General features: G+C 41.9%; 3 protein-coding genes, 1 long non-coding RNA gene and 1 other non-coding gene across 8 annotated transcripts; 3 read left to right on the top strand and 2 right to left on the bottom strand.

The window, feature by feature from the left end:
- Positions 1 to 12808: 12808 nt before the first annotated feature.
- ddx54 (DEAD (Asp-Glu-Ala-Asp) box polypeptide 54) lies at positions 12809 to 19319 on the top strand. The gene is made up of 20 exons (XM_020082035.2): positions 12809 to 13082; positions 13356 to 13482; positions 13933 to 14003; positions 14099 to 14287; positions 14607 to 14656; positions 14744 to 14785; positions 14874 to 14969; positions 15073 to 15194; positions 15347 to 15408; positions 15661 to 15792; positions 15874 to 16084; positions 16180 to 16311; positions 16415 to 16636; positions 16716 to 16789; positions 16874 to 17083; positions 17479 to 17627; positions 17717 to 17827; positions 17936 to 18046; positions 18167 to 18261; positions 18678 to 19319. The coding sequence occupies exons 1-20, from the start codon at positions 12963 to 12965 to the stop codon at positions 18956 to 18958; spliced, it is 2607 nt and encodes an 868-aa protein (XP_019937594.2). The 5' UTR covers positions 12809 to 12962; the 3' UTR covers positions 18959 to 19319.
- trnac-gca (transfer RNA cysteine (anticodon GCA)) lies at positions 13235 to 13306 on the top strand. The gene has a single exon. It is a non-coding gene; the product is annotated as a tRNA-Cys (tRNA).
- A 26918-nt stretch (positions 19320 to 46237) lies between the features above and the next one.
- Positions 46238 to 72190, bottom strand: tbx5a (T-box transcription factor 5a). Of its 3 annotated transcripts, none has more exons than XM_020082362.2 (9): positions 72148 to 72190; positions 63348 to 63523; positions 62477 to 62571; positions 61090 to 61209; positions 59959 to 60106; positions 54345 to 54497; positions 51329 to 51420; positions 49478 to 49710; positions 46238 to 49292 (listed from the first exon to the last, which is right to left on the bottom strand). In XM_020082362.2, the coding sequence occupies exons 2-9, from the start codon at positions 63489 to 63491 to the stop codon at positions 48700 to 48702; spliced, it is 1578 nt and encodes a 525-aa protein (XP_019937921.1). In that variant the 5' UTR covers positions 63492 to 63523; positions 72148 to 72190; the 3' UTR covers positions 46238 to 48699. The 3 variants fall into 3 exon arrangements, with proteins under 3 accessions (XP_019937921.1, XP_019937920.1, XP_069370232.1); XM_020082361.2 differs by having other exon boundaries at positions 72047 to 72183; XM_069514131.1 differs by lacking the exon at positions 72148 to 72190 and adding an exon at positions 64215 to 64696.
- On the top strand, positions 72128 to 106622 carry LOC109626419 (uncharacterized). The gene is made up of 4 exons (XR_002202534.2): positions 72128 to 72264; positions 72456 to 72633; positions 102569 to 102790; positions 106315 to 106622. It is a non-coding gene; the product is annotated as an uncharacterized lncRNA (long non-coding RNA).
- Positions 80397 to 89442, bottom strand: tbx3a (T-box transcription factor 3a). Of its 2 annotated transcripts, none has more exons than XM_020082360.2 (7): positions 88322 to 89442; positions 87000 to 87267; positions 86290 to 86436; positions 85229 to 85305; positions 84543 to 84700; positions 83351 to 83994; positions 80397 to 82296 (listed from the first exon to the last, which is right to left on the bottom strand). In XM_020082360.2, exons 1-7 carry the CDS (start codon positions 88711 to 88713, stop codon positions 81862 to 81864), a joined length of 2121 nt encoding a protein of 706 aa, XP_019937919.2. In that variant the 5' UTR covers positions 88714 to 89442; the 3' UTR covers positions 80397 to 81861. The 2 variants fall into 2 exon arrangements, with proteins under 2 accessions (XP_019937919.2, XP_019937918.2); XM_020082359.2 differs by having other exon boundaries at positions 86985 to 87267; positions 88322 to 89430.
- Positions 106623 to 144179: the final 37557 nt, after the last annotated feature.

Genomic DNA, 144179 nt, shown 5'->3' with positions numbered 1-144179 from the left:
CTGCAAATCGACCAGATTATCTCACTTGTGATCATCATATTGTCTTGAAGTAAAGCATTTCAATGATAACTGACCTTCAGGAATTACTGTAATACAGTTTGTGTTATATCTTGACTGTTCCTAGTTCATATAGCGGAGAAGTCAAGTTAAAAAGCATGATTTTAATCTGGAAACAACAGTTGATAGTATTTACACACAACTCTTGTCAAGGGTTAAGGGCAGATGCTATCACACTTTAAGCCCTATGAGGCATATTATGGTTTGTGAATATGGGCGACACAAATGCAATTTGATTGATACTGGTGTAGTACAAATAAATGGAAATCTATGACCTACCTAAGCTTATCCTATATTTGCAGATCATCTTCCTCTGACAGTGCCAGAAACACAGCTCAGAAGTGGTTGTTTCAAATTCCATTGGAAACAATCACAGAGCTCATACCTCCATCAAGGCTAACACCCTATTTTGCAATGTCAAAGGATCTGCTCCAAAATTCTGCTCGGTCCTTCTGGGGTTTTGCCCCCAACCCTTCTCAAAATCTTATGGAAATCAGTTGAGTGGTTTTCCTATTATCCTACTAGCTAAGGAATGCAGATGAAAACAACCTCCTTAGCGGAGGTAAAAAAGAAACAGTATTCAGGTATTCTGAGGTCAGCAGTTTGACAAGATCTGCCTGGCGTCTTCGTTAACATTGTGATGATAATCCTTAGTCTCTTAACATCACATCTCATGAAGAAATTATGCAGTGTTTTTCTGTCAGGAGTCCTCACTTCACTTGTAGGTTGGGGCCAATTCAGGCTGGTTATGGATTAAGGGCAGATTCTTGTATCTAAGCACATGGAAATTTGAACCTCACTGTTCTGTTTGATTGGGGTTTGGCGTGGTCACGTGAAGATTAACAGGCTTACATGGCCACAGATTACCACTGCTTCAAGATTTTGACAGAGTGCCTGTCATGCTGTCAGACGGGCTGTTGTCAGTCCTTCGTCTGAGCTCGCTGAGCTTTTCTGCGAATGGAAGAAGGTGCCTCATCAGCCCTTTCAACATGAAAGAGACGTCAAGCAAACAGCTGGATCAACCACGCTTCCATGAATATCAGCAGAACCACTCATCTGACCATCACCATCCTGTCATGGATGTCCACATCCTCCGTTTGACTTAACATCTCACAATGACTGACTTATAATTTACTCAGAAAAGCACACCAAAGTAGGATTATGTAACTATGCTCAGTGCAAGGGGAGAGAGAAGAATATTCACAGCAGCAGACAAAATAACATTTACATGAAAGTATGATTAAAAACTATTATGCCAATGTCCAGTGGCACATCAGACGGAGTTCAACATATACACAGAATACACAGTTGCATTAACTCAAAGATTTAAATGCTGAAGAGGAGAGGAGAGATTGTGAATATGATTTCAGCTTATTAATCATTTAATATTACGTTTACTCACTGCTCTCTGTCTTAATGCAGAAGCGGTGCTTGAAGCCCTTGTGTGAGTGGGTGCAGGTGATGACCTCTGGGTTGGAGCAGCCCACGTCCACGTACCTCTGGCCCTGGATGATGTTGCAGCCATAGCACTGCAGCCCCTGGACTGCAGGGGACACACAGACCAGTATACGTGACAACAGGGTCAATTTATAATGGCGTGTCGGCTTGTTGTGTGAAGCATAGCAGTTGGAATTATGTATGCAAATAACCCCAGTAGAATTGCTATCATACGAACACCTGCCTCTGCATGACATGCAGGCGATGTAGACAGAACCAGTGCTGACCACTGACAGCTGATTCTTATTTATTTATCTATATTTAGCTAAACACCCTTATACTGAATACTGCTACTAATTTGTTGTCTTTAATTCTCAACACCATTTTCCAAATTCATCCAAATCAAAGTTTTTTTCTACCTTTACATCTGAATATTTGAACATAGCCTCCAGGTGTGTCAGTGTGTAGTCACATTATGGGGACTTGGCTTCCTTATGGGGACACGAAGCAAGTCCCTGTAATGTAAATCATTATATTTTAAGGTAGAGACATCATGTTTTCAGGTTAAGTTACAGTAAGTCTCCAGGAAATCAATGTAAGTCTATGTAATGTCATCTGAAGTCATGGACATGTTTGTGTGAGTCAGCCATGAAATCAATATTGAAATGTTAATTGAACGTATAGAACCTAAAATGCACCACTGTAGTTGGTAATGGTGATATTGAAATGAGAGGATAAAGGTTTCCGAGTTGCTAATTGCAATTTCCCAAACAGCCACTTGACTGTTATGTGTTGGTGACTCAAAATCTACCTCATAGGCAGCGGATCGAACTGGATTCAAATTTGAATCACTTTTTAAGATACGTCTTTAATAGGAGTGTCAGAGTCTTTCTTATTGTAGGTATGGAGCACTCAAATGGTGCATCTGAAAGACATTAGGAGCCCCTCCTTAAAATGTTATGGTTCCAAAAAGGAACATTGTTTTAGCGTTTGATATTTGCTCTCTTCTCTTCTCCTTCTCCTTACAAGCTTGTGCTTAAGGGTGATTCACTACTACACCCAATCTCAGGCAGTCTGCCTGCCAGCTCCAGCGTCTCAGAGCTGCGTCTCTACCACTCAGCACCCTATTAGTGGTATAGAGGCTGAAGCACAGAGGAGGAGTTGAGAGAGGGACTAAATCAACATGCAGCCACATTATGCTGTTTGCTTTTCCTCCTCAGCTGATTTCTGAAAATGATGCACTCGGTTAATATGATAATTAGACGAAATATAGGTTTGGTCCCCGCTGCTAAAAGAGGGACTGGCATGCGTTAGGATCACAATACAATTTAATTCTTAAACATATCTGTACAGAAATAAAATGCTCCGAAGACTTCTTTCATCTTAAGTTGCCATACCACTGCACTTCCTAAATGTCTAACTCCCTCAAGAAAGTAAGGCTAAGCCTAAACAGAACAAATCCACCAGGGCTTAAAGGGATTATCTGTAAATTCAGACCCCTCACACACCTGTGCCTGACCTCCAAAATCCCACACACACAAGGTAGAAGATCAGCTTTGGCTGAAACCAATCGTCGCTCTTTATCTGTGCAGCCCTGTGGACTCAGTGGCGAGGGCAGAGAGCGGAAGCGAGCCTCTCGCTGCCACCGCTCTGTTAAATAGCCCACCAAAAGCTCTGATGGAGCTTTCAGGAGCAAACTAATCCCAGGCAAATGCTCTTACAAAAATCACTTTAGAAATCTGCTGGAATCAATGTAAAGCCTCACAGGGACAGAGAACACATGCCAGCCTTTAGGGGATGTGTCATCATTTCCTATTGGTGATACACGATGCAGGAAAAGCTTCCATAAATACTGGAGTATTTCATCAGAGCTGGGTAATAGTAAAGGAAGTGAGAAGCAGTGGACTGGTCATTTACATCTGCTTAACCACCTCATTTAAAAATTCCCTGTGATACAGTGTTGTTAGACATCGTGCATGAAACATAGAAAAGCTTCCTGGCGTGACTATTTGTCAACATAATGAGGACATATTGAAAAGACATTCAGCTCCCACGGTACAATGGAATTTATTATGAGTTTACGCCAGATGATTTCCGAGTATGCTGTGCAAATGTTGATTAACTTTGACTATGTCAATTTATATTGTGACCTACATCTAAATTCATATTACGCATGAAGTACTGGCATGTGCATTTCAACACAGAACCAATCATGTATAGCTGATATATAATACATTTATAGGATATTCATCTGAAAGATAAAAACATATTTGCAGCACAAACAGAAAAACAAAAATGACTTTTCAATTATCATTAAAATATTTGGATTTAATTTAGAAACAAATAATACAGCTGGTTTAGCTCATTATATATTTTTCTTTTTCAGTAGCACTTAAAACTGAGTGCAGTTTGATCACTATAATCATTATTGACTTACTGTTAACAGGTAATGAATATTGAGCAATTATGGTCCTCTTTTTATGTTTTTTGACAGTGAGAGTTCATTTAAAAAAAACAATTATAAACTATTTTACACCATCCATGTTTTGAATATCATATATTTAATTTGTTTGATTCACTGATATTGATCACATGACTAATAGAGCTCATGATATTTAAGAGTGATATTCAAGTGATAGTTCAAACAGACTTAAAAACAATCCAGAAATCTGATACTGTTCAGATGCAGTACTGCAGAACATCTCGTGGATGTTGCCTCATCTTGGTAAACCCCCATATCATTAATCTGGTCATGAGCTCACTGCACCCTCTGGTTTGGCACTGGGATCAGAGGTGATCTGACACTGACCAATAATACAGAGATACGAATCAAGCAAAGCAACACACATCAGCCCAGTTCCTTCTCAGTGAGACACAAAAGGTTGCAGATGAGCCGAGTCGGGTCAATCATTATTGCTCTGTAGGGAAATTTAGTACGCCACCTATGGATATCACCTATTATTAAGAGTCATATAGATTTGAACTCCCAAGTCAATTACATGCGGAACAAAGGCACATTAATTGGAGTCACCTTTCAACATAGTCGTTCATTATATTAATGTTGGTTTTGGTCTGGAGCATTCAAAGGCCTACTGCTGTGTTAACATTTTGCAAACATTAAAAGTTTTTTTTAAATGAATAGGGTACTGTACTTATTGTATTTATACACCGCAGTACATGTAATACATTACCTGTCTGACTGTATATCTATTATTGATTACTTTGCTTTCAAAGGCTGCTGCAAGTGAAGACTATTGTATTTCTGATATCATTAGTACCCAGCGTAGTTTATTTTTTCTGTCACACACAAATCTATACATGCACGTGCAGCCAGTGCGTCCTATGTGCCTGTGCACGACATAATTCTCCATACAAATATATATACATCCTACTTACCTTGTGCCAAGCAGAGTGCCAAAACCAAGATAAATCCAAGCCCATACACCAGCAAGGTATGTAAAGTCATGGATGCAGCACAGTAAGTGATGGTCAGTGGTCAGTGCTGGAGGAGAGAGAGCCAAAGATTTGCTCTGCTCATCTAACAGTCCACCAAAACACAGAGAGAGAAATCTAGCAGAAATCCTGCACTTTCAGGAGCCCTGAGCAAACCCAACTGTCTCCCTCCACCGCAGTCTCAGCGAAGCTCGCGCAGTGTGCGAGTGAACTGCCAGTGAGAGTCCAGCGAGAGAGGGAGCCAACCATCCAGACAGTCAGTCAGCTCAGCAGCCAGTCAGGCAAAGAGACGAGGGGGGAGGAAGATAAATGAGCGCAGGAACTAAATAAATGAATGTCTTCCTCAGAGGTCTCCTCACATCCTGAGGAGGTGAAGCTGGTGGAGTCAGTGGGGTTTGATCACAGGGGGAAAAAAAAAAAATCTCATGTCACCTGCTGAAGAAGCACCTTCTCTCAATACAGAGATGAAAACAAACGGTGTAGCAGTGAGTGTGGTCTAGTTGGGGCAAACACATCAATCAGGATTAATTCCTGATTGATAATCCATTGCTTCTAATAATAGCCCTATCAAAATGTGCTAAAAGCCCTGGGACTAAATGGGATGGCATGGCAGGGGGGCCAGGTCGGTGTGTTTATGTGAGTTTGAGCATGTTTGTGTCTCAGAGTGGGGGCAATGCCAAAGGACACACACAAACACACACAAACACACACACACCCCCAACAGGGCAGGTTATCTGTGCTCAGTGTATCACTGCGCTCGCACACTGGGGAGAAAATTCTATCTAATCAAGAATTAAACGGTAAATCCTTTCTTAGAGACTGTAATGCCAGAGGATAAGGCAGGCTTTGCAGTAAGCCCTCATTCCCTACCCACCCAAAGCAACATATGGTCCAGTCTGATAGATGGCTGCCAATGATCACTGTCACTCATATTAAAACATATTTACCGGGGCGAGTGCAAATTTTTCCACAAGCTTTGATCACGTTGAATTAAGCTATTTATTCATTAGCGCTCATTTGCAGCAACAAGCAGTGTCTGAGCGTTGTCTCTGCTTCATCTCGCTGTTATGCTCCTGCACACACAAACTCATGCCTCTTTTTGTTTGCAAGTGTGTGCAGCTGTGTGTGAGTTGTCTCTCGTCTGTGCTTTTACCCATGAGTCATTGCTGTGTGTGTGTGTATGAAAGAAAGAAAGAAAGAAAGAAAGAAAAACAGGGTGAGAGGAAAGAAATGCCAGCTGTGTGTACTATCTGTGTGAAGCATATGGAAGGTAGAGAGCGTCATGCGGACAGTTGTGAGTTGTGCGCATGAGGGAGTAAGAGCAGAGAAGATGCTGCTTTAAGCTTAAATTTAATCAATATGTATGTATGTGTGTGTGTGTGTGTATGTGTGTAAGATGTAACCTTAAAGGAATAGTTTGACATTTCGGGGAAATAAGCTTATTCACTTTCTCTGAGTGAAATGGTTGATCCCTCTCCAAGCTACAGCTACAGATTTTCACTGTAGGGTATGACGAATTCAAAGGCCTGGGTATGGTAGACAAACAAGAAAGTGTTCAATTTCAAATTAAGTACAAAGAAATATATCAATAGTGATGGAAACCCTTTTTTCTATTACATATTGTCTAAGTTAAAGACCCATTTCTTGAATATCAACCATATATGCCATACAAGCATGAACACCACCACAAGGGTTAAAGCTCATCAATTGATACATTATTAATTCCATGCAGACAGCCACCCCAGCCAAGTATTCAAACCAGCCACCTTGTTGCTGTGAGGCAAACCATTGTATAATTCCCTGCTAGAATATTAATTATGAGCTGATTACTACACATCTGTTTCATATAAAAACATGTGTTCACCTTCAAATTTATCATGACAATTTAAAAAAAATGTAATAAGTCCAAAACAAATAGACAGAGTAATAATGTTCTCATCAACCTCTCTGCTAAAAATGAATACTTATTTTTACTTTTAATATTCAACTCCATCAATAATAAAAAATGTATTTTACAATTCTAAGAGTAATATCACATGGGACATGTGCAGCGCACTTTCTCTCTGCACTTCTGGTTTGATGCTAAACTGCATTTCGTCGTCTCAGTACTTACCTAATCTAATCTAATCCAATCAAAAACACTGCACGTGTATGCTCACACAACGTCCCCACAACACCACCACACATACAAACACACAAATAAAGATCCAGAGATTCCCATTTGTCATGGAAGGGGGTGATGAATCCGTAATGCGAAATATTCATACTACATCAACACGACAAAACTGAGCCATGCAAAAGCATAAAAGAGCAAACCCGTGTAATGTAACAGTCCCAGAGCTGATGTGCACATGCAGCTTTTTTTTTTGTCTTGACCTTTTTCTCTTTCCACATCTCACATTCCGTGTTCATTTATATTCTGCTGAGCCGCTTGAGCCTTGGAGTGATAAAGCCATGAAAGAGAGAGTGAGAGAAGGATGGACTCGAAGGAGGGTAAGAAAGAGAGGGAGAGAGAGAGCAGGTCCAGCACAACTACAATGATGAAAGTGAGTCTTCCCCGAGCTGCTCCTGACTTATCTTATGACACACAATAGCTGCTTTAAATACCCTTTAAGTCCCCTGCGGTGGCTACTTTGGAGTGACAGTGACAAGAATTAGGAAAGCTACATGGCTTTAAATTCTTGATGAAATTGCAATTAAGACACCAGTAGAAGAAGTGAGCCCGAGGCTGTGCAAGCTAACGACCCAAAGAGAAAAACAACAAGAATGCGAGGAGGAAAATACATGAAAAGTTAATTCTGCTCCGTGGGCTTTAATTCTGGGCATCTGTCGCTGCGTATATCCCTCCCCGAAAAGTGGAGAGGAGATGAAACTGAAAATGGCCATTATGTCTTGTGTATTAACCACAGCCCAGTGGGTTCACTTCAGTGTTAATGAGCAGTAATCCAGCAGTGTTTGACCACAATACTCCGCAACATGGAGAGATATTCTGCAGGATATGAGCGGCTGAATCAAAACAAAAGCCTCCAAGCTACATGAGGTTTGAGACTTTGATTCCTCACCAGTTTGGCTGGGTGGAGAAAATCCCTCAGGGGTCTCTGTTGCTTCCCCCAAGGGACAATTCTTTTGTATTTTTGTCACATGTCCCACGATTATCGCCTTAATGCTGGCACTGGCTGCAAGATTAACTGCTGGAGCCTTGAAGGGAAACTGCCTTTTGGCGCCCAGAATATAAAGTAATTGAAAGTTTGACTGAATGTATGTGCCTCTGCAGTTTTTGCACCAAAAGGAGCGCAAAGCCGGCTTCTCCTTATACAGTAAAAGAGACGTCTCAGCAGACGGCTTATAGCTTCGGCCGTGGGAATGTAAGCACTCCAGAGTTTTGCTTTTATGCTCTCAAACATTATGGTTCCCTGCATTTTTATATGAATTACGCTCAGGTTCCAGTGCACTGATTTACTGCTTTAATTCACAAAATCTACTCTTAACATTTGAGGAAAGAATACTTCAATATAAACTACACAGTACTGTATTTAAAATGGTACACTGTAATTTGCATGATTAAAAATTCATATTGTCATTGATATAGTCCCATTTATATATTTATTGAAAGCCAAATTGCTTCCTTGCATGTGTATAATCATACAGGAGCAGAGCTTATTCCATTATGCTCTCTATATTTGTGCATATGAAGAGCCTATAGATAAAAAATGATGACTATTAGTTTTCCTGTTCGCTCCCGTCTTTTTAATAAATTCCCATCAGCAATCCCACCAGTGAAATTTACCAGTTGATGCCCTAATGTCTACCATGATGGGTGAGTGGAGGGTCCAAACTAACGGGTTAACATAATTATAGGTCCTCTCAAGCATGTAAGCGCAGCTCCTCTCAGCGTCTTATCCACCCCGGGCATCTTAAGAGGCACAGTCCAATCAGTGGCCGGGTATTTTGTGCATGGCTGCTCTGTCTCTGTGCCCAGTAGCCCAGGGGGGAAAGCCACGGGCCCCCTCACCATCTGCTGCACGTCACTAGGTGTGGCACTGCTCACAGTGTCATGCCAGCCCGCAGAGCCGTAGACCAGGCGGGTCCCTCTTCAACTGCCCCAAGACCTAATGTCCACCAACCACACTGGTTGCTGATCCAGAGGCACAGCTGCAGGATTTGCTAGTTAGAACTAATTGCAAGGTTTTGTGCACAACTATTTTTCAATCATTGCGAAGACCTTAGTTTGAACTGCTGTTTTTTCATTGCACCAAAAACAGCAGTTTTCATAGTTTCAACATGCACACTAAATGTCACACTTCACAATTAAAATGTGATCATTTAATTTCCAACTTTCTGAGCAGCCATTATCAGATCTCTGAGGTTAATTTGCCCCTCAGACGTACAGCGTCACATCATTTGAAGGCTGGGCTGGAGGGACATGCCCGCCTGACACGCCTATGGCTGCAGCACATCACTCGCAAACACTAATTGGATGTTTGGACAATTTTTAAGAGGTCCACTGAACCCATGGCCAGCCTTTTGGAGAGTGTGTTGATAAATAATCAAATGGACACAGATAGGATGGAAGAATATTTAATTGCTACCCCCATTTAAAGGCTTAGCTTTACAAACCATCAGCTCAATAATCTCTTAATTTAAACATTCCCCTCAATCTCCGAAGCTTAGAGGCAGCATCTGTTACACACACACACACACACACACTCGAACGATTTTACAAAAATCCAACCTGAGTCATGCTGACATCTGTTTCTCTAATGACATTCAATTAGTGCCCATTAAGTCTCGGACTGCTTGGTGAATGAGCGTATTTGTGCACCGACTAAAACCACGTCACTGACACAACTCACACCAGTGATGTTTGAGAAGTCGCTGTAAGTTCCCTGTATCTCAGGGCAAAGCCTCATGAGTCCATTTATGGTTTGTCACTGATAGATCGTCATTGTACTTGTGAAAACAATGACCGGACTCTCAGGGGACTTGTAAGAGGTGGGGGATGTTATATAGCCAACGCTCCCAATGGGAAAATTAAAACATGTTACTCCATTTTCTCTTATATGCAGTCGACATTCAAAGCTCTGTCTCCTTAATAATAAGCAACATCAGAAAACAAATTGCCTGAACTACTTCATGTGGATATGAAGCGCTGGTTCAGGAGCATGTTTTCATGCCGAGGGCCTGACATGCAGCTTTGAGGGAAACTGAGAGTGAAGACACCGCTGCCAGGAGCTTTGGAGGCTGACCTGACTGCACACTGATGCCAGCCCCCTGTTTATTTGGATGCCAAGTTGAAAACGCCACAACAGCCCTCCCGTCGCTGCCTGCCTCGTATCCTAATCCACAGGGTTTATCACTGAAATCACTTTGAGAACAAAAGCGGATCCTATAGGTGGTTTGTTTCACCTATTTCCTGCGTGTTAACCCAGCATCCCTCTCAGCTCGCCCCAACAGATTTGGCTCCAGGCCACGGCTGCCAGGCTCTGCGAGGGACTATGAATGGCATTAGCTCCAGGCTGTTGCCATGGTGTTGACTTATTTACTGTACATCAAACAGTGCTGCACACGGTTTGGCTGCCGTATTAGTGTCAGTGTTATCATCTGAAGGACACATTTCCACTGGGTGGTTTAACAAAATTAAAACTGTGGCCGGTTATAAATAACTGAAAGTTGCTGTAAAAACTCCTGTAAGCTTGAGACACATTGACCAACATCAAACAGGCATTCCTTATTAGTGTGAATGCTGATTGAGGACTATTGTTTTCCTGTTTCCTTATTATTTGTCTCCTTTTGCCCCTTTTTTTGATGTGATGTTGTAATTTGGGGATTTTATAATGGGTGTATATCTGAGGCTTTTGTACACTGGGTGACATCATGCTCTGTAACATTTTTAGAATGAGATTGGTCCTATGTTGGCTTCTAATAAATAACATGTTCAGATTTCATTTGGGTGTTTTTATGTCCTGCCTGCAGCTGCTCTCACATTTCAATTAAAACATATGTGGGAAATTTCTCTTTACATTTTTCATAATAATCAATAAAAAGCACAGATCACTGGAGACTTTCTGGGACAACATTTGACAAAAAGTGCTTATCCTGAACTGAACATCAGATCTAAATGAGAATTCAGTAAAAAAACAAACATATTTGATCTCCTTACAGATTCAGCTGGTTGTGTAAGACTAGTTTTACTTCAAGCTGTGAGGATATTCAATATAAGCCTCTGGAGAGTGATATTTATGAATGGACAGAAAGCTCTGTTTCATTATGTCATCAGCAACAGCATGATATTATTTGACAGGGAGAGACAAACTGCAGCTTTGTGTTGAGTAACACTATTTTAAACCAATCCTTAAGATATTTCAGTGCATGTGAAATAAAGACGGCATTCGAGGACAGACGCCTAAAATTAGCACAGTATCGTCTGCTGAAACACAGAGACTCTGTCTGTAAGCTTATGTTTGTGCACTGGACTAAAATCTGTTTTTTGGGGGGAGACAATCTTGCGGCATATTCTAGGATTTCAGTAGCTTAAGTGTGACAGTCGTTGCATGGATGGGTAGGCCTTGCCTGCCAAAATGTCCTATGCACTCACATGAAAGGTTATGCAACAGGCAGAACTGCACTGATTGTCTTCCTTGGCCCCATGAGTTTTTGAGTTATGTAAATTTATAGTCAATCCAATAAAGGCATATCACGACAATGCTTTAGGATTGACTTTTCTCTTTTGTATTAGTATAAAGAATATGTTCATCGGTTCCTGAGTTTTCAGATAATAAGATGGACACATGAATAACTGCGATTATTCCTGAAAATAATAATAATGAGCAACTGAGACAGTGTGACACTGGGTCTGCACAATACTGTCAGTGTCAGCTTTAATTATGAGTGTGCAATTCTTCTTGCCTCTTGCCTTATCATGCACCACTGACATAGAGACTGTGAATGAATAAATAAAAGAATACAGTTAATACATAAAGAAGTCAGGGAGACAAAATCAAAGTAATTGAGTTAATTTATGTGGTTTTTAAAATGACATTTTGCTGATTTCCTCAGGAATAATTATATTTAGGGGAATGATTTCAATCAGCTTCCTTCATGGAGCAAACTATGATCTCCTTCCCTCGCCCAAATACCTCCAGCAGTGGCTGGATGCAGATCCATCCTGCCTGCTATCCTACCTCAGACACATCCTCACTGGTATGAGTCTCTGCCCAGGTACACATGGAAACACAAGTATGATGCCTGCTATGAGACTGCTGGGCATGTTGGCAGAGGTATGCGCTTTACTGAAGGCCATTCTGGTTATTTCATTTGCTGGCTGTTGACTTGCATTGATTAAAAAAAGTTTGGCTCGATGTTTGTTTCAAATGAGAGAAGATGATTATAATGTGTAACACAAATTCTGAATGAATGTCCACTAAAAAGAAATATAGCATTTAGTCTGCGTGGTGCTGTGACATCTCATCATCACAGACACTGCTGTGGAAATGAAGGACTAATGAAGTCTCATTTAGATGCAGCTGTACAACATCAGGTCCAGGTTGTCAAATACAGTCATACAAATTACACAGTATGGAAAACTGGGGAGGGACACAATTCCGTTCTCGGAATTTGCAGTGCATTGTGGGTTTTTGCAGTGCATGTGTCGTCAGATTGATGAAGTTGTTCTGTTACTTTTCATGTGTTTTCTTAAATTTGCATGTGTTTTTTATAGACTGCAGTGGTTTCTTAATTTCAATTTGCATGTTTTTTTTAATTTGCAGTACGTTGATCCCTCTCGGCCACCGTAACCATGTAACCCCACTCCGGAGCAGCAGGTGGCGGTGCGGAGCTTCAGACGACACCGCGGCAGCCTCGCACCAAAACGGAAGCAAGAAGCCTCTCACACGTGCATCCAACATGTCCGACCTCCGTGTTGTGACGTGCTGAAACGCTACTCACCGTGGTTCTTTACTCCACTGCCCGCACATTAAAGTTGTCGAGCGACGGTTGAAGGAGTTTACAGCTTGAACATGGCGCAGAGGAAGAAGAAGCTGACGAAGAAGAAGAGACACACGTCCAACAGAGAGATGGACGCGGACTCTGACAACGCAGACTTCGAGCTGGCTGCTGAAATCAAAGAGGATGATTCTGTAAGATGATGAACTTAGACACAGTTAGAGAAATAGCTGCCCCTCATGATTATCATATGAGAGAAGCTACTTTATATTATTTCCTTTACTACTTTATATCATCATTAGAAAGATCAGGTTTGTTTGTTATATGATCTGATGCGGTGTCAGATGGGGGTATAGCTCAGTGGTAGAGCATTTGACTGCAGATCAAGAGGTCTCCGGTTCAAATCCGGATGCCCCCTGTTTTAATGATATATATCATAAATCTGTCTTATTTCTTTTGTCTCACAGCCTGGGAAGAAGCTGCCGAGGTTCCCCGCCTCCTCAGACTGTCTGTCTGATGTGGAGCCCGACACCAGGGTGCTGGTCAGAGCCCAAAACAAGAAGAAGAAGAAGTCTGGAGGCTTTCAGTCCATGGGTAAGAGTCAGTGGAGAGTTTTCACACAGGCCCGCACATCCACTGGTTTCTCACAGTGGTGGAAGTGTATAGTTGCTTTCAGACATGCCCTGAACTCTGGGTGATCTCCTGAAGTTGTCAAGTTAAGGCTGTGTGTGAAAATGCAAATGTACGAGTCAGAGGCTCTGGAGAGTCTTTAGATTTTCTCCTGTCAGCCCGTTAAAATTCCTGAGACTGTCTGAGGGAGACCGTGTGAGGATGCAGCCGATTATAGGCTCATTGACGATGTCAACAAGACTTTCACGTTGTTGTTGTTGTAGTTAACACATCTGACCGGAGATTCTCTTGCTGCATTCTTCAGATTCTACAATGTCTGGACCACATTGTCTGGACATTTTCCAGAGCTCATGTCTGAAATCAGTTTATGTAAAGTCTGATTTACTTTAATTTTACTACATTATGTGTTTTCAGGTCTCAGTTACCCCGTCTACAAAGGGGTCATGAAGAAGGGTTACAAAGTCCCAACTCCCATCCAAAGAAAGGTATGTTAGCGTCTCTTCAGGATTCCTTAATCAAACACTTTTTACAGCTAGCGAGAGATTATTTAATGCCCATTCCTTTTTCTCCCTCACCTCAGACTGTCCCAGTGATTTTGGATGGCAAGGATATAGTAGCCATGGCCAGGACCGGTAGCGGTAAGACAGCCGCCTTTTTGATTCCCATGTTCGAGAAGCTGAAGGTCCCTCAAGCTAAAACAGGAGCCAGAGCCCTCATCCTGACCCCCACCAGAGAGTTGGCCCTGCAGACCATGAAGTTCACAAAGGAGGTCAGGCTCAATGACGAGTTGCTTATTGTGCTTGTTTCATTAGGAGTTCATTGTGTCTGATGTTTGTTTCGCATGTGAATTAAAGCAGATCCATTTGCAAATGGGTTTTCAATTTTAAATGCAGCCTTATCTATGGTGGCGATCGGCCCAGCTAGTTACAAGATGGATGGAAATTGGTCTGGATGGGAGGGTGGGCCGAGCCCTCTGTGACAGAGCATAGACATGAGTTGCTGATCGGTCTGGTTCTCAGGCTCGGCTGATGACCAAATCCTAGATGACAAATGAATTAATGTGCATTGTCTTTGTTGTGGGGTTGCAGCTGGGAAAGTTCACTGGACTAAAGACGGCCTTGATCCTCGGTGGGGACAGGTAAGTGACTCATCCATTGCCCGGTGCTTTTAGTCTATTGTTTCAATCTTTAAAGAGTGGACAGTAAACGTCTGTGCTCTTTCGCAGAATGGATGATCAGTTTGCTGCCCTTCATGAAAACCCCGACATGTGAGTATTTTGTCTTTGTTAATGTTGTTTACCCCAAAGTCCATGCATTATATCCCCAGAAATCCTGATCTGTGTCCTTTTACCACAGAATCATCGGCACCCCCGGTCGTCTCATGCACGTGATCATGGAGATGAACCTGAAGTTGCATAGTGTGGAGTACGTGGTGTTTGACGAAGCTGACAGGTGAGAAATGGAGCCGTGCATTTAGAGTTGACATATTTTCATAACACAGCTTGGATTCATTTCTCTGTATCTGTTAACGTGTCCGTGTTTCTCCTCCACTCAGGTTGTTTGAAATGGGTTTTGCAGAGCAGCTTCAGGAGATCATCCGCCGGCTGCCAGACACCAGACAGACCCTGCTGTTCTCTGCCACTCTGCCCAAACTGCTGGTGGAGTTTGCCAGAGCCGGTAAAATCGAGTTTACATTCTTCATCCTGTTAATTGTCAGTTCGGTTTTACATGCACCCGTCGTGATTGATGAGGATTTAAAATCGTTTGTCTTGGATTCATCTTCATATTGATGCATAAGGTCCAGGCTAACTAAATTCACTTTTTTCCAGGACTGACAGAACCAGTGCTAATTCGTTTGGATGTGGATTCTAAACTCAGTGACCAGATTAAGGTAAAGACAGTTTGACTTATTAAACATGAAAAAATGAGTGTGTTAATTATTCTGGATTGTTCTACCCATAGAATCATGCCTTTAATTTCAGATAAAATAGGGGTACTTCATAGAAATTGTGCTATGAGCCTGTTTGTGGTATTTATTAACTGTAAAATGTAATCGAGATAGCTCCATAGACTTATAGTGATCATCACTCGGTATCTGTCCTACCCTTCCACACAGTTTTTAATTTCTCCCGTCTTTCACCAGCTGTCATTTTTCCATCTGCGTATGGACGATAAGCCGGCAATGCTGCTTCATCTTCTCAGAAACCAGGTGAAGATTCACGAGCAGACGGTCGTCTTTGCAGCCACCAAACACCACGTCGAGTACCTCAAGGAGGTGAGGTGCACACAGCAGAATAACTCAGATGACTAAGCTTTTATGATAAAATGTTTAACTGGTTTTTATTTTGCTCTTTAGCTGCTTACTTCAGAAGGTTTGGACTGTGCCTACATCTACAGCGCCCTCGATCAGACTGCCAGGAAGATCAACATCGGGAAATTTGTGCATCGGAAAGCAATGGTGCTAATTGTGACGGACGTTGCAGCTCGTGGTATAGACATCCCCATGCTGGACAATGTCATCAACTACAACTTCCCATCCAAGGCCAAGCTCTTCTTGCACAGAGTTGGTGAGTGGCTTATACATTGAATTCATGTCCCTACTTTAATTCAGTTAATTTAAGAAGTGATATGACACTAATTAATCACTTGCTTTTCCAATCAGGCCGTGTGGGACGTGCTGGCCGCAGTGGCAGAACCTACAGTTTGATTTGTCCAGACGAGATGCCTTTTGTCTACGACCTTCACCTCTTCCTCGGACGGCCTGTTCAGTTTGCCACACCTGAACACACACAAGGTAAGCTTTGCCTGCCAGGAATTAATCTGTGTCTGTTCACAAAATTGTAAAAGAACGTTTTATTTATCACATTCTGGTGCTCAAATCCCCCCCCCTCCTCCAGAGGTAGACGGTGTGTTCGGTCGGGTCCCTCAGAGCATCCTGGACGACGAAAGCGCCCATCTCGTCACGTCTCATGAAAACTCGCTGGACCTGCAGAACATGTTTCGTGTCTCAGAGAACGCCTACAAGCAGTACCTCAAGTCTCGACCAAATCCCTCACCAGAGTCCATCAGACGGGTCAAAAACACAGATCTGTCCAGCATGGCAATCCATCCATTACTAGGTCAGTTTGTAGGAGGATGAACAGTGATGATGAAGCTGAGACGGGAGCTGGTAACAGCATTTAATTGATTTTGTTTCAGGGTCAGGTATGGAGAAAATGGAACTTGAGCACCTTCAAATAGTCGATGCCATCAAAAGCTACAAATCCAAATCGGTGAGTTGCAGCTGGTACAAATGTAAATGTCTAATTCCCTGCTTACCTGTTATAAAACCTAAAAAACAAATTCTATTCATCCAGACAATCTTTGAAATCAACTCCAGCAGTAAGACACAAGCCAGCGAGGTGATGCGGGCCAAACGCTCCAGGGACACGCGGCTGGTGGACAAATTCAGCAAACGCAGAGAGGACATTGCAGCAGAGAGTCGCCTGCATCAGCCCGTCAAACCGACCGCTGCCGACGATGATTTCACACACAACGCTAGCGAGGATGAGGAGGGCACTCTGAACGTAAGTATTGATGCCTCTGTGGCGTTTAGATTCAAAACCAAGCATCAAGAAATGTGTTGAATAAGAAGTGAGAAGTGGTCAAATATAAAGATGAGATTTTTCTTCTAGCGTGTTGGTCATCCAGTTAAAGAATTGTCATTTAATGTGGTTTCACACTCAAATTGGAAAAATTTGCAGTTTCAATTGCTTGAACACAACGATTAGTGGTGTATTGATAATTATTTTACCAATTAATTCAGCTCATAGACGGGTTTTAAAACAGATGAAAAAGGTTTATGCAAAACTTTAATAAGAGACTTCCTCTCTATGTTAATTATTGTAAATCCTCATTTTGTACACAGCTCTCCATTGTTTTTCTTTTTTGGTATATATGTAATTATTCGTGTCTCCACCAGGAGGTGTTCTCTGCTGTGGTAGGTGGAAAGAGAAAACGCGTGCAGGACGGTGAGGACGTACAACCAAAGAACAAGAAAATCAGTGAGAAGGGTAAAGACGAGGACTATTACATCCCCTACAGACCCAAAGACTTCAACTCTGAGAGAGGGTGAGGAAACATTGCTCTTTTTAAAATAGGTGTAAAATCAGACATGATTGAAATATATTAACTGTGACTCCTGCTCTCTGTGGTCTTAGGTTAAGTCTTGGTGCAGAGGGCACTGCTTTCGAGCAGCAGGCCTCCTCAGCCGTCCTGGACCTCATGGGAGATGACGGAGACCTAAACAAGAACAAACATATAATGAAATGGTGAGAATCACTAACCCTTAATCCATCTCTCCTCCTTCTCCTCTCTCTGACATCTTAATACTTCTGATTCTTTCACTTCATACCATAACGTTGTCTCACTGTCGGTAGGGATCGCAAGAGGAAGCGCTTCGTGAGAGACACAGGAAGGGAGGACCAGAAGAAGAAGCTCAAACTAGATAGCGGCCAGGTCATCAGGAACAAGAAGAACAAGAAGAACTTGTATCCTTCCAACAAAACGTCTTTCTGTACTTCTCTGTTACCGCTGCTGCTAGTCTCTCTCATGTCTGACAGTATTTAGCCGTATCGTTGAGAGTTTGTCTGACCTTAACCAAACGACAGTTACGAGGAGTGGAAGAAAAAATACAAGGTCGATGATGAATTTGGCTCAGTTGGAGAAACGGGAGGAGGAGCATCAGGGATGAGGCCAGGAGGAGGTAGAATTCACAACTTAAACACTGTAGAACTGATAAATTACAGCTGATGGACGAGGTTGGACGTCTGTCTGCTAAATAAAAGGCTGCAGCCAGCTGCCGGTTAGCTTAGCACAGCGACTGGAAACATGGGAACTGACTATAGCCTTACATTATGTCTTTGCCTGTTATATCTGGTCTTTGTGCGAAGCTAAACTAACATTCAGTCATGACACTGGTATTGGTTTCCTCATGTAATGTATCTGCTACACCAAAATTTGCAGGTGAAAAACGGTGTTAAACATTATTCACAAGATGTAAGAAACATTTTGGGCTTAAGTCTCTGCCTGAAAGCAAATAAATGAGTCAGCCATTTTGAATGCATCACCTGTAGAGATGACATGTTTTTTCTTTTCTCTTCTTTGTCATCTGTCTGTCAGGTCGTGGTCGTGGGCGTGGTCGTGGCCGTGGGCGTGGTGGTCCTAACTTCCAGAGCCCCAGGGGCCCACAGATGACGCCCGGAGGCCGCAGAGTGAGCTCCGAGCTAAAGACGCATGAGCAGATATTGAAGCAGCGCAAGAAAACGCAGAAGCAACAGTTCCTGCAGAACGGAGGGCTAAAGAAGCTCCGCTCCAAAAACAAACAGTGGGCTGGAGAAGTTAAGAAGTCAGGGTTCGGACGGGGCGGTCAGAAGAAGGGCAAGATGAAGAAGAGGCTGTGAGGATGACGATCACAGAGGAGGGGGATCCTGTGAGAGACTGCTGATCAATGGCACGACGAGGGACTGAATGATGAAGACCAGATTTGTTCCCATCCCCCCTCAAGTTTTTCATGGTGCCTTGTATGTTTGAGGATTGAAGAAGAAAAGCTGAGGAAAGATTTTCCTGAGATGTTCATCTTCTCTCCTCATCACTCACTGAACTCTGTATTTGTCACAGAGTGAAATTAAAAGAAGGATCCAATCCACTGGATTTTCTTCTTTTAAACATGTTTGGCAGAATAATCTGCTTCAATGGATTTTGAGTACTAAAATTTGTCTATACACATGAACTAATGTCATAATACACATTTGAAAAAGACAATATTCTGTGTCATGTCTTCATTTGCAGTCAGTGACGAGTACATCTGGTACATAATAAACAAGATATACAGCTCAATTAATTGTTCATCTCTAAAAATGATGTTATTGTCCATTAAGTTAATCATTTACTTTTGTAAAATGTTAACTTAATGGAATTGTAGTTAAGACCTAACCTTGGCACAATGCTGTGCTCTTGTGGTGAAAAGGCAGAACTGCAGCTGTATCACCCATTTGCCGGGACTGCTGAGTTCCACCTCTTCCTCAGCACCATTACAGTAGATCACTTGTAAATGACAAAAAAGAAAACTGACATTCATACTCTACTGAAATAACATGGAGAGTGTCGAACTATAAACCTTTGGTAGTTGTTTTTTTTTCAGAAAATAATTGAAAGGTGAAAATGAAGCTTATGTAAGTTTATAGTGTTATGAATCATGTTATTTTATTAAATGAATCTGTAAATCTGAAGATTTCATGTTTAAATTGCATTTTATATAATGTTCCCTCTTATTTTTTCTTCATGTAAGCAATTTTTAGTTTCTAGTTCTATCATTAAATTATATTCATTGAGATATACTGCACCTTACTGTTGTTGAACTATCTTTTAAGTAGCATGTGGTCAATATCACATTAGATTTGAGTTTGTCCTTCATCAATAACAGACTTGTCCCACATCTGAGAAGCATCACGTTCAACTGTGTCTTCATGTCAAATGATGATGTTCTTTATTTCTTGTAGGAGATCGAGCAGTAGATCATCCGGCGTGGAGGAATTCTTTTATATCTCCAGCTGCTGAGAAGGTGCAAAATGCGACCACATGCAGGGCGGCCTGAGAGGACAGGGCAGCATGACACCAGCGAAAGTGAGAGAGACAAGTAGCCCAGTGCATCTGCTTGTGGTTACACTGCCGACTGTTTTCTGATGATATGCATTCACAGGTTATTTATGGCTGCGGCTCCTCATGGGCCGAGGCTCTGCTGTGAAGATTTGTGACTTCCATTCGTCTGCGTGAATGCTGCTAAAGATGGGAGGAAAATGGGTGGTAGGTGCGTGGGTAACGTATTTGGTCCAAACACAGTATAGTCACCATAGAGACAGTCACAGGACACTAACCAGAGCCCTGTTGTATTTTATAGGAAGGGATCTTCTAAATATCAGTCAGTCAGAAGACACACCTCCTGTCAATCCACTGGGTAAATAAAGCTTTAGATGACTTTGTAGCTCAAAAAGAACCCAACTGTTAAAACATAATAATAAATGTATAATAAGTATATATATTCAAATGCATTCACTGTGTCAGTTATCTATTTCCTAAATATGTTTAAAATGAAGAAATGTGCATAATATTCTATTATAAATGTGGTGATAGCATAAAATATATGCAGTATATATTAGAATGTGTATTATGCATGTGTAACATACATATGCACAATACTCATTCCTCTGAAAAACTACAGAATATAGATAAATGCACACTGTGATGCATTCTAAATTCAACTATTGTGTATTCTGTATTTTTCAATGTGACCATATTCTGTCCACATTAGTGTTAAAAGTGACAAAGGGCAGTAAAGAAAGACAATGTCTTCACAGACAAGTGACGAAAACAGAATTATTACACTTTCCATTCTGTCTAAAGTCAGAGTTTAATCAAAACAGTCATTTTTAATTGATCATCTCTAATCCTCAGGGGTCCTTTGTCTTTAATTGAGTAAAGGTGGTTGTGGGGAGGCTTGAATATCTACTGACTCTTGAAATGCTCCCTGAACATGTTCTAGCTATCAAAAGATATTTGTGGGAAATAGCATCAAGCATCTGTACTGTCTGTCCCTGAGCTATCTGTGACCAGAACAAGCTGCAGTGAAGGAGCTTGTATTGCCGACGATATCAGTTAATCCTGGTGCCGAGATACTGAGCCCTGGCGGCCTTTACCTCACATCCCGTACCCTGAGAAGCCCCCCCCCTCCGTCTATCCCTGTCCCAGCTCGCTCTAATGCTACAGCAGCTCTCCAGTCATCAGGACCGGCAGCGTTATCACTGCTTAGGGTTCCCAGGACTGACACAGCATCCACTTGAGATAACACAGAGGAGCCTTGAGCATCAGAGTACTGCTGCTAACAGTGGGATAGAAACACTGGGCAGTAGTTACATAGGTGTATGTATGTTGTTCGATCCACAAAGTGAAAGGCCTGAAAATTCAATATTTGTAGAAATATTCCTCAATGTAATGCTCTAGATGTTTTTATTTGTAGTATATGCTCAATGAATGTACACATCACTGTTTGACAACGACAGAGGACGCTCTGACACTTCTCAGTCATCTGTGCTGACATTGTGTATTCAGGTTTAGAGTTTTCTGACATTGCTCAAACAGCTTCTGCATTTTCAACTGCAACTACGAATGTCCCTCAGTAGAGCGCCCAACAGCCCCCTTAAATTCAATCAAGCTGCACCAGATATCACACACTCATAGATATCAGTTTTCTAAATATTCCATGAATTACACACAAAATCTGTGAAAATATAAAAAAAAAACATTATCTCACAAGTGAAAAAAAATAAAAATCCTGGATCTGCCCCCCTGTGCTGAATGAACATTTAAATGTGTGCTAAAGTCAAACACCCACCTTACCGGAAGTCCAGTAAATTTAATTGAACTCAACCTATATGAAATAATTGAAAGTATTTTACAGTGTGTAGACATCTGCACATTTATATAATTTAAAGACTGTCACTGGACCAATCAGTAAAAAGGGCATAAATAGAAAAAATATGAAGAAGAGTATATATTAAACAACAGATTAATGGTCCAATCTCATGGTATTGAAAAATGTCAGCAAGTGGTTATTTAAATCCTGAAAGGCACACATGCTTTTAATCCAGAAACCCACCCACCTTACTCAGTAACTGGATCAGACCCTCTAGATGTATTTCAGATATATATTGAGATTTCTTTCCCCTGTGGTTATCTCATTAATCTGACTATCAAACCTGTTATCTCTTTGCAGACGAGTGTGTGTGTGTGTTATTGTTTCCCGAGCGTCCGTCCCTGCAATCCGGCTCCCTCCTCCTTCTCCTCTCCTCTTCTCTTCATGCTCCCGTCTAATGATAAGACTGCTGCCTTTTCTCAGGCTATCGCTTACGAGGCAAAAGGCCACTTGAGGAATGACAGGGCCGACATGACTGACATTAGCCGCTGTCGCCTCAGCAAGTTCCATCCTCATGCAGATAAATGCTGACGACTCAGGACTGTGTTGAAAATCATCAGAGGCATTTTGTTGTTTAGTTGTTTTGGGAAAAGGTCAGGCTGCAGCTCTGCTCTGATATCTGGAGCTGAGATGCTGTTGGGTCAAACGCTGGTGAGCTTGGTTTAATGTCATATTATAATTACAGTGCTGTGGCTTTGTTTTGGAAACAGGCAGCTCGTGAAGATGTTTGGAACAAGCTGCCATGCAGACGCCTAAAGGGAGCCTTAGATTAGCTTGATCACAAGGGAAGGACCGCGCAGTCGGTCTGGGGCCAGAAACGTCCTAATTGGAAATAAAAACGTGTGTTGGGGTTGTGTGGGCTGCAGGCCACGTACAGTAAACTGAATAGGAACCAGACTGAGTGAAAATGATCCCACCAATCTGAATTCCTTTGAATTTCTATGATGAAGTGAGACAAGCTGCAGGTCAACGAAGATGTGAACCAGTTGTGGTTGAAAAAACACTTTTTGAAACACTATATACTATTTAACTTTTCCCACTGTGTCTTTACACTTTCTGGATAAATCTGCCTTTAAAAAATTTTTATATATTTTTTTAAAGTAAAATTCTATGTTGTAATGGCAGAAACCTCTGACCCCCAGCGTGCCCCTAACCTGGCTAAACAACCTACACGTGCACTCCTTGACCTGCCCTCCACCATGAACCTCCACCTCTCATTTGTTATCATTACTGTGTGATGTTCAGTGAAAAGCTTGGAACGCCAAGAGAACATTTTAGTAATGATCAGTTTAATATGTCAGGCACATCCGCTGGACTTGAAAGTGTCAGGGACAATTTAGATCTAAACTCACAGATGTTTGGTAGAAATACTCATAACATAATGTCTCATTTTAATCCCCTCCTCTAATTCTCAAATCATCCAATCCAATGCTTTTGGATAAACGGGGGGGGAAAAAACCAACCGCAACCTGCCAATTGTAATGTAAAGAACATCCTTCATGTGCAGAAAGCTGCGTCTCTGCTGTGATCTGTTGCTGCCATCAAGCCATAAATCTGGATGCACCCTTGGAGAATGGAAAGGGGCTTTTCAGTAGGGACTGTTATGTGTAACATCAAGCTGCAAGACAGTGTTTCCGTTGCTTGAAACAGAGTCGGCACACATAGATGCCTTTTTTCAGTTTTGCACCTATTTTTCTTCTTTTGTTCTCCCAGCATTGTCCTGACCACAAACACTGGAAATAAAGGATGCTGGGATTAATGTGTGCATTGCAAAGTGAAAAAGTTGGTAAAAAAATATAGAACTAAAGGGCAGAGTTCCATTCATTCTCTTGAAAAATGAAAATGAACCATAAAAACACATAAAATACAACATTTGCAGAGTTACAAATCGAAATGAATCCACTTTTAAATTCATATAATGAAGTAAATCTGCATTAAATCAGGATTTGTTTTGTATGAATGGGTGTTTGTGTGTTTGTGCTGTCATGGGGAAACGTGTTGGTGTATAGAGCCACAGCTCACAGCGGTCGCAGAGGGTTATTTTGGGGGATGTTCAGGTGCCCAGGGGCCACAGCAGAAAGTCCTTATAAAGAGCTCCTCTCCGGGTTAGGGTGGAAAGTGGGTTATCAGCTCCACTGTCACTCCTCGAGGAGGCCAACTCGTTTGCATCTAGTCAACACCTTCCGCCCCCTTCATGGCACACATCTGACCCTGGCTTCCTGAAGCGACCCTTGGCCTTATCGAGGCGCTTTCAATACTTTCTACCACAGTCCCGCTTATGCTCTCTTCTCCAAATCCATCTCTAATACATTTCTCCCCCACATTTTCTCCCCCGTCCTCATTTCTGTCCATAATTGATGAGCGGCAGGAGCCACGTGTTGTGATTTGACCATGTCGTGACAATACATTGGGGTTAATGGGATTTCAGTGTAAAGCTGAACTGAAATCGTTCTGCTCGTTTCATTATGCACATGCAGAATAAGTGTGATTATGTGCAACGTCAAACCGCTGATAGTTCATTTGTATTACATTTGTATTACAGCAGTGAAAGTGTTGAACCAAAAATCAAGTTAGCTCGTACGGAGTAAGATTCTATTCATTCATCTTTTTTCTTTGACTCATAATCTGGCTTTTGACATTTTTTCTTTGATATTGTACAAGTCTGGGCATATTGAAAAATGTTATTACCACATCTTTCCGTTCCTCCTCTTCTTTTTTTTTTTTTCTTCGTTACCCTCTCTCCTTTCCTCGTCTAAGGAATGTTTTCCCAGACTCTCTTTTCACCCTGTGTGAGCGCTCTGTCTCTCTGTGGCCACGCACTTCATTTGTCTTCCGACGGATCAGAGGAACACAGAAATCAAAATAATCACATGGACGCTGAAGTAGTAGAAGTCTTTAAGACAAACCCCGGATAACAAGATGACAAAGCTTGTTAAGACAGAGGCCTTGAAAGTCCTATTTAACCAGTATTAGGACAAATTAGAAACTTTAAGGACATTTCATTACTTTAACACTGGTGATGAGTTATGTTTGAAGAAGCAGGGCCTTGTAAAGTTTGAATTATTCATCAGTGAGCAGAATATTTAGGGAAAGTATTTTAGTAATTAAATACTAAATTAGAGTATAACACATAATTCATGAACTTTTCATTTGTTCTAGTATGCCTGTAATTATCAACTTATCACCTGTTGCAAAAATGTTATATAGAATGACTGAATAATTTCTGTCAATATAAGTATTTTATAGGCCCATATGTACAACTAGCTGCAGTCATCGTATTCCTCCTTTTGATATAAAGTTTTAAAGTATTGCTGTGGCCGTATAATCTTATCTTTTTATGAATCATTAAAATATTTTTTATAGTATTTCTTCACACTTCTTATCTAGATGACGTCAAAGTCTTGTTTTGAGTTTAGTCCTGAAGAAAAAGCTGTTTTCCAACATCCGTCACATCATTTACTGCTGCACTTAACTTACTTACCAAAAGATGGAGCTGCAGCCATTGTCCAAGGTCAGACATAGGACGCCTGAAGGCCGGCAGGCTCGTCTGGGCCTCTCATCGAGGTTTGAGCCCTGGATGCTTGTGAGCGGGTTTGAAACGACTGTAATGTAACAAGTGGCCGTCTTAGAAATGTTTGTATTTAGAACCACTGATCAAAAATATGCAGCAGTTTTAAAAATTGGCTGCAACCTTTCAGAAACATTTTGTAGAGTCAAGGTGGTTATAGAAATTAGGTAAAAGCCTTCTGCTTGGACTTGTGTCAGTATATAAACCATATATATAGAGAGAGCCAGGTGCAGCCAGGTTATATGCTATACATCTGGTGTGTTGAGTAATATCGATGTGAAAGGCAGAATGACCCAAAATTACAGTTAAAGTGACTGGAGGGGCGGGGGGGGGGGGAGACGGGGGAGACGGGGTGTTGTAACCTTTTCCATAAGGAGAATTGAGGGTTGTGATTGGTTGAAGACTATTTTCCCATCTCTCTCCCTCCTGCTTCCTGCCTTCCCCCCCCTCACACCAGACCCTGAATGGCACGCAAGGCCCTGACCACCACCGCAGCGTGGCGCCAAGGGGGCACAGAGTTTGTGTGTGTGTGTGTGTGCGTTAGCCAGTTTGCAGGGCCGAGACCCCGGATATGTTGTGGGAATGTGCAGTGGACAGGGGCCAGACAGGACGTGACCTTCTGGAGGAAGCTCAACCGGCCCTATAGGCCAAGCAGCTATCAATCAACACCCTTGTCCCGCCCCCGATTGACCACTTCAAACACACGGGAGGATTAGAGTCATGACCAGCTCGTTTTATTTTATAAATTAGCAAATGAATTCAGAGACGCTCACGTGAACTAAACCGTTAGTTACCATTGATAAATTCCTCAATGTTAAAAGAATAATTAATTTTTTTTGCTAAAACCTTGATAAGAAATGCTTCTTTCTCAAGGTGGCTCAAATATTTTTGACCAGTTTAAAGCAGTGTGAGTATTAATTTAATAACATCAGTAATCTCTGCTGTCTAATTACAGAATGTGACCTAGATCTGTACCAGTCACCTGTAACTGGTGGACATGATTATTTATTAGTCTCTTGAACCCCACTGTAATTTAGCAGGGGCACTTTCATTACTCCCTATGCTCAGTAACAGCAGATCAAAGCTCCATGTTGATTTTTCTCCCCTGCAGGCTGTCCAGGGTCCAACCCACACTTCGGACAAATGACCAACAGGTCAGGAACCCAGTTCCGCTGAGGGTAGAGGCCGAGGGCCCCGGACTGACCCTGGACTGATGCCACTTTGCTGCAGATTGTGTTTTGCGGCTTTCAGTTTCAGACAAAGCAGATTTTACATCTTTTTTCTGCCGTGGTGCTGCACAGATGGAGGAAGTGGCGATCATAATTATGAGATGATGGATTTATAATGACCATGTTTCAGCTTATTATTGTCTGTATTGTGTCAGTGTAAGTATCCACTGCTCTTTAATCATATCATTGTTAATAATGACAATAAAGGGCTCAAAATGAAAAATGCTGCCATGGGTTTGTCAGTGTTTCCCTTCACTGTGGAAATTACAAAACATCTGGACGTAATGAAAAGTTCACTTCAAGTTTGCCATGAAACTAATTTGCACAAGTGTTGCTGTGTGTTGTGAGAGGAAGAAACGTTTTTATCATCAACAAAGAGAAAATCATCAGTTCCATAACTCAAACACCGATTTCCTTATTTGTAATTTAAGTCACACATGATTTTATTTTATTCCGGTTTCTATTCAGCAATTAATTCATTCCATTCTGACCAGGAACTAAGAACAAGATTGTTATTGACTGAGGGGAACAGTTTATTCAGATTCCTCTAATTTGAATTTTTTTTTACTCAACAGAAAATCAAAGAACATCCAAAACGGGCCAACGAGCTAAAGATGCAGGACGAGAACTAAGAGACAAATGAACGCGTTGTCCGTGTCTGGGTAAAAATGGCTGAAGGTGCTAATTAACAGAGCTGTCAGTGGTTCCTTGAAGTGAAGTGAACTTGCCGATAAGCAGAGTGGCTGGTGGGGTGGGGGGTTGACAGTGGAGGCCATCTGGACCTTGTTCTCCCAGAGCGAGGCCGTAGCACAAAAAAACATGGCGTCATCAGCGAAGTCTGAAGAAGTTTTTAAAAGGAAAATATGGTTTGAATGTGTTTTTTAGAAAAAGTGTTAATACAGTTTGGTCAAGTAAAGGTTGCTAGGGGATCAACAGTTTCAGACAAAATTTGAGTTTTTGAGTAACCCCCAGAATTAGATGGATTTGGTTTTGAACGTTTCCGTCTTTACAAAAGTCTTTTCCCTTTCCAAAACAAAAATGCCCCAAAATGCACCGAAAATAAATCTGAAAATGCAAAAATATGCTTTAAATCCAATTAGAATCACAACAGGTATAAAACATCAGACTTATTAGAGTTCATTAAATGTGTGAGGTCTTGTTTTCTGGTCGAATCTTGCGACAAATGGAGGGATCTTCTCCTTCCTCCGTCACCTTCGGCGGCTCAGCTAAAGTGCTACCCTGTGACTGCGTATATAGCTCATCTCCTGCAGGTAATCAACCATCATTCTTTTATGAGGCTGTGAGTGTTCAGGAGAGACTCTGGATCTCCCCTGCTGCTTCTGCCAGCAATACATCCTGCTACACGTCAGGGAACATGACAAGCGCACTCCCTCCCAGCTCATTGCACCTGAACACACTCCTCCATCCCATGACATGATAGGTCAAATCGGATCTCTCACGGTTTTCGCTTTGGTAATTCGGGCCGCTTCGAAACCAGGAAGCTGGGGTAGGATTTATATGGATGATTCATTTCTAACACATTCTACCTAGTTATTATATTACAACTTTGATAGTTGTGGAAATTAAAAAGGAAAGTAATTTGATAATTTAATGTATGTAAGTATAAATGCTGGGTGGATAAAAATTACTTTTTGGAAAAGTTTTTTTTTTCTTTGACTTAATTAACAACAAAATGTAACGAGATTTCAACCACCAGAGGGCAACTGCATAACTTTCCTTCCTTTATTCGACAAAGAGAAAGTCAGTGTTTCTTCCCCAGGTTTAGCAGAGACCTCTGTAAATCCACAGTTTGACATTTATCTTTATTGAGCTCTAAAGATGCCACTGTTATAATATCGGGTTTGATGCATTATGACACGCTTCCTGGTGTTTTGCTATAACTGTGTCTTTTCCTGTGATTTGGAAACTCCAACACTTTTCATTGGTTTAAGATCAGAGCTAATGCGACACTCACTACATTAACAATACTCACATGGCACATTAAACTGTTTCCCACAAAATGTTGTCTGGCTTGTACTTCAGCGAGTCAAAAGAGCACAGTACAAGAGAGATGACAAAATACATAATATTATAATGGGAGCCGAAGCCCAACCTCCTCTTAAATTGAATAAAGCTGCACTTTTATGAACTCAGATAAAACGATTGCTAGAAATAATCTGTGTTTGGCCCTCTTTATGCTCTATACACCTGAAAGATTAACAGGTATGACAAGCCTAATCTTCTCTTATGTCTGTTGTATAATCAGTAAAATATATTTGTTGTAGATGAAACCTGTTATCACATTAGTTTTATCCCTTTTCCTTTTTTATGAGGAAAATGTTTTAAATTACTGAAGGTTGCTGTCATTGTTCTCGTGGAAGTTCAGTGAAGGGCACTCATCACAGTCTGAAATTCATTTATTAAGATTGGAAATACTGCAGATTCACTTTACTGTGTTTTTAGAGAGAATTTGTGCACATTTCTCAAACCGTGGGGCTCAGACCTATAATGTCTTGTATTACTCAGGTGACGTATCTCGAGCAAGTGAAGAAATTCTAAATGTTGGTCACAACAGGTTTTTGGAGAGATGTTGAGGAAAATCAAAAAGCTGAAAACGTGGAGGAATGACTTTCCCTTATCGTTTGCTGCTGAAGCGAGCAGTGCACTATCAATGATATTTTTATGAAAATGAGCCTTCGCTGAATTATGTGAGATCCTTATATCTGATACCTGATATAAGACAATACTGGAATAACTGAAACAGAACGTTTTTTAGTTTGACGTTCAGATGTGGTGAAATGAGACTAAACTGAACCACCGATCAAAATGGCTTCCCTCCCGCCCATGACATCCCTTTTATGTAACGACATCATTTTCTTTACAAAGTTGGCATTTTACCATTTTGTTTAAATTTTCAATCTGCTCAGTATTACTTTTCTGTTCGTACTTTCCAGAACAGTGGACATTTGACATATCGTTCACAGTTTTCAGGCCTTCTGTGTATGAAGAATTACTGCAGTCTCCTTTTATTTTCCACATCATCCCTCTGTCTCAACATATTTTTTCTTTATGAGCAGTTTGTGTGTGTGTGTGTGTGTCAACATTTGTGCGTGTGCATGCACTCGTCATTTGCACGCCTGCGTTTCGTGAGACATGGTATTATCAGTGCGGTTCACTGGTTCAACAAAAAATGGCTGAAATGATATCCAGAGCTCAGACATCAAACACCAGAGGCCACGTGAGTTATGGTGCATCGATCGACTGCGAGAACAAAGGGAGCGATGGTTAAGGGGATGGAAATCGTGGAAAAGTAAAAAAAAAAAAAAGAGATAGATGAAGCAGACAGAAGACAAGCAGCCCAGGGTCTGCAGCAAATTCTGTTTGGGGGTCTGAGCCTCTGGGGTTTATATCAGTCAGGATCTGGAGGAAAAGTTGCTCCCTTGAGAAAAACAGTGAAGAGAAAAGGAGAGCGAAGGATGCAAGGGGATGTGTGGGGCACCGAGGGTCTGGATGATAGGTGACGTTAACCAGGTGCCCTCGTGGCCCAGCTGCCAATCCATCGCTTTCCCTTCTGCTCCTCTACAGTAAAACTCTGAACGGTTCTTTTTTTTCTAACGGGGCTCAAAGTCAGGTGCTGCTTTCGAGCACGCTGGTGAGTTTCCGTCTGACTGTGTCTGTTTTTCTAAGTTGTTACAGTTGTGTATGGGCACATGTCTGGATGTTGATGAATAACCAGGCCCTCCTTGGTTATCTCCACTTCCTTTAGAGTTTCAAGTGAGAGCCAGATGTAGCTATCCATCTTAATCTTTCCTCTCATTTAGTCTGGATGCAGTCGGAGCCTGTTTCACTTTTCATTACGTTATCAAACACTGGACGAGCGACTTGTTACGGGGGAAAAAAATAATCTGGATGTGTTGAGTATATTGTCAGCGTCGCATATCAAATCTGTGCAGTAATAACTGTAAACTGAAGCAATCTAGACACTGTCTGACAAAAGATGTGTGACCCCAGGAAGCCTCTTCATGTACCCATAAAGATTTAATTTCCTCTAGTCATATTAATGCTAATGCATTTGAGATGTACTGGAGTAAAAGGCTTTTGGGGAAAAGACTCCCTGAGTGTTGAGTCAGTGGAGATGGGGCTCCTCACACCAGTGTACATGTCATTCTGGGATTTCTTTTAAGTGACTATATGTTACATGATGAAATATTCAACACAGTCTACACTGGGCTGATCTATGGTCTTCTGGACTGTTTCTTAAAAACCCTGCCTGTAAATCTAAAACCCTCAACCTTTGATAAATCTCACCAACCTTGTTGAAAAACCAATGTTTTTTTGTGGTAACAAAAAATGTAATTATTGACCAACAAGCGCCAGAGGTCATTAATTTGCCTCCTGCGCTACAGATTGACAGCGTGGAACCTTGTGTGTTCGCAATTAACGAATTTCAAACAGTGTCAACCTCAGCGATGACAGACCGCGAGCTACGCAGCTTGTGTCAAACTGTGGTAAAATAGCTCGGATACAGAGATGGACACACACTCGTGCCAGCTGCTCGTGTTGTTACAAGATAATCCGAACCATGCTTTAATTAAAGAGGCATGATGAAGGGCCCAAAATTATGGAGTCACCAGTGTCGACTCTTACTGTGAGCTTTTAATCGCAACCTAATGTAAGAAGAGAGAGGACTGACCCAACACGAAAACAGCAACTCCAAAGAAACCCAACCGTCTCACTGTCTGACTCTGGCCATGTAGGTTTTATATGTTTACCAGTTTCAGAGCTATAGGAACATCTTTGCGTAAAATGTGCAGGTATTTAAACTTAGAAACTATATAAGTTTGACTAATCCAATAGTTGAAATATACTTATGATGCCTTTTTTAGACAAGAGCTTTCACATCATAATTTGATGAATTTTATAATTCCGTCAACCACAGAGCTTTGTCCATTTGGATCATTCCTCTGTCATTCCCCGTCTTCCAAACTGATAATTAAGACAAAGGCATCTTGTACTTAACGCTGCTACATTTCACGAGACTCGTAGCCCAGAGCTTTGCAGAAAACAACAGAGGTGTGTCCAGACAGCACTAATGAAGTGGGCGAGCGAAGAGGAGAAGACTTTGTGCACTGGCCATATGCACATGGCAAGCAGCCTCTGCAGAGACACATGGCTGCGGCGCATGTGCGCATGTTCACAGGGCAGCGTGCATTGCGCTGCAGTAATTGATAATAAACAGGTCTCATAGCAGGGATTTTTTATTGCTTTTCCAGTCTTGTTAATTCAGAGAAGAAATGCATTGGTTCTTTCCTCCCTGACTCAACTGGTGCTTTCATTGGCTCGTTCCATGAACATACCTTTTGTTATGGGCACCGGTGGCCAGGGGGCTTTGAGCAATGTCAGTAGCAGAGACGGAAATCAGGTGGCTGCCATGTCAGGCCCAACACTGGATGGAGTGTGTGATTGGGAACGGCCCAGTCACAGAGCAGGGCTGTAATTTTCTCTTTCAACAGCCAGTTTCTGTTGAAATAATGTTACGAAATATAGTAATGAAAATATATGTCGCTGCAGTGGAGCCATGACATCAACGTGAGCTCTTTAGTTTGTTATGACACTGAAAATATTCTTCAGGTGACACAGTGTGAAACAAACAATATTTCTAATTACATATTTTTGTCCTGTGTCATGCAACTGGATAAATGGAGTTCTGTTTTCCCTCAATTAAGCATGTAATAGTCATTATCGTATACTCTGCAGCTTGAATGGCTTGAGTTGCATGCATGAATAATTTCAAACAATTCCATTTGCAATCACACACATTTTCACACACTGAATTTCAAGCCCCGCGTGGCTAACTTACACGGTTGCGCTGTTAAAAAACGACATTTTGAAACATATACAGTGGCAGCCAGCCAGCAGGGGGCATTTGTTCTTTGCAGTAGCCAACTATTTTGTGTGAAATCAACCATCCAGATCACAGCCTAACCTGGCTCTTTGTGTAGGGGAGAGAGGTTGAACAGTGGTGAGTGGGGCGGCAGGAGGAGGGAGGGCTGGGAGTGAATTCTTGTCCAAACATTCTGCACGCGGATTTGTATTCATTGCACCCCTGCTGCTATTGATATCATTACGCAGGGTGCTCATGCTGCGCAGAGGGGGCAGGGACTGGCAACAGGGAGGTCATGGAGCTGCCGGCCCTAACGAGAAGTGACACTGGCTCCAGGTCGGCCAAGCATCCACCGGATTTCAATGGGAGCCGCACTTTCCCAGTCAGCGCATTAGATCAAAGATCATTACCTGCTAATCAAAACACATGAACGTAAAGGGGCTTCCCTTCTTCCCCTCTGCTTTTCACTACTCCTTGCCGAGCCGGGGCGTTTGAGGAGATGGAAGGAGGAAAACAAAGGAGGAGATGGCACCAGCCACGGGACGGGATGGACTCCGTAAAAATGGAAGCCCCCCCTCCCTCACTCTCCATCACTTCCTGAACTCTCTCACTAAATAAGGTTGAGATGAAATGGTCTGAAGCAGTAGATAAATCAAATCACAGAACTGTCCTCCGCTGCTGAACTATAATTTTGCAAAAAGTTGACAAAACTCTTTGGTCCCATTTTCTTTATGCGTTTCAAAACATTAACAGTACCCTCCACCGTGCTTGTGGCTGGAGATTGTATCTGATGGGACCTTTGGGGGGGATGTGCACCTCTGTGTGGACTCTGCTCTGGATCTCTTCCCAGGCCTTGTTGTCTCGCTGCTGCGTCACAATTGTTAGGTCACTCTCTCCAGTTGGAGGCCGGACAAGGCTGAGCTGCTCTTTACCAGAAGACGTGATCACAGGACTGTTGTTCTCCAGATAAGGACAGAACTTTTCTGTCTCCTGCTCCTTGAAACCCAGCTTATGATAAGCTGGATGTTTTCCCTTCCATGGCTGTTGAAAATTCATCAGTGTGAAGCTTAAAACATGGAATAGCAACCGAATGAAGACAATAAACAACCATGAAGGGGTTTCACCAACTCCTTAATCGCTCTTCTCCTGAAATGTTAACGATTCTGATGCTCTGTTGTTCACTTGCATCTCAGTAGAATTGGGGTAAGGGGGTGGCAGAAACATGTCGCCTTGGGGTAGAGGCCTGGGTCTTGAAATGTCCGACCCCCTCGGCCAACATGGGACAGAGTGAGAGCGAGGGAGCGCAGAGAGGGGGAGCAGTGGAGCGTATTTTGCTGCTGCACTGAAGGCTCCATGGCCCATTAATCGTTTGTTTGAGTTTCCGCCCCGGCGAGCATGTCATGTCTCCATTAGAGAGGGTTTGTTTCTTCTTCCTGTCCGTCTCTTGGCAGCAGGGGGCTCTCACACATCTCATTTGGCTGTGCACTGCTGTCTGGTGCCAGGCAGACTGTCCTGCGATTGTGCGTGTGCACACATGTGTACGTGTGTGTGTGTGTGTGCGTGCGTGCGTGTGCAAATGGCTACTCATCTCCTGGAGGTGAACGTTAATGCTAATCAAGTTAGGAGGGTGCTGATTCCAATGTGATCTGTTGTACAAACCAAATCCCTCCTAAAGACTGTTGTCAGTTAGTTAAGCCCTCCGACAACAGCGATTCGTGGATTACTCATAATTGGATTACTTAAGTTATTTTTGTAGTCCTTTCCTCATAATGTAGGAAACACAGAATCACCAAATCTTACTGACTCAAGTCTCAATTATGTTTTTATCGTGTATTAAAATCTAATGTTTGGTATGACATTAGTGAGACGGAGCAGTACACAACTTATCAGCTGCCTGCCTCCTGCAGTGATACAGTTAAAGCCTTGCTTTAAGCCCCTACATCTTGTGTGTGTTAGCACCAAACACTGATTTATCTTTGTCTAAATTAATACTTAAGCTTGGGTGATAAAACCTGGGATGACAGAAAATTATCTTTAGGCTGCTCAGAACAGACAGGTGATGTTATATATGTTATATTTCTGTTAAAGTAGCAAGATTACAATTTTCAGTATTTAAGGATTTTGTCTTTTCAAGGTCATGAATTCAATAATCAAATATAATGTACATTACAGGCAATGGGCACAACTTTTTTATAAGTTCAAACCTGAAAAGTTTCAATTTATCAGTTTCAAAACTTCATCGAGCCCGGATCAGGATTGTGGTTCACACTGAGCAGTTTTTAGGTACAACATTCCAGTCCGTCTGCTGACTTACTTACTGGGCTCTCTGGTGTAGGAGCTGACCCACACTGCCACGGCCTATCTTGATGTTAGTTTGACCTTTGACCCAAGACTACGCTGTAGACATCAGCCTGCTGACCTGTCAAATGGGTCTCTTTATTCCCGTGACCCATGGAGCCTTCTCCTTTAAACTGAAATATGGCCGCCAAGCCCACAGAAGCCAGCCAATTAGGAAGTAGAAAGAAATCAGAGTGGCACAATGAGCCGAGACTAATAGAGTCGTCTTTATCTGCCGCCCGTCCGTCTGCTCGCAGTGGTGCCTTAATGTCCTCACCGCTGCTGTTCGGCTGCTTGTGACGGCATAGTAACACTGAAACACTGACGATCCTGCCTGTAAATGAATTTCGGGCTGAAGAAAGTTAACAACAATTACAACACTGCTTCGTTGCTTATCTGTAGTTTCAGCATTGATTGCTTGGATGTGAGTTTTCAAGGTTGAGGTGGGATGGTGCATGTAAAACAATGTTAAACAAAGTGTTTAAATCTTTAACTAAACTAGAATTGACTGATTTATGACCTGTCTCATAACATGACATAAAATGGCTTCTATTTGTTGCAGTGGTTGCAAAGGTGATTGGATAACTTTAAAGTTCATTTTCAATAATTTGATAAAATTTAGTTGAAATATAAAATGTTTAAAGCACTTGATTATAGATGGAAACCATTTCTGATATGTTGGAAGTTGTGTATGGAAACCCATTCCTGCCAGTGAAAGAAATAACCTGTGTGTGCATGTCTGTCCTGTTAATTCACTGACTCAAGGATGATTCACGATCTTAACCTTTAACTTCTTAAAGTATCTGAGGTGCTCTTCGTCACAGAAAGTTCTCTGCATGTCACCGACTCTTCCTCACATGTGTGTTGCACTTATTGCATTTTTTATTTTTCCTCCCTCCCGCCCCATTTGTTTTCCGGTCCTTGTCTCTTTCTCTTTGCACTTGACCGACTCAAAGCAAGTGTTCACATCCCCGAGCCGCTCAGAGACGGCGTAGAAAAACAAAGAGGACCATTGTCTCAGTTTATAAACAAGGACAGCCATCTCTGGAGGTGTTTCCCTGAACGATTTGCCACACATTTGAGTTACTTGTTCAGTGGCGGCGTCCTCTCATCCCGCGTCCCAGAGGAGGACGAGAGAGTGGCACCGAGAGCCGCAGAGTGTCCAGAGCCTTAGAAAAACTAGGGACAAAATCAATAGCTCACCAGAGTGGAACTATTGTCGACTGCGAACTGCAATTTCTCACTTTGTCATCCTGAAACACAGCTAATGTTCCTGCTTGTCCTCTGCCTGTGCTGGATTGATATCTGTTGCGCTTCGAAGATGGAGACGATTGCTTCTGTACTTTCACTATGTCTGTCAGTCAGAGGAATAAACTTTACGTAGTTTCATCAATTTTTCTTTTTCAAGGAGGTGACAAACACCAATAATCTACCTTCTTAGTAACAAATCCCAACTTTAAAACATTTATAACACCATCATCAAATAACACTTAGGTATCTTAAGTCTTTTATTTAATTTTTGGATGTGATTAAATCGTCTCTCGCTATTTTTCAACTGCAAAACATTTAATTTCCTGTCTTCTTCAAGTCACTTGTTTCTTTTCCATACAGACAACATCACCCAAATTCATACTGTAAATTCTGGTAATTTCATTATCATTTGCGATCAATAAATCAATAGAAATTGGATGAAGATAATATTCTTTATCATCTTGCATGTGGCAGCTCTAAAACATATTTCCAGGTATTTTGAGTGATTATAACATCAAATTAAAGAAGCATATTGGAAAAATTACTGCTTAAAAATTTTTGGAGATGTATTTACACGTACACCGTGTATGAATTCAGTGGACACGTCCCAGCCGTGGCTCCATTCATCATGCGCCCGCTCATCCTGCTGAATGTATTTCAGATGTCAGATAAGAGCATCACTCTGATGAGAAGCAGGCTCGGGTATTTTTACTCCAGGATCCACTTCTGTCTATTGACCAAGATAATAAAGATGGACTCAAGCGAAGATTACCAACAGTTCCTGCCCCCAACCCACCCCCATTATTTTTCACTGAGCACTCTCGCCGGGCAGAAGGTACTTTGTTAAGTACTTGTTAAGTGTGTTATCCTTTGTACACACAAACATCACCTTGGTAATAACACACCTACACACCTCTGGGTGATTTGTATTGTGCATATTTGTGTATCAAGGTGTTCAGACACTTTTATCCAGACGACGTGCTCATTTGGGTTTTCATGTCAAATACTGAATTCACATTTAAGTATAAGTATACTTTCATTAATGGCACAAATACTTGGCCACCACCTGGGTCTGAGCAATTGGATGGAGGTAGAGAGGGTTTTCCACAAACTAAAAGGTCGGCGGTCCGATTCTTGGCTCCTCGAGTCTGCATTCCGAAATGTCCTTGGGCAAGATACTGAACCTCAAGTTGCCCCTGACGGCCGTGCATGTGAAGACAGTGTATGAATGGCGTCGTAGAAAAAGCACTTTGTGTAGAAGCACTGAATGAATGAATGCATGAATGGGTGAATGCGGCTGATGCTGTAAAGTGCTTTGAGAGGTCGAGAAGACCGGAAAAGTTCAATATATTTACACTCCATTTAGCATTAATGATTGTCCTTTTAAAGCTGACCTATGCTCTTACTGCGTCATGACAGTTGTGGTAGTTCATATGTTCATTTGTTATTAATTTCAACCTTACATTTCTAGTGTAAAAACATTTTTATTGACTGGTTGTGGCTCAGGAGGTAGAGCGGGTTGTCCACTCTATGAGACTGAACACCAAATTAGCCCTGATGTCGGTGTCAGCAAGTGTGTGAATAGTTGAATGTAGGCTTTGAGTCAGTAAGTCTAGAAAACTGTTTACCTTTACCCCATTTTATACTGAATCACAAATTAGAGTGAGTTCTTTATCTCGTTGGATAATTTTGACCCTAATTTGTGCTCATTTATCTCCCTCCTGATCTTTTAATCTTCCCATGTTGTCAGACACTCTGTCTGTGCTCCACTTGCTATCTGCAGTGTCATCTTTTGAACTGCGATTTTTGAAACTGTTACACCAACCCTGGAAAAATATCCTACTGATGAAAGTCTTTTTCTGAGGGAATTTGATTGTAAAATCATTATAGAAATGACGCCCCAGAAAAATCGTACTCATCAACAATCCTACTGCTGCAAAAAAATGAATTTGATGAACACACCTCATATCCTCACCTCATCCACCTGCAGCCAAAACACAGATATTCATTTTTAAGCTCCTAATACCTGCGTTCTTGTCACATTAGTGTTTTTACACAATGTGCTAAAGTAGTCGATGTGTAATTGAATTTTTTTTTTGTCATATTGTGCCAGCGGTACCACATGTTCTATCGCTCTTTACACTTTCTCTCTGTTTTACCTTTCGTCAGAGTGGCCCCCGTTTCAGTGCTCAAACTTCAGAACTGATCCAACCGCGAGATGGAGGGTCAAGAGGGAAAGTGAGCTTTGAAAGAGTGTAATGCTTAACCTTGACCTTGGGACTGCATTTCTCTAAATGTGTGTGTGAGAGTGTGTGTGCATCTACAGCTGCCCTGCTCGCCACTTCAGAGAATGTTTACATTTTAGGAGAGGTCTTTATCTCCCCCAAGCCTGGAGTCCCTCTGGGTGAGTTTATACAGCCAGCCACACACACACACACACACACACACACACACACACACACACTGCAGCTCAGTGCGAGCCTCCCATAGAGAGAGTAAAGGGAGAGTGCTGTCACACACTCATCAATCTCAGCTACGTTCTGGAACAACGCCGGCAGCAGCAGTTCTCTCCCTGAGGGCTCAAACACTGCAGAAGTAGGTTACCTTTCTTCACTGTGGATCTTGGAAGGAGAGGACCAAAAAAAAAAAGATTGTATAAACTACAGCAGCAAAGGTATACATAGACATAGCAGTGACTATGATGGAAACTCGTGTAACATCATACCTAAACCTAGACTTTAATGGCGGTAACTGAGTCACCAAATTCCACATTTGCTGCACTTAATTTTTCACGTTTCTTCCAAGAGACTCCAGCGGTTTCTTCTTTGGTCACTTGCAGCGTGAAAACCAGTGACTCATGTATCACCAAGGCCAGTATAGATTATAATGTAAATGACACTTAGAGATTACAGTCGTGTGTGAGCAGCATTTTAAAGACTTTGCTATCATGGCTGGTGTCTGTCTGTTGTCCTATCAGCCATTTAGTGTCCCTTCAGACTCATCCGTCGTGATAAAGCACTCCGTTTAGATATGAGACCACGGGGTGTCTTCCATACTGTTACTGTCACATGTCAAGTGTTGAGCAAAGCTTTCAACTTGGAAATTAACCGACAAAAGAGGTGCTTGCTTTTTCCCTAATTTTGATTTGTATCTATACTCAGCAATAGAAAAAAAAAATTTGTAAGTGTCATCTTTATGCTTGATCCTGTGAAAGTGCTGTGAACAATGTTTTTTCATTGGCTAAGGTCTGATCCTGCGAAAGAGCCAAAGACCTGGTGTGGTAGTTTGTTTTTCAAGTGTGAGAAAGAAGACCACCTACATGATATCACAGCCTCGCTCTCACACACACACACACACTACGTCGAACTTCTATCTTAGTGAGGGCACACAATGGCATAATGTCGTTCCTAGCCCCATAATATAATCTTAACCATCACAAATGTCTAACCCTAACCCTCCTAATCCTCACCTTAACATAAGAACTAAGTCTTTTTAAATAAGTGAGAACTGGTCAAAATGTCCTCACAGCGTTGGGTCTATATGCTCAAAAATGTCCTCACAAAGATGTAAGTACACCCACCCACACACACACTTACAAAAGTGTGACCTTTTGTCACGTGTGTAGATAATAAGCTGTTACACAAACCAAACAACCTGTCAGGAGAAAGATAAAAACAGAACAGCTGATTCACAGACACAAACGTCTGCAGCCAAGTCTCAGTCTTCCTGCAGTGCACCTTTTTCAGCTCTGAACTTCCTACTGCTCTAACATCCCTGATTCAGCTGTTCCACTTTTCAGACATTTCTCAATGCAACAACTTCTGCATCCACATTTTATTCCACTTTAGAATAAATCATCTCTGCGTGACTTTTACCTGTCATTCATCCACGGCTCACTTTTAACCTCAGCCATTTTTAAACTCGCTCTGCCCTTCTGTGGTGAGTGCTGCTGCTGACTAACCCAGAGCCCCAAAGACCTAGAGTACAAAGTAGAGGGGGGGAAAAAACAGAAAGAAAAGCAGAAACATGAACTGGTATGGATCTGAGAAAACCTACTGGTGAGATATTGAGTGTTTGTCTCCTCGAGGGCCTGCCTCTATCAAGGTGATTCATTGCAGAGGGCCTGGGTAACTGTGCGGGGCACGATGGAAGTCCATCTCGGATGATGGTTTTATTGATGGCATCAAGTCACACATCGGCCTCTGCGGAGGCGCTACGCTGGCTGCTTAGCCTGGGTGGCGAGAAAGAGAGAGAGAGAGACGGGGAGTGAAAGCTTAGGGCAAAAGGGGTGGGGGGGTATGGGGGGGCTACTTACTGGCACACAGACAGGCCACAGTGTCTCTCGAAGAGCAACATGCAGACACCTGCATTTAGGGAGATCGATACCCTGCCGCAGACCGCTAAGAGTGCCTCAAGAGAGTAACGTTCATTGATCTGGAACTGGTGTTAATAGAAAAAGCCGATATCTCTGATATTCTCTGCTCAAGTCAGCTCTCTTTACGTTTCCAAAGCAAAACTGTTGTAATCCCATAAGAGACTCCACCATCGCTTGTAATGTAATAGTTACACTGTTGACACCATTAAAGACGATATAATCAAGTTGAAGCATTTAAATCAATGGAATTTTAATGGCATGTAATATTTAATAAATTCAAGGGATGAAAGAAGAGAAAATGTCTCTGAAACTATAATCAAAGGACAAATTTCATTTCAAATAAAGATATAATTCAGGATCTGAAAGATTTGACAGGATTAAAAGTTGCCACTTTGACAAAATCACCAGGAGACTAGCTGTGACACGCATGATAGGTCAACTCGCTGTCCCAAAATGTGATGGCCCCATACTGCTGCCTCTAGACGTATTGACCTGCTGTGTTGGCACTCCGTCTCCGAAGGCACAGATGGGTCGGGGGGGGGGCTGTTGCCTCTCTACCCCTGGGTTCAGTTACTCTGTAGGCATGGTATTGATCCCCCCAGCAGTTACAGAGCTCCCTGCCGAGTACTCATATAGAGCCAGGGCTGCCATCGTGGGCAGGGGTATCCCATAGCTGGCGCTTAATGTGCAGCACGGTTTTTGCATGAGAGGGTGTGGTACACTCCTGTTGCAGCGCTGCTCAATCGACAGCTTTGTACGACCAGGTTATTCACGCCCACTGACGTCCTGCTGGTATTGGATTAGGTGTGATCAGTGTTCACGCGACCTTGTTTCACCAAGATCGCAAAATCGATATGAAAATGTACTATGTGGCCGTGGGTTCGGTCTAAATTAACCCAGTAACTGAAAAATAAACTGGAATATTTTTGATAATTTGGATGAAGATTAAACCATCCAAGTTTATATATGTGTGTTTATTTGATCATTTTTAATTGAGCCTCAAAGAAAAAGTGGCATAGATAACAGATGGAAGGAAGGATGGAAGGACGGGTGGATGAATTAATGGATGGATATATGTGGTCAACAATATAAGAGATTACAAACGACAGCCTGGTGAGCGACAACTTCAACAAAACAAAAACTTGTATCATGTGACGTCTTGATATAATCCTTTATTGTTTGTAGGCATAGCTATGGAAAGTGTTGCAGGTCAAAGGTGAACAATGAAAGTTGTGCGATATCTGATCATCTCACTCTGACAATAGTTGAATTGTTTTAGCAATGCTGCAGCTTTTCCAGGTTCTAGTAATTACCTCAATGAAAACAGTGGTCAAACCTATGAAAAAGAAGGTTGTGATTAATTTCATTTATGGTATTTTCTAATTCAACAAATGAATCATTAAAATGTCCTGATTTCCTCTTTATCAGCTACTGTAAGAGTTTTGGTCTTTTATTTCCTTTGAAAGTGTTACATCTGGTTTTTTTGTGACTGCAGTGTAACCTGCGACTGCAGTGTAGAGATCTTCCCAGGTCAAAGCGGATAGAGATGTTTATATTGAAACAAACCAGCAGGATCTCACAGGACTGACACGAATCCAAATGTGTTCCATATGGGGAATCTACCCAGGTGGAACAGAGGAAGGATTGCTTTCTACTGACAGTCTGTACCTGTAATTCCCACAGACTGAGTGAGGAATGGAGAGAGCCTGGCTGTGGTGCCTTATCAGCTCTAATTATGAGAAACTCTGGAGGCCATTTTGCAGCTGGGCCCTGCTCTGACATTGAAACGCTTATGGTCTACCCTGCCCAGTCTCCCCGTGACAAGGATGGATGGCACTTCTTAACCATCCATTCAAATCTGATATGATGGTTTTACTGAGCAAATGCTATAATTTCACTCAGTCTTGGTTATCTTCCATGGAGAGCTACAGTTGAGAGCAGCCTTTGGTTAAAAATGGTCTGTCATTGCGGCAGAGTGAATCCTTTTTTTATCTGATGAAAATATAATGTTAAAATCAAATCCTGATTAATGTGGGCTATGATTAAAAAGTGTCTCTATGCAGAGATGCATTTCTGTAATTGATGAATAGATGTGTGTTCTTTGCACTAAACTGGATAGCAGGGTTGGTACGGCACAATTTTTCACTCAACTGAACTGGCTTTTGGGATAAGAATTGTTGAACAGTCATAATTTACCTGTCATGGAAAGACTTTTCCTCCATTGCTGAAAATTGTTTTGGCTCACAATCACACAGGAATTCTAAATAATTTCCCAAGATAAAAAGAACGTTTTTCTCATCATTATCATCTGTTTCTTGTCAAATGTCGGTGAATTGAGACTCTGTCCCTTTTCTTCTCTTTCATTTCGGTCTTCATAACTCTGTCATGTTGTTAGTGAGTTCAACTTTACCAATTCAGGGATCTTGATCATTCAGATTAAGATCAGGTATTGAAACAATCGCTCAATATCACTCACTAAATCACCGTTATAAAAATAAAAATATTGGAAAACAGAACAGAATTAATGGCTCTCATGTCAATCCACTTTGCAGTTCAGTTCTGCTGAAGGGTGCATAACAAGATCAGTGTTTATCCTCATTAGTATGTGGAACTTTGAAGGTGTCATGGCCATTCCCGGGAACAGATTATAAGATCGGAGTGCTGATTCCTTTTAGATGATGATTACCATCCAACTTTTTAGATCATTTGTGTGGTAAATTAAATGTAATTATATTAAATATCATCCAGTGTTTAAAGAGTAATGATCATATCTTGAGTTTACAGGATATCTCATTAAATCCAACTTATTTTTTTAAATTTATACATTTTGTCTTGTCATTCAAAACCTTAACCTTGAGAAGAGAGGTGTAGCAGTTAAAACCAATCTCTGAGCTGTAGAGGACCCGGTTCAACATACAACACTTTGCAACATACAAGATGGTGTCATCAGCATAAAGATGTAGGTTTAAGTGTTCTGTGTGAAATGGATATTACATGAATACATTTATAAATGTAATTTATGTTGTTAAGAGCAGGGAGCCTGTTATTGACCATGAGGAACACCTTGACCATAGCTGAATGATTTTATCATCTGGAAAAATTGACCATTGGTTTTAAGATTTAACATTAAGTAGAAATATTTAACTCAAACATGCAGATCCAGAATGTACAAAACTGCACAGGCAGCAGTTCCTGTTCAAACTTACCAGCTTTTGCAGCTTTGCTCTGAGACTCTCTCTCGTTCTCACCCTACCAACACTGCCACATCCCTGTCTGCCTCTTCCCCAGGACCCTCCTTGCCCTCCCCCTTCTCCTCCCACTCTCTTTTAAAGACTCTGGCCAGGAGTGGTGCTGAAAGACTGAATGGTGGGAGATGGAAAGGTCTGTGCTCCCATTTCAGCGCTCCTGTCCCAAGCCGTGGAGGTAAAAACTGTCCGCCGTGCACAGTCGTAGATTTCCCATCATGGTGATGCATGCCTCCGTTGATGTGGTGGGCAGTTTTACATGAACCAGAAAATGTGTTATCTGATGGAGGACTCCCCTAATTCCAGACCGTCTTCCACTTCTATCCCTCAACAAGCGTCAGGCCAGGAATCAAACATCTGTCCTGGGAACGTGTCAAGAAACGACTTTATTTTATCTCTCAGCAAGAGCAATATTAGCGTTTGCCTCCTTGTGAGGACGGTCCAGATGTTCTGTCGATTGAGGCCAAGAATGGCACCTCTCTATTAGAACAGCGTGGAGAATCACAATCAGTGGTTATAAGAAGAAATCACCTCTTTGTCCGTTACAGTCTTTTGTCTTTTGAAGCTAAGAATGAGTCTGACATTGATGCCTTATCCTGTTATCTAAAGGTTTTCAAAAGGGGGCTCCCAGTTTCTAATGAAAGACCTATAGTTGTATTACTTTGACTTTTCAAACAGATGTTTGTGACTCCTGCATGAGATGGATTTGATTTTCTGAAACCCCTCTTTGTTCGAGGCGCTCATCCATCTGTGGTGATCTGTGTTTCAGTACATCTTAATAAAGTAATCCCCTCCCTCGTTTTTCTGCCCCTAGGAATGCTCTTGTTCTTGCACTCTTCTCCTTTGTCATGTGGGGCACCCAGACTACGATTTGTTTAGGTTTCAGATTTAAGGTTGACTGAGATCATGACTCATCATTACTCTGAGATGACATGTTTTAATTTTCTTTCTGCTGATTCTTGATGTTGTAGGAAGGAATTCAGTGTTGTTCAGTTTACATTTAAATGTCAACATTTTGCAGTAATCAGTTTCCTAAGATGCATACTTTTCCTACATTTTATCAAATTCAATCACTTAATTGAAAAAACCCCCCAGTTCTTTTCATCCTATCTATCCCTATCATTCCAAGTATGGCAAAGATATACACTCATAATCCAAATAAACCAAAAATGTACCTGTGTGAAGTTTCATTCATCATCCAGGCTTTCCCTTCATTAGACATTCATTTGTTTTCCTTCTGACATATCACCAGACTTTCAACCGCTGACTATGATAACTGAAGCGGTGGCCAAAGGTTCCCGCTCCTCCCTTTGAAAAGCTGACCCGTTCTTTAAATGTTTAAAGAGCCTATTGCATCATCGTCCCCTCGCCCACGCATGCATGTTTGGGTGAATCCGAGGGAGATGCATGGGGGTGGGTGTTGTGATACATCATGTGTTTAAGCAGTGGATGGGAGGCCCGGGTTGTATGGGGTTAATGACTGGCCCTCTCTGTGGGCTGTGCCGGCTCTCGGAGAGGATAAGACTGGCGGTGTAGGGGCATCTGGAGCGCAGGGGTCACATCGCTCACATCAAAGCAGGCTGGGGAGTCTAGGTCAGTGTGTTTGGCCACGGGGTGGTAGAGAGAGAGAGTGGAGGGGTTGATGGAGGGATTGGGAGCGGGATAGAGGGGAGTAAAAGGAGCTGATGAAGCAGAGGGGATGGGTTGAACAGTGAAAGACAAACAGAAGAAGAAACCAAGAAACTGTACGGGTCAAGGAAAGGGGGAAGGGAAACGGACAATTTTCTGAGATGAACCATATTGTTCAAGTCTTTCTGCAGAAAGTCCATTAACAGATCTTAGATATAGGAGCTGGTTAAAGATTGTAATGCACTCTCATATTTTGTCTACTTCTATACGTATATGTTAAATGACTCTGTGACATGTTATGCTGTGAAAACCTTGCTATGGGAAATTTGAAAATACACCCCACCTTCCATCGTACCTCTCATTACATTCATACATGTCCCTTGTATGTTAAAGGGATAGTTGAACATGTGACTGTCACATACAAACTGGTTTACTACAAACTGCACCATTTAAAAAAGGTCCTGCTGTTTTTCAGTTCTTCTGATTCAACCTCTGCTCTGGCTGAAGGTAGATAATGTGAGGTCACCACCTTCAATGCATCAACTCGACAGATGAAGATATGATTTTACTTGCACGAGAATGTTAGAACGTGCCAGCACCAGACACGTGTGGCGCCATATGTTTCAGAAATATTAAAATCACCCGATATCACAACTGCAATTCCTCTGGACAATAAGACAAAAAGAACCATGCGTTATTGTTTTTGAATTTATTGCAGGTATTCTGTTATGTACATGTTTATTTACAAAGTTATTCATGTGGTTTAATCTTATTTTGATACCTGTTGATGGCCGTCTAGCGATCTCCCGTTTTCTATATAAGTATGATTAGAAAATCCTATAAACAATCATTAAAAAAATGGCTATAAAAAAAAGGAAATTGGACCTTCTATCTTTAATACATGCAGAAGCAGACTGATGTACATTGAAAAATAAATACTATTGACAAATAACATTCTAATGACTACAAGCCTTTAAAATTTTTGCATTTGTCCACATGTAAAAACGTACCTCTAACATACACTCAATTGTACGGTGAGACCGACCGCTGCTTTAGCGTGTAGAGTAAATTTAGTTGGAGTTGTCAGATTTACATTCTACTTGGTGTCCAACTGCTACTTTACATGTCAATTTAGTTTGATTGTCAGAGAAGTGCCATTTTGAGGGTTAATACTTAAAATGTGAGAGCACACACATTCACTGGGTACAACATGAGACTGCATGAAACACAATCAGAGCTTACACAAAGATAGGAAAAAAAAGGCTCCTTCACAAAACTGCAGGGCTGAAACACGATAAAATATGTGATGGTGTTTTAGATGCAAAGATCGTCATCGAACTGTGATGCTGTGTTTATGTCTGCATATCAAAATAAGATGATCCAGAGCAATTAAAAGACATTTCCCTACGAGGGACGACCAATGTTTCTGTGTAGTTACTGTCAAGTATGTGGAGTGTGAGGTTTGTTTCCACTCAGCTTTTTTGCAGATTAGAAAACCAGGGGCCAGGATGAAATTGTATTTCTGTATGATTCATTTATTGATGGCCGAACCTACAATAAGATTGGATTGATTTTTGTGGAGACTTATTTTGAATAATACTTTATTTTTCTCAGTTTTAGTTTTAAGAATTTACATAATCCAATAAATGGTAATTATATACATATACAAATGGTATTCTGCTACTTAATTAAGATCTGGAACTATATATTGCACACCTTACATGTATGTCTGAGGGATGGTGGAGTGATATGACGTTAATGGCGTTACCCATGTTGTGGATTCTGGTCACCTGAGAGCAGAGGAACCACACAACAAGGTGACTAACCCGCACCCGGACATAGTTTCACCTCATAAAGATGTGATGGGTCAGTAACTTCATGCCTCTTATATGTCCAGCAGTCATGTTTCAGGTCCTGTGATGACTTGAAGTCTGATTTAACTAATTTATTTTCAAGTAATTTGATTCAATATCAACATAAATTGATTGATTAGTGTTCAGGTGAATTGAATATTGATATTAGGGCTTTAAGTTAGTTTGGTTCACACTGTAAATGATGGTAATGTGATGTTTCGCCATTAGGACCTGGATGGTGTAACTGCTGAGAGGTTGAGAGTGAAACGATCCAAGATTAAATTTGAAGCCATCAGTGTGATGGAAAGATTTTGTATTAATTTTGCTGCAACGTCAAATGTTTGCATGTTTGTATCTCAAATCAACTGGAAATAAACTGCAGTTGTATTGTGTTTGTAAGAAGATTTCATTATATTTAATAGAGAGAGCTGGATGTAGGCAGGTAAAAACCATAACTTGACTGGACTAAACTTGAATGCAATGCACCCTGCAAACTGATATATTAGTTCATTACTGTAATTCTTGGATCATGATGGCAATATATGGGCAACAGATCTGGGTTTTTACTTTAGTGTCATGTTAATGATATTGTCTATGCGGCTGCACGTCATTGTCTTATTTGTCTATGTTTCAGTTTTGCAGCATTCAGATGAATTTATTTGACGTGCATGTACATGAACCCTGCAGCAGGAAACCAAATAACCCCTTCTTACAGATTTAAGAGCAAATTCACCAAAGAGCTGCAACAAAAGCTCTCATTTACTTATTCATTAAAAAACAAAACAAAACAACTCATAGCAATGTTACTACAAAGTAAGTTGTAAACTACAAAAACTTAAAAGGAAATGAGAACTCAAGCTAATGTGACAGAAGACAATGTTCTTTTTTTTTTTACATGAATTCGGGACATGGGTACAAAATAAGAGTTTTGTACTTCAAAAATGATGAAAACATATTCCCTTGTCTCTGAAGAAAAACACTGCATGAAGACATCTGAAGCCTTTTCTTCTGCTGATCAGTGTCTGCGTTTGTCTGCACTTGAGAAGTCTTTGTCTGGTCCGGCTCCTCACCTTCATGCTTCTGTCATTTTCTTATAAGTGCAGATACTGTCACAACAAGTTAAGTAAGAAGATGCTCCTAGTCAACACCGAATCTCACGAATATCCACGGCCGTCAGTGAACCAACACTGATCTCATTAAGATGGACAGCATCTCTAAAAAATATAAATATAACTTCATCAAAAACCCGCCTGATTTTGGTCCTTTTTTTCCTTTCACCTGTCGACGGCCAAGTCAGCTCTTTTAGCTGTTCTCGTTCCACTCTGGCATGATGCTGACACTATGCACAGTGTGGTACTGGTGTGGTGATAATGTACGTGGGATGCCGTGTGTATAGAGGTACTCGTTTCCCTGTAGGCCGGATGTTGGTGACTGGATCCCAGCACCGGGGCTGCACTGGCGGCCCAGAGTCTGGTGGGTCATGGAGCTCTGGTACATGGCCGCGTGGTGGCCATCACCCAGCTGCGGTGAGGCGTGGCCCCCGACTCCGCCAAGTCTGGACACCAGAGACCCTGAGGTGAAGTGAGCGGAGAAGTGCTGGTAGGGCAGCCTCTCCATCGGCTGCATGGTGGTGACGGAGCAACTCCCATAGGGTGACACACTGGCCCAGGTGTTGCAGCTGATATCCTCCAAACTGGGAACGGCCTCGGCTCCCTGCGATGCGCTGGCGTACATGCAGGCCTGCCGCTGGCTGGACTCACTGCGGTAGGGCCCCCCGGCCAGGCCGAGGCTCTGGGCGTAGCCGACAGGACGGTAGTAATGGTCCTCCTCACTGGAGGAGCTCTCCGGGTAGGCTTTCTTATAGCTGTGCTCACTTGAGTGACAGTCGTCCTCCACTGCAGGTAGAACGACAAAGAACAGTGTCACTCACTTGTTCTCTTTTAGCAAAATGTGCAGTCACAAACCTTTTTAGAATCATTTGTTTATTAACACCAAAACAAATACATTTCTACTATTCTACTCATAATTAATGAATATCATGAAAACAAACATAGGCTACAAGTATTATAAAATACCGTACCTTTCCTCTTGATGCAGTGGAAGTCCTGGCCGTGCTCGTGTGGCAGGGGGTAGGAGCCCGACTGGGGCAACATGTCCTGTGAGGTGCTAGTGACCCCGTTCTCACACTGGGAGTACTGGGAGCTCAGGGTGCTTGGCGTGCCCATGCCCTGGACCTCCCCGCTGAACGGACTCTGGCTGGAGCCCACTCTCTGTCGCACTGTGCTGCGCGGCACGACTGGATACTCCTTGGTACTGTGGATGTGCAGACAGACAAACGTAAGGAATTATTGGAGCTGACCTGAAATATATATGTTATAAATAGTGCATATTTAAGATTTCCTGAAATTGTAAAAAGCATTCTTAGAGACAACTACATTCACCATGAGTGAATCACACAGACTCAGGACACACAGAGTGAGATGCTCCTCTTCAGTGAAAATGCCTGCATGTTTTTCACTCCCGTTAATCCACCGCATCCATCAATAGATCATTTTGCTACTTTTGGGTCTTTGATTTCAGGGATCGCTTCAGTCGAAACAGTGACCTGGTTTCGCAATAAGCTCTCCCTTAGAAAAACTGTAACCAAGAGCAGACGTCCACGGCTTACTGTACTTTGGCAGGAGCGGACAATGGCGTGTAAGACTGATAGTGTGGTTTGGCCTCCCACCAACCTCCATCTATTTGCAGGTTTTGATAGGTGAAATTCATTTCACTTAAAATGTCGTATTATCTTGTGGCACGCACCTACTTAAAGTAACTTAACGTGCGTCTGATACAATCAAGCGCGCAATTTTTAAAAGAAGTAGAGACAGAACAATCGTCCAGGGATTATTCTCTGCAGCATAAATCATGACGTTAATCTGAAATGCTTAATTACAGAAAGCTCTTTATTCTGACTGTGGCTCAGACTGAAAGGTTATGGGAAGGAAGCAGGATTTTAGCACGTTGTGGACACGCCAAGCAGCTTTTCCAGTGTGGACGATATGGGATTTCTGCATTTGAATACACGCACACACAACGTCTGTATAGGCCGCCCAAAGGGGTGGGGGTGAGGGGGGGTGGGCTGTAAGTTAAGAAACCAGATTTTGTCCTTTGAAAAAGTGTTTTCCACACAGTATGGACTCCATCCCTCATCTGGACTGAATAACAGAGAGAGAGAGGGAGCAATGTGGTCGTGTACTGCCTTGGCTGCTGGACCAAACGATACCACCGGTTTAACACACACACACGCACAAGTACACGCACAAGTGCGCACAAGTGCACGCAAGCACACACACACACACACACACACACACACACACACACACACGCACACACACACACACAGCTGACACATAAGCTGTTGGAACATCCTGGTATAGAACGAGTGTGGAAAGGAGATGTTGCAGTCGTGTTTCAGAGGTTCTTCCAAATCGACCATAAAAGTCTTCGGCATGAAAACTGGCCGAGGATCAGGAACTACACTTACATCAGTGAAAGTAACGCTCATAACTGGCTTACACTGGGGTGACTGGAGGATTAAAGTGGGGCTTGTTAAGGGACAGTGTGACAATGGATGTCAGTTAATGCCCGTCTAATTGACATCACTGAGTTTATGTCAGTATCTCCATTTAGCACAGGCCAGCATCAATTAAAGCAAGGGTTCTCAAAGTGGGGTGTGGGGCTTCTCGAGGGGTTTTAGTGTGTCCCCGGCAAAAAAGAGGAATCATTTATTTTCATCCGTAAGTAAGAAACTGACAGAATGTTTGACTATTTTGATCCTGAATTTCATACACTCTTGTCAAATGAAAACTTAAAGTGCAAACTGCAGAGTTAAAGGCATTGTGTACTAATACACCATCGATTTTCAAATGCATCAAACATTCTATACCTTTGCATCCTGGACATCCTGTGCAGCTCCATGTCATCACTTCCACGAAAACCTTTTGCAAACGGGTTGTTCTCAATCTTCAGCTGAGTTATCTGTTATAAACAGAAAACACACTCGACATTAGTGACATATCCTCTGCACTGAAAACCATTTGTTACAAGATGTTCAACTAAAAGTATCTTTACACACACTTGTATGAATTGTTAGAAAAATAGCAGTTATTTAAAAGGCAACATTTCTGTTTTCCTCCTACTAGACCATCAACAGTCACGTCCTCCTCAGCTTGAGATTTATATGATGGCCTTGTGACAAGATGTTTATGTGGAGATTAGTTTTGAAGTTTTTTTGGATGCACCTAGCTGCTTACAAGTCACTGGAGAGAACTAAACAATAGATCACGTATCCAGAAACCTAAGATTCCTTTTGGGATTCTGAACTAAACAATTCAATAAAAGCAATAAGACATATTTTCTTTCACAATTTATTATGTTACATCTGATGCTCTCTGGCTCGGCAGATAGTTGGCAAATGCCTGACAGATGCAAATAATGTGATCGATTATATGATTTTGTGTTTTTCAGAATAAGAATAAGCCAAAGTGTGGAATTTATTTTTTTGAGAGCCACCCCGAAACAGTGAGTGAATCCCAAAGAGGTAATAAGTACAATCCAGGGATATCCCTCTCATGAGCGGGGGTTTCTGGCAGGTAATTAGTTGGCAGCTCTTGTGTGCTCGCAGCTCTCTGACTAGACTGCAGGTTTGTCTGCACGCTGGCAGACACTTTCACCAAAACTTGTAAAAATCTCTCATCATGCGACACTTTTGCTTCAGCTTCTCCTGATGCAGCCTGGCAGAGCATTTGGATATTGTTTTGTCTTTGGAATAAAAGGTCCAGGGCCTTGTTGCAACCTTTCCAAGAGGAAATACCAATGACCCACTCCAAAGTGATAGCCTGAGCTCAGTTTACAGAAAAAGAAAAGCAACGTATTTTGCAAAACACATGTGTTATCTCCTGCTGACATGGGCCGGGAGAATGGAAATAATAAGAACACAGGATTGGAAAACTGTTCAATATAATTTGGGAGCATAGACTTGAGACAATCGTGCAAAATTCATTCACAACTTCAAAGACTAGAATGTGTCCAAACTCTGCTCATTAAAAAATAACCAAGGCCTATAAAACATATCTCCAGATGTACTCAAAATACGTTTTATTATGTTTAAATTGGATATAAGCTAAATAGTTTTTTTCCAGTTTGACAAAAATCTGTAGAAAACATCATTACTTCAGAAATCTCACATTGGTAGAAAATGTTTTGATTAAAGCTGTGACAGGAAACTTTGAGCGTTTTCATGAGCTGAGAGTGAAACAGGTGAATTGGACGCAGGCCTGCAGCACATATTGTTCCAGCAGATGTTCGACTGTTTGATTAGACAGTCATGCCAAAGCGCCAGGAAATCAGAAATCCTGTGTTTTTCTGCAGCTCTGCAAAGCCCCAATAATTAGCCCCGAGGTTACGATCTCAGTCCCCCAATAACATGTTTGAAAATAATGAATGGTTCCTTCAGAATGTCGGTCATTTGCGCTTCCTGTTCCCAGAAAGCGCGGGGGCCTCTGATTGGCTCCGGGGACATTATGAGCGCTCGCCCCCTTTTTCTGCCATATCCTCCCCAAACTAAAAACATGTAGGCCAACATGGTTAAATGATGTTAAACAGACGCTGTTTACAGATATCTGTTATCCTGAGGTTTTATTCCTCTGGAGAAATTTGGGACACAGAGTAAATACCGAGTTTTATTTCTGCTTCTTTCCCCAGAGTCTTAAAATCCAAACTAAAGATATAAACAACTTTAGTTTGGAGGCTGCACGGCCTCGAGAAATCACACATAGGTTAAGACATTTAACTTTAATTCAGTGTTATTATAGTTTATATCCATTTCTAAAACATTATGGGAAAAGAACACGAACAAAACCTTCCAGAATTTCAGTTTTTACGCACAGAAGTTAATGTTCTACTCGTGAACATTGCACTTTACGCCTGCAAGAAACAAACAGACCAGCCCCAACAAAGAACAAGTAACATAATATTATTGTTGTTATCTCATTTAAATTTAATACATAATTAGACTGAACTTTCGTTTTCTTTCTCATCTTTTTAAACAACCAGAACCGATTATAGCCTGTGGTTTTATGTTGCGCAACCATTACCAATGCACAAACTGCTATTCGGACGAATAAACAAGATAGACTGAAAATAACCAATTGATCTGATAATAAAGTAAATACAACCTGCACACTTTCCCTATAACTTTGCAAATAAGACTAAACAATTAAGTGGCACAAACATTTCAAAGTGTTTTGAAATAAAATAAAATTCTTGCATATTCGGAATAAGACAGGGTGTTTCTATTCGTATTTATTATTTATTTATTTTCCATAATAATACAGTATTGTTGCTTTTATTTTTATTATATTAAAAATAAAGATATAAGTATTATTATTAGTAGTAGTAGTTTGCCTTTTAATAGCAGGAGTACTTAGTTTTTATTATTATCTTTACAAAATAATTGCAGATTTTATTATTATTATTATGTAGTGGCAGTAGTACTAGTAATAATGGCAGTAGTATCACTGTATCATTGGTAGTTGGGGTCTATCTGTAGTGTTTTATCTGCAGCTTGTCTCTGTCCACAAAGCGCTGCAGGACTGTGACTTGGACAAAGTCTCCTGAGGTCAGACGTGGTCTCGTCGAGTATCTGCAGCTTTCTCTCGTCTGTCAGTCTGACAGCGACAAGAGTCTGTACCTCACAGACCATCCGGTTTACCGTCAGTAACATGGGCGTAATTCAAACCAAGTCTTGTGTGAATTACGTAATTAATCATAGTGGGTTTAGTTTAGTTGGAAAAAGAAATGAGACATTTAATGACTTAATTTAAACTTTTCATTTGCCTCATAAAACGCGCTCTGCATTAAAAACAGAAACCAAATCCAAAGGTGGTGCATGAAGCTCGTACCTTGTGGTTCTGATAGGACGTGACCGCGATGAAGGCAGTCTCCGGGAAGACGTGCGTGCAGAAGGCCGTGTTTTTGGAGCCGAAGCCGTTGTTTTCATCCGCCTTCACGATGTGGATCCTGGGCTGGTACTTGTGCATCGAATTTAAGATGATCTGCGATAGAAAACGTGGAGCTTAAAGTCACACATTTTGTTGAATACAAATTCAAATTTGTTTTTTATAAAACTTCTCTACAGTAAAAAATGAAGAAGTGAGGTCCAGATGCTTTGATAGCATTTTGGAGTAGCGTGAGAATTTAATGAAGAAAAAAAACCCGATAATCCCCCGGAAACTCATTGTTTTGGCAAAATGTATAATAACTACTTGTTTGTTGCTTTGTTGGTTTGTTGGTTTGGTTATTGATTCTATTTTGTTTCCCTGGAAAAGTGAATTTTTACAGCCATATTTCGTTTTTGCATGGAAAAGAAAAACGGGCTTGACAGCTACTTGATTTAAAAAATATATAATTCTTCAATCTCAAATAGCCTCAATAAATACATTTTAATGGGACAGTTGCAATCACAAACGGAGTAACTGTACTTCTTTTTGGAAAAACAAAATACATGTTTGACCAAAACTTTTATTGCATTACAAAGAAGTGGGAAAAATGACTCATTTGAAGTTTCTTCTCATTTAAAGAAGTGAAAATATCTGACTCCTACTGTTTCAGCCTGAAAACTGAATTAAATCTTATATGTCCTATTTATTAGAGGAGTGTTTCCATGGTAACAGTAATGCCTGAGAAGTCAAGCAGAAGAGTAACAGACTGACAGGAGCATGTCCTCTCTCTGTAACCTGACTAACCCAGTCTGCTCTAAGTGATGACTAGTACCAGTGGCGACATGGAGACGCGGTCCACACAGCTGAACTTGAGCCTTGAACTTCTCTTTTGAGGCCCTCTCATCCGTGGGTCTTAAGTCTAATTGTTCTGACGGAACAGGGGGTCATGGTCGACGGCCCTGTGGAAATCTAATGGTTTTTATTTTCACCAGATCCACTTACATTCACAGATTTTAAAAAAGAGTTATTTTTTTTCTTCCCTTGCTCTCAACTCCCCCTCCTTTTTACACCCAGCCCCCTCACGTCTCTTCTCCCATAGGCATTCCTCTTATCTCTTATCTCAATGCTTGTTTTTGTACCTGCCTTTCACTGCCAGCCCAAGAAGAGACAAGGATTCGGCCTGACCCCCAGTACCTGTGGGGGCATCCTGCGTTACTGCACAGCCATAACCCCAGAGTGCTTTCTTGGAGCCAAGTGAACCATAGAGGCCTACACAGATGATACAATGGTCATCCATTATTAATTTCCAGTCGAACTTGATCTAATTACATGGTGCAGTAGGTTTTTGTGATGAGTAAAAATGTGTGTCAACTGCCTGCCATGCACCATGTAGATGCAGGATGATTTAATGGAAGCTGCAGGCCCTGTGCAGAACGTATCAGTGAGGATTTGTTGGGTGTATCTCCATGGATAAGCAGGCTGTTGAAGAGTGGGTGACTTGCAGATGGAAAACCAACTTCTGCAAATTCTACAATGTGCCATAAATGAAATATTTGCAGGAAACTTGGATCTGAGCTGAGGATAATTTCTAAACTGAGAAAAAGTAAATCTTGCAGCCGTGATAATGTTAAATGTTTCTTGATTTTCTTGATATGGCATAAGATTAGATCCCATACTGCAAAGCTATTCTTCTATATACACAGCACTTCCATCCTGTTTGGATGCATATAAAAGACTCTAACTCCCTATTAGAGGACTTCTCCGAATGCAGTGCAGAAAAAAAGTAGGTTAAACAGAACATTTCCCCATGCATGCATTCATTGCTGCCTTATTTGAGGTCTGCAGACGTGCGTCCGAGATTTGGACAAGCCACAACAACAAGCCCATCAATGCAAACTCATCACTCGGCACATTACAAGATTTTAGAGGTTAAAGATGTCGGTCGCTGTCACGCAAGTTGCATGGAAATTTTTAAGTGTACATGTCAGTCTTAAAAGAAAGTATGGTCCACCGACTGTGGGTTCCCAAAGTCCAGTGTTAGTAGAGGGGTTGTGAAGGGGGGGGGGGGCTGCAGACCACCCACTGGGGCCCCAGCACACGCCTCGTCTCCCCGGCCCAGCCGCTGCCCTGCCTGGATCTCAGTATCTCTGCCCCCCCCCTCCCTGCCTCTAGATGATAGTATTTAATGATAGTGAGGGATCACTTTGGGTCTCGTGCCGCTGCCCTTTGCTTTCAAGTTCTCCCACATCAGAGAGTTTCCCCGAGCCTCGGGATTAGCAGGCTTTGTACACCATCATCTATTGCTCATCGCACACTGCCATTCGAATATAAACAGTGCGATCCTCACACTCCACCCTCCTGGCCAAAACATGTGTGGGAAGACAGGGAGACGAGTGCAGGAGCAGAGTGAGGGAGGAAGGGGGGGGAGATGAATAACACTGAGAAATATTCCGGGAGTTGAGGGGAAGATCAAAGTAGGAGCTGCAGCTTGGTATGAAACCTGAGACAAAAACAAATGATTTTTTAGGAATTCAAGAAAACAACACCAATTTGCTTATCTAGGCCCGTAACTATGAGAGTATAGGTTAGAGTTAGTCTGAGAGATACTCTGTGACAAGTACAAGTTCTACACAGTGGTATTTACATAAGAGTACACATGGATTAACAGGGAAACATAGTAAAAAATAAATGGTATATGATATACTACTAATATTATTTTTAGTAAAGCCTCAAAGCAGCAAGTAGAATGAAAATCATTCAAACCACACATTTGAATACTTTAACTGAGAGGGACGTCATATTTTACTATATGATTACCCGGTTTGTAAAGTTCTTTGGGAGTTAAAAACTACAACATTTTAAATGTAATGCAGTGGAAGAAAAATTATTAAGTGGAACTATTTAAGTACAAATACCACAGTAGTTGAGTAAAGGGACTGAGTTACTTCCCACAACTGTTATTAGTATGTCAAATTAAAACATTTTTCACTATAAAACCAGATGAAATATCAGTGAATTTACCTTCACTTCAAAACTCTAATACGATCAATATGTGCATCTATACATGGAATATTGAAAGATGTTATGTGTAGAAGTACATCCAAGAAGTATGCAATGTGTGTATGTGTATTTAAACTCTTTCTGCTGAAAATATCAATAAAAATAAATTACAAAAAACACAAACCCATCATTCAAAGTTTTGATCATGTCATAACAAAAAATTATCTGCTGCATTTTTCTTTTCTGTTTCTTATCCGCTTTTGCAAATAAAAATATTTTTCAGAAGACTGCTACACCTGAACCTCTCTATTTGAATTTAAAAAAAAGTTTGCACAATCAACCCTGTACACAAACACTCAGGCCTCATGTGGCTTCGCCTCCCTCGCTCCCTATTAGACCCCGGCTCCAGTGCTGAGCTGTGAGCTCGGCCCTGCTCACTCCGCTGACATGCGTCTAATTACCAGACATTTCTGGAGAACAGCGTCTGCTATATAGGCCCCTGTCCCGAACGGTTCCAATCTGCATCAGCAATATGCTTCGCTCTCATGTCTCACTCCTGGTAATTATAAATCATCTACAAGTTATTTCAACCAGCTGCACCAACAAGCTGATGGAGGAGATTTCTGTCCAGCCACCAGCATTTCATTTATGAATCCCCTGGTGCTGTCTCCCAGCACAAAAGGGGGCGAGCCAGGAACCACTGCAACCAATCAAAAATGCACTTTAACCCAAAATTTACAATAGTGCGCACATTCCGAGCGAGCTCCACTTTTATTTCACCAGCTGGGCCTTGGCAGGGCAACAAGCATTAAAGGTGCCACGTGGGTAGATAAAGACTTTAGTGTGAATGTGTGTGTGTGTGTGTGTGTGTGTGTGTGTGTGTGTGTGTGTGTGTGTGTGTGTGTGTAAAAGAATGCACACTCACTTTTGTGTTTTTGCATTGAATCAAAAATGTGACTTCTTCATATTCAGCATTCAAATTTCAGCTTATGTTACAAATGGGTGAGAATCGACATTATCTAGATTAACTGTATGTTAATAATTGATCCTCTGTGTTCAGTGGGCATGATAACTGTAATACATTTAATATTTAATGTCGATAAAACTGGAACAGAACAATGTTCTCTTTTTAAAGCATGAGTGCTTGAATACAAAAAATTACATAAAACATCTGAAATAATCAACACTTCTAATCATCATTAGCTGCACACTCTTAATAAAAAGAATTCAATTCCTTGTGTTTTACTTGTAACTACACATCTGCCCATTAAACAGAGCTGCCACTGATCATGTGCCTGTAGCGGATCTCATGTTGTTTCCTTTCATGACTGGGCCCTTCAGTGAAATAGTCTAACTATTCAGTTTCTAGATCTAATTAGAACTCAATGTGCTCCAAATTTTGTAAAAAAAATAAAAAATAAATCCTGCCTTCGGCTCATTTGTAGCCTGACAACAAGGTGATGAAGTAAGTGATGCTGGTGTTTTCTGTTTTGGGGGTTAAGATGGGAATAACAAAAGCCAGGGGCAAGATATTGAGTTAAGAATAATGAGGAGGTAAAGTTAGGAAATGGGTACCATGTTGTCCCTCACTGGTGCCGAGGGAGGTGATGGGAACGATACAACAGCCTCTCTCATTTCTTGCTAAAAAAGTGCCCAAATACTTCCTTTTACTTATGAAAGCAGACTTCCAGGAGGTCTGCAACTTGAATGCATCTAGGGGGTTCTGTAATAAGCCCCAAGAACAAAACGTACGTAAGAGGCTCCAAGTTGCCGGTACAACAAACATGTTATTCAATGTAATTTTTCTATTTGAAAAGTTAAGACTTTTTTTCTGCTAGCAACCAGAATTTAAATTCAACCCCATCAACTGTAATCTTGTGTCTGAATATTTTCTAAACCAGTCCTCTCTTTCTCTATTTACCTATCTTTCCTTTTGAAAGATAAACAAATAATAATCAGGGAAAACTAGAATGTAGCAAAAACCATGTTTTCATTGCATTTGAGTAAAACATGCATTATTTGCACCATGTATTCAGAAGAGTTACCAGTGAATGAATAGAGCAACTATAACACATCAAAACTTAAAAATGCAGGAGGACCTCAAATTCATTTGATTTTTTAAAGTGAATTGAACAGAGTAAATTCTGCACTGATGGTGGTTCTTTTAAAGGAAGTAAAATTAAAAGTTTTCAATGTTTTTGAATTATAATTTATAATTCTAGAAGCTTAAATATTTAGTTTGCACCTGGGACCTCAATATTTAAAGTTTAATGTTTATCAAAATGTATTGCTTTCTGTTGAAATATGATTTAATGTTTGTCTTTGATAATAATAATAATGATAATGGGGTTTCAATATAAATGACAAAAATGTCTCATTATCAATAATCAACTATAAAAACCAGCGTTTGCTCTGCACAGGATTGTTTTTAGAGCCCACGCTGCTGAAGTGCCGCTGAGCATCAAACCATGAGAAAAACAACACTTAGATCAACGCAGTGACATGTTTTCATTACATTCCCAGCGAAACGGGGCTGTGATACTTTAGAATAGATGATATAGGCCTAGGCACCTACGTGTCCGAACGGGTCCAGGTGGTTGTTGGTCAGTTTCAGCTTCTGGAAGGAGACGAGCTGCCTCATCCAGTGCGCCCCCGTGGCTGGAGAGTCCGGGTGCACGTAGAGCCTCCCGGGCATCGCGGGCTCTGCCTTCCCGGTCACAGACCTGGATCACAGCAGCACAGTCACACTGTCACACCTCGCAATGACACCCACAAACTATCAACCGTGCAGGCGCATAGACAATGGGAAGGGTGGACCGTGTCCATGGAGCTATACGTTAATTACGCGTAAATGTTCATTGTATTTAGACTCATTTTAAAATTTCAGGATTTAATCAAATGTATGAAAATTAATAAAACGTACAGTGTCACCAAATTACAAAGGCTGGTTGAAAAACGCTCAGTTAATTATGCTGCACAACAAGGTTTACTTTCATTTCTATACAGGCACGTTTGGACATTTTGCTCTTTTTAAAACTTTGCGTTATGGCTTTTTAAAATGAAATGGATTATTGATTATAATTAACCCACAGTGCCGTTGTGTTTAACGTTTCGTGAGGTTGGTCTTGGATTGTCAGTGGTCAGATTAGAAACCATCTTCCAACACTTGGATCAAGAGAAGAATTTGTTCCAGGAGAGACTTTGGACAGGTCATTATCGGCAGTATTGGCATGCAGTCATCCTCTCTAAGTATCTCCTCATTGAAACGCACTGACCCAAACAAGCCATTCCTGACCAAGGTTAGACAGATCAACATGACACTAAATAAATATGTTTGTGCTCCGTCATGAAAGAGAGCCTTGTTGCACTGCGCATATAGATCTGCTATAGTTTTAGGAAAAGTCATCAAACATCTATTCAACACCGGAACGTCAGCTCCGGCACAAACTTTTCTCCCTGCTGACCACACTTCTTGGCAACCATTAAGAAACAAACAGTTCATAATTCTCAGGGAGTGAATACGTTTCACGTCCGATTCTCATCCATCCCCCATCCCTTCTCCCATCCTGACAGAGAATTGCGACCTCCCAAACAATAACCACCACCTTATCCTGAAACCTGCTGTGCGTAAAGTGCGCAAAAAGTTTCTGGAAGGAAAATAAAAGTCCTTTAGAATTGCTTTTGCGTTTATTCTAACTTTACTTACCATTTATTGTCTGCAAATTTGTATCGATGATCATCTGCAGGAACAACATCCATCAGGAGGATATATTTAGTTTTGGGGTTTAGTCCCGTGACCTTCACTTTGAAGCTGGGGAACATTCGCCTGTAAAGGACAGAATACGGTTTATAAAGCGCGGTGTGGTATTTCTGTACCATGTCTGGAAAAATACACAAGCAAAAATAGACTGTGGTGTTTTTCAATGGTTTTCTGCTCTATATAAAAAAAACACTAGTTTTTACATCAGAGTTTGGCCATTTTTCAAAAATTGCAGGGCGCAAGCATCCATGGCATACTGAAGGAATGGAAAATGATATTTTTTAGAATAAAAAGCACGACATTTTATTCATTCAAAATTGCGAAATAAGCTAAAGTCAGCTCATGCGCGGTGCTTTAAAACGTCTTGTATCAGGTCTGGAAATGTGTTTTCTGTGCCCTGCATTATAAAACGTTTTGACACTGTGAGCCAGATGTTTGCTGGATCCTTCTAGTAAATCATTCAGACATTTGGTATCTGTCATAGGACAGAAAACACACACACACACACACACACACACACACACACACACACACACACACACACACGATGTGAAAATAAGACTCACGAGTCAGGGGGAGGGCTGCAGACGAGGGACGGTGCTGTGCTAATATCGTTCCACGCCAAAAACATGAGCGAAATGAGTGACGGGAATATAATGGAGACTTTGTGCAGCTGTGAGAAACAACTGCCTCACGCCCGCAAAAAAGGAAATGTAGCTGTGCTGAATTATAAATGTTCATCGTTCAGTGATGAGCCACAGGGCATGAGTGTGTGTGTGTGTGTGTGTGTGTGTGTGTGTGTGTGTGTGTGTGTGTGTGTGTGTGTGTGTGTGTGTGTGTGTGCGCGGCCATCATGCAAGTCGCACTCGAGCCGACGTGCGTTATTTTGACTGGATCCAGTCAGAGGGCAAACGTGGAGCTGACAGCGGGACACATGAACAGTAACATGTTGCAGGCAAATGTGTTGCTGGCTGGCAGGACGGACACACGCAATCATTGTCTTAACACCATATGACAATTATTTCCATTCAGGCTAATTGGCAAATCCATATATTTCCCCACAGGCCCACCCTGCAGACGTAAATGCAGCCTATATCACGTTTGCTGTTCCAGAGCGTTAAAGCGTCCACCAGATGCTCTGTGTTTTCTCTGCAGCTCCACACACTGTGCATTTTAAAATCCCCCACGCAATGAAAAAAAAATCCATTCGGGTCTACTTCCACATTTTAACTAAACAATAGGTCCAGATAAAATGAATACACACTGGTGGCCAATAAGTAGACATGCAAACTCTTGTTGTGATGCACAAAACTTTTTTAGTTTGGCTTCTTACCTTCCGGCTTTGGTGATGATCATCTCCGTCCCCACCTCGTGAAACTTCATCCATAGTTCCCTCTCGTGCAGGTAGACTTTTATTCCCTCCATTCCCTTCAAAACAAAACACCTCAGTGTCCACAGTGCTCGTGGATTTTTACATTAAAAAGAGCCTAACCACATTTTACGCAGAGGTGTCATAAATTGCTGTTGAAGTTTTGAGGTCTTCTGAGTTGGTGAAATAGAACAATATGTCCTCGAAATGAAATTATAAATGACTGCAGGTTGAAATGAAACATTCATTTTAAATTTAAAGAAACTTTGGAGCAATGGGAGAGTGCAAAGTCATATCAATAAATAATATAGGATTTGTAGTGACAACGAAACTCTTGTGTAACCTCTTAGAAACTTAATTTCAACATCAGGCTATAAATCATGCTGCACTTGTTGGGCCGTAGCATAAACATTTAAACTAAATACAGACCATAATATGCCACAGTTGATGTCTGAGGAGGAGCATATTCTACAAGGCTGAGCAAAAATATAGTCTCCTGTTCAGCCACAAAATATTGGTTACTATTATGTTTCGAAAATTGTCTAATGTTTTATGTCAGTTTCTTGGAGCCACTCTCTATGTTTTATTATTTATAAATCAGACTACACATGCATGAGATACAACAAGTTTGTATGTTTAAAAAAATATATAGTTTGGAAACCAGTAGAATGTATCCACCTCACAAGCAGACACACTATTTCCTCCTTTTGAGACAATTGTGGATATTTTAACATCCACAGCAACAACGTAACACCCGTAGGAATATTTATTTAGTGTGGATGTGACCTCGGTGTGCAGCCTGGAGCAGTGAGAGTGAGGCCTAACTAGTACTGACCTGCTGGATGTAAGTCGTCTGTGACGATGGGGATTTGCTCGAGGTCCCGTTCTGCTTCTCTGATTTATTATCGCTCGGTGCTTCCCTTGAATCCGAGCCACCGGGAGAGTTTTGGAGGCCAAAAGTCTCCTCTTGGTCCGCCATGACGAGGATCACCGAGAACTCTACCGCCCAAGCTGCACGGGAGACCCAAAGCAGACATGTCAGAGCGCATGGACGAAGCCCTTTAGCAACATTACACAGACCTACTGGTTTTTAGGATGTTTAGGTGCATTTGTACTGACAGACACGAGTTAAGTTCTTCGCTGTGTGACCACAAAGTTTTCTAATTTTTACGGTGTGAGTGCAGGATATTGTGCATGCTACAGTCATGAAAATCAAAATAAAGTTAGATTCAAAACCATTTCAAAAAACACACTTACACTTCAACCTGATTTAAAATTAAAATTACTAAAAAGTAACTGAATTGAATGTTGAATTATTCACATAAGCTGAAGTTTTGGTGACTTATGCAAATATTACTGTAACAAATGTTATCGATTTTAAGGTCGTGAACAAAGATATGATCTGAAAAAAATATGGGTAAGATGAAATGTTTGGGGAGAATAATTCTGCACATGGAGGCAGGCCCCTCTTTTTTGAGGAAACATAGTTTTCTATTCATGATCCCAAAACAAAAGACACGAGCTTTGTTGTTACATCGCAACATGGTGAAGTCCAGGACAAAGTGAAACACTGACCCCCCCTAAAAACACCTCTATTCACAGAAAGTGAGAGAATCGATTCCTCCATCGTAGAGAAACTTTTACTACTTTATGAATTACAACAATGAGCGCACGAAGCCGGTTGAGAGCGGGATCATCTTACCTAAAAACACAAAAACACGCCGTACAGGCTGGAGTTGGACTCAGCGATGGCACAGAAACACAGTTACGCCTGTTTTAAAACTGTGTAATAATGCCCCCAGTCCAGTCAGTTAATCCAGACGTTTTGCTCTGTGGAGCTGCTGCACACAACCTCCATGAATCCTGCTTTCTCCCCCCTCCTCGTCTCGCAGTTACTCCAGATTTCCTACAAGCAGCGGCCGCGAAGATCCTCCTCCTCGGAGCTCAGTGACAGCCTCGAGGCGCTCCTCGATCGGTGCCTTATTTTACGACCGGGGACCGTTTTAGTGAGCCGAGCCCGCCGATAGCACCGAGCAGTAAAGCTGCAGCCGAGTCCCAGAGGAGCAGATCCGTCACCTCCTTCTTCCCTCCTCGCTCTCTCTCTTTCTCCCCCAGCCACTGCCTTGTCAATTCTACGTCTCCCACTCTCTCTCAGGCGCGCTCCCTCCCTATCCAAAGCCTCCACTGCGCATCAATGACCAACCGTGCGAAGCGGAAGCAGAGTCCACGACGTAGATTTTGAAGAAGGGGGGTGGGTGGGGGGTGGGGGTGTTGAGGGGCAGCCTGCATAGAAATAGTATTGGTTTATAACCTAAATGATATTTCTTTCCAGCTTTTCGCGCTCTGAACTTGAGTGGAAGGAACCAATTTGATATTCACCGTTTCGTGCGTAATTACGCACAGCTTTGCATTGTTGTGATATTAAGAAAATAAGGTCAATTAAGAAGAACACCCATGGCTATATTAGACATATGGATCAGTTGATACATGAAAGCCACCATGTTGTGTCTGCTCATAGCGGAAAGAATGACAACGAACGAATTGATTAATCGACCATATGCGTTTGCCTGTAGATCGATTATTGTCTGAGCAACCTCGAGCCGGTTATCTCCAAATCTTGTGGATGATCTTTACAGTATCCCGTTATTCAACCCAAAGAACAGATGATCTTATTGAGCTCAGTTTATTAGGACCTAAACAGATCCTATATTCATGTCCATAGGAAAAAACCAACATTAAACCAGTGGATGTAAAGAGGCTATTTCAAGGCCAATGGGTTCACACAGGTTTAGTCTGCACACGGCAGACCGTTGCACAGACACTAACAAGAACACAACAAACCCCGAGAACATTTAGTACCAGACGCTCATGCATCCGACCTTAACACGCACCGCAAACAGCCACCTTTTCATTTTGCACTATAGGTCATCAGCTTTGATGGCGCACTGGTTGGACCTTTTATCTTTCCAGGATGAAATTGATGTTTTTCTTGATCTGTAATTTAGTGGACGGAGAATAATAACGTTGGAAACAATAGTTTTAAGGCAGCATCTATAGACGCAGCACATTTGACTCACTGACACAGCAGCAGCAAACATCGCAGAACTCGCCAATAGTCGCATTTTTTGCAGTGTGCGCTCTAAAATGAGTCATTTGCAGTTTGTGGCTGTTATCTCATTACGCAGGCATCACTTTCCCCTCCAGTCACACAGTCATACAGAGACTGTATATGCTGTTTGTTTGTCTATTAGCGAGGTGTCAGTATTAACACCTCTTATATCACAGAATGTAAAACGCTTTTATTTATTTGATCTAAGACGCAGATTAATGATGGATTAGCAGCACAAATTTGGTGGTGAAAATAAGGACTGAGAGTACAGCTCTTAAAATTAGAGTTTGTCCTGCAACTGTCTGAGTTGAAAATGCTAGAATCATTTATTTAAAAAAAGAAAATATCTCTCAACCTTCTAGGCCCACTACACTTATTATAGTTGTTAACATATTTTAGGTTTTCAAACTTATCTGTATAGTTCTCTCTGCAGCTGAGCTTTACTCTGTGGTAAATCTGTTTGCTTGTTAAAAATACATGCAATTAATAAGCTGTAGGAAGACGTTAAGATGTTTGTAGGGTACACACACACGCACAAACACACACGGACACACACACGCATGCACAGAGCTCTGAAAGGCTGCCTCTCCATTACTGTATCAACACAAGCAGCGCAGGGTTTGCAGAATTTGGACATACAGAACTTATACTGCACCAATGTTTTCTTTTTCCAAAGCGGAAACATGACTTGAATTTTGGGCTAAAAAAGTCACGAGATGCCTGAAAGTATATGATTAATAGATGCAATTAGTTTCACAGCGTTTGTGCACGATAATACACACAGGGTAAACCTAATTGTAACCCAACAGATAGAGCAAAGGAAAACATTTCAAAAGATCCAACTGAGCAGAAATTTGGACAAAATTACTTGTCACATAAAAATGTAAAAACATTTTAAATGTATAGTTTAAACAGAAATAACAGAAATGAGATATAAACTCACACAACGGGCCTCGCGCATTAAAACGTTCTCCATATCATTACACCTGTAGTACTTTAATTGAGATTCTTCCAAATAGATTTCCATAATCAAGTTTGAATTAAAACGCATATCACGCATCAGTGGTTCATCGACATACGCTCGATCCTGCCCACACCTTCAAGAGCTCCGTTTAAAAGCTGCAGTCTTGTACTGAAAACTCATTTAGAGGAGAAAATGCGTATTTATCGAGTTTTACCTCGACGAATAATAAACGAAAATGTAAAGTGCAAAGTACTTCAACAAAATCTGCTCATTGGCTTTGATTAAATAAATTGTGAAAAGACTTTACTAGTGAAGCTTGGTTATTAAACAAGTAAAGTCCACGTGCAATTGAATCGAAGGCCTGAGGAGCTGAAGTAAAACAAAATAAGGAACAAGTTCAAAAGCTGGAAACACAAAGTTTTGAGCTTTTGAAACTGTAAAACCTTGAGGAGCAGATGACGTGCTGGGTGGAGGGGAGCAGCACGAGAGCTTCACTCACACTATAATTAACGTACAGCCTCCAACAGGAGCTGACGGCGCGTCACAGGGAAGAGACCTAAAATAAAACCAGACAGCTGGACGTAAGTTGTATTCATGCAACAAATAAAAGCGTCAATTTACAAACAAAACAAAGAGAATTAACTGAAACGTTTTGGTAAAAATGATCCAAGTGATGATTAATAATTTCTAAACCTCAAACTTTATTTGAAACCAGCCAACATATTTAATAACTTCATTAGACAACACGCTTTATTACAGTTGTTGCCCAGTGATTCATAAATAATTAAACGACTAAAAGCGAAATATGTTCAATTAGAGAAGTGGTCTAAAATAAATCAGATTAAAGTTGAGATGATGAAGTCGTTCCATACCAGTCCAACTGATGACTAATAACACCACATATATGCCTATTAAAACTTTAAAACACAAAAATGCGATATAATAGAAAATATAACACCAGTTGAATTATAGTATTATGTACTAAGCTGAATTAAATGTAATTAAAAGCCAATTATTACAATATTTATCTGAACAAAGTTTTATATCTTTACTTTAAAATATCTCATTATCATCATTATTATTTGCACATGAGCTGTTTACAGGTTATTTGGGGAAGTGAGAAGAGGTGGCAGTTCAGCAACATTCACACATGATGAAAATATAATTTTACAAATTTCAATGAAAATAAAATAATGTATGATTTCATTTCAAATAAAGCCTGTCTAAACTGCAGAGTAAAACTAAATTCAGGTAACAAAATTTAAACAAAATGTGGTCCATGTGTCAGAAAAAGACAAAAAACAAGAACAACATGACCTAAAATTGAGAATCAATATTTATTCAACAACATAATACTGAATATTTTTAAGCTCATCACCTAAAAGTTGATATAATAGACATAATAATATACCATTCAAATCACAAAGAGCAGCTGAGACTTTTTAAAAAGTCATTGCAGCTGAAGTTTAGCAAGATTCAATTATTTTGGTAATAAATAGTAAGAGAAAAATTCTGAGCGGTTGATCATGTAACACGCTGCAGATGCAAGGAAAGCTGCATCTGTATCTTCTCTACATTTTTAAATTCAATCTTCTTCTGTGATAAAATATAGCGAGTCTGTTTGTGTTCAGTTCATAAAGCTGGTTATCACTTCTGAAATAATACATGCTGGTTGACCGTGCTATAGCTAGCAGGTATTTACTCTGAAACATAAAGTCTAAATGTAGCCTGGAGGACAAACAATGCATCAACCACACAAGTCAGTATTAACAGCTGTGCACTGAACACACTGACCACTACAGACTCAATATGCAGCATTAAAATCAAACTACTGGGTATAAACAACAGATAATAAACTGACAAGGTGGCACAAAGCATCAGGTGAAAGAAAGTGGATAAGTCTGAACACACACACACACACACACACACACACACACACACACACACACACACACACACACACACACACACACACACACACACACACACGGGGGGTTAAACGCGTGCTCCCTATACCTCCTGGCTGTCCAGCACTATTGAGTGTGTGGTCTGATGTTACACCGCTTGTTTAGAAAGTCTGGCGAGACTTCAGCAGACAGGCAGGTGAAAGCGCTGGTGTGGCTAACCACCACCAGTGCAGCCAGGACTCCTGGATCAGAGAGGGGAGCCTGCCCAGATGCTCTGCACCAAAGACCAGCTGTGAGGTTTGTGGCCGACAACCCATCCATGGTTTTGACTCTCAGGAGCAGAGCCAGCACAGAGGAAAGAGGCGAGAGCAGAACAAAAGCTGCAGAGACGGCAGTTCTTTAGGGCCATATCCTTTCCAGGTGGCACATAGGAAAGACTTATACCCTAATTTGGTAAAAATGAGCATGACTCTGATGTTAATATTACCATTTATGCCTCCTCAGGTTATGTTAAGATTCAAGACTCCTTCCTGCTTGCAATGCATTTTCATTCGGGCTGTAAATGTAATGGGAACAATACCCATAGAGTGGATTTTATGACCAATCTCTAAAGCATAGTGGCTTTTCTGATTGTGTGGATGAAGTTGTTATGAGTGCCTGCATGTGCATATTCAGCAAATGAGCACACACATTTATTAGATGTAGCTAAAATCCACAGGGTGCACAATAAAACCCATTATTCAAAAAATCTACCCAAATAGCCAGAAGTAGGATACCAAATATTTGCATATGTTTTGCATTTGACGAGGTCTTCTTATAGGAACTGACGTGTATCTTTGAACAAGGTCATCACAATGACGGAAAGTGATGTGCACCGATTGATGCCTCATTTGTTGGTAAGTACAGCATGCACACTCCCACTCAGCCACCACCACCCTCCTCTGTCTTTCAGTTTCTCTATATAAAGATGGAGAGGTATAAACGGCCTCCTAATCCAGTATGGTTTCACCCTCCATGGCCACACATGGGCCTGTGGTCTGCCGTCCACCCACAGCGTTTGGCCGTCTTTTTTATTTCGCCCCCACCACCCTCATGTGGCTTCTCCTCATCCCCAGCCTCACGAGTGAGTTTACCCCGTGTTCCACTAGAAAAGCCGGTGATAAGGTATCTGGGTCTCCATGGCGATGCTTGGCTAAGAGGTACTGTATATCCTGTGTACACAAATACACACACACACACATATTCACATTATACAGAGCTCTACTTTACAGCCTGAGCAGGGGCCGTCGGCTCAGGGGTGGTGGTGGTGGGCTTGGGGCTGACACGTTTCTGCTAACAATCACATCACACACAGGGAACCACATTCCAACTTCCTGATCAACTCTCCCCCCCCCCCCCCCCCCCCCCCCGCCACCCCACCGCCACACCAGCCTGCTTCCCTGAGCTACCTCCATAATCGTCCCCCCACAAAAGCCTTGGTGGAACTTGTGCAGCTAAAGCGTCAGCTTCAGTGGTCAGAGTGTGGAGTAACATGGGATTTTTCATGGACATATTTACAGAAATATGAAGTGACTACGATTTTAATCTTAGGAAATAGATTTTAAAGCAGTTTGATCCTGAGTGTTAAAAACTGCCCCAAGACAAGATCATATTTCGTTATACTGGAGAATTAAGTGAATTAAATTAATTCTATTGTAGCACATCTGGATCCAGTTCATCCTGACTTGATGGCAAGTCATGGAAGTGAAGCTCATTACCTGAGTAGGTGGGTTTTGCAGTGATGTCATGTACTCTGGTGCCCTCTAGTGATCTTTTTCAACGGTACACAACACAGTTACATTACAGGTGATGAGTCACAAGGCTATTTATTCTCAATATCTGTTTTTTGTAGTTTAATACAAAAAATGTTCCTTGAGGAGCCAAATAAAATACAATTGAATTAACACGCAATAAATAGTAACGCAATTATTTTTGACTCAAGCAGGAAAGATTTTGTTTTTGCAATTTATTTTTTTCTGAAAAAATATAACTGGATAATGATGATGTGATTTTGACTGTGGTCTGTTCCAAAGATGCATATTCTTGTTCATGTCTTTCATGCAGAACATGAATCACAGGCCGGGGCGTCGCTGTAGAACAGTTCTTCATTAGTTATTACAAGTTTTACCATTGTCAAGAAAAAAGTATAAGAATAACATTCGAATCATCCCTCAATATATAAATTAATGAATAACTATAAAACTATCACATACAAAGAACAGAGCTAAACAAAACAGGCAGTAAGATCCTGTAGGTATAAGTACATCCTCAGATGTGATAGTTTATATGCAGTGGATTCCTCCCCACACACCGTCCTTGCACGATATATAGAGGACGAAAACATCCTGAGCCTCCAGAGCACAAACATATGTATTCCAGCAGAGTCACTGGCATCCACTCCAGCACAGACACAGACACACGGCCACCTACCACGCAGAGGTAATGAGCCCGAGTGTGGTCTGCTCCAGCCACGGCCACATTCACAGACCCTGTGGGCCTGCGGGCCGTCACGTCTCACTTCACTGAGGTCAAAACACCTTCAACTCTGACATATTCAAATGCACAATTTATGATGCTGTCAAATCCAGAAATTATGAATGAGGTATTTCCTTTGCCTCATTTTGCACCTCTGGTATGTCCAGGACTTTGGACTTGAATCCTGGGAAGTTACATTTGCACTGACAAAAGGGATGAAACACACCGTAGATAAAAGCTGAGCCGTGCTAATCCCAGAATAAACTGGGAAATTTAGAAGTCGTGACAGTACATCTGTCTTTGGGCTTCCTCAATACATCCAGGGGGCGGAACAGGGTGGAGAACTGAGCCAAATCTGTCCCCTTATGAGACATCACTGTCTTGCACGATATGAAATACTGTATGACTTTAATATACGGAATATACATTTGTTAATAGAAAGGTATATTTCTGAAGTTAAACCTAATCCTCACAACAGTTCCTATGCAACATATAAATCTAAATGTTTCTGTGTTGGAATTAGTTATTGACTTCACAATTGAATTACAGCTTGTGTGCACAATTACGAACACATGGGTCTGACTTAATCCCTGCACATGGAGGCAATCCTGAAAATGATTGAGGGAATAAACTTTAAAATGTAAAATGGAAGAAAATTAGTCAAGCACGGCAGCAAGACTGGGATCAAGAAACACAGGGAATAAATTGTATTCAACTGCAAATTGAATTACGTTTGAAGTTAAGGAAGAACACAGAGATAAAAACTGGACATCATTGCATGTAAGTATATATTCTGTTCACTATGAGGAGTTTAAAACACATAAGACTGTCGGAATAAATAAGAAGTACAGTGGAGTGTGGAGGGCAACAGACCAGAGGGTGGCAGTAATGAGACTACAAGGATGTCAGCAGCTGTAAAACCTCAAAGAAGAAAGAGATGGACTCAATTCAAGTGCACAGTTTAGAAATCCAACTCCTTCTCAACTAAGGGAGACGCTCTCGTGACATCTAGCGGACATTACGTGTCCGATGTGTTATACCTGGTTCTGTTGTCAGTGATGTCACTGAGGCACTGTTGATAAAACTTCCAACACATTCTGGATTCTTCTTCCTCCCTCTTGATTTAATCAGTGTTTCTAACCTTTGGTCTCTGCTGCGCATCATCTTCCGAGTTACACCCGAGGACTGTCAAACCACACTCAGTCTCTCTGACTTTCTATTATACTGGACTTCCTGGAATGCACCAACTGTGGGACAGGTAAGGGGGGTGGGGGCAAAATGTTTTTTAAGAAAACTCAAGTTTGTCAAGTCTTTTTTTTTGGTTAAATTAATATGTTTTAAATGTCTAATGAGATTATCTACTGTTAAATTAAGGTGTTTATGTGTTTATGAATAGTTAAACAACTTTTAATACTTCATTGATGCACAAAGTGGTGTTTCCTGTTGTAGGAGGAGCTATGGATTTTTGGCCCCCGTCAGAGAGGACATTACAGGTGCAGAGACAGAGCGGCCATTTTGACTTTTTGTCTGTTGGGGAAGATTTGTTTGCTCAAACTCATTTCCCCAGATTTACAGTTTAATAGCCCACAGCTGAGAAGACCTTTCACCAACCAGACACCTGCTGCAGGTAATTTATCTGAAAATAACATATAGGTTGAACACAGATAACACAATATATATAAAACCACAGCTGTTGTGTTTAAATGTTGGTTATGGGCAAACAAGAGTTTCTGGAGTTTTCCCCCTCCAACAGGTTTGTTGAAACCTAATGAAGTTCCAGATAATTCAAGTATTCACTATAGAGGCACCTGCTGGTCAGTAATAACTTCACAAGTTAATTGTGGGAGGGCTGTAGTGTGAGAAAATGTTTCTGTAAAAAACCACTAAATTAAATCAACAACAGCAAGAAAACAATATATCCTGTCTGTTCTGTCAGTGTTAAAGTACCAGTTCTTAAATGAGTTCACAAGAAACTATGTTATGTTGTCCTTTTGGTTTTGATGTAACTTTCAAGCTTTGCTTTACTGCTCTCCAGCCATTTTGAATTTCTAGTAGTGTCGTAGGTGCCTGTATCATTTGTGATTTATTTGAAAGCTGCAAAGGAGCCATGTTTGCGGAACCTTTTGGCTCCATTTTTTCAAATAATGCTGATAATGTGATGTCCTGTCGCTCTTGAATTGCATTGATGGGACACTTGTGTTGAATTTGGCTCATTAAATATGTCTGATCACCAGTTTCAAATGGCTGGTGTGCATCTTTTGAGCAGATCAATTGTTTCTTATGTTGCTTCACATCAGAACGTTTATAATGTCACCAGTACGTGAAGTGTTCTTTTTAAAATATCTTGATGAGATGTGTAAGGTTTGTTGTTGTCCTTTTTATGCAATGTGTGTTTGGTGGTTACAATTCATATTTGATGATTTAAATGCAACCTTAAATTCTCAGTGCTGTGTGTGTGTGTGTGTGTGTGTGTGTGTGTGTGTGTGTGTGTGATGGCAAATGTAATGTAAGCACAATGGCCACTGAGTCAAAGTCCTCATTGAAAATTTGTAGAATGAACAGTTTTTTTTAATCCTAAGAAAATGGAAATGAAAAGTACATGGCCTATAGAGAAATGTCTCAGAGTGCTTCAGACAGGTTTATGGTATCATTCCAGAAATGCACAGAACAAGCATTTTTTAAATTGATGTGACAACTTGAACCATCAAACCTGGATTTCTTGAGACAGCAGGAAGTGGCACTAGACCGGTGACTTAACTCCTGTGACGCCTGCACTCACCAAGAAATGAAAGCTCTCATTTTACTGACGCTGGTTTATAGTTGCCATATCATGCTAGAATGAGCATGAAATGTGCAGCAGTTTTTGAGGTGGTTTGTAACGGCAGCAATGGTGAAGCGGTTGTAAATAAGAGGCCAGATGATGAAAGCAGTCAGCACAAAGGTTAGTGTGCACCTCCTCAATGGAGGAGTTTTTAAATTCTCCATAGAGCTGGTGAGACACTTCCAGTTCTCTATTGGGCTGTAAAACTGGCAGATCTTTGCTAGCTCTGCTGTTGGAGCAAAAAGGGCAGCTGCCAAAAGTAAAGTTTGTTTACAGGAGCATTCTAGCTTAGACAGTTGGACGTAGCTGTGGGCCCCAACCCCCACAGTCAAGGGAGCCGTGCTTTAGAGTGATGAGTTGAGAGGAAATCTGGGGTTCAAGATTCAATATTCCAAATTCCATCCTGGAATGTTTCCTCTTGTTATTTGCCTGAAGCATTTAAGTAGCTGCTTCTAGTAGCTCCATGCATTTTTGTTTATCCAACTGATTCTACCTGTGCTCTGACTATTTTATAGATTTTAAACTTTTATGATTTTATATTTGATTTGTAATCTGATGCCAGTTTCATTCCACTGTGTGTTTTATCAGAATTAAGTAAACATATTCAAAAGAGTGGCTTTGAGCTTGAGAACACTCTATGCCCACCTCCACCTGTGACAGTACTAGCTATCAATTACTCACTATATGCACACTCAAATTCACTTTATCATCTGTTTGGGTCTTAAAGGGAGTAGTTTACAAAATGAACTTTGTGTATTGAGTAAGAATTGAAACTAATAATTGAGCCCATCAACTCCTTACCACCATCTTTATTTGGTGAAGTTATAAATCATGTAAGAAGCCGTCTGCTGGTTATTCAAGAAACACAATTTACAGGAACTTCAGCATTGTTCTCACTTTCCAGAACCAGAGTCTATGTCCATTTTTTTCATACACTATAGTTTGGTACAGTATAATATTGTGCTCTGTCTAATGAGCCACTCTGCCTGATCTGCCTGAGATATATATATATATATATATATATATACATATATGATACTTCACTTAATGTCTGATTTAGCTGCTTGAAGAGCTTTTTCCTTATGTCTTTAACAGAATAACTGTAGTGTGACCAAAGCAGCTGTCATCAACACAAAGTGGTGTGTGTGTTGTTGCGTTACTCATAGTGTGTGTGTGTGTGTGTGTGTGTGTGTATGTATAATAATTTGTGCAATTCCTCTGTATACTTTGAACAGAGGCACGTGAATATATGAGTTTGAATCCACCAGCATGTCCACTGGTGCGTGCGTCTCTGTGTTTGCGGTAAGCCTTGCTTCTAATCTGCCAGCCAGGGGTTGTGTATGACGTGCCGCTGATGGTGGAGACTATTAGGCCTGTGAGGGGAGAGCTGCTGTCTTCTCCTATTCCCCACAGCTCGTTTAAACCTCCAGCTGATGGTTGAGATTAAACGTCTTCTCTTAGAAGGGGAGATCCTGTGGCTAGGCCTGGGCTGCAATTTAAGAAACATGAATGACTGAAAAGCATGTAAAGAACCCATTTAGCACAAGGCAACAGAGCATCAGTGGGTCCGCGCGTTCAAACAATGTAATATGCCTCACACGACATGCTACACATGTGGCCCGGTCCGCTTTTACATCTGGCAATCTGCTGTTGAGGGTTTTCAAAGGCCAGGAAGACGTACTGAAAAAGTTGTGTTTAAATCAGTGAGAATTTTATCATCTTTATATTATTTCTAAATTAGTTTTGTAATAATTCCTTTGTAATTTCTAATATTGACAGGGAAACATTTTAAAGAATAAACCATCTTTCAATCAACAAGACATGTCACATTGCTACATATGTATCGTCTTTTAAATATTTCTAAATCATGTTTGTTAATTATTGTCATGTTGTTGTGTTGAGACTCAACACAACAACATGTTGTATTTGTTTTATTGTGGAGTTTAATGGAAAGATTCTGGAGAGTTTCTCCTAAAGATGCATGGTTGTTTGGTAGTTTGAGTTGTTTTAATGTTCATTTTGTCAGTGTGCCACTGCAGACACTGTAAAAATAAAATAAAAATTATATTCGTTTTTAGCATCAAACTGATATAAGTGAAATTAGAAAGCTCTCATTAAGACATAATAATAACATAAAAGTTCCTGAAAAACAAATCATGTCAACCTCAACGAAGCTACAGGTTTTACTTTGGTTAAGTCAGTTGCTAAATACAAGTTTCTATTTATTTATATTAGTGAGGAACTTTATTGTCCACGTTGCAGATCATTCTTTGACTTCACCACACAGAGTTGAAAACAATACAGCAAAAATAAATGTTATAAGTTTGAGGCTTTTCTTTGAAGGATTTCTGGAGTAGAATCTATATTTTTGCCACTGTACATGATCAAACAGGCCTTGGACTGAAGGATTACTATTCAAAGAAAAGCAGCATGAATGCGTTTAAGAGCTTTACAAAACACACAAAGTGCCTTTATGAAGAAATAACCTAAATCCTTGGACAGACTATCCACAAATCATTTTTCTTGTAATTCCAATTTTTAGTAGAAGTGACGACATGTGGCACAGCTGAAAAAAGATTTTCCCACTACATTTTGTAATCTCACGCTGACAACTGATTCGACAACAGATTACTGTGCTATCATGTCAGTGGCAAGCTGTAACACACCTCGACAGCTGCGGGGCAGCTCATTATGACTGAGGGGAATTAGGGCTGACAGCAGCAGAAATGGAGATCATTTCGCTGACTGACAGGTCGGCGTGTTCGTGAGCTGCAGATGCCTCAGAACAAAGTAACTTTACCCTCAGAAGTGATATTTAAAGCTCCACCTTTTCACAACAACACCAGTCCAACGTGCTCCTCCCGGGCTTGTTCCTTTCTAAAAACCTACAATCGCTCAGACAGAATTCAGCCTTCGACTCCACAGCTTCTGCAGACTTTCATCATCACCTTCTGTTTGATGTAGTTTTAGTCCTGGCACTCTGGCCCCTCCTTTTTTTCCCTTTAGGCAAGATCTTGCATAGCCACAAACTGAAAACCTCGACCATCACATGTGGCTCAGTTGTCATTCTACTCTGTTGTGTAGCATATTCTTATTTTGCATATTTGAAAAGGCAATATCGAAATTTATTTACAAATGAAACGAGTGGAGTCTTCTCCTGCTCTCACAAAGTGGATCTGTAAATGATCATTATACAGATTAAACAAAGTCATTAAATGAAAATCACAGTGAAGAGACAATGACAACAATTTGAACAGTGACAAAATTATATTCACAATAATAATGTGAAATAACCTGTGAGTATATTAAGACAATTTTTATGTGACCTATACTTCATTTTATGTCATAAATTGATTTGTATATTTGGATTTGCAATTAAAAAAAACCTTTGCTGCCAAATGTATTGTCATATCTTGAGACTGTCATGTTGGTATTCAGTATTTATTTAGAGTGTCATTAATATTGACTGTTAAAACTTCATATTTATCATTTTCACACAGGATCACTACCTGTCAGTAATGAACTTAAAATCTTCCACTGCCAGAGGATCCTGACTCTTCAAAGTGGAAACAAAACAAGAAAATACAAGTCGGTCATCAGCTCTTTAGTCCAGCAGTTAAACTTTGTGGTCATGTTTTTTTTCCTGTAGTGTTGTTCTGTGGACACTAGAGTGCGCTGCCACACCATAAAATAACAAGCTGCTGTGGTCATGAAAAATATTCACAGAACCTTGAAGCAGATTGAAATATAAAACGCTCTGATGGCTCCATGTCAATGAAAACTATTATGTTGAATAACATGACTGATCTTGACTCTGTCGTCCACTCTCTCCTCTTTTGATCAGTATCGTCTGTAAGATATTTCCTTTTTTCTCCAACCATGCCATGAGACTGTAGAATCCACAATATCTCATACTGTTTCTCTCTCCCAGTGTTTGTGAGAGGCACCATAAAGGACACAAAGCCACTGAGATGATGGTGGTCACTGATAATGGAGGCGTACAATAGCAGTAATTGTTGTTTTTATGTCAGGATTGTTAATTCAGGCAGAAATCAAGCGTGGCCTGCAACTTAAGCTGACTTTGGGTTTTGTTTGGCATCACAGTTCCCCTCAGAGCACCCTGCGCTGATTGTCTCATATCTACAGCATCGATTTAGAATAAATCCAGTGGGACTTTTTTAAATATTTTGTGGTTGGGATCAAATAACGCACATTTAACGTCCATGCATTTACTTAAGATTGTTTGACTATTTTCTATAATGAAAACTGCATTTATTTTCAGGAGCATAACAACATAAATGCTGTTTTTCTCCCAAAGCAGATTTTTCTGTTCTGTTGTTTATTTAAAGTATAAATTACATACCAGCAATGTCATGAACCTCCTACTTACACAAACCGACAAACCTACCACCTCTAATTTAATTCATATCTATCAGCAGCGTCTCAAATCATTTCATAATACTAATGGAACTTGATGAGGTGGAAAACATCTATAACATTAATGCAAGTATTCACTCTACATCCATTTACTCTCATTGAAATTCCAATGAAGGCTGAACAAGATACAATTAACTATCTTCAAATTTCCGACGGTCTTATTTTTCTTGTTTTATTCGACTTTGTTGTATTTATTTTATAGAAACAGACACAGACACTTATTTTTTAGATGCAAAATGCTGAAACGTTTTTATTTACAGATTATTACAGATACTTTGAGCAATTGCCTCATAGTCAAATGAATCATGCGAAATGCCCTTTTTTTACACAAGAGTTTTACATTGAATGTTCAGATTTGACCCATTTTCATTGGGTAAAATCAGAAGTCAGAGTCTGATGAGAAAAGTTGAGCCAAAAGCTGACCTTGTCAAATTGCACGTGAGGCACCAGTGGGTTTTTTTCATCAATGTTTCACTGCCAGTAGGTGGCGCAACTGGCCCGTGACACATACTGCAGGGAAGTAACCTGTTGGACAACCCAACCTTTAAAAATATCTTCTCTCCTGAGTGAAGCCCAAAGCAGGAAACACTGACAAACACCACCAAAGCTGTCATATAGTAAAGGATTGCAAATTAGACAAATATAAAATGCTTTCTAGATTGACTCACTGCCGAGTAAATATCCAACAGAGAAAGAGGTGCAGGTAAGAGGAGGCCGTAATAAACAGAATAGCAGGTGCACAGAAAGCCTTTATAATAGGTGTGGTCATTTATATTCTTTTTTTAATTAAATGCTTTATATTATAATAACATTTGATATTTTGATAATGAATTATCTGCACACTGGAAATGATACGGTCTTAGTGGTTGTACGGCAGATTGCATATGGTTTTTCATGGCTGAGTGGTGCCATCGAATTTCTTCTCCTTTGTCTTCCCTCAAATATTATTTCAGGGCCTTAGGTCACAGCTTCTCTCAGTCAAATCTGTGGTTTGGCCTCTGGTATCAGGCGGTGAAGCTCTGAGTTGTTGACCGGCCTCCACGCTGGTTTTCATTTACATATGTTTGCAGGCTGTTTGTTGAGCCTTGTTGTGCACAGAGCGGATTCATCTCTCACGTCTTGCAGTGTGTTCCAGCACATGAGGAGAGTTTACGGTAGCTGATATGTCAGGCACTTTATCTCTGGCCCCCCTCCTCCTCCCCCTCTTCCTCAGTGAGTTGCCACCTCCTGATCTGTCCTTTTTGTGCTGCACTGTGTTTAATAAACCGCCTGGGGGCGTCCCATCTCGGTGCGATTACAGACGCATTGTCGCCTCCTGTGCAATAAAACAGGGAGATATGCCCGTGGAAGGCGCCAGGTGAGCAATAAGACGGTGCAATCGAGACAGCGTGTGTCATGTTTACACCTATTCACGAGCGCCGGGCTCGCTACACATTAACCAGACTATATACAAATAAAGATATGCTGTTGATAAACTCATGACTGGAGGTGCAGTGTGGGGAGGGTCATCGGGGAATGGCACACGGCCTGTGCAAGTTTCACTCCGGCGCAGAGACGCACCTCTGCGTCCATCAGGAGCGTCTCATTCATCCATGTGGCCCCTTTTCTTTCAAACTTAAAATAATTTATGTTGAATACATTCATGGAAATATCACTTTGGGTGACTGCAAATGTCAATATCTTTGAATTAAAGTAGCACGAAAAGCAAATATAGTCCAGATCACCTCAGGTATAGGTTTGACTTTTTGGGACTAAATTCCAAATAATATTTTAGGATTTTTAAACGTTTTTCGACCCATTCCACCATCTCTGCAAAATGATCAACTTTAACCCACATTATAAAGAGAGGGGTCTTTGCCACAGACTGAATCCCAGGTACACATGTCACCTCTGTGGCTGGGGTGGGGGGGTTCTCAGGGGTCTGTCACTCTGATCAAGCAGACATGATTTTGCTGTGTTTGGGTACAAAGGCCTGGAAAGACTCTTCTCTCGCCCTCATAGAAACCGTCTATTTGCTGGATGGTCCTAAATCATCCAATTTAAAGTTGCGCATGCAGGCGACAGCTTCTGCAGCCAGCAATTAGTCCCCACAGCTATTATGGGATCAAGCGAGGAACACACACTAAAGAACCGGCATTTCAATATTTTTTTATTGAAACTTTCAAGAACACGATGTTGATGTTGTAAACTAGACATAACTCCAATACAACATGACCCACTGACAAACTTAAGAAACACAAAAAGAAACCTTCATATTTTTTTCGATTATGCGGCACTTTCACGACCAGGTTCGCAAGTTATTCATTTTTTTAATAGCAGAAAAATAGTCCACCTTTGTCACACTCCAAAGACGCCTCGTTTTTTTTTTTGTCTTCTAAAAAAAAATAATAAGAATATTTTTTTTCAAGCCATTGGTGTCGTCGCTTTTTCCATTCGTTTTGAAACAGTAGCACTTCACACACGGGGACAACAAGTGAAAATACAATGGCACATGAGTGTGAATAACTATCAGTGGATATTTTTTTGAGGGGGAGGCATAAAGTCCATATTTTAAGAGGGGGGGGGGGGGGGGGGGGTATAAATGCAGATGGCAACAAAAGGATAATAGCCCACAAACTATCTTTACACAGGTATAACGACAATAAATTAAGAACAGATCCCTAGAAACAAACTACTCCGTTGTATTTACACGCAATAACAATATGAAATAATTACATAAATATTTTATATATCCCTATGTACACCTATAATCAATACTACCTTTTATTTTTTTTTTGTATTTAAATTTCTGCTTCCCTTTGCCTGTTGGACATTTGGCATAAATTACGCATGCCTGGGTCATGGATTTGTCCCAGAACAGCTCATCAATAGGCCTATTCTGATAATAAAATGGCATAAAGGAAAAATTAATGTTTTTTAAAATCTATAACCATATTAAAAGTGTTGTGTTACTTGTTTTTCGTTTTAATTTATTTCGTTTTTAAAAGTAACATTCGTTGGGGTATATTTTGGGGGGCATGCAACATTTGGCCAATATGTCAATGAATAGTGTACAACAAAATACAGCAGTCTTTTCTTTTTTTTCTTTTTTAAAAAAAAGGTAGATTAATTGATAGAGAATTCAAACAAGTCAAATCAATTCAGAGTGCATATTAAAAACACGTTTCTCCTCGTGTACAATAAAGTTGGGAGACGGGACACAGCAGCAACTTCTCCCAAATCTGTTAAGTCACACCCATGCCAACTTTTTCAGTTTCAATACTTGTACGGTATTCAAATGACAGGATAAAAGTGTTTAATTTAACAAAGAGAAAAAAAATAAGAGAGAAAGAGAAAGTATAGGAAACATATACATATCAGATGTGTATTAACCAAAGTGCATTTCAGAAACTAAAACGTCCATCAGTTCATCTTTTGTTTTTTAGTTTTCTTAGTCATGAGAGTTTCAAGAGTGTCTCCCTACTGTTTGTCTTCTTCACCGTCAACACTTTTCATGAGAGAACAACAAAACGAGAAGCAGGTGGTGGTGGTGATGTGTGTGTGTGTGTGTGTGTTTAAAAAAATAATGATAATAATAATAAAAAGGGAAATAAAATCCTAGGGGGACCCGCTCCGTGGCCTGTCCTGATTAGAGTCCAGTCCACTGACCAGGCGCTGGATGCTCTGCAGCTCGTTGGCGGCGTCTTTCTCCGCGCAAGTTTTTGGGGACATGGAGGATATGGTGGACGAGTGGCTGGTCACCTCCGATGTGGAATCCAGGGTCACAGCAGACACCGGGCTGGCCGGGACTATGCCGTCCCCTTTCAGCTCGCTCCCGCCGCCAGCCATGGAGGACATGGCGGTGGTGAGCAGCGTGCTGTCCGGTACCGTCATGGGGAGGGAGTAGGGGCTGTACCTGAGTCGGGGGCGCACCGCGTTCAGGAAAGGGTGTCGGTGCACAGAGGAGGAGGCAGCGGACGAGGCCGCTGCGGCCGCTGCCATGTACGTGTAGGGGTAGTGGAACAAACTGCCAAACGGGGACATGGCGATGCCCTGTGGAGACATGGAGAAAGAGTGTCTGAGTGGGAGCTGGCGTTATAAACACACAATACTAAGACACAGTTCAGAGTAGGCTACACACGTTATGCACAGAAAGAGGTGGAATTAGAGCGGTTGTGCGTGGTGATCCGCAGTTTCACCAGACGCATATAACGTGGAACAAATGCGTAAAAAAGTAAAGCTCCGAAGTGCTGCGGGCTTTACCTTCACTGTCCTCGGTCGAGATTTTCGTCATGCATAATAACGTTAGTAATGCATCGTTACAAAGCCAGTGGCACTGTCTGACACTTGGCTAATAGACTCCAAAAGTTGGTCCAAAAAGCGGATCTGATATGGGAAATACAGACCCAGCCTGTCGCGCACTAAATGCTTCCATTCACACAGGCTTTTTCTCACAAATCTGCCCCAAACAAAACATATTCTGCAGCAAAGCTCGCCCAGCGTGTAAACAGCTTTTGGTGCTCGTTCAAGAATTTCTAAAATCTCATGCTGCAATCAAACACCAGGAGTTGCACTTGTGAAACCTATTCTGAAAAAAATACATATTCGTTGTCCATAAAACATAATGTTTCCCTCTCTGAGCCAATGAGGCATTTTAGAAAGCTAAAACACACTTAATGAGCTTCATATCAAAAATATTGCCCAACACCTCGTTGTTGCAAGATGATCTCTGTTTGTGCTTAAAGAATGTTTGTCAGGCTAATATCTAAAAAAAAAAACAACGTAGAGAGATTTGATAGAACTAAGTCTTTAACGGTCACCTAACTTCACTCTGAACACCCACCTCTAAATAAACAAACGCGTAAAGACGCACATGCGCAAACAGACCCGCACACTCTCATTATCTTTCTTTCTCACACTCGTGTTTGAACGCACACAAACAAGATGAGGAGGACATTAAAGGCATTTATATATCAGACGAAGCCCATTAAACCTGGCCTATACTCTGCACGGGCCTCCCAGGCATAGTCTGTTCTGTACTATCACGCAATATATGTTTAACGCAAAGCTGTGAGTACAGTCATGAGCCCAAGAAAACTGGTTTTACCTGCGATGCCAAGACATGTTGCTGAAGATGAAAGGGCAGGCCTGGCGCTCCCGTCAAGCTCTGCGGTGACGATGCCATGCTCGCAGTGTCCATGGTGCTCACCCCTCCCGTGGACACAGCTGCCAATAGTGGCCCCATGCCCGCGGCCATGTTTGAGAACGCACCTCCCATGTTGAACTGACTGGGGTGCAAAAGAAACGGATGCGCGCTCCCTAAGTGGTTGAAGAACTGCTGTCCTGTTAGGCCTGTTGGAAATCCAAAATTATGCAAGTGGCCGTGGCCCATGTGCGCACTGTCCGTCTGAACGCTCAAAGGCATAAAGCTGTCCTTGCTTATCGACCTGCACTCGTCCGTTTTGGGCTGCTCCAGGCTGGGGCTCTTGAGGTCTTCACCGGAGCGGGTGGTGCTCGAGATGACGGTGATGGGGCTCTGCCGAGAGTCCGCCTGGCTTTTCTCAGTCCTGGGGCCGCTGTCCCTCACCCTGCTGCTAGAGTCACTGCTGCCAAAGGGATGTCCCTTGGCTGGGCTCGCCTCGTGATCCTTCCCGTCCTCCGTGGTCGTGGAGATCTTGCTGGAGTCCGGACCATCCTTGGTGTGTCCATCTTTGCTCTCGTCGTCGCTGTCCTCGTCGCTGTCACAGAAATCTGCGTGAAGCACGAGAGTGAAGTAGAATATCAGTCGCCTCTCTGCACATTGGTGAATCATGAAAATAATATCTCCCACATATGCAGTTGTGGAATAAGAAATACACCTGCAGGACATTTACTTAGGGGCCAAACAGGAACTCAACTCATCCATAAACCATTTAACAAATTAAATGTCTATTATTCCCCGTAATATTTGCATATCTAGTACAAATGAATGTATGTAGTAGTTTATAACATCTTCTTTGTTGTGTTTTTGCAAATAAATCCAAGTTATTTTTAGCAAACTGACATCTTGCTACTGTACGGATAACATGCTCAATATTTAATGAGCATATTTATTTCTACAGTAAGACAGCCTATGCAATTTCCACACCGACATGGTCTAAATATCAGCTCATATTAGAAGTTGTTCATTGGCCATAACTACTTTACATTCATAAAGTTTACTCTCACTCTGCATACCTCGTAAAAAATCTTGGCACAAAGAAACATTTTACGACTTTACACACAACTTATGTGACTAACTGTGGGGTCCGCCAGCCTACCTTTCAGGTGTGGGGGCCCCACGGTGGACACTGCGGGGGACGAGGCCTGGCCGAAGCACTTAAAGGAAGCCTGCTCTCCAGAGGAGTCGTCTGAAGCTCCGTTCTCCTTTTTCTGCTGGTCCTCGTATGAGCGCATGGATTGCAGGGCCAGCTGTTTCCTGTGCGGGAGTAGTACTCATGTTAGCCCTATTACAGGAGGTGGCCACAGCTCTCAGGTCAGAAACAGTATCAGCAGCAGAGGGAATGGTGGAGGCTTATTTAGGCTGGAGACATAGGACTGGCTCACCTATGCAGCAGGTGAGAATAAAAAACGAACACAGTCCTCTTGCTTTAGCTGTAGGATATCTAGAGTATTTTGGAACGTAACCCAAGATATATATACACACACACACATATATATATATATATATATATATATATATTACAGTGTCAGGGTTTTGGGGGAAGGTATAATTCAAAATATTAACTGGAAACTGAAGCTTCCAGTTTCTGCTATAAGACTTAAAGAATCACAATGAACTCCAGCCTATTAATGTATTTGATTAGAAACTGTGAAGAGCCAGACTCCCTGTGGGTTAATGCAAAGGCTATGACGCCAGAACACGCTGTCTGCACGTATAAATCTGAAGACATCTGGATTTTTTTTTCTTTTTCTCTTCACATGCACTTTCACTCCACTGTCTTACCTCTTTTCCCGTCTCCCATTGCCCGTGTCACGGAATCCTTTGGCAAAGGGATTATGGTCAATTTTCAGCTGGGTTATCTGCAAAGGACAGAATTGGGTGTAAATACCAACAACCTGGAATTTAACTTTCTGACACTGTTCTCGTTATTTTTTACAGCCTCAAGCTCTAAAGCTGGGGATAATTTCTGCAAGTTTATCGGTATTATTGTCTTCTGCAGGCTAAAGCTACTTCAGTAAAACGCACCAGAGCGCATGACTCCTCATTTTGGCACTTCTTTTTCCTGTGAGTGAAATACACCCTTTTGTTTTTTTTTCTTGAAATACTTTGAAACACTTTACTCCCACACTTCCTCTCTCTCAACACTGGTAGTTTTTAACCAACTGTGCATTGGCTGAGGTTTGTGCCATCGTTTCCCAACGATATCAAAGACTCGAGGAGATGATTTTCATTATTTTTATGTCTTACAGGGAATAAAACGTTACCATGCAGCCCAGCCTGACGCAACCCAACGTCCCTCCACCCCTTCCTTCCCACAACACCCCCTTTTTTTCATTTTCTCCATTCAACCGCACATTGTTGCCCCTCTTCTTTTTCCTCATCTCACAACCCCCAACCCTTTTAGCTTTACACACACACACACACACACACACACACACACACACACACACACACACACACACACACACACACACACACACACACACACACACACAGAAGCAGAGAGAGTTAGTCTGGGTCTGTGCCAAATCTTTTCCACGTGATTAAATAAAGGGAAGATAACCTGTATTACATTCCTCCGGAATTATTAATTTCCTACCGGAGGCAGCAACATCATCGCCCCCTCCTCATCCTCCTCCTCCCCCCATTAAGACCCTCCACTCTCACAGAGGCTCTAACAAATATGACATCTTTCATATTTTATGACAACAAAATGGTGCAGTGCAAAGGAAAGAGGGAAGCAGGCATGGCACGGACCAATACGCACGAAGCGTTCACACATTGGAGAAGGAAGCCAGCACATAACGTTTAGCTTACATGTGGACAACAGTTATTGTGCTTACCTTATCGTTTTGATACGCAGTCACGGCAATGAAATCCGTCTCAGGGAAAACATAGGTCCTGAAGGTGCTGTACGGGAGCTTGAGAATGTCGTTGGCGCGCACAATGTGAAACCGAGGCTGGTATTTGTGCATGGAGTTCAGAATGGTCTGCAACACACAACCAGGAAGAAAGAAAAAAACAATAAAAAAAACCCATTAGCGTTTTATTTATATCGCATTGACATTTGTGAAAGTTATTATTCGCCCTTAGGCTATATTACGCATTTTCTTCAAATGTTGCCTTAAACCATAAAGCAGGAGTTAAATCATTAGCAGCAAACAAATCTGTTAAATGATTATATGTTATAAAATAAATTATTTTTGTTGAATGTACAAACATTTCTGTAAAAGGTTTACACAGCTTACGCAGTGTGTATTTATATATACAGAGATGTTTGTATAGATGTACAGGCCAACTTAATTGTGTTAATTAATAAGTAGGCCATAATAATTAAACATGCAGCTCTAAAAAATATCTTACAATAATGACATTTTTGAAATTTAAAAAATGTAAAATGTCCCTAATTAATAAATGCTAAATAAACAAATATCATAGGACTTTACATATGCGAATAAAAACATCAACATGTACATGATCAACACATTTGAGTATATGCTAAAAGGGTAATTTGATAAATAGGAAAAATTTGACATACATTAGTTGAACTTACAAATCCATGCTTGTCGGAGATGTTGTTCGTCAGCTTGAGTTTGTGAAAATTGACGACTTTTGACATCCACTGTTCGCCAGTAGCCGGACTGTCCGGGTGAATGTACATCCTCTTTGGCATTTCGGGGTCGGCCTTGCCCGCAACCATCCAGCGGGAGTTGTGAAACTTGTACCTGCAGTCGTCGGCTGCAACTATATCCATCAAGAGAATGTATTTGGCCTTCTTGTCCAGGCCAGTGCACCTCACTTTGAAAGGGGGGAACATCCGCCTGTGACAGAAGGAAGAAAAAATACACATGATGTGGTGGCAAAAATAAAATAATTCAACAATATAAAGGAAAACACAGATAAAAATATAAATGCACGATTTTGTAATCTTCAAACCATTTTAAATCATATTGTAATAGTTTAATATTAATGTCCCCTAACTTGCCCTTAAATTGTCTCCTAAATTTAAGTCAGCTGAAAAGGTGTTTACCATTCTACACAAAATAATTAAACTAAACTCCATAGCAGTGTGTTCTTCCTCCACTAAATCCCCAATTAGTACATAAAACCTGATTTTAAGGCTGTGTGGATGGTGTCTTGATTTTTAATCCCCTGAGAGGCTGACGCACAGACACAGCAGCCATCTTTGTATGAGCCATACTGTCACTGTGGTGATGGCAACAATAATCTAGTCAGAGCTGCACACACTCACAGTTGACATTTCACTGCATTAATCCGTCACCGTAAAGTTTTGACAAACCGGGCATGAAAATGAACAATGGGATTAAACAAATCTTTAGCAAGCCAGAAAAAAAACTGCATTAGGACATTTGTATAGATCCACGAAGTTGGAGGCTATGCTGTACATTCAGGCTTATATACCCCTATAAATACTTTGAATTAAAAAATATTATCAGAGCTAACAGTTTAGTTCTAATCATTTGAACAGGTTATCTCTTGACGCTGTGAACAAAACCTCTATTTTTCTCCTGCATGTGTATGTAGAGTCGGTTTTTGTGATTTGTTTTTATCTTGTAGTGCAAACATATAATTGTTTAATAAAACTCATATCTTTATGACATATTTGGGATAAGTATGTAGCAATAAAAGTGTAATTTAGCCTATTTAAATAAAGGTTTCAGATCATTAGATAAAATGAAGCCTTTATCCAGAGATATACATTTAACTCCAAGTGGCACGTGTTGAAATAAATACCTATTCATGTCTATAAAAAATAAATGCATCCGTAAATAGTTGTCAATATATAAACTACAACAAGCTTTTGCATATTGTATGTTTGTTTTTTTTTATGAACACACAAAAAGTCTTTTTCACCTTCCGGATTTCGTGATCACCATCTCGGTGCCTCTCTTGTGGAAGAGCTCCCAAAGCTCCTTGGCTTCCAGGTGAACTTTGGGATCGTCCTCCACCTCCTCCTCAGGCTCCAGGGTCTTGAGAGGCCTGAGGTGGGCGGCCGCGGCTTGGTGCCCCAGCGAGGAGAAGTGGAGGCCGGTCTCCGCGGCTCCCATCAGCTGGTCCATGATCGGCTTCCCGAGGGCGCCCGGCAGGGAAAGGGAGCCGCTGTGAGGGAGAGCCAGGGCCGGGAAGAACGGAGGCTGGTGGCCCAGCATTGCGCTCATGGCAAATTCCGGTCCCCGGTGAGGTATAAACGGATGATATGCCATACTCGATCCTTGTATGACTGGATCTCTCATCAGGAAGTTCATCCAAGAGCAGGCAACAGATGTAGACGACTGGTTGGATGTGGAGCTACTTCTAACAGCAGGGACGGTTGCGCACGAGGGAAAATAAAAAAAGGAGGAGAAACTCAAATCTGAAGTTTTTGGAAATTCCTCCTTCAGCTCTGCAGAAATAAGTATCCACTCTTTTTTTCTGACAAGTTGCCGGGAAGTCTCTGCAGTCCTTTGTCGAACTGTTGGTCAAACCTCTGCCCAGAGAAAGGCGAGAATGTTCTCCATTAATCTTCAGGAGTGCTGCGAGACCGATTTTCTTCAGAGGCTGACGCGCACCGGACACCTCTGCGCGTCTCGCTGGCTCTCGGACATTAGTCGAATTAAACCAACTCGGGTGAGTCACTTAATTGACCGAGGCGCATTCTTTGCTCTCCTGCTGCCGTTTTACAATATCGGCATTCCTGTTAAAACGCGTTCCCTCTTATTGGCGTCCGTCCTGCAGCGGCGAGGGCGACGTGTTGAAATATTTCGATAGCGCCGAATAATCCCGCTGCCTTCACTGGCTCCGGACATGCACCCTCACACGCACACACACACTTTATTCCTCCGCTCCCCTCCGCGCACACACACATTTCAGAGAAGGACGTGTGCAGAGAAAGGAGTCCGCTGACGGCCAGAGAGAGAGAGGGAGAGAGAAAGAGAGAGAGAGGTGGTAAGGTCCCAGCTCCGTGATTTTCCTAGCGCCTCTGTGGCCCATAGGGTTTCATACTGTATGGATGTGCTGCATGTTACGAGTGGCAGCGCCCCGTTTGATTGGCTCTTTGACGCTTTCGGACCAATTGTGTGGCTGCGTGGGCGTGGTTTTGACAGGTCGGGTGGAGGGGACAGACTTCAGACTTATAAAAAGGTGTTTGGAAACTCAAAGGAGCTTTGCCGTGAAAACACCACCGCTGCCTGAGCCAGTGTTGTGTGAATATGTCAACATCGTTACAGAAGTTGCGCTCTCGGTCGATCCCGTGCGCACTGGGGAGAGAGCGCGCAGGCGAGCCACAGCCACGCCGGGGAGCCGGGGAGCTCTATCGGCGAGATGTTGTGATTCTTGTCGGGCTGTTGACTTCCTTGTCCCGTAGTCTTATTGTCACGCTTTTAATGTCGCGAGTGCATGATTTAAAAAAATCATTCATATTATATTTATTTTATGATTTAACACTGGTGATATATATTTCATTATCCCCGTTGAAAACCAGCCAACATTTCCTGTAACATCCTCGTCTGAAATCACATCTCAGAGAAATCTGATCGGTGGACTGGACGAGGCGCGCATGATATTCAAGTTAACAACAATGTTATGATGCTCGATAATTATATTGCTGGCACATTTATTGAGTTATTTTCAGAATGGTCATGAATTGTGTATTTATTAATTTTCTTATATTGTCATCTTGGACATTTGCGCATATTATGCTGCAAATCTTCACTCCCACTTTTCCTCTGTTGTGTGATTTTGGGATTTGAGTCAGTGTGAGTGAAGTCCGCTGAAAACAATGTGTGGAAATGTTGTTGTTGATGAAACGTGAAGCACTGATAAAGCCTTTTGGACGAGAGGTGGATATATTTTCATTTTGCCCATGAAACTGTGGCGTAAGTAAAAGCCTGATCATCACACACCGCACGTTCGCACGCAGAGGGCAGAGACTCAGAGGATGCGTTCACTGGTGCCTTTTCCACATCAAGCCTCCTATTAAAAACTACATGTTCAGTATCATGCCCGTCAGATAAATACACCACGCTCTCCTTGCACGACTGCCTCTGGGAAACAATTCAATTTCACTCCCAGTTTGCAAAGTGACAGTTGCATACCCTGCGCCAAGTGTGCGTTATTGATAATACAAGGCTCATTTTTATTATTTCTATCCGAGCAGTAGATTTTCTTAGATCTGTCATAACATCAGAGCACATCCAGGTCTGCAAACAATCGCGTTTTATCACCGTGAATCCGTAAGAAAAAGACGCACAGATCTGCTGAAACAGAAAGTAGAAGCGTGCAGTGGCTCACTTACACTTTTGGCTGGAATAATATTGCTTTTGTGCAAAGCGTCTAACAAGCTGTGCGCCCCTTTACGCACAGAGTCGGGCTGCAGTGCTCCTCAGAATGCTATTTAACCCCAAATTCACAAGTAAACTCGAGAGTCGTGTCCAGTCAGCCACCTTGGACAAACATTGACCATCAATTATCAGTCAATTGTCTGTCTCCGTGTATTCAGGCGGGGACCAGAGCCGCCGTGGTGGATCTCAAAGTCCTTGAGGGCGTCCCTGCAGGGCGGCTGGTCTCAAAAGAAGCAGCATAAGACCCATACACTGAATCGTGACAATATGCCTCCAACATTGATGCATCTGCCAAGTGGTCAAATCTGTTACTATACTTCGGATGTTGTGTTTGTAACATTTAAAAGTTGTGATGGACTTGTTGGACACTGTTTATAGAAGCCTGTATCAAGTGTGTGTGTTGTGGTGCTTGAAATAATCAGTGAATGCCCTAGGGCTGATATTGGGAGCCTCTGTAAGCATTAACCTCAATTGAATACTCATGCATGCAAGTATTAGTGAGAAGCCACTGCTGACATGTTCGGCAGGTTTCGCTCACTGCAGTTCTATTGTGGTCTATCATGTTGTGAGTTATAGTATCATGGTGCCCTCTTTATCTTAGATTTGGCCGGATGACAAGGTTTTGTCTTAGAAAAGCCCCTCTAACACCTGGTAGTGTCAATATATGTGAATGTGTACCCTCATAGTTTATCCCTGGAAAGATGCACAAATATATTCACCATATGTGTTGCATGTTATTGATTTGCTGGAGAGAAACTAATGTGATATTTGTTGATCAGCCACAACAAAATCTGACTGATAGCTAACCCTAGCTCCAAAAATACATGGTGCTTCTTTCCACCAGCCTCCGTGGGGCTTTCCTTCCCTCTCTTTGTGTGACTGAGGTCAGGCCTGTGTCAATTACTGGGGCTTATTCTTCTTTAAACACTCGGCCCCATTAGCAGCACATTTCAATTTAGCAGAAGGTGTCATCAAATAGGAAGCAGTGTTGACACGGCAGCAGCCTCTCAGGCTCTGCATCCGAGCCGGCTTCATTAGCTAAGCAAGTAGAGAATGGTCAATACACTATATAAACTTTTACAGGGTTAGGGCTCTCAGGGACTCCGAGAGGCTATAAAAAGGTCTGAGCCGAGCTGACACCGCTGATTGATGAAGCCAACTTGGTCAGCGCTTCCCTTTTATACATCGACAGAGATCATGCATATCAAAATCAAAAGGGGCAGTGTATGTGACGGGACCGGCTCTAAAATTTCTCCCTCCACGTGGGTGGGTGGGCAGCTTCTGACAGTTCAGGGTGACAGCTTGTGTTTTAAACTTGTCTAATATGCAAAGTCATCATGCTGTATACACTCCACACAATCTGCAGGAGCAGGATTTAAAGAATGTGTTGTAAGACATTATCTTAAAGCAGCTCTTTTCATGTTTTTTCTAGTTACTTGCAGGCGCGCTTGTGATTTTTTTTGTTTTTACTATTTACTACCTTTGCAAAACTTTAAATATTATCAATGAAGGAAACTGCATTAAGGTCATGGGTTATGAAGCCCTAATGCCCCAACTACACACAACAGCTATGCTGTGTAGGTTCATTAAGCAAAGCTTCAAAGACATTCCTGGAATTGATCACGGACCTGCAAGTGATGTAATGTATGCTGTCCTGTTTATTTGCAGATTGTTAATGATAAGCAAGGACAGACTTGGTGGCACCGCTCCTGAATGGGGGAGATTGTCTGGTGAGAGTCGTCAGCCCTAACACGACGTGATAGGGAAAGGAAACATCACAAGATTCGTATATTCAACTAATGACTCCAGACTTCATTATGGGCATCTCCACAGAAAGTGAAGGGGGAGATGTTCAATAACGACTTTCTAAATGCAAACCGCTTCCCTCAAAGATTTAGCAGGGGCTAAAATTAAACTGTTACAATTACATTGCCCCAAAAAGGGTGCAGATTTTAAAATGGACTTTTCAGAATCACATGCATGTTTTAGTCGATTGGCTGCAGGAATGAGAAAGTCTTTACCTGTTGATGAATTGTCCCTGTCAGGCATTCTATAGTCGAGTCAACCCTTGCTCTCATCAATTCCTGCTGCGGCAAGTTATAGGTATTGATGAAAAACAATTTTAGTTAATTAGGGGATGTGCTTATTGATGGCAGCCCATTGACTACAGATTGACAAGGAAAATGGTAGCGTGCTAAGGGGGATGTTTGCTCCCACGGTTGAGGTTGTTCATCAGCAGCGATGCAAGCTCATGGCTTTTAACTTAGTAGTTAAAGAAGGAGGCAATTGAAAGGTGAAGAATGGCATGTTTAGCTTTTGATCCATTATCTAAATAAGGAAATATAGATGCTAAGAGGCAAAAACAAGCTGATTCATTCATACAATCATAGCAGAAATGAGTGTCATAGATATTAACTGATAAAATATTAAGAAAATTTACCATCATCATAAATTAGACCTAACCTAAAATGTAATTAGACAATTATTTTATATATACACAATATCATATACATTTAGGTATTTTACAAAAAACATTTTTTATAAATTGTAAGAGTTGATGTTTTGTTTATGAATGAAGTTGTTTTGCTTTGTCAGGAGCAGAGGCCCAGTAAACACCTGCCTAATCGTCCCTATTCACGTAAAACAAGCTCTGCTCATTATCGCCTGTTACTGTAGAATAGAGTAAGGGCCAAACAGCTGCTTTTCAAAGGTAGATTTGCACGCAGCACTTCTAGGCCAGTGTACAGGCATGCATCACCTGTAGAGCATAATGCAGAGGATTTGTCTGCTCGGCCCCATAAACAACCGCCTGGCTTTCTCTGCAGCTACAAGCTGTGCGATCAAGATGCTCGTGGTAAATGCCTCAGATGTGGACCATGTGTCAGAAGTCTTTAGTTTGCCTTACGTGCCACCACTCGCCAACACGAGAGATAAGCATCTCTCCCCTTTCTATTCTGAGCACTGAGAATCTTACTGGGATGAGTTTTGCATGCTAAAAAGCAAACAACCGAAAATGGGAAGCAGAAGAATCCTCAGGTTATTTGTCATCAAGTTAGCGCAGTATAAATACGTTCCTGCTCGGGTGAGGGACAATTTTGGGTTTGAATCAAAAATGGATTAAGGTTTGCAGCGGACAAACAGGGAGGCACCCTAATGTGAGTATCTGCTGTCCATTTAGCTTCGTCGCCATTGGCACTGGCTTTGCACCGCTTTGACTTTACAGTCTCGCAAAGTAACAAGGTTTTGCCACTGAGCCCAAACTCAAGACCCAGCGCTTTTAAGAGGAGCATGGTATAAAGCAGTGCATTCCTCCACCGAGGGAATCTTGGGCTAAGGGGTTAGGGTGGCTTCTCTCTAGAGGTTAAGTGGGATAAGTGTGTGGCTCATGTCAACCCCACTACCCCCCCAATAGTTTCTGGAAAATTTGCAATGGGGTCAGATTGGATTACTTGTGTTTTGGTATTTACATGGAGACAGAGGGCTTTGAAATGGAAAACCATAGGCGGAAAAGCAAGTGCCATGCAGTCTGAGAGGCTGGGTAAAAGAAACCAGTGCTGATTTCCACTGATGGGACGGTTGAATACATGTCTTTTATGTCTTCCTGCCCCCACAATCACAGTTTGTACCGGGAGTGGTGATTGGGGTAAATGGATCAAGTGCAATGCCAATCTTTAAAAGTAAATCCACGCTAAGAACCATGATAGACATTCAGTAGGAAATAAGGAGGTTTCAAGGCTTTGTGCTTATATGCTCCCAGAGCTTGGCCTGTGGGGACTGTGGCTTCAAGGGAGCTCCTTAAATGCAGTTAAGGAATTTTGCAGCGCAGTTATGCTACATAAACAGCAGTACACCCATCCCTAAATGACCTTGTAAAAACTCACCGAGGTGTCAGATCCCCTCGAGGTATAGAAGCCAGGTCCTTCTGGATTAGTGCCTCAGGTAGGCCGTCATTTTTCCTGTTGGACCTCATTGCAGACCTGCTGGGTGAAGTGTTCTTTTTGTCATTTTCAGCAGGATACTCCAGCCACTCCCCGCAGGTGCTGTGTGCAGGTCTGAGCCCTTAATCTAATCTAAACCTATTTTGGTGCCATTTCACTAAACTCCATCCCACTTGATTTTTGTTTGACTGTGTTCAGGTGAAGCAGCGGATAAATAAATAAAGTATTTTTTTTTTTTTTACATATTTCAACACCTATTAATATAGCTGTAAATGTGCTGGACTTTATTAAGGGGTACCTAATAATTTGAGTCCCTTTTGGGGAATAAAAATCTTCTTTACTAATAAATAATTTCATGGAAAATCTAATTTACTTACTTACGAAATACAGCAAACCCAATATTTGCACGTATAAGGGAGTGTAGGTGAAAAAAATCCTTAAAAACTTTATTTAAATAATTGCTGTCATATTCTTCCCACTGCTTCTATTAAAACAGAAAAAGTGTTTTTGATTAACTTCTCATATTTTAAATATAATTTTACTCATCCTCCTGTTTGACTCAGCTGCTGGTTAAAGCTCAAAGTCTGAATTACATTTGTCTTTCATGCACACTGATAAATACGTGCAACAGGTGTTAAATGTTCATGGTGAATATTTTAGTAGAGGAAGCTCTTCATGTGCGTAAAACCTTTGCGCTCTGTCACAAATGTTTCTGTAATTTCTCCGGGCTCCTGTTTGTCCCCCCCCCCCCCCCCCCCGTTCCTGCTGAAACTTGACCTCCAGTTTCTGGGTGAATTAACGGTTTTGTCAGTAGCGAGAACAACAATTTGAAGTGTATGCGGCAAGCTCAAGCGGCGGCAAAGTTGAGTGCGGTCAATTGAATCTCCCACATGCTTCCCTGTCTGCGCAAAGGATGGACCCCTTTATTAAGAGTTGCAGCCATTACGCCTTGTAAATGTTTGCGCAAAACCCTTCTGGGTCGATTTCTGCATTAAGATGTTTGGATAAGGTTTTTTTTTATTTTTTCCTGAAACAGATTATGAAAAAAAAGAAGATATTTTTAATGACTACTGTACTTGTATTAATATTTGGAAATGCTCTATACATTTTAAGAATAGTTTATTAACTTATTGTTTTGCAGGCACTTTGTCAGTTACAAAATAAGTTGAATATAATGATTATAATTTTATTTTGCAACTTGGATACATATATTTGAACACATCCCTTTGTTTCCAGGACTGTAGATTTCTATGTTGGACTTAAATCAGAATTTGAACCGGCAAATGAATAATGTTTGAATTGACTGTGTGTTTACACTGGAGACAGATTAACTTGAAGTTAAGTCTCTTTGCTCTGTGTTGTGCGTCAACAGGTTTATGTGGCTTGGTGCACACATATGAATGGGGTGTGTTAATTCAAAAAAATAGTACTCTACTGTATTTCCAGTTCGCCTAATAGTTTATTATGTTTGACATAAAACTACCAGTTCGCCATTTTATACTCTGCACTCAGCTATATCCGCAGAAGTGGAATAAAAACCTCTTTCTTTAGATCCATTATGAGTTAAAGACAGATTTGGACCCACCTTTTTTCCTTTCATTTTTTATTAACTGTTTGCCCTCTCTGGGTTTTTTAATGTTTAAATTGCAAGTCGTCAGAGACTTGTGACATTTTGAAATACGAGAGCATGGTCGTATTTACTAAGTCAGACAATACACGAAAACCACATGAAAATCAAAATAAGTATGATGCGGTTAGGAGCCGTGCTTTCATTTGCTGAAATACAGATGTTTTGCATAAAAGACATTTTTGGAAGGGGGTAATGATGGGGAGTATTTGAACGTAAGTTGAACCTGGTTGGCTTAACTCAGCCTATAGGATTCTACAGTAAACTGGAATAAAGCACGAAAGAGGCGGAATCTGTGCAACAGTTGCATGAAGCAGTCCACGCATGTTTTCCGAGGAAAAAAGAGACTGTGTCCCGTTGAAGGTCATATATGTTTATAGGCGCCTTCTTAACTCCATTTGAATCCAGTGTAACATTTAAAAGTGGATTAAAAGGTTATTTCCACGGAAGCGGTGTGAGGATGTGGTTAAAACTCTGCGTAAAAAGAGGATTTCTTTTCCAAACCTACAGTAGAAGCTGTTAACACCTGTTGAATTTACCTCTACATGTTAATTCAATATGGATTTTAAAGTTTGTTGACTCGTTATAAGTGTGACTCGTTATAAATTTTCCATTTGTGTGAATGCGCACTGAAATCCAAACACATCCCTGCAGTGCACACACCGAGTGGACACAGGCACCCACCACGCAACCAACCAATTAAAATACGATTAGGAAACATCTTAGTTTTCCAACCGAGGGCAGTGAAAAAGCCTGTAACCTTTCCTCGCTGAGGTCATCCACCTAATAAGATCCATTGCCTATAGTGAAGCCGCAGACCTTCACAAATGCTCCTGGCGACCGAGTGTGGCCCCAGAGACCTTTGGCATACATGGCGGTTTAATTGGTCACTGTATTTATGAATAAGGTGGGATTCCAGTTAATTAGTGGAGAAGTGAATATGATTGAACATTATACGATTTGCTCTAGGCCCCCAGTTTGTTAGCGCGGATTTGGGATGGATCAGCTTTTGTGTGCGACAAATGAGAAGTGAGTAGCGTGGTGCCGATGCACAGTGTCGTTTTGTGGACTGGCGACAGTCTCGATTCATGGGAAAAACTTAAAGGAGACCCGCGTTATCACAGGACCTCATTATCTCATGTCTGCAACCATCCTTTGGGAGCAATCCCTAATCAAGAGTGGCACAGACCTACTTTGCGGAACTTTGGTATAATAGCCCCTCTCTCTCCCTCGCTCGCTCTCTCACTGCAAACACACACACTTTGCGTGACGTGGGGTGCCGCATGACAATGTGGCAATGTGATCGTGGAATAGGTCTATACTCAAATCACCCTTGGGCATGAAAAAAAATGTTTGCAATAATTGCACCCGAGAGTTTTCACACATGGATGCTCAAACACCTCCACAGCTCACATACCTACACATGAAGCGGGATTAATGTGATATTATGTATTATTAATAGTAAAGCTATATGCAGTATATTCTTCATAAGAATAAAGAGTTTTCCAAGAACTTCAATGTCCCATTATTCTTTTAACTGTAAGACGTTTTAAGTTAATTGGAATTAAGTTAAATTATCGGACTAATAAAAAAGCAATACAAATAGATTTTTCATTTTACGCACGGGTCTTCTTTTCTTTTTCTTTTCTTGTTTAGTTACATCAAATTGTTTTTCTCCAAACCGTCACTTTTATATTGCCTGTTGTCTTTTCCCTGCACAATTTAAGTGCATGACAATGACAACACACACACAGACACACACCTCCGGGGGGAGTTCCCTTGCTGCGCGCACACAGCCCACGAGACGAGAGAAATGGTTCATTTACTTCACCATAAACCATTTATTTACCTTCAGGTGAGTGTCGCGGTGAGTGCGCGAGTAAAGATCGCAGGAGAGATTTACACCTGTCTCTCGTGCTCAAATAGAAGAAAGCAGCCTGCAGAGATGGCCGCTGGAGCCAGCTTGTCTGGGGCTCTGCTAGACAACCCACCCCCACCCCACACCACCTCCACCTTCCCACTACCCCCTCCTCCTCCTCCTCCTCCACCACCACCACCGTGGATTAAAACAACATCATAAAAAATGACCATCAACGTGCGCACTGTAAACAGATTATTCTCCTCGGCGCCTGGCGCACAAACTCAACGCTGCAAGGGCAAGACGCGCGTCCTGCAGCTGCAGCAGCAGCAGCCATGTGTTTTCAGCAGCTACACGGTGGCTGCAGTACTCGGTCATCCTTCTTTTTTTCCCTCCAGACATTTACACACATTCTCAGGACACTTCCCGGTCATGTAAATACTGACTTGTTACAGGGAGGCTGCACTGGGAGAAGAGGAGCCACAGCCCTTGTGCGTCAGGAAAGCGTTTGTATTCTGATAATTTAGAAAACTTAATTGGTACAATATCTCATATGCAAGCATGAACTTGACGACGAGTGTAATCTCTCTGCGTGACCTACAGTATAAATAAGCTGTACACACACACACACACACGCACACACACACACACACACACACACACACACACACAAACACATATGGACGAGACCAACTTCATTTGACCCCTATTTTACCTGCCGCTGCGTTCCTTCTTATAACTGATGAGCGTTGTCCATTAGGAACTCTGCTTTTATGACTGTCGTTACAGTTAAGGAGGCCCATGGCTGTTTCAACATGTTGAAGTAGTCTCGAAACATTGTTGTCTCCCATTTTCCCGCTGAGTTAGGTGCGTGCGTAAAGTCTGCTCCACAGCCTCTCGACCTGGTGAAATCAATTCATCACATTAGGAGCAGAGGCGCGTGTCATCATTTCTTCAATGCCCCATGATAATCAGCCTGGAGATCTCAATTTTCAGTCTTGTCCTGCAGAATTCTCCACTGCGCTGCAGGCAGCATCTCATAACGTGGATGTGTCTGTACTTCATCCTGCATTTAAAAAGCCTGGTGGCCTTTTTCACATGTGAACAACAGCTATTAGAATATATAAGTTACACTTTAATTAGAAGGGATTTTATGATTTTATTCTGAGGTCATCAAGGTCACAGTATTATAATAGTTAAAATACTCAATTCTACTCATGTTGAGATAAAAATAACTCAAATACTAAATAATACAAAAATTTCAGGGACAAAATGTTTGGGGGACAAAAAATCCAGCAGGACACCAACAAGAAAAACAGCACACAATTAAAAATGTCTACTCAAAATAGAAACTCTACAAAAGCCCATGTCAGTTGCAAGGACACACACACACACACACACACACACACACACACACACACACACACACACACACACACTGGTTACTCTGTTGGCCTGAGAACAGTCAGGGTGTCCAGTGGTCAGCCAGTGAATTTCATGCCCTATTGATGAGAATAAGCCCCCCGAGGGAGTTCACTCTCACACTGTTAGATCGGCAGTGTGGAGGTTCTGCCTGATTCCTACAAATTAAAGGCTGTCAGCGTCCACATCAAGCTCAGCTCTTCCACCACTATCTCTGATTTTATGCAGAGTTTTCTAGTTTGTTCCCTTGTCTTGTTGCTAAACTGTTTAACATCTACACTACTCTTTTTCTCTGCTGTTTTTTCTTTTTTTTTATGTGGTGTCGCTGCTAACTCACAGATAGAAACGTTTGCCTCAATGCTTTATTTTTGAAAACGTGCAGACACAAAATGGGTCACGGGCCCCCTTTTTAGTGGCTCTTTGTGTGAGTGCGTTTAGATGAGCCTGGGTCACGGAGGCCAGAGTGATTTTACTCAAATTTGGTCTGAAGTTTACAATCATGACTTATTGTGTCCCATACAGTCATTCATTTCACTTAATGTTTCTGGAACATTTAGATAATTTAGGTTTGGTTTGTGTCCCTCAAACGTGAGACAATGGTTTGCTTTGCTTTTCGTTCAATCCAAAGTAAAAATCCCTGTTCAAACACACTGAATAAGCATGATTGATTATTTGCTGAGTGAGCAGGCATAGGTCACGATTATTAGTCTCCTCTGGTAATGGAGGAGCTTTTAGCTTAAATACCGATATGTGGACGTCTCAAACTGTAAATTATCCTGGGAGAGTCAAAGTTGTGTTTTGTTGAGAAATCTTAAATAACGGTTTCATAGTTTTATCAATACAAATGCATCCCTGTGTCTACTGACAGCTAATGGATAAATTCAAAAAGTACGCCCCCTCTCATTTTCTTTTTTACTTCTATCAGTGACTCATTCAATCATGCAGCTCAGCCTTTGACATGTGTATGTTATTCTGAGAGGGAGGGGGAGGTTGGTGGCCTGTGTGCAGCTCAGAAATTGTAAAAGGAAGCCTCCCATCTAGTGCGGCCATAAGGGAATACAGAGAGGGAGGCGGCAGGAGCAAATCGAGAGCGGTGATTTCCAAAATGGCTCTGCCATTGAATGACAATAGCCAGGCCCCTCGTCCTGTCTCTTTTTTTCTTTCACTGCCACAGAATACAAAAACCTAATATAATAAAGGGGCAGAGAAAATTACCAAATGTGATTTATTCTGATTTGAACAAATCACTTGTAATGTAAATATGGCAGGAGGGGGATATCAATGGTAACCGTATTTTCTAGTTGTCCGAATTGGTGCCTTCTTTGTTCTTTGTGTTTCCTTGTGGCCAAATACAGAGATTGGGGGGGGGGTCCCATCAGTGAATATTTTACAACTGCTGCTTCTTCCCTGTGGAATCCCGGGCATTTTTGTCAGTGAGCGTATCTACAGTGAAGTTCATATTTATTCTAGTAGATAGCATTTGTTGAAATACGTCATTCAAGCATTTTAAGGAGGAACTGACAGACTGACACAGCTCTGAGAGAGTTTTGAAATAATGAGATGTGTGAAATGGCACAGAAGTTGACATATAAAGAGTTTGGTAACTTTAATATACTTAATTATTGTATAATTGTCAATCTATCTAAATCTAAATTTTTCAGACACATGTTAACATTCATTATTGTCACTGAATTAAAATATTATGCAAAACAAGTTATAGCAGAAGCATCACGTCATTTCTTCACTCAAATAATTTTTTGAATTGTTATTCAAGACTTTGTCCAATTTTCGTATTTTTTGTGAATTTAGTGTCGGTGTTCCCACTTCAACAATGTTTTCATCATTCCTCTCTCGGTGAGCAGCCCTACATATTCTCTCATCCGTCAAGGAAGAGAGGGGGGGGATTTTTTTCAATAAATAATTCACCACTGATAGCCAGCCCTAATGCTTACATGAACAAATCTCTCAGTTACAGCCATCTTGGGAGTAAGCCAGTCCGAGAGCATACTTAATAAACAAATACAGGGTCTGACAAGCTCTGGTTTCACCGTGTCTCTCTGAGAGGAAAGTATTTGAAGACAGTCGGGGAAACGACATCCTTTCCGTGGGTGAAGGTTTAGGGGTCAGGTGTGGGTTATTGCTGCAATGGTTTCGTTGTATTGTTACTGCTGATCCTGTGGATGGATTTATTGTCTGTTTTACACAAGGCATAATTTCAATCCAAAATTTTACAATCTGTCACCATTTAGCAGGAGTTAAATTACAGAGGACGTATTGAAACAATGCATAAAATACTAATGAAGAAATCATTTCATTTATGGACACGGGTATATCTCATCTGTGCAGAGAAATCAGCTCTTTGATCATGTTGCCCTTTGTGTCCACTTCTAGGACCAGGGCTGAGTCAGTATATCACAGCCTTATATCGACCACATGTTTGCTGGGACTAGAAACACGATCCAGACATGATTCCTCCAACCCAGCCCTTTGGGTAAAGTGTGTGTGTCTGTGCAACATCTTCTCACGGAAGTGTTCTTGTCATACACTACAAGCAGACACCACCTTATTTTTTTGTAGCACTACAGTGGATTTGTTTTTCAGTATTTTGGGCTTATGGTTATCATCATTTTTTTTCTGTGGGTCATGGGTTAATTTCAGCTGCATCCTGCTTGAGCCAACATGTTCCTCACCAATTTTTCTATTAGGTATAGATGGAAAACATGGCATTCATTAATTTTTGTACAAATAAGTACAAATTGGTAGTGTGTGTGCATTTGTGTGCACATCAGGTGTACGTCTGTGACTGGACATGGTCGTTGGCCAGCTATGTTGCTTCTCTGTGCGTCTGCTTCAAGACATGAAATATTCAAGGTCCAGTGAAAATTGATCTGCTCATCTGAAGTCTGTTTCTCTCTCTCTCTCTCTCTCTCTGACCAGATCCCCCTGGAGCTGCCTCGAAGAAGGATGCTAATATCACATATCAGTTAGATGACCAAGTTCAGGGCCTGCACAACTGCTGCAGCTACAGCACCAGAGCTTGGATCAATGGAATACTGCTGGGAATACACTGGACCACACCCACATACTGATTAGACCCTCTGATTGGATATCACATGGATGTCTTGACCACTGCCATGGCTTTCATGCAAATTGATAAAGGTAATTTAAGTCCCTTAAAGTGAAATTTGATTTGCGTTAAGAGGTTCTGCTACTTTTCCCTTAATGTAAAATGGTTGTGATTAATAGTCCGGGAGAAATATTCTCAAGTGTAACGGTTTAATGTATCTCCTCAACTCAATTAGTGGTGCTGCTGTTTGTCATCTGAGTTTATTGCAAGTATTTTAAGCAAGGAAAAGTTGATTCCTTCCATATACTCTCCACTCCACTCAAAACTGAACGCTGTCCTTGACTTTACACACCATGAAACTGAAAATACAGCCACAAAATACACGTACACTAAAATTTTTATCAGCAAACAATCCCCGCTATACCATTGTATCCACCTACCCTGGCTGTGGCTGTTACGTGCTCCCCTAAAAGTCTGCGACACTCCACCTCACCTTCTCAGAGCAGCACAACTCTGCAACCTGACTAAATGAAAAACAATCTGCGGAAGCGGGGAACAATCCTAGTCAGGCTCCAGCAGGCTGCCATAAAAAAGAGGGGCTGCCTCTCCAGCCTCTCCCTCATGCCTTCAGCTCTAAGTCTATGGGCTGATGAAAGATCAATGGGCCGACCGGGCAGCCGCTGCTGTGACTGCTGTCCGCCACTGCACCGGGAAGCAAGCCAATTACAAAACACAAGAGGAAAAAAAATGAATGCAAACTGACTGATTGAGTTGTTGTGTGTGTGGGTTTTCTCTTTATCTCATATGTGCTGAGTCCAGCCTCCTTGTAGCAGCTAGACTTACTTTTTGAGAAATGTTGAACGTTTCCAGCCCGTGGATCATATTCCAAACTCATTTTAACCCCGTTCTCTTTCTACATCCCCCACCTTCCCTATACCTCACCCTCTTAAACACCCCTTTAACCCTTCGCCCCCCGCCTCCAGGAGCCTCACTCCAGATCTGTACCAGCTAACCAGCCCTCTGGATCTCCAGCCGGAGTAATGGGGGTTGGCGCTGGGGCTTGGTGCAAACACGCAGCAGCAGACAAACAAATCATGTTAAGTCTCTGCTGCCACGGCTGGCAACACACTCAAAGGGGAGCCGGTGCCCTGCCAGGGAGGAGGGTGCACCCATTTTCCCAGGGAGGGGGTGAGGGCGAGGGTGAACACGAGGGAGGGCAGCGTGGAGAGGGAGGCCTGGTCCTTATCGAGCCCGGATCACAGACACCTCTGCCCCTCCTGGCAGGAATGCACACGGGCCCTGTGGGAGGAGAGAGGGAGAAGAAAGAAGGAGGAGGAAACGAGCAGACATGAAGAGGGGAAGTAAAAGAGGGGAAGAAAAGGGCGAGCGAGGGAAAGTGAGAGACCGAATGAAGGCAGGAGATGGACGCACAGGGAGAGAGAGAAAGACCTGCTCAGCTTCACAGTGCACACAGACGAAAACACACCAATCGCAGCACTCAACACACTCACTGGTTTGAGAGCACCAGTGGGAGAGCACATAGGAAAACAAACGGGGGCATTAGGCCGCTCAAATACCATCCTCACCATGCTGCTGTGGTTCTCATTACCTCAGTTCAATCACTACTCTAATTCAACATGTGTCACTGATGACAGCCGACGAGACATCAGAGAGCCAGCGATACGGTTACACATTACAGAGGTGTTAAACATTTAAACGTCTTTGTTCTTAGGTTGATCTTTTTGTCCTCTTTACAACTTCAACACACCCTCCATTTCAAATTGTTTCAAAAACACTTACCCTAAAAGGCCTTAGTCTGTGTTTCAGTTATCACGGTTGCTAATATTCCCTCTTTCCCCCAGAGACAATCATAGAAAGCGGGATGATATACTGTATATCGAGTGTATAGAGATCCTCAATTATTGGATTGTGTAATATTTCCGCAGCCTCTCCTTGGATGGAGATATTTCCCCTTCAAGCCCACAGAGAGTTAGTGTAATTGTGATCTTAACGTGGCATTCCTTCCTGCTGGCTGAGACCTTTCTGCGGCCGTGTGTCGGAGGCAAAGAACAGCCCTTGTCAGGTGGAGATTGGGGTTTAGGGGTTCATTCGCAGTTCACGCGATGGCATTCCATACAATCTTTACATTTCCATACACCCTCACTCTCGTCCCCTCGTCCCTCCTTTGCTCATCATACACTTCTGAAATATCTATACACAGTTGTTCCTTCACTGTTGACATAATTTGCCCTTCAGTTAGAAATGTAGGGAGCTTTGACATGCTGTATACTCTGCATGCTTTGCTGAGCACCCGGGAGCCATGACGAAGATCTGAGTCACAGTACAATGTATGCACTGTAACTTCTGTGTGCTGATCCCCAAGTGTCTCTGAAATGCTGCGAAACAAAACCACACACAAAGTCCTCCAGCAAACATGTTACCAGAGCAGCTCAGAAATCACCCTTTCAGACGTGAGTGAGTTGAACGTTGCAGAAAGCCTGGTTTTATGAACAGGTTTTACAAAGAGTTGAGACATGCAGACGGACAAGTCCTTTATTCATCCAGCCAGAAAGTCAATTAAGGGATCAACACAATAATGGAATTAAAGTCTACCACATAAAGGTGCAACTTATGAATGACAGGAAAATTAGCCTATAACAATGGACAGCTGTATCAACAAGATTAGATAAAGACTGGGAAGATTATGTTAATGGTGTATTAAAAACCTGAAATACTGTGGTGGAGTGATACAAGATATTTGTTATGGTGGCACCTTTTTCGTCATATAGCATAATACATTTTGAATCGGCATAACTAATGCTCATGACAATAGCTTTATAATTTAATATGCTCTCCTTTTAAAGATATCTTGGCAAAAGTTAAATATTAAATATGATAGATTTCCATGAGTCTTAATTATTGTCTGTATCATATTGAATTAAACAATATAAATTAATTACTGTAGCATTTTATACATATGTATTGTATGTTTGTGTGTGTGTATGTATGCATATATATATATATATATATATTTGAAATATTTAAGTTTTCTTATACTCTTGTTAAAACTACAGCATTTTTTAAACTGAAAAAAAAACATGTTTGTGTATCATGTGTGTGTGTGCATATATTAACCAGTTAGTTGTTTTAGAGCAACCTATAACAATGCTTTTTCTTGTTTAAGTTTGATATCCATTGAAATATGCTCTGTCGCTGATAGAGTTATAAAAAAGAATCACAGTGTAATCCAATAGCAGCATTTCACTAGAATATGTTTCTTTTCTCAGGCTTTTTATTCCATTTCCCATCTCAGCAAAAGTGCCTGAGCCCAGTTCCATGTGTTAGTCTGATCGGAGTAGCAGTGAGGCTAACTTATTGCTAGCACATGTGACCGGGTGAGTGTGTGTTTGGGCCACGGCCTATCACACGGTATTCCCTTGCCTATCACGGTCGCCCCCCTCAGATGGATCTCAACCTTCATTAATGCAGGCCCACGGCAAACGCTTGTCTCCACATGTTAGCACACATCTGGCTTATTTTGAATGTTGTTGTTCCCCCTTTCCTCTCTTAAACCTTCTCTTCTCCTTCCTTTTTTTCCCCCCTGTTTTCCGAAAAGGGGCGACTCAACATTGAGTCTTTTCTGGAGGAGAGGAAGCGGTGCTGGTGGTGTTGTGGCGAGGGACTTCAAAGAGGCTGGGACATCAGTCATGAGTGAGCAGAGGGCAGAACCTGGTCAATGGCAGGGATTTGTCGTCTAATAACCCCTCTGGGGGACTTCAGGTCTAATTTCAGAGGCGCTGAAAGTAGGATTTTATGGAGTATGCCATATCCTCAAGTCTTTGCTTTCACATGTTTTTTCCATTACACAGAAGCTAATTTTGATGATAATGGGAGAGTGAATAAATTCATGTTTTTTAAAGTTGTCATTTTCTCCAGATTTGTATCTCCCTGGAGTCTGATATGCTGCAAGTAAACATTGTTCAGTCACATCCTTATTTTCATAAATTAAACCGTATGACTTTGTCTAACCTGGTGATGATGTCATCCAGGGATAACCTATCGGGTAATCCAGCTGGGCAGTAACTCCAGTTCACTTTAATATTGATGTTTCCCTCTCCTTGTCTCCCCATCAGCAATATATTTAATGGTCACATTCTGTGCTTATTCAGCACAAGAAAAACGAGAGCAAGGTAAACATGCCAACTTGAGAGCACAAGACATTAGTCTCATAGCTTGAAATAACTGGCCTGCATTTAATGAGACGTACGTAAGTTGAGAGGGAGGGGGGGCACATTTGTTTTGTTCCTGACCGCATGTGCCGAATTAACTGAAAAACGTTGAAGTTCTCTGACGTCGGGGGGGCGCAGTGTTCCAACTGCCATCAATACAAGCTTGTGATCTGTAGTCTTTGTCAGTCAGGAGGTCGTTAAAAGAAAATGCACATTTAATGGCTTGATCCATTGTGATTGGAGTGGTTAACTGATGATCTGGTTGTAAATTTCTGTCTCATGGCTGTCACTGTCCCTCCTCCCCTACTTTCATCGTTCCCTTGTTTATCCTCTTTGCTTTTACTCAACCCTTCACTCCTCCTGTTCTCTAACTAGAATTTGTATCTCTCGCTCCCTTCGTCTGTCCATTCTCTTATTGATTACAAAGTGAAATGCAGTGGTGATCTTGAAACATTCACAGTTGAAACCCATCTAATTGCCCAGTTGAAATCCATCTCATGAAATGATTAACAGTTATTTGGGGGAACTGTTTGTACTGGCGGCCAACCAACACCCAGCTTGGAGAATGCCAGATTGACAGGACGCTGGGGTGCTGCCGCTGGTGCAGATGTGCCGCCTAATTGCAGCTCCCACCATGCGGAAACTATTCTTTTCAATCCATTTCAAAGCATCTGTGATAGGTGTCAGAGCGAGGTTAAACCAACTTTAAAATGCAAGTCCTGTTTCCATTCCTCACCACTGAATAGATTGCAGAGGGCAGTGTGCCCTCGGAGGAGAGGAGGAGAACAGGCAAAAAGTATCAGAAGAGGGGGATTCACAAACATGGTCATGGCTTACATTGGTCCTCTAGTGTCTGCTTTACCTTGTACCTTTGACATGTGGGAATGAATTAAGAAAACTAGGTCTTATTCCAAATTGTGAAAATCATTTTTACCTCGGTGGTTCTTGTTAAAAGGCTTGAACTTGAAACCATATGTCAGTAGTTCATTTTTAAATTGCAAAATGGGTCTAATCCTGTTAACGGTTAAACGTAAGCGAGGATAGAAAACAGAAAACAGAGCGTATTACTTTATCTTGAGCCATTTTGAACGCTTTCTGGGAAGGTATTGATTTAGTCAATTGCAGCAGTTAATGGTGTCTGTAGATGCTAATTGAAACCTAGAAAAGAAGGTATAAGGTTTCATGCAGCAATAACAGTGTAAACTAAACAGCAGTGAATGATGTGCTTCTCATAAAATAGCAGCTGCAGTTTAAAGGCTGAAATCTATGGTGACTTCAGAAACACTGAAGCGATGAGTGGTGAGAAAAGACCACAGAGGCCTCATCATTGGACTGTCCTGATTGTCTAATTCTGAAAAGTTTTCTTGTTCTTGCCACATTACATCTGTTCCTTTTAGCAGCTTTAGGCTTATTAAGATAAGAGCCTTGTCTTGCATGTGTAGTGAAAAAAACTGCATAGTAAGTTAGTAAGCAATCATGTGTGTATGATCTCCAATGATCTGTAAGAATTCTTTGGCTTGGGTCCTGCTGAATTTCCTGCTTACACAAATGTAAGCATACTGCTACCACGTCTTTGATTTGTGCTGTTTTCCTCCACCAAGGAAGTGATGTTGTCACCCTTGCATGTTTGTTTGTTTGATTGTAAGCAAGATTGAACTTGCACAGATTGCCAGGAAGCTTGGTGAGGGGATGCGGTGTGCGAAGGGCGCTGATCCAGGAATTTATCTTCACTGTCTAACATTGTGAGAGAGTGTGATTTTCAACTTTCTCCACAGAGAATAATTCATAGATTGAGATGACTATAATCAGGCATGTTTAGAGGACTGATATCTATGAGTGTTTGCAATTTGGTGTGGATCTAAATAACAAAATCTGGATCTAGTGAATATAAATGTCCCTCTAGTCTTCGTCATTTTCAGTATGTTTGTTCTATCCTGTCACATTTTATGCATGTTTGTTATATATACATATTTTGTCAATTAATACTGAAGAGAAAAATATTATTTCTGCTTATTTAACCAAATTATTATTATTTTGTGGCATTTTGTGCAATAACTCACTTGCAGTGAGCTTTAAGTCCTTTTTTGTCTGTATGTGCATTCATACATATACTGTAGGTGTGTGTGTCAGTGTGTGTGTGAGAGAGGCAGCGTGCAGCCCTGTCTGGCCAGCCATGGCCACATCTGTTTGTCATGTTAGCACTTAAGCGCCTGCTGGAGCCACGATACTAAGTGGAGACAGAGTCCTCTCTCCCACTCTCTCCATCCTCCCTTTCTCCTAATTACATTTGTTCATTAATCCATTTTCTGCCCACTTCTCTTTCTTGTTTATGTTCTTGCTCCGCTGGGCTTTTGCCTCCTCGGACCAGCAGACAGTGACCTTTAAGGAGATGCCAAAAGACTCTGTAAGACAATGTTACCCCTTCACCCTTTCACCACACGTGCACATGCACACACTCATCCGCACGCACGCACACACTCACGCCCACCCACCCACGCACCCAGTCCCGTCTTGGCCCCTCAGTATCCCCTCAGGCCATCTCCTTCAGAGAGGCTAATGGAGTTAGCCTAATGTCTGCACAGCGCCAGTCATAAAACTGATTTGAGGCTAAAGGCTTGGTGCCGAGACCACCACTCTGCCTACAAAAAAGAGAGATGTGAGTGAGATGTTAAAAGAGAGCGACTGTATCTTTAGAGGGAAAGAGGTTGGGGTGGCGGTGGCGGCAGTGCGGGGCAGGCTGGCGTAACTAAGGCAACTGCAGACAATCTAATTGGTATTGACATCCTTGTCTCGGAGGAAATTTGACATCTAAGGGCAAATCATTCTATTTAGTCTATTTAGTCGCCTGAATAGTCTCCAAGGCGGGGCCTGAGGAGCACAATCACGCTGTAGCGTTGTTCTGGTCCTCATATCTGGGCCAGCTCTGCCACGCAGCAATCGATCCTAATCTGATCGTGGGAGGGGAGCAGGATAAGCGGCATGGGGAGAAAAAAATGAAAATAAAATCAAAAGCTCTGTTGGGGTAATATTTAACAAGAGGGAGTACAATTGGTCTCTGCCGGGGCGGCAGGCTGTAATGCACTTGTGCCGCTGTAGCATGGTTAATGTATAGAAAAGCTCGGGAGTAATGGCTCTTCAGCCAAGGTGGCCAGGCTTCAAAGAAATCTGCTTGCTTTAGCTAAAAGACTGGCAGGCTGGGCCGCCAAAGACCTTCATTCTGTTAGAGCATCAAATATGGCCCCCACTCAGGACACACAGACACCCTGATTTTATTATCCTCACTCCCCTGAGAAACTCATCTCATCCCTCTTTTTGTTTGTGTGACTGACCATCAACGTGAGAGGGTGAAGTGGTGCTGTTCATCCGAAAGCACACACGCCGCCGTTGGGTCAAAGAGGAGTAGAGGGTTTCTGTAGTGTCTTCACACTCCGACAGTAGTGACAGTGGTGGCAACATTTTGAATGCATCAAACTCACAAGACAAGTTATATCCTAGCTTACTTTTTAAACAACCTTTTATTGTATCTTCAGCTGTTGTTTGGAGATCACATGATTTTTTTGTCGACAGCTCATCCACAAACTCTCTTGACATCTTTATCGGTGTCTTCTATGTGTATGACATTCTTTTTCACCCTAAAATATTTGTTTTCATTTATTTATTTTTTCATTTTTTTGCTGCCAAGTGTTCATCAAGCCCCTGCTCTATTCTCGCATCAGATTCTGTGGCCTTTATGCAGACTTGATACTAAAGTGCCAGGCTAAGAAAGTACCCAGATAAGTCGGAGCCTCTCACCCAGTCCACTGGAGTTCAGTCCATGTCTGAAAGCAGCTTTATTGTGTTATTTTATCTGTATCCCTGAAAGCAAAGTCTTTTTTAAGATCACATTCATAAAATAAAATTCACATCAGAATTGTGTACAAGATGAAAGTATAGGTTCATGCTTATCTTTATGGCAGCTGTAGTGCAAAGTCCTTTTCCCCTAAATACAAGTTCTCACTTTAATCTTTGGCCTCTTATTGCATGCTTATGTGACTGCCAGCATAGTGTGCTTCTGAAAATCCCATTATGTACCAAAGAAGGCCCATACATCCAGGTAATGCATCTTTTTCATCATCTCCCAATCACATCAAGATGGTTTTCCTCTCAGCAGAGGCTCCACACAGAGCTAATAAGTTCCACACATGTTAGCTGAAGAAGCCCATGGTTGATATGGACTGAAAAATCTGGTAAATGGACCAATGAATTTAAGTCAATGTGATGTTATCTGTTGTCACAGAGACAGGACTCTGTGTGTGCGGTAAGAGGATAAGATGGAGATGCATTTTCATTGTTAAATTTTTTTCCTTCTTATATTGACGGATGTATCTGAGTTAGGTTTAGGGTTACTGGGTTTAAATTTAGTAAAGGTCTAGTATAACAGTTTGTCAGAGTTTAAGTGAGGTTGATAATTTAATTTAAATAATACGGTTAGATTTAAGTGGGTAATTTTGCAGTTTGGGACTAATGAAGTACAGGCTGAAGATTTAATTCATTCAAAGAATGTAGAAGTTCAGTTGTGCATGTACGTGTGTTCAGCATAAGCAGTCTGGGAGGTTAGGCTACAGTTGGAGTAGGTAGAGTGAAACTGTGTCCACGTGCACGTGTGTATGTGTGTTTTAGTGAGACAGAGAGTGTCTGAGTGTCTGTGTAAGTATGTGATGAGGGCGTATTGAGCTGATGGCTGCAGATATCAGTCCCAGATACTTAAGTCATAAAAGTGTGTCTCTAAGCCCTGTGGCTGTGCAGACCCTGGTGCCTGATGTTATCAGAGTGAAACAGTGGCCACTCTATCAGGACAGAGGAGTACAGAGGCATTCCTGTATTACTGCAGCTTTTGTCGGCCCCGCCGCTGTGATTGGGACCTGGAATGGAACGCGCTGCAGGAGTGCACTTACAGGGAGAGTCGGGGAGTGGTGTGGGAAGTTGCCACATTACAGGACCGGGTGCTGGATTATTTACAGCGGGGTGTTTTTTAGGGCTTTGCCTTGCTGGCTTGTCAATAGCTTAACTAGACCGACGGGGTAACCAAAGGAAGCACAGAAGTCCAAATTAAGTTTTGTATTTCGATACAGCCTGATAAATCTGCAGGACCATAACAAAGGCATCATTCACTTCTTGCACGCTCTATATTTCATTAATCACTGCACACCATTGGGGTTATTCATATTATGTTGCACAAATCAAATGATATTTCTTTCCCTTGGTTCCATTTTCTTTGCAGTGCTCCGAGAAACCTGAATTATGTGTGTGAATAGGTGGAAGACATTTATATTCCTTAAGCAAGTGAAGCTAAATCCTCATCATTTAGAGTAGCCCTTGTCAGTGTAATTCTATTGTATATATTACATTATTGGATGGACATCCGCAATAAAGCGAGGTTAGATGGAGGTCATTGTATCAACTTTATTTAAGGTTATTTAATTGAATATTTTATAAATATTTTGTTTTTATAATCCTCATTAGAAAAGTGACTAAACATAACTGATAACTGATAAATGAAAATGTTCAAATAAAGAAAAATGTAGTAAAACATATAATATCTGCTTCTGAAATTTGGTGGAGAGGCAGAAAGTCATGTAGGACAGAAATATGGAAGTGTACTTCATTGCGCGTGTGTGGGTGTGTGCGCGCATGCGTGTGTGTGGGTAAGGGACAAATGTCAAAAAGCTGAATAAATTTTTTTATTATATTTCCTTTTAACGTCTCCATTTTACCTAACAGAGTGAGGGCTAGAATGTTGACAAGTTCATAGAAACAGATGACGAGACAAACAGTGAGAGGCGACTCAACATCTTATGTCGTCATCACCTCCTTTCCCTCGTGACCTCACTTATTCCCACTGTCTGTCTCCTCTCTGACCAGTAGCACCTTGCAGGCCTGTGTCGCTTCAGCGCAGGAGTCAAAGGTCTCGTGACAGAGACAGCGTATCGTTACAGGGGGGTATCAGCACCTCCCGGGCCTCTGTATGCCAGCAATTGTCTCTGGCCTGGATTAGTTTTTGTATCCAGTTACAGACTTTTATTCCCGTGGAGTCAAGTTCAGCATGGCACTGAGGGCCAGCAGTGCTGCTGAGAGCCCAGTGATTTATGTGTTGCTGAGTGAGAGCAGCAGGTTCAAGTCAGAGGTCTCTGGGCAGGGTAACGTGCTGTATATGTTTGTGTGTGTGTGTTTGGATTTGTGCATGAGAAAGTGTGTATGAGTCACCGCTGCTCTTGCAAACATAAATGGGTGTGTATGACTGAGAAGCTGCATGAGGGCCAACCCAAAACTCTCAGGAGGGTGCCTTGATGTGTTTGCTTTGGACAGGTTCCATAGGTTTGACTGCAAGCGTGCCGGGGAGGGATTTTGTTCTGTAAAAATAATGACTTGCACTGAGAGGTGGGATCATCTGTGGATTGACTGCGCTGATTGGTCGAAGAAGGCCACCGGATAAGGAATTTTGATGATTGACTAACTTTGAGAAATTTGGAAAAATGATCACAAAAGACTAGTTTAAATTGCAGTTTTTAAGGCAACCGGCCCACCTTTTAATCATGTTTGACTATCATGTGACCTATTCACACAAATTGTGGAAGAATGCCATGTATATGCACCAAGACCCTCAATTTCTGAAATGAGGTCACTTCCTCCTGGTAAGGTCAGTGAATGTTGTCTTGGATTGGGGTGCCAACCACAACAACCTGGTCTAATTAGCCAGATTTCAACAGTGGTGCAGTATTATGTCCAACATTTGTTCATTGTTTGATGACCTTGATTATTGTGCTTTAATGCTTACTTAGATTTCTTCCTTTTAAAACTATGGAACATGTTTTTCCAAGTTGTGTTTCAAACTTAATGATTTTTCACTTGTTGCATCCAGTCTCAATTATAAAAGATTTCCCCCTTATACCTACTCTTCAGAAAAGTGAATGAATTAAAATAGTTAAAGCACAAACTGTGAGGGGGAAGCTGTTACAACTGCCCCATGAATCAATTAAGGCATGCTTAACACAGCCTGGGCTTATGCACCCTCCACCCCCATATCCATATTCCTTTGAAATATGATGTCCCAAAGATGGAGCCATATTTATTCTCGATGGTGCGTTTTGGATCCCTGAGATATTTTAAAATGGGGGCATCTGTCCCGTGGCCTGCTCAGCCATCTGGATAAGACAGGACAGGGAGAAGATGTTAATGCACTTCATGATGAGAAAGGAGGATGACACCTTTGACCTTCCCTAGCCTTTGACCTCTGCACCCGATATGGAGCCACTGACGCTATGGGTTTCCTATATCTAGCATATGTTAGCCAGGCCGATATGTTAAAAGAAATTCCTCATTTGCCACACAGTGTTTATATAGCCGCTCCCTCATGTTGTAAACAGCCAGGCTGCAAGAAAATAGATATTTACTTCACAGGCTTTCTATTTGATTAGAGAAAGAAAAATTGACATGCATATTGGATATGTTGCTGTGCTTATTGCCACAAATGCTAATGAAGAACGGGCTGTAGGTACCTGAAGTGTATCCAGTGTACACAACATAGGCCAGAGAGTTCATATTTGCATGTATACAGTTGTAACTTCTGTAGTCATTCCCTTGCATGCGTGCAGCAGAGAATGGGTGTGCACATTTTGCCAACCCAAAAGAGTTTCAGTTACATATCGCAGAAGCTCAGGTCCACTGCTATGTAAGAAGATCTCGCCCTAAATCACTGCTGCATTTCCAGGAACCACCACTAGAATAGACGGAGAGGAGAAAGCTGCAGCGAAACTCAACGGTCATTCCCTCTTGTATGATGGCTGTGACCCCTTCAGTAGTAGTTTCTCAGTACGCTGACATTTATATAGTGTTTCCCTTGGGGTGCAGCCAGGGAGCCCAAGGTGGCTGGAGTCCAGGGGCAGTGACTGGTAGGGGTATGAAGTCGGGGTGGGGGGGTCGATCCCTTTTACGTGTGAAGCCAGTGTAGCTGAGCCCTTGTCAGGAGAGGACTACGGTCAATGACAGATCACTTTTCCACACTGAGATTTAATTAGAAATTAGAGTGCACATCACCTCTGACCTCTAATCCCAGGCCGCTCTTGTCATGGGAAGGAATTCTTAGCATATTTATTTGTGAATTGGGACCCGGCAGTCCCCATCTAATGTAAAATAATAATACTCCAATGAAGCTGTTGTTTTGATGAGAAAATCCATGGGAATGTCAAAGAGTGGTAAGAATCGATCAATTCTGGGTGCAGTGGAGTTTATGCAAAATGTCGTTAAAAGTTTAATTAAAAAAACAAACTATAAATGGCATAACTTTAATGAGTTACACAGTAAGCCTGAATCAAGGTCGCAAGACAAGTGCCTGTATTTAAAGAAAACCCCACTTCATTATGTCTTGGATCAAATGGAAAAAGTGAAATAACAAGACACTGTAGATGATGATAGTGGACACAAACAGATTGGAGTGGGCAGCTGAAGCCTGTGAGGAGTATTTGTCATTATTTACTGTGACGATGGCTAAATTCCAATGAGATGTTTAGACAAAGATGTAATAAAAGGTAGCTGTCAATCTACAACAGTAACTCCCTCACTTCCTGCACATGTCCATCCATCGTAGAACTGATAGCTGCCTGTCCAGGATGCATTTCCAGTCATCTGGCCAGTCCTGTGTGCTAAACATTGACCTTGTGACCTCTGCTCATGACCCCTGACCTGTGATGTTGACCCCTTGTCCAGGGGGATGGGTCTCTTATATATCTCAACTGGCTGTCTCCATTGACTACCTGCCAGGCACCTGCTCTGAGAAATGAAGCCAAGGCGAATGCCTCTCTTGGGAGCCTTTTGGGCTCAGCAGACAACAAGGCCTGGCCTCAGCCCTGCATTTGAATAGGCTTTGAGTGGCCCTGGTAAACCAATCTCCCTAATTATCTATTGAAAGAACATTCTTTTTCCTTGCCCAGTCATTACCTTGATTTCAATTGCTGAAAAGTAACATGGAGGAGCTAAAAACGCAGAGAGAGGGAGGGACAGGATGTGGAAAAACATACATGCATGCTCAAGAGACGTATAGAATCACAAAAGAAGATGTCTTCCCAATTTAATTAGGGTTAATTGTAGGTCAGAAGGAGCAGATACCGGATGTAAATCCACAATATGGTTGTAGGTCAAGACAATAAAGAGAAATTAAACATGAAAATATGACCTTATGATGCAGCAACAAAAACTGCAGTGAGGGCAGGCTCCTGTGATCGGTTCGCCCCCAAGTTATTCACCATTTCTCACCTCTCCCTCATGCAAAATGTTCAGTATTCACTATAAAGATGTGCCTTCAGTGCCTCCTAAGTGATGCAAAACAATTTAATATATCACCAGTTTGAAACTAATTCAGCATTAGCTTGGGAAATGACAAATAACTTCTTTTATATAACCATGCAACAGGAAGGGGTCAAATGCCTTGTTTGAGGACGCCTCAGTAGCGATCACGTCATTATTAACCTTGGGGAAAGCAGATGATGTAAAAATAAGGAAAAAATCCCAATGGACAATGGATTCAATGTTTGTATATGTGCGTGAAAGAGAAACTGTGATATTCTTGGTGTGTCAGACAGGGTCGTGATCCTACAGGGTTGAAGTATCCTCCATAGTTCATGCATCATCCGCGTATCCTGTGATCCTTGAATGATTCATGAACCTTGCAAGATGCACATGATTGGCATGTTTTCAGCAGAGAGTTGGGTTTCCTGGTGTTATGCACCCCTGAAATGACATAGTGGAATCATTGGCGATACACACAGAGCGCCTGATGCCAGCGGTGTTTAATAGAGTCCTGTTATCATGGAGAGTCACACTGGCCATGTCACAGTGGAGCGCAGGGTCTAAATATAAGGGTTATTCCAGGATGTACTGTATCTGATCATTGACGGCAACGTGAGATGAATTTTGAGCCGTGCATATTGTGCTACCTCTCTAGTCAATCGATCTAAATATCAGCAGAAGCCAAAACAAACCACTTGAAATGAAAAAGAACCTTTCACACTTTGTGAAGAGTTTTTTTTTGAAAAGATGAATATAGTCTATTTGCATCAGTTACCATAGTTAAGGCTATCTACTTGCTGTACCACTGGGTCAAGAGCACAGAGATAGTCACTCAAGAGTAGGCTCTTGGGGCTCTAGGGCTGTTCTCAGAAAGCACTCAAGACTTGCATGCAGTCACCATGTAGACGTGGAGATAAGAGGGGACAGAGTTTCCCTTTGAATCCAAATTTAGGTCATGTCGAGCTGCATTTATGTTCTCACCCAGCCCATAATGTATATGTTTTCTGTTTTACCTATTATTCTTCTAGTGTTTGAGTAACCTGCTTTCTGACGCTATGTCAGTTTTCTTTCTTTTGAACACAACAAGATAAAGAAGTACAACAGTCAGGAAAAGATAGCACGTGACATTTACTGCAGAAACTTTCATCTTGTTTGTCGAATTCATTTAGTAATTATTTCCGTAAAATTAATATATTTACCTTACAAAGTATAAAGTCGATCTGTTTCTTTTCTGAACCGCACATGTCATGACGAGATGCACGCTTGTGCTGCGGCGGTTGGCAATCTTCACAAATCCTCTCAGGAAAGTCTTTGAACTTCTCGGGATGTCGGTCCATCTTAAGTTCTTTAATCTCCACTGGTCTGTCTGCTCCAGCCGCAGCACCTCTAAATCTCCTCCCATCCTCAGACTCTGACTGGAGCCTTGACTGTCCGCACTCTGTGATCTCACCCCACACACACACACACACACACACACACACACACACACACACACACACACACACACACACACACACACACACACACACATCACACACACATCACACATCACACATCCACTTTACTAGAAACCTAAAAAAACTGTACTTTTAAACTCAGAAACTCAGAACAATGCAGCAGGAGATTGTCAGTTCGGGTTAGATACATTCACAACAACAGGAAGTATTCAGGAGCATTCAGATGTAGGGTGGCACCTCAGTAGAGCATGCAGGAGGCAGGACATAACGCCAAAAGCGTGCAGGAAAAGATTCGGAATATCTGCTGAACAACTGACTCTGACATTTGCTTTCTACAGCCCCTCCTGAAAATGTCTGGAAAATGTCTTCAGTGTATATGTAGCTGTGATGTTCCTTGTGCCTTCATTGTTCTTTCAGTCTCAGTCAACCTTAAATCGAGGATAAATTAACCTATTATCACTATACAGGGACATAACGAAAGTTCGGAGTGTAAATTGGCACTAATGGTCTGCATACACACATCTGGTACTGCTCACAGTTTACAGATTAGATTTTAATCCTCATGATGCCGCTCTGGTCTGAGCTCCTGTGATCACACTGTATCAAACACCTTTAGATATTTGAAACTGAACTTCTGGTCCCACAGTGTGAATTTTAGAGGATTACAGAATCAGCCCAATACTGGGAACCATCAGCAGTCAGTGAGTAACATGACTTTACTGTGGTGAGGCCTGATGGGTGTTTTAATGTTCCTGAATTAGGGGATTTTTACGGAACTTTCATCATATCTTTACTATGTATTAAGTCACTAAGGTATACCCTGTGTCATTATGTATCTCTTTAATCTTGCATTCTCTGTAGACGTATCACAGATGCATACACTCTTTTTCCTAGATCCTCTTCCCTGACGCTCACACATGAACACGTTATCCGTCTCTCCTCCAAGCAAAGCTGTTGCCATGTTCATATGACCAAATCTTTTATGAACGCCTACAGTCACAGTTGATCCATAGTTACCTTTGACACCCGGTCAAGGCCTCTGACCCCCACAAGGAAAAGGCTGCCAGGCTTCACCAGCTGGTTGCAGTGGTCAAAATAATGAAACCCCATCGCGATGTGGCGACGTTCTCGGCAGCTGCGACCATACTCACAGCCCCAGTGTGGCTGCTGTCAGGAACAATAAGCACTGTGGGTTTCAACTCTTTGCCCCTCACAGCTTTTTCTTATGGAGCCTCTGGGCTGCTGTCCTCTTCACAACACCACATCACTTCGCTGACATCAAACTGCCAAGGCCGAGCAGACCACCCCTGCACATTTACATTTTTCCTCACATTTGTACAAGCATACTATTCTATGTAAAATACTCATACATTCACGCACGCACTCGGCGGTTCCAGCCACCTCGTACTTAAGAGTGCTTTGACTCTACACCGGCCTTCAGAGTTGCTCCAGTAAACTCTCTGCGCAGCTTCTTCAGTCACATCATTTATCTTCCAGACCAGAACCACTTCAAGGCCCTGAGAGGGGCATGGTGCTGAGGTCAGCGGTGGGGGTGGGTTTGTGGACACGAGGGTAAAGATGAAGAGACGTGAGAGAGTGGTGCGCTCACAGCCTCACAAGAGGTTTCAAGGGACTTTTGGGGCCCCATGCAAAAACTGAAAAAAAACAAGCTAGTAAACAAACTACATGTTGATCATACAGATCCATGAAAGAAAAGTTCAAACCCCACCAGTAGACTTAGACTTTTACTTTAGAGGAGGCAAAAAAACTTACTATAGTTCTAAATGGTTTATAATTAGTGGCTTGACACTGCGAGAACTCTTTCCATTGGCAGTATGACATGATTAAATACAGTGGTGGAATCTATGAAAGTATATTTACTTAGTTACTGTACTTTTGTGTCTGTGCTTTATTGAAGTACATTTATTTCCAGGTACTTTTCACTTTTACTCCACTACTTATATCCGCAAATAGACAAGTTCACATTGGTCTTTACATGTTTTTAAAAGTAATAAATACAGAGAGGGGAGTTGGTCCACTGATCTGATCACAGAGGATGACATTAGACTCCGCCTCCTGCAGCAACATCACTGGTGAAGACACACATAATGATGTAGTCGGCTATTGTATCAGGAATAGGGTACTCTTTTACTTTCAGTGCTTTAGGTATATTCAAAAGCAAGTACTTTTACTCGGGTAGAAAAATTTATATGGTACTTTAACTTTTACTTCAGTATATTTTTGTCTAATAATTTGTACTTTTACTTTAATAAAATGCTTGAGTATTTCTCCCACCACTAGTTAAGTTTGACAATTAATCGTATGATTCATTTTGTTTGGGTTATGGGTAAACCTGTGAATCTTTTAAATGTTAAGTGTCTATAAAATATAGCCATGTGTCTTACAGTTGTGTACCTGGTTATAGTGGTCAGTTTGCTTTTGACAGTTTGGACAAAAGACTTGAATCCTGTCTTTACAAAATAATGAAGTGATACTGTGTCATTCAGGGAAGAAGTGTTTGGTTTAGTTGGGTCTAAGAATGGATCCTGTAGGTGTTTGGTTTGGTGAATTTCGATCCTTTCATTCATGAACTCGACTCCCCTCCTTCAAACCAGACTCCATCCTCCCAGAGGAATAAAAAAAAAAATAATAAAAAAACCAGCTTCATCTTTTCCATGCTTTGTCAGAGCTGTAAGGAAATTTACTCCACCCTGGCAATATTTCAAACTGATCCACCGGGAAAAAAAGCAAGAGAAAATCTACAAATCTAGATTAAGATTAACTTTCATGAAGCAATAAGTCAGCATTCGTTGGCTAAACACTTCCACGTACATCACATTCCAGCAGCTGCTTCATAATAAATACATTCCAGCGGTCCCTTCAGGAACCTGGTGTGCGAGTGTGCATGTTTCCTCTTCTCTTTTTGTGGTTTGTTCATGTTTTCGAATTGATGTGATTTATGTGAAGGAAAAGTTCGATTGGAAAAACGTCTTGAGGAATCTGTGTTCGTGAGATTTCCGTGCTCTGTATATTTTCATACAATTCACTTTTCATGAAATATAGGGTAATTTAGCTGTGGCATCACATCAGTCACCGATGATCCTTATACGTCTTGTAACTGCGTGGACTGTTGAGAGCGCTGTGAAACTTTTCTTACTCTCTCCCTGTATGTGTGTGTGTGTATGTGTGTGTGTGTACTATAAGTATGTATGGATGGAGGTGGGGCTGTGGGGTGAGTGATGACACTGGCGGTGTAATCCCACCAACATCTGTTTCTAATCTGCAACATGAAAAAGACACTCTTGTGACCCCATACCTGCCCCCAACCATCCTCCTACCCCCACCCCGCCTCCTCTGCCCGATGTTGCTCTCTCTCATTTTAGCCCAAATCAAACGGCGTATCGGGTTACGAGAGATTTCCACCACAACTTGCAATCAAACATACAGAAAGCGGGAGTATTTATTCGTTTTATGTGCTCTCATTCATGCCTCCGCAGCTCAGAGATTTCACTCGTTATGGAACAAAACCGCATGTTTTGCTGTGGCTTCTTTTTTTCCCCCCCTCCTCCTTTTGAAAGACGAGCTGCAGCTAATTCAAACCAACCTGTTGGTTTCCGAAGCTGCACAATGATGACAAAAATTAAAGAAAATCAAAAGTGCCAACAGCTTCTCACAACAGCTTCCATTTCCTCTTTGCGTCACTCCGGGTCCAGGATCGAGTTGACCTGAGAGGAAGAGAAGGGAGCGGAGAGAGAACTCGGGGTTGGGGAGAGTGTGGGTGGATGTATGTGCAGCGTGTGGGGACTTTCCAATGGATGAAGATTTCCTCACTGGAGGAAAGTATTTGTTCAGGAGTAATTGAGAGAGGAATAACACAGCAGCCAAGAGCCTGGTCGGGGCGGATGAGCAAGAAGAGGATGTGGGCGATTGAAACATGGCTGCAATTTGTTTTAACTGGCTGTAGAAATAAGCATGGCAGAGCTCTTGGGCTTGGTAGCTGTAAATCTGGAGCCTTTGCAGGAGTATTGTTGGTTCATAACCTCGCTCTGTTTCTTGCTCTGTCTCCCTCCCTTACGCCTCCCAGGGGTACATTTAGCTGCGGAAATGGAGCCTTTCTTCCCTTTATTTGACTTCCTTGTCACTGGCAAACTCCCTCTCTCTCTCCCCTCTCTCTCTCTCCCCTCTCTCTCTCTCTCTTATTGTCTCACACACACACTCGCCTTGACCCCTGTTTTGCAGGACCCCTAACTGGTTGGTGTGCAGGCCAGCCGTGGGAGGACAAAGACACAACACAGAGATACATTAGAGAAAATCACTTCCCCCCTTCGGCCAACAGTGGTTCTGGGAAGTCGGGTAATTCTTCCGTGATCTGCACGCTCTCTGGCTTCTGATAAATGCTTATTTAAATACATTATGCTGGGTTCAGTCTGCGCGTATAGAATACATATGTTGTAATTGTGTGTGTGTGTCTGCTTCTGTTTGTGATACACATTATAGGTGCCAAATTACAAACCGTGCAAATTTACAGTTAAAATCCTTGCAAAGATCTCCATATCATGTTTTTGCTCATAGAATTTTTGTTTTCCGTGTTTTTATTTCAAAAATGAAAAGAAATCCACAGTTTGAATCATCACTCCAAATTAGCTGATTTCTAATGTGTATGACTGAATATTTTTTATGGGTAAAATTCTCATGTTTCCTCGGTTTAATAAACCTGTCACAAAGCTTGAAACAGCTGTTTTTCTGTTCAATAAAGTTTTGGAGATCCATTTCACAGGACAGCAACAATTTGTTAAGAAGAAAGTATTTCCAATGAAAACGTATGCACCAGTTATACCAGGACTCTGTTACAGCTGACTTTAAAACATTTTTTTATTTCTTTGTAACTGCAGCACACACAGCTGTATTAATCTCAACTGTTCTGAGGTGGTGCAAGATATCTCTTCAACAAATATCCCAAAAAAAGTGGGAGAATAAAACCAGAACTTGCGTAATGTCAACGTACTACAAGAAAAAAGTGTAATGTGGGTGAACTGACACTTTAATGACTATGCAAAAACGAATTCCGCCAACATATGAAAAAGACAAAAATGATCCAGAGGGCTGTGACAAATCTATAAATGAAAAATGAGTCACGTGCCAAATGTGTTGGTGGATTCCCCTGTTCACACCTCTGGTTCAAGGCCTCTGCTTGACGGCCTCCTGGCCTAGTATCCCCTTCCCCAATTCCTTCCTTCCTACGGAGGAACCAAAAAGTGCTGCCCTGGTGGTGCACTGACATTTGCGCGGAGGTCCGTGGGTGACACACAGCCGCATCCCAAAGAGCTGTGTACTTCTCACTCTGCCGTGGATCAGTCCTCAGGGTTTACACAGGGGGCGGAGGTGTTAATGCTACATGCTTTAAAGAAGTACAAGATGTCTACACTTCAGCTCTAACAGGCACCCTGGGTAAAAGCTGGAACTAATCTGAGGTGTGTGGGTGTGTGTGTGTGAGAGAGAGAGAGGGAGGGAGAGAGAGAACCAAGAGGGAAAGCAGGGAGATGAATTTGTTCAGATTGACGTTGGGAGGTGCACGTACACCTTGACAATAGTAAATATGGCTGACATTATTTCTGTAGTGTTGAGGTTTCTCGCTGTGTTTACAGAAGTGAGGAGCCTCCACTTCCTCGCTTTCTCTGTGATTCTATTTCGTGCCTCCATACTATAAATAAAACCGATTCTTCTGCACCGTGAGCTTGCAGGGACACTGAAATAGCACGGGTTGATATTTAGCTGCTGTAAAATGTTTTGATTGACACAGCAAATATGTCAATTTCAGATTTAAATTGCCAGAAGTAAATGTGTACCTTGATTCTCATATATCTATTTTTATTTTAAATACTTAACATTCACTCTGCGCCACTGAACTTTATTACTTGCACGAATAGAACTTTCTCATTGTTTGTAAGCTGAGTCGTTTATTATTTTTAATTTTTTTGGGGTGTTAATATCAACCATCCAAAGAAATAATGGTCCCACAGTTAGTTCAGCAAAACTTGGCTTAGGTCATAGCATTGGTAATGAATGAAAACACATTTGTGAGTAAATCAATTTTTATAACCTTTGTGTGTTTATTAGATATATTCTGAGGCAAATGCAATAAAACGGCCAAAGCCAATATTGTACGCCACGAGGGCTGGTGGAACAACTCCAAACAGTAATGTCACCTCCACAGACCCAGAACAAATATTATACATGGCAGGAGGTCTGAAATCGAAATGGTGTGTTTACGAGTGAATATGTTTGATTAAACCCACACAGTACTGAAAAAATGGCCATTTTCTATGTGCGTTGCATTTTTTATTTTCTTGCAGGGATGGAAGCAGACACAGAAATGCAGTCTCTAGTACAAACATACATGCACACAAACATGGTCAGACACCCGTCGTCCTCCCCTTCTGCAGTTAAGGGAAGTAATGAAAACAAATGGCAGAGTTCTATTCCCGTTGGGACCAGAGGAGGAACTTAGTCATCAAGCTAATTTTATTCTTGTCTGGCCCAGAGACTCCATTTCCTCTGGGTGTTTTTACAAACGCCGGGCTGCACCACGCCATCGGCCAGTGATGGATATGAGGGCCTGATGGCCGGATGGCAGATGCTGGCCCTGTAACTCAAGCTCCAAACACTGGCTGATGACCCCCCTTGCACCCTGTGCGTCTCTCACTCAACGTAATGTCAACGCTTTGGCGTGCGTATGCAAACTTGTACTTTCCAAGCATATTGTACTTTCATTTTCAAAATATAAAAATCCACACACATGGTTATTATTAAGTGATAACTATGCAGTGTTGGTATGGTGAGTAAAAGCTATAAAAAATATACGATACAGAACAAATACATATTTGTGATATAATTCAAATAAGTGCTATCATTCCTGATAAAGATTATTTTCTCATTGGTATATTTGGTCATTTTTAAACCTTTTTAATAATAATTACAGCTAATTTTTTTTATAAATCAATATGCTTTGTCTTTAAAAAAATTCACTTTCTCTGTTTTGGAAAAATAAAGATTAAAGTAAGTATACGGCCCCGTCAGGGTTTTGAATTTCATTATATCAAAGACACACTTGCAGCCAGTAGGAGCCAACTACACCCTAAACAAATCACAGATATAGTTGAATGTGTAATGTCATTAGTTACAGTAAGCCTGCTAATCATGCACTTATAGGCTGTGACCTCCTTCGTATTACAAAATTGTGAGTACGTCTGATTACCTCCGCCTTCGCTTCCCTTCGTATGTTGTGAGCGAGAATCAAGTTACAGGCGGTGGCAAATTGTAGGTTATAGCAGCTTAAGCAGCGAGAGCTCTTGTTTCTGCTGCAGGCTACTGAGGAGACATTTCAAACAACTGCTTGAGCCTGCAACAAATTAATTTATCACATCATTTGTTGCTAAAGTTTTTTTTATCATGACCCTGTGAGGCAGACATACTTTAGCAAGAGTTTCCCAGACAGGAGATCATAATCATTTATATAATAAACAATTAAATCCAATCCCACGTTATTTCCCTTTGTATATGGCTGCTAAACTTATTCAGAAAACTTATTTTTGTATATGATTGAGCATTAAACATTTCTCCTCTTCCTCTTTAAAATATAATGTTTAACAACATATGGTACGATTTGCCATATTTCCCTGAGATGATTCTGGCATAATGGATTGTTACACTTCATCTAAAAGGCTGTGCAGAACACAGGGCCTATTCTTTATAACTGTGTAGATTAATAATAAATGCTAAAACCTCTAATTTTGCCCGAAGTTGTGGCTCAAAAGGGAGAGGGCATGTCACAATGCGTAATTGGGTTAGCTGGATCAGTTGGATCAGTGTTACATCTTCCCATCCTCGCTTGCACCAGAGTCCCATTCGGCAACATGTGCACAGCTGGGAGCGGAGGACACTTGGGAAAAAATCCGAAAGAAAGCCAAATGGCCTCCCGCTGCAGCTCCTCTGTTACCAGCTTGAACCCTTCGTTCCAGTGCACCCTGCATGGATTATTCAGTGACTGCACCCTTTTAGTCTTGGCTGTTGCCCACAACAGCAAAATAAGAACCTTATTGTTGTTGATTTGTTAGTATGCAACAACTTTCAGGAAAGAAGGGAAACATTAAAAAGCAATTAATATACAGGAGTGTGAAGGGAGAGAGGAGTCGCCTGGGCCTCCAGTGGGACCCGCGCTATCCGCGGCACGACCTGAAAACGCAGAAAACATGGAAAAGATGGCTTTTAGTGTGACTTCTGCTCATCCCCACAGATGGATGACTGACAGGAGGGAGCGAGGGACAAACAAAGGCAGTTTACGATCAGCATAATCAATGTGACATCAGCACAGCGACATAATGCGCAGGGGGTTGGAGCGGAGCAGGGCTGGAGCATAAGATGCTCTTTTTTATTAAAACTACAACATGTTCCTTTGCGATTACACCATCTTTTCCAGAAGGAAGTTTTTTCTCAGGCTTTTACCACCCTTAAAAAAAGCCTTAACATAATGGCAGGGTATTGGTGGCACCCACTTAAAAAGCAATCAAGTATGCATTTCAATTCTGAGCTGACAGGCTCAGCACAGGTTTTGTTATTTGCTGTTATTTATCGTGGAGAAAGTGCAGCTCTCTCTGTTTCTCCACAACTCCTCATAAAACAGTGAGATTAAAGGTACATCCCGTCACAAGCTGAGCACGTGAGCATCTTCACATTCATTACGTTTTTTTTTCATGTATGGCCTCATTTAGATAAGATGAGGATTTTTTCACACTGTTCAAAAATTTACCCCCCTTTCAACCCATGTGGTGATAGGTGGGTGATCAGCTGTATAAAGCACTTGCACCATGTTTTCTAATTTGACATAGTAACCCCCACTAATCCTAAGGTTATATTATATTTTTCAATCCTTCAACATGATGAGATTTTTCCAGTATTTTTTCTTATTTGTCATTGAAACGGTCTATGAGCACCACCACTCCATCTGACACATGCACATGTACGCAGACAGACAGAGATGTTTACGAAAGAAGCCCCCCCCCACTCTGCCTCTCAGCATTCATTTGGTCCAAGGATAAGAAGAGGACGAGGGCGTCACTTTTAGTGGGAACCACTCAAACCTTGTATACTTCTGCCATCGCAATAAAGGAAGAGAAAATCAATTTTGGCTGTGTCTCTTTCTGTAGTGGTTGTGGATTCTTTGAGAACAACCATGGTAAATGTGCCCAGCAACAGTGTAGGGCCTGAAAAAAAGGCACATTGTGAAAAACAGAATGGTTAACCTTGGTCTGAACACCATGGTAACAGGGCACATAGAGCCGAAAGTGATATTTTAAGTCCAATCTGGAGATGAAACACCTGGAAAAATGTATAATTATGAAAATTGGAAACTGAATGAGGAAAGTCAAGGTTGTGTTGCAAAAAACCAATAAACTTAAATATCGTAAAAAATCCTGCAGCGAATATACATTTCAGTACATTCGATACTCGTACAAGCTACACAATATCCACCATTGCTTTAATCCAAACAACTAAGCTGCACGAATCGTTTCTTTTTTTCCTGGTCGAGCTACACGATGAGACATGTGTTGGGCCTGTGCACCAAAGCCGAGGTGTCATGGTAGCTACACGATGGCTTTTTTTTCTTGCTACAAAACTCGTTCATCATCCAAGGGGCCTGTTGGGTTTTATCTCTGCCCGGCTTACTTTGAAGCACTTGATCCTCCGTCATGTCTGGCATTTGGGGCTCATTGTGTCATGGACGAGGTCACGGCGGGGGCAGCGTCACTGGCTGCTCTTCCTCCTACAATCCATTCATCTTAGTCTGTCTAGACTCCTTATTCCCTGTGATATTAGATAGATGGAGAGATAGAGAAAGGGAACGATGGATAGAAATATGGATAGATGGAGGGAGGGTGGGGGTGGGGGGTGCATGCAGGCAGACAGACAGTGCCAGGCAGAGCTGAATCAATTAAGGCACATCAAATCAAGAATTCATGCACGCTGAAAGTGACAAATATTGGCTGAGGCGGTCAAAGCTGTCAGGGCCTTGACATAGCTTACCCCCCATCATCATCATCACGACTGTCATCATCGTCTCTCTTTCTCTCTCCTTCCTACACATCCCCTCTCCTGCTGGTGATGTTTGTGTTTTGCTTTCTCAATAAATGTGCATATGCACAGATATATAAACGCATGCATTTGCTGCTGCAACTCAGATCTAAACCCAAGTAGCTATTCCAAATTTGAGCTCTGAACGCGACCCAAGACTTGAAGCTATATTTTTGGATTGTTTTGTCCATAACCTGTAAAACTTAATGCAACAAATTTGCTTTATTCTTGTCTCTTCTTATCTCTGCAGATGAGAATTGTTCTCGGAATTTACGAAACATGCAGTCAGAAATAACAAAATATAAGTCTTAAGTCTTGCCATACAATCAAAATCCTGCACGACACATCTCTAGATTCTAAATGAAAAAATATATAAAATGTCAAACTGTTAATTATTGATATAAAGATTTTCTAATTGGCATCATATGAGCTTAAATTACATTAAATACACAGGATTTGGAGAAATGGGATATCCTTAAAATAATTTGGCCCTATAATTTACATAGCTTTGACTCATCGAGCAAGTCAAGCCCTTGTCCCTTTCTATAAAAGCTGCTTTTACAGTGGCTCCTCTAAAAGCCTTCCTCGACACTTGTTGGAACGCTCAGCACTGAATCAAAAGGGCATGTAAAGAGAACATTTTGTGTAAAAAGGAAAGGATACAATAAATCAGCGGAGACGCTCAGATCCCGGCAAACTGTTGAACCCGGAGTATCACCCATTACAACATTTGTGGGAGTTATCAACTCCACTCTGCCCCCAATCTCCCCTTACTCCTCCAGGTCATCCCAGTGTCGTCAGCTGGCGTGAGCATATGTCTTACATCTCTGTCTGTCCGTCTGTCTGCTTCTCTCTTCCTTGCCCTCCTTGTCTTCGCCTGCAACCCCAACCCCCAACACTCGTGTCACCGTCCCTGTCATTTCTGTCGGCCATGGCCCGCGTAAACATGTAGTGTCCACTTGATATGTTTGTATGGGGATTTGGGGATGAGCGTTACCGTGTTTTGAGAGGGGAACATCTGGCGGGGGGAAAAGGTTACAGTATAGGGATACCACCAGAGCCAGAGCCCTGTGCAGAATTCCTTCCATCAGATAAATCAAGCCAGCAAGTCACTGTGAAACAGGAGGGGCAGGGGAGGGATGAGAGGGCGAGCGGGAGGGAGGGACGTTAACTCAATCCTGCCTGAGAGGAATCGAGTGCTATGTAAAAGATGAGCTTCTGTAAAATGGCCATCTCGCTCATGTCTGTCTCTCACCCTCTTCTCTTTTTTTCAAAAGTTCCATGATTTCCAAAAACAACAATTAACAAAACTAATATAATAAGAAAAAATATTTTCCTGTTTGTGTGTTGTGTGATCGGTTTCCCTCTGTGTGTGTATTTCACTCAGCAACAGTTTTTGCACTATGGTAAGGAATTGAACACATTAGGAACATTAGAGACTCTTATTTTTACTCATTTATAGTCATTCAATTTTATCAACTTTGTACCTTCAATAAAAATACATACGGAAATTTGGCGACTAGTTTCTTTCTCAGGCCGATGAAAAGTGTTTCCACCGACTCCTCTTCTCTGATCGCTGATACCAACAAGCACTGGCCATCATAAAAATCCCTCCATCCATCTCCCTCCCACCATCCCTCTCTTTCCCGTCATGTTGAGGCAACAGCGAAGCAGGGCAGGCATGAGTAAAGCACATGTCAGGAGACGTAAGGGCCTCTGTGGTGGCCGACGAGATGAAGCTGTCAGAGGAAATGCTGTCAGCGCCGACACCCAAGTATCAAGGGCATCTTTCTGTCTTCTCCTCCTCTGTGCCTGTCCTCTGTTGCCTTGCTTAATTACGCCGCATGTGCACTACTACCGCTATTGTCAGGGGCTTGACGTGGCCGCACTGTTGGCATGCATGGAGCCAAGTTTTGACACAGTGCCCTGCAGACCTTGCTGTGTTGTTGTGATGTGCTGTTGATGGCTTGTGTGCAGAGGCAAGCCGAGCTGAGATCAAGAAAGGGGGTCGTGTGGTCTCTTTGTGATCGGAAGATTCTTCAAAATTGGAGGGGTTTTTTATGCATGTGCATGAATATATTTTTGTGATTGCATGTCAAACTATTTGCTCTTCCCAGCATGCTTGTGCAAACAGTTGTCAGATTAAGATACAGCCGCTTGGTGTTAACTCACTCCTAAATCAAGACGTTCTGCTTGAGTTTCAGATTGGATGAGTCGGATTGTGCTCAGGTTTCGCGGTCATGTAATTCTGCAAATGCTCGCGTCATGCTCAACTCAAAAAACCCTGCTATGTATGTGTGCATGCTATTTTCAAACGTGTGCATGCCTTTGTGCGAATCTGCACCAGCGTGCGCGATATGCGAGGGCTGGCAGTGGGTGCATACTTCACACCCCAGATTGACCAGGAAGTAGTTGACAGCTCTCAGTGCCCTGGCCCGCCGCTAAACTCTCCACTTCCTTCCCGCTAGCCTAGCTTAGCATCAATCACCTCTCTGCACTCGCAGCGCTAGTGCAAACCAATTTCCTTAATGCTGATTGCACTGTAAACTAACTCTCCTCACCCGCTCTGGCTCTTGTTCCGCTCTGCTCGTTCTTTCTTTCTTTCCTTCCACGGCTTCCTCTCGACTTGACAAAGCAATGATTCAAGCCTTAAAAGCTCGGTTAGCTGAACGGATGAATGAAAATGTCTTCCACCGTAGACTTGTATAAATTACACATATCGCTCAGCGTCTGTCAAATGTCACATAATGTTCAGCTAAAGTGTATAAACATTTAAGACAAGTTTTAATCAACCTCCTCTTAAATCCTTTGTGTACTCCATGATATCTATATCCCGAGATCCGGAAGATTTTCATTGGCAGAACTCAACTTTTAAAAATATCTGTGTGGAATGGACAGGGTTCAGTTCAGCGAGTGCTACGGGGATCCCTGCTTCCCACCGAGGCATGAGAAATTCCCGACATGTTTCTCAAGTTTTAGAGTCATCATCAACACAAGGGGAGGCTAGCTATTTCTCACCTTCGCTGAGTCTGTACACCCAGCCTCCGTTTGCGGTCAGGACCGGTGCCAGACCATGTGCATTTAGCATTTGCCTGCGTGTGTGTCCCTGTTTCCTTTTAACTCTGTCTCCAAGGCAAAGGCAGTGCAAGGCCGCTGAGGCCACCAGGATTCCTCTGCTTGCAGCAAAACAAGCGATGACAAGCAAACCAGACCACATTTTAAATGTCTCTTAATTCTTTTTAATTTATTGTGTTAGCATCATGTCGGCTGTGACCGCTATGATCGTGACTGGGTTTTTTTAGCCAGTGCTGCAAGAAGTCAAACGTATATTTTACCGTGAGAAGAGTGGAGTCTGAAAACAGCAGCGATCACCTCTCACCTCATCATTGTCATTCCAACCAATTATGGGATCCAGTGCCAGATTCTCTAACCACACCCTCGCTCATAGCGTGGCCTGTCCGACCAACTGTGGGAGAGTTAACACCACATCAGTCTATAAAAAATAAATCTGCAATTTAAGGATTTCTTTTATGTTCTTCTGTTTAAATCTTTAGAGAGGGCTTACAACAGTGTAGTACTAAATCAGGGACAGAGTACTCGCGTGATAATCTTGAACTTTTTTTGAAGTAATATATCTAACATGAGAATGTGTACCTTGTAATGTCGGTCAACTGTCACTCATGAGGAGATTATTGGCTCCCTTGCCTTAAGGAACATTTGTTTTTAACAAATTCTTCACTAATTTGTACAAATCCCAGTGTGTGCTTTCAACTGTGAATAAAAAACAGTTTTCAAAAGAAATGGAGGAAACTAAAATTCTAAATCAAAAACAATTAGGAACTCTCTTAAATCTCTCTCTAAATTCAATCAAGCTGCACCAAATTTCAAACACAAGTGCCGGATTTTTTTTCCATCAAGATTCATAAATTATTCTTAAGGAAAGTGGTAAAAAATACCCTAATTACATTCTGATGAGAGGATATCTTAGTGATCATTGCTTTGAACGACCTCTGAATGAATAACAATAATGTTAGGCTAAATTTCCTGAACACTCCGTCATATCCCTCAGATTATATATACCTCAGTTGGTCTGGTTTTACTTCCTCTCTCTGAGCAAATGCAATCGCGTGTGTGTGTGATCCAGTAGCGGGCCTTTCCCAGTGGAGAGATTGATGAAGTGCAGTGGCCTTGGGGCCAAGGGAGAAGTAGTCCCCTGCTGGGACTTCTCTCTGGCCCACTGTGCACACCACAGCCACACAGGATACATCACTCAATCTGCTGCTGGCACCAGTGCGCAAACACACACACACACACACACACACACACACACACTGCACTGGGCAACATAAGGGCTGGATGGCTAAGAAGAAATCGTAGCTGCGTTTACTCTTGTCCTAATGGCTGGTACAGAGTGGTTCATGTTTCAGCCTTGCTCCAGGGCCCACCACTGACATGCTGCTACATTATGTTAGCCTGTGTTTTATTTGGCTGTGTTTGGTAAAGTGTAGTGGGATAGGAAGTGGGGTGTGGGGGGGTTGTTACAATTGGAGGCCCAGCAGGAGGGCCACTCCAAAACAAACAGTAGGAGGCTGATGCCTGGTGTGTTTTGCTGCACTCTGTGTTACGTGCGGTCCCGGCTACAGACGGAGCTGTTCTGTCACTGTGTTTGTGTGCCTGGTAGGATTTGCATTGGAAATGTCAACAGGTTCAGCTTCCAAAATCATCCGGGGTGGTACACTCTCCATTGTATACTTTGTGCATGAAATGGACAAGTGTTTAGTGGAGGGGAGAACAAATGCTGCGTGGTGTTGGGTGGCATGCACGTCACATAGGGCTGACGGATGGCTCGGATTGCCGTGACCAGGATGCCCCGACTTTCAATGTGCGGCCACTAGCGTGAGGACAGCGTATGCATCCACTGACTTGTCTGGGACCGCCTGGACTGGCGACAAAGTCTAAGAGATTCGTGGAGAAAGCCCCTGGTGCATACTTGCATGATGACACACACAAGCATGAAAAAGAGGGGGTTGCGTTGCCCTGTCAAATTACCCACATCCCCGGCACTCCGGTGTCTCAGCATGGGGGGAACTCAGTGGCCTGGTAGGAGGCGGGTGGATAAGTGGAAGGTCAGGGAATTGAGTTGCGAGGGCGCCTAAAGCCCAGGGTTTCTCTACGTAAGGAAGAGGAGGAGGAGGACTTGGGGCCGGGAGGCATGCATTTATTTTAAGTCTCTTTATCCAATCTATCACCACAACCTGTGCTCATTGGTGCATGAGGGACACAGACTCAGTATGTGAGAGTTGTACATGTCTGTGTGTGTGTGAGAGAGTGTGTGTGGGCATGCATGTATGAAGCAGTGAAGGCCGGCGTTCCAGACTGCAGGGAGAGGATTAGGAGTCTGGAATGCAAGACACTCCTTGACCCCAGTGCGACCTTTGGGGCTAAATCCCTTGCCCATATCTGTCCCTCATGGGTCATGATCCGATTGGTCGCCCCTTTAGAATGCTGACCTCTTGTGCACCTTGTCGCTCAGTCTGCTTGAAACATCTCCATTCACAGACAGCGGTCCCTCTGCCGTCCCGCCAGGATAACAACTGGGGGACATTCTAGTTGTGGCTGAGTTCCTCAAGGTTCGAGAGACATTTCAAAGCTGAAATCCAAAGACATTTCCGTTAATGCAAGCCTACTTAAGGAAATAAAAAAAGATATTACTCTTGTTCTGCCTTTAAAGTGTCCATGTACACCTAAAACATAAATGAAGCGTTTCCCTTTCCCCCGTATTTTGGAGGCCTGTACAGCTTTCCATTTGCGAGCGTGTCGACCCAGAGTGACATTAATGGAGGTGGAGAGGAACGAACACATCAGAACGGCGAGTGAGTGGCAGTGACACTGAGCAGCAGCAAAGAGCTGGGTGGCGGGCAATCAGAGGGGGCTCTCTTTCACTTCAGTCCCACATGACATGGCTGACTAGAGAGATGAGAGACAGATGGGTGCCCTGCTCGCTACTGAGGGCCCCTGAATAAAATATCACACTTCTGATTAATTCATATTTCATCTGCACAGAGAAAAGCAGTATTGTTTTTAGATGCTATTCAGATGACAGCTATTGTTTATGCAGCTTCTTTCAATGCATTGTATGTTCCTTTTGAATGAGTACCCTTTAGAAAGTAAATGTATTGATTAACTAATCAATTCAAGTGAGTCATTGATTAAATAATTGGCAGATGCTTCCTTCAGACTTCAGTTTAAGTAATGTATTTTAAGGTAATTTATAGTCCATCAGCCAATATCAAACTTTTTTTTAAACCAATGGCAGAAATTAAAAAACAACAAACAAACTATATTCTCTTTCGGCTGAGCTGCAGTATATCTTCTTACTTCTCTGTCATGATCTCTTTCTCTCCACCATGCTAATTTGTAGTCCACACAATTTTTGCATTTGTCCTGCAATAACCTAATAGACTGTGTCTCCCACAGTTATTGCAATCTGTTTTTCTTGAATGTATTCACAAGGGAATATTTTGTAGATATTAATATTTTTTGTAAATCATATTTCTTATAGTTTGGTTTTGTTGTGTTTGTATGATCACCATTGATTGATAAAGTGTATGTCATGTGGATGCAGGTGCTGATTTAAGCTCAACGGTTGCAAATTGACCCATCATATACTGGAGGGAATTTTATTGAATTGCACATAAACTTCTTAAGCCATAGGAAATACCTTAGCAGCATCACAGAAATACCTTATCTTAGGAGCATCACAGTCTGGCTCAGTTGCATTTTCTGGCTCCTCATAAGTCAGAAGCAGGATGATGGCTAGCATCTACTGCTAACGTTAGGGTTATCTGGAGTTAAATTAATTTAAATAAAATGAATAACAACTGGTATAGAAGGATGAGAAGATGGACATCTGGAAAGGAAGGAGAGTGTGAAACTGTTTGAAGAAGCATCAGTCTCCTGCTTTGGAGTTCTGGCAGCAAGGGTGGAAGTATGGACGGGGTAAAGGAAGAAAAAAGGTATGAATCTAATAAAGGGCACAGAGATCAACACCTTCAGAAATCACCATGACAGCAGCCACATGAATGTCCTGGCCTCCAGTGATAGTGTTGTACTATTCAGTTACTGAAGAACAATCAGAAAAGCTAGAATTAGACTTCTGCTCTGAGTCGTCGTGGCCGTGAGTGTGAGCATGATTGCGCAAATGAACACACATGATTGCGTCGTCTGGAGCGTAAGGCGGCGTCTCTGGGCATCTGTCTGACACGGGCAGAGAAGCAGCTGTGAGGAGCCTGGAAGATGCCACAACTCTGCCCTTCACCTGTGTCACATCTGCCTGCCAGTGCCATCAAGGTGCGTCAATCTTCCACCTTGGCATCTCTTTACCTGTGGCACTACGCTTCACCTCGCCCGCTAACACTCCTCTGCCGCCCACCCCTCTTTCATCCCTTCCGCTTGTTCAACCTCAAGGCGCCTGTCACTCACCTGTCATTTCTTTCATCAACTCCTGTGGTGCTGAAGCTTCTTGCACCGGGCCTTGGTGAAGGCGGGAAGGGAACCATCGGAGCGAAAATGGTGACCACTTTGTCCTAGTTTTGGGTTTAGTTGCTGTGAGGAATGACGCACCAGTGAGGTGTTGACTGACAGCTGCATCACACTAAAGCAGGTTTTGCATTATATTAGACTATATTATATGACGCATTTCAGTCAATGTGCTCCACCTGTTTTGCTCTCCACAGACTGTTTACCTGTGGGCAACCAAACCCTGCTGAAACGTAATTGGTCAAACTGCAAAATCTTGTCTCTCAAGTGCAGATTCTTTATGTCAACATGTAGAATCTTTTTATAAAGATTAGCATCCATTTTGTGAAGGGATTTGGACATTTAAAAAATAAAAAGTACAAAAATAGGACCTGTGTCATCATTGATGATGATGTTGTATTATCACCTGACCTGTTTTCACTTGTCCCCCTTTCACATAATCATTTCATGACAAAATTCTGCAGAATATCATATTCCTATTTTTAATTTCAGGCGACACACACATTCCTCAAACTTTATTCCTCATCCTTGTGGCAGCTGTAGACAAACGCCGTTTTACGTTTTCTGAAATTTGTTGGTCGCCTGAGGCTCTTTGACCCGTCTTACTTCTCTGAGGGAACTGATCAAAGCCATGCTGTGCCTCAAAGGTTAAAAAGCATCACCAGCAACAAATTTGCTAAGCTTATAACCAAGTCAATTCTATTGACAGCCTCGCTGGACTTCCTTGTCCTTGTGCTGTTTGGACAGACCCCAGAGACTAAACCTATCTGGAGGCAAATAGAAGGAGGTGATTGTTACTTCCTCACATATTGTTTTTTCTTTTTGAAGTCTCCTCTATCGTGTGAATCTCACATGAGCTGAGAGGCTATGTCAGCGATCAGCGGCTTCCATGGGCCTATCGTCAGTACTCTGTGAAATATTGCATAAATAACGATCAAAGCTCCGTGCATTGGCTGAGCCCATGACAGTAAATCCAGCCTGGTGAGGGCCAGGCAGTGATTCTGTTTCACATTTCTGCTTAAGACGCAGGCACATGCAAGGAAGAAGAGAATAAAATAGATTTTTTTTAAAGAGCCCTTGGCTGTGGCCCAAACTCCGGCCATATCAGTTAGGCTTTGCTGCCACGTGGCATATGGTACAAGACAAACTGTCAGCCTTTTTCCCTCCTGTCTGTGCTTGCTTAGAGATGACAGGAGCAAGAGCATGTTTGTGTCCCGGCAGCAGGCATCAGGCAGGCTTAGCGGTGATTTGGGGGGAAAAGGGGAGAAAGGCAGAGCATCTTGCTGTGGCGAGCGGTGATGCGTCTGCATGGCTGGGCGTGGGGGTCTACACAGTAGCTGGGGGGGACAGCGCGGTGGCTGCGATTGTGAGGAAACTGCAAATTGATCAAATTGTGGAGGCAAGACTTTGGGCCTATTATCTGGGTCATGTCAATGTCTCTCTGGTCTCCAGTTGGTCACAGGGGCAAATAAAGTGTGTGTGTCTGTGTGCGAACAGTCAGAGATTTAAGAGCCAAAACTGGATTTTTAGGTGTGTATCTGTGTGTGTGTGTTTAGTCACAACCTTCATGCACGTGTTATTTACACCAGGCCTCTGCAATAGAGCTCACAAACACCAACACACAGTCTCCATTAACACCAGTGTGACACTTACCAACACTTTGTGGTGAAGGTGAATATGAGGTCAAATCCTGTAGAGCACCGATGAGCAGCAGTGACTGCTCCTTTTCATTTTATCTCACTCTGGAGTTTTTAACATTTCTTTTCAAGTTTTCATCGCCTGGTACAGAAACCCTCCACTTGACAAGTGAAGCTGCCATTTCCTCATATGCAGTCCGACATCTCCGAGTCACAATGTTCCCCTATCAGCAGTGATCACAGAGCCAGCTCTCTATCGGAGTTGACTTCAGCGGAGCATATCGTGGCTATTAGACTAGCATGGTGCGTGATCTCCGTCTTGTCTTGTTGCTGAGGGTGCTGTCCTGTGCAGTGTGGGGAAAACATGCATGAGGGAGGGCATTGTCGTCACTTGTCACCACGCTTCTGTCACAGTCCCCGGAGTTTCAATGGCTCCCTCCGGTCCCTTGTCACTCTGCCTGGCTGCAAACAGCTGGTTACCAGAGTCAGTGCCATGCTACTTAACATGCAGGGTTGATGGTACATGCTGGTATGAAATCTGGTACTTGGAACAGATTTGTTTCTACCACTTTATTATCCTATTATTATTTGTTATATGTATTTATATTTATGTTTTGTGCTGGATGTTTGTAGCAGCTAATGTCAAACAGGTTTGATAAAAGCAGCTCCACAGTCTGCAGACCAAACAGCCTGAATCCTTGTAAATCAGCAGAGCAGATATTAGCTGTTGAAGGCTAAATGGCCATTATGCATCCTCAACACTCTGACACGTTGTGACCTGCCTCCTCTGGCGAGGTATGTAGCGCTGTGTGTGGGACATGCATACGCACACATATACATGCATAGCTGCTCACCACTCCGTGTGTGGGCCATGTTTGCCACCACTTAGTGACAGGTCAGACTCCCATGGTGTGATCAAACAGCAGCCACAACTCTCTGGAGTTCCCACAACACTCTGCATGGTGGAGAGTGGACAATAAAAACAAGAGTGGTGGGCTTTCATCACAGGCTTTACCAAAGCCCGGCCTATTCTTGTTCACTCGTCTGGCCTAAGTTTGTCAGTGTAGGCTAAAGATCTTTACTACATTTTACTTTGCACAGTCTTATTTAGAAAAAGTAATCCACAGAATAAAACAGTCACCATACTGAGGTAAATAGTTTAAAGGTGAACCACAGAGCCAGGTGTTTATTTAACTGTTTGCTTGTGTGCTTTTTTTTTAAAGCTGGGATCTTGCTTATCTGCTCACCAGTGACAATTCAGCCCTCCCAGATCTCAGCAACTGACTGGACTCTGAAAACAAGACCCGGGTTATATGAAAGTGACATTTCCCTTCAATCCGTTATCTTTATTCTACAACACAAATTTTCTCAGGAGCCAGGTATGAACATCATGATGAAAATACACTACCGTAGGTCTATCCCTCAGGTGCACATGGCCCGATTTATTCTGACTTGTGCAAACAGCGCTGATTGGCTCTAATAAACTTCAGGATAAACAGGCTGAGGTATTGTAGTAAGGAAGAGGGGGGTCTATCTGTAGTGCTATCAGCCCCAGCCCCTGTCCTCCACTAATGGAATTGTCCTCCACCCCAGGTTATGTATTACCATAGATCTGTGGGATAGTCTCACTCAAGCAAGGGAGCCCATTGATTTAATAAAGGGTCCCTTTCTGACTCACTTACAACACGACAACATCAATGCCGGGAAGTTCTGACATATAGCAAATAAATAAACGGAGGCTTCCTTCAGACATGGGATGTGCAACTCAATCACTGTGTGTGTCAGTGACTATGCAGATTATTCAAACAAGCTGTACCTTTTATTCCACAGAAGAAAGCCAAGAGCTCATGTTGAATTGGCCAAGTCAGTCCTCAATCTACAATGAATGTTCATCTGCATTAGCGGCTCATGCTTTGCATATGATCTGATGACTTTGAATTCAATTTCAGTTTCACTTGTTCTTAAGCAGTTTTCTAAATTTTGGTTTCTTGGCATTACATGAAACAAAACAAGGAGTTAGGGAAGGGCAGAAACATTTGAAAAACCACAATTGCATTCATTGGAGCACCAAGGGCTCTACCTCACAATTGAAAAAAAAAATTATACAAAACCTCTGGATCCCCTTTTTTCTCTAGATTCAAGCTTAAATTAGAGGCAAGAGACCCCCACCCTTCTATGAATCCACAGTTAAACCCACAAGATCCAGCCAAATTGCTCATAGTCATAGAAATATCAGTCCCCTAAATTTGCCAAGATCTCTGAATATTTCATGGGAAATAGGTGTTTGGACATTCTCACAAATTTGTCAATGTTAAAGAAAGTGGAAAAAAAACCTCCACACCTTTATTCCAGATCTCCATCAGAATCTTATGGGTCCTCTCTTGACCCATCCTTCCACCAAGTTTCATGGAAATCCTTTCAGGAAGTTTTGCGTAATCCTGCTGCCAAACAAACAAATGGACAGGAGTAGAAACAAAAGAAAAGTCAAACACTTTCATAACTGTGTATTTTCTGCAGTGTATCTGTAAATTAGCATCTTGATTTGTAGAAACTCTTTCTTCTTCTTCTCTGACTTTGTGTTCGTCTGGCTGGCTGCCAAGTGTGAGTGACAACTAACCAAACAATAGGCTACAGATAATGACATAATGCAATTTAATCCTTTCCACTTGGAATCGATTGTTACACCTTAGGGTGCAACATTTTAAGATTATGTTGCTTTATCCAGGAGTTTAATATATTATTTCTGAAGAAGTAGCATTATTTTTGCTGCAGTCTCTCATTGACTCCACCGAAGAAGTAACCACAATCGGGCTGTCAGCAGAATTTGGACTGTGTTTGGACCAGCTTTATTACATCAGTGGTGTGAGAGATATGGATCATCTAGAAGTGAAGAATTTTTTTTTTGTCTACATTTGCTCTAAGTCTTTATTGACATTATTCATGTCGACTGAAAATAAATCTACTTATTTAATCCCCGTGTTGTTCAAGAATTCCACTCACTTCAAGTTATAAACACAGTGTCATATTAAGTTACAATGGCGTCTCGCTAAATGCTAATTCTGCCCATACAACCTGAGCTTCCACAGAGTATACAGTGCAGTATCTGTGTGGGCTGGGGTGGCGAGCAGCCGATGAGCCTCTGGCTCCATGTTACGAGCTCCTGGACCATGGTGCCATTACCTCCACACACACCTAATGAAGTTATAGCAGGACTGGGGCTATAGGGCAACGACTCCCAGTAGATTGCTGGGTCTGGGCCCGCCGTGGCCCACACACACAGAAAAATGCATACAAAAGTATACACACATAGACACACACCTATTTTGTCAGTGGATAGTTGAGGTGTGTGCAGTCGCAAGACCACTGGTGGATGGTGCCAGCAACACTCATTTGTCAAGCAGCCCCTCCTCCACTTCCTCCTTCCCTTCTTCCCTAAATTGGAGAGGTGGGGTGGATTGTTGTCTTATCTGCTGTCTAGTGGGCGGTTACACAGAGTCTCACTGTCTCTGTGTCATGGTAAACACACCTTTACACACATTAAGTCCCCTTGACCACCCTGGAGCACTCGTTGGCTGACTCTTAAAAAGCCCACACAACGCAGTTATCTTTTATGACCTGCCAGAAAACGCTGGCTGTGGGGAGGCCACAGTGGAGCCCTATGGAGGAGGGACACAAGTTGTCACCCGAGTGCGGCAACAAATTTACAGTAAAGTCTTGAACACCCTACTTTGATTTAAAAATCCTACTTTCTCTTTCATTTAGTCTTTTTGGTTTTCTTACATGAATTGGTTTTTGATGAATATTCAGTTTACTATGTCAGCAGTGACTTGTGAACATAATAGATTAAATATAACCTGTTTCTTTCCTTATATTCCAGTTGATTTACTTCAGATGTTCTCATTCTCATCTTTGATTTTGGATTTTAACAGAATTTTGATTCACTTGTTGGAAAAAGATTAAGATTAAGATTCCTCTTTATGGTTCATTTATAAGTTTGACCAAAACACTTAATATTGTGTTTCTGTATGTTGCCCTGCCTGGTGGTGTGGAGGTATGTAATGGTAGGGGGCAGGAATATGCAGATACAGAAGAGGGGGCAGAAGCTGCTCCCAGAATACATGTTTTTTTTATCAATATTTTAAGGAAGGTTATGCACTTATCCGAGAGTGGACAGTGGCGAGAGGACGGGGAATGATTGGACGTCTTAGGTCTTCAGCCTGGTGCAAACTGGGTCCATACTCATACATGGACAGAGCTATAACCCCTGAGGGTTACTTAGCCGACTATGCCTTCTGATACATTAAAAAAAACCTCCATTCAGGTCAATTTTATAAATAAGACTTGGGTTAATACAAATAGTATTAAGATATTCAGATATTTCACATGAACGTTTAAGACTTTACTGCAGTTTTACTGATTTTGATCCTGTTTTGATTTTTTTAAATGTGCAATAATGATTTGTTTTCTTCTTTTTTTTTTACTAACTAATTTTGATCTAATTTGAGTTAATTAGGGACAAATGCTCTATTTCAGCAACAATCCCCTTATCCACCCATCCTCTTACAGAGATGGAGACTTCATTGCCCCTTGAGACTAGTGTCTCCGCAGTCAGGGCGTGCCGAGGGTCAGCACTGTAAATCAGTACACTGGGGTTGGTCATTATATATGGCCTTTACCTCCTCTAACTGGTGTACAGAGGCAGGAGCAGGAGGGAACGTACAAGACTGTCAGCTATCAATTCCTTTAGCCCTCCCTCCTGCTCATGTCATTAAAGTGCAGATAGATGAAGCTGGCTCCAGCATGTCCATCACAGAAGGACCATCAGGAAACTACACAGACATACTGTAGGGTCAGGATGAGACGGAAAAGTTTAACGTTTTTATTTGATGCTGATGTTGGATTTTTTTCCCCGTCATGTTCAGGTTTATATCCTGTTTCACAGCATTTCTATGCCACCGTGCCGGCAACAGCCATGGCTTGAATCATTATCCTTTTGTGATGTGTGATATCTTAGCAACTCTTTCTTCAAATTTGGCACAAGCTGTTCACTTCGACTCAGGGATGAAATAATCAATTTTGGTGTGAATGGTCTGTGTCACTTTGTGTGCATTTGATCCCACATAATATTTCATGCATGCATTACATCAGATGCAAATTTCCACATGGGCTCAAAGACGATGATGATGATATGGTCGTCAAACGTCAAGATCACTGACACCTTACAAAAAAGTTTGTTGGGCATAACTCAAGAGCCCACTCGCTAATTATCAAATGATTTAATCAACCCAACATCTAATGGGTCAAAGGTCAATCTCCCTGTGTGCTCTGCAAAAACACAACTATATATGAACAGAAGTGACTGTGACCATATACAGTATATACGGAGCTATAAGGTGAGGGCTTATAATTTACTTAAAGATGGCTCCATTTAATAAGAAATTATAAATGTTATTTTTAACAGCTGTTATGATAATATTCTTAACATTATGATTATTTGAATATAAGTTAAGGAAATGTGTTATTAAAGGTCTAGAGCATCTCAATTTTGTTGGCGTTCAATCAATGATTTTATATATCTCATGGTAATAAAAAAGATGAATACAAATATATTGATTGACATTGAGTTCTTTTGTGTTGCAACAAATGATTTTATTATATTTTTGTCCCATTTTATGGAACTTTTTTAAGGGCCCAGTTAAGAAGAAAAACACTCAACACATTGGAGTTCATGAATGCATGTTTTCCGATTTCATTATTGTACTACAAAGAACATTACTCAGAAACCCCCCTTATGCATTTAACCACAAATTTATTTAATACATTTCAATGTTTCCATCACTATATGACAATGCACCTCTCGACCCTCTTTTATTTTCCAGTAGTTTTTTATTATGGTCGTGATCCATGAATAGTCCTTTGACCTTTTTGATGCTTGTCCACTGGCAACAATCTTTCCAGATAATAACCACGATATCTGGAAAGCTGGGGCCTTCACTGAAGGACCCTCATTGTAGTGATGTGTGCATATGGAGGCCGTACAACCGGGGGGAAGAGCGGAGTGCCTGTGTTGGTGTATCATATGGGACAGGCGGTGTCATACCAGGGCCTTAACAGGCCTACTGATCGTCCCTGTAGAGAATAAGAATAAGGGGAAGGTCTGACTTCAACATGTCCCCAGGCCCTGAGAATAACTGGGAAGCCTGCTAGCAGAAGCTGGTGTGCCTGTTTACTATCTTACCAGGGGTCCCCACGGTTGGCGGCAGCGCCTCGTCTGCACGGACTAGAAATGTCTTGTGAGAATGGGCAAACACGCTGTGAAGACAAGAATATGGAAGCTGACAGAAATAAACGCGGGTTGGGGGAGAGGCGAGAGGCAGAGAGGCACAGGGAGAGGCAGCAAGCGACGGGGGTCCCAAAGTGCTGCGGAGATTGTGCTGGCATGGTGGCCAGAGGCCTTTCAGCGGAGTGGGCACCACTACCTCTCCCCTCTCCCTCTGAGGAGCTGCATGCTGGTGCTCAGATGCCGGGAAGTGTGTTTGACACACAGATACACACAAACCGCACAGGCAGACACTAGTGTGGCGTCATCGCCTGCATTCGCTCGCCATTGTGTTTGTATCCAGCTGTGTGAGCCAGTGTCTATGTGTGCATCTGTTTGGGTGGTGTGTGCACTTTAAATCACAGAGAGTATTTCATGTCTTTAGTGGTGTGTGTTTGTGTGTACAGTCACTTATTATTGTGTTACCTCAGATCGTGGGACCACAACATCACTTAACTGATGAGATTTCTAAAAGTACCAGCAGGGCAACCTGTGCAGGATACATAACAGACATGATGTATGTGTGTGCTGGTAAAGCTAGATGTGAACTGTATGTTGACATAAACTAAATACAGGAGCACAGAGATAATGCAGCAAATAACAGTGCTTAGTCCAGAATGTCCATAGTATAGGGGATAGTTTTTGTTTAATGATTTCAAACTTTAAAAACTGAATTTCTCTATTACTATGTTAAAAAAATGTATTGTGTTTGAGCAGATCAGCCTTAATTTGTCACGTTGTAAGATGTTTTCACTTCTGGGTGGATATGTATGTGCATCACGCAAAAGAAATGTCGGCACATCCTGGATTAACTAGTTTATTTTCCCTGGTGACTAATCCATTCCAGTAGC

Source organism: Paralichthys olivaceus, chromosome 18 (genome assembly GCF_024713975.1).
Source record: "Paralichthys olivaceus isolate ysfri-2021 chromosome 18, ASM2471397v2, whole genome shotgun sequence".
Classification (NCBI taxonomy): Eukaryota; Metazoa; Chordata; class Actinopteri; order Pleuronectiformes; family Paralichthyidae; genus Paralichthys; species Paralichthys olivaceus.
This window is presented reverse-complemented; position numbering and strand designations above follow the sequence as displayed.

Coding starts and splice junctions, on each gene's coding strand:
- ddx54 (XM_020082035.2), top strand. CDS start 12,963: ATGGCGCAGAGGAAGAAGAAGCTGACGAAGAAGAAGAGACACACGTCC. Junction 14,288..14,606: donor CCATGAAGTTCACAAAGGAG/GTCAGGCTCAAT, acceptor GTGGGGTTGCAG/CTGGGAAAGTTCACTGGACT. Junction 14,970..15,072: donor GTGTTTGACGAAGCTGACAG/GTGAGAAATGGA, acceptor TCCTCCACTCAG/GTTGTTTGAAATGGGTTTTG.
- tbx5a (XM_020082361.2), bottom strand. CDS start 72,170: ATGATGCGCAGCAGAGACCAAAGGTTAGAAACACTGATTAAATCAAGA. Junction 60,107..61,089: donor AAATTTGCAGACAATAAATG/GTAAGTAAAGTT, acceptor GCTGTGATCCAG/GTCTGTGACCGGGAAGGCAG. Junction 51,421..54,344: donor CGTCCTATCAGAACCACAAG/GTACGAGCTTCA, acceptor TGTTTATAACAG/ATAACTCAGCTGAAGATTGA.
- tbx3a (XM_020082359.2), bottom strand. CDS start 88,713: ATGAACTTCCTGATGAGAGATCCAGTCATACAAGGATCGAGTATGGCA. Junction 87,268..88,321: donor GTGATCACGAAATCCGGAAG/GTGAAAAAGACT, acceptor CTTCTGTCACAG/GCGGATGTTCCCCCCTTTCA. Junction 83,995..84,542: donor GGGGCCCCCACACCTGAAAG/GTAGGCTGGCGG, acceptor TGCTTCACGCAG/ATTTCTGTGACAGCGACGAG.